Consider the following 140698-nt stretch of genomic DNA (forward strand, 5'->3'; position numbering starts at 1 on the left):
AGGTTCCTCTCCTCTCACCATTAGCACTGCTGGCATTACATCCACAGTTCCAACACAATCTATTACTCACACACAACACAGTACAACCCATCATCCGTCTTCAACAACCACCACTTCACAAACAACCACTCAGACAATGCCATATTCAGCTGTACCATCCGCCACACACACCGCTTCTACCACAAACACCGTACCCACTTTCACACCTACCACTGAATCCACACCAACAGGGACTCCTGCACTCTCTTCCCATACCACCACAATTTTACCACAAAGAGGCCCCTATCCCAGCACAACTCTGGCTTCATCTACAGGTCCTACCACATCCTCAGTCAGCACACACAAACACACAACAACTGCACCAAGTTCTAGCTTGGCCACCACAACTGCAACCTCCTCTAGTCCAACCATTTCACACGCTGGTACCCACCACACAGGGTCCACCCTCCATACCACAGACTCATCTCCTCTCCCCATAACCACAGTTCCAACACAATCCATTACTCACACACAACACAGTACAACCCATCATCCGTCTTCAACAATCACCACTTCACAAACAACCACTCAGACAATGCCATCTTCAGCTGTACCATCCGGTACACACACCGCTTCTAGCACAAACACCGTACCCACTCTCACACCTACCACTGAATCCACACCAACAGGGACTCCTGCACTCTCTTCCCATACCACCACAATTTTACCACAAACAGGCCCCTATCACAGCACAACTCTGGCTTCATCTACAGGTCCTACCACATCCTCAGTCAGCACACACAAACACACAACAACTGCACCAAGTTCTAGCTTTGCCACCACAACTGCAACCTCCTCTAGTCCAACCATTTCACACGCTGGTACCCACCACACACGGTCCACCCTCCATACCACAGGCTCATCTCCTCTCCCCATAACCACAGTTCCAACACAATCCATTACTCACACACAACACAGTACAACCCATCATCCGTCTTCAACAACCACCACTTCACAAACAACCACTCAGACAATGCCATCTTCAGCTGTCCCATACAACACACACACTGCTTCTACCACAAACACTGTACCCACTGTCACAGCAACCACTGACTCCACACCAACAGGGACTCGTGCCCTCTCGTCCCATACCACCACAATTTTACCACAAACAGGCCCCTATCACAGCACAACTCTGGCTTCATCTACAGGTCCTACCACAACCTCAGTCAGCACACACAAACACACAACAACTGCACCAAGTTCTAGCTTGGCCACCACAACTGCAACCTCCTCTAGTCCAACCATTTCACACGCTGGTACCCACCACACAGGGTCCACCCTCCATACCACAGGCTCATCTCCTCTCCCCATAACCACAGTTCCAACACAATCCATTACTCACACACAACACAGTACAACCCATCATCCGTCTTCAACAACCACCACTTCACAAACAACCACTCAGACAATGCCATATTCAGCTGTACCATCCGCCACACACACTGCTTCTACCACAAACACCGTACCCACTCTCACACCTACCACTGAATCCACACCAACAGGGACTCCTGCACTCTCTTTCCATACCACCACAATTTTACCACAAACAGGCCCCTATCACAGCACAACTCTGGCTTCATCTACAGGTCCTACCACAACCTCAGTCAGCACACACAAGTACACAACAACTACACCAAGTTCTAGTTTGGCCACCACAACTGCAACCTCCTCTAGTCCAACCATCTCGCACACGACTACCCTCCATACAGGGTCCTCCCGCAATACCACAGGCTCCTCTCCTCTCACCATTAGCACTGCTGGCATTACATCCACAGTTCCAACACAGTCCACTACTCACACACAACACAGTACAATCCATCATCCGTCTCCAACAACCACCACTTCACAAACAACCACTCAGACAATGCCATATTCAGCTGTCCCATCCAACACACACACCTCTTCTACCACAAACACTGTACCTACTGTGATTGGTACAACTGAATCTGTACCAACAGGGACACCCGCCCAGTCTTCCCATACAACCACTGCTATGACACACACAGACTCCTATCACAGCACAACTCAGGCTTCATCTACTGGTCCTACCACAACCTCAGTCAGCACACACAAACACACAACAACTGCACCAAGTTCTAGCTTGGCCACCACAACTTCAACCTCCTCTAGTCCAACCATTTCACACGCTGGTACCCACCACACAGGGTCCACCCTCCATACCACAGGCTCATCTCCTCTCCCCATAACCACAGTTCCAACACAATCCATTACTCACACACAACACAGTACCACCCATCATCCATCTTTACCAACAACCAGCACTATCCCTCACACAACAATGACGTCTCCAGCTTTCCCCGCTAACGTGCTCACCTCTTCCACCACTCTCCCAGTCCTCACTGCCTCTGGTCCCACTGCCTCCACCCCAGTGGGTTTCCCATCCACCATGCCTTCTTCCTACACCACCAAGCCCTTTTCCTCCCCTCTAAGCCCTGTCACTTCTTTCTTGTCATCGACTCATAGAACCACCTCCTCTCTCATCTCTTCCAGTGGGGCAGTCCCCTCCTCCACCACAGAAAGCTTTACCTCTGGCCTGTCCATTTCTCCCCTTATTTCTCAGTCGTCTACCTCGTCAGCATCTTCCCCTGTCTCCAGAGGCCCAGCCAGCTCACTGCCCAGCGTCTCTCCTACCACCTCCACATTTGAAACCCCAGCCAGGACTACTCTGAATTCTCCTGTGCCCTCACGCAGCCTTCATCCTCCTTCCAGCACTGTTCCTGAGACCACTTCCTCCACAGTCCCCAATGTCTCCATATCTACTGGGTTTCATACAATCTCTCCCTCTAGCATAAGCTCTCCAAGTCCCACCCTGTCCTCTTCCTCCTCCCTCAGGTCCACTTCTGCCTCAGGTTCCCCCCCTTACAGCGTACCCGGCAGCCTCACTCTACTTTCCACCATTCTCACCACACCTGTGTCCTCCTACCCACCTTCCACCCGCACTCCTTCCCCATCCCTGGGCACGGCTTCCTCACCTCCGTCTCATCCAGCCACCACCTCTCTCTTCACCACTACCATGCCCTACCCATCTCCTCCGTCCGTCTTCAGCACGGTTCTACCTGCTCCTGCTTCTGTGACACCTGTGGCTGTGTCTACCCTGAGAACTTCCTTCAGCACCCCAGCTCTCCCCACTCTTTCCAGCCAGTTTACCACTTCCCAGTCAACTGTGCACACCACTCAAGTCTCCACACCGAGCTTGGCATCCAGCACCTTTGGATTGAAACCCTTCTCTTCCCCCACCACAAGCCTGACCTCAGCCTCATCCATAATTCTGACCAGCATGCTCCTGACCAGCTCCACCCCAGGACCATCCAGCTCCGTCTTCTCTCCAGCCAGCACCTCACTCTCAAGTTCAACTGGTAAGTTCTTGCTTCCTCATGACAACCTACGGTTCTTCATCCCCAACAGGCCTCGGCTGCCTTGGGGCAGGGGATGGGGGTGGCGGCCGGGTGGAAGGGAAAGAGGAGCCCTGTCCTCGATGAATCCCCACGGTGTCTTGTGTTTTCCCCCTCTTCATGGTAACTTTGGACCTTCAGGCTGCCCTCCCTCCTGTCTATCTGTCACCCACTCCCAGGACAGCCTGGTTTCCCTCAGACTTGACTTATCCCCTTGTAACTTCGCTGGCTGACCACCCACATTGTGGTCATTTCACTCCATAATCCAAGCATGGAGGCAAGAAGGGGTGGTCTGGGACCACTCCCAGCTGTCACTAGAAACTTATGACCTACCTTTCCTGAACAGGATGCGTTCTGTCCAGATGCTCATCCCATCAGAGATATTTTTTTAAATTTATTTTTAGTTTACAACATTCAGTTCCACAAGCTCCCTCTCCCCTCCCCAAGACAGCATGTAATCTGATACAGGCTATATACATTCATATGAAACCTATTTTCACATAAAGAAGAAACAAAACAGAACAAATGAGAGAGAGAGCAAACAGCCTGCTTCGATCTGCATCCAGCCTCCATAGTTCTTTCTCCAGGTGTCCAGGGCATTTTCCATCCTGAGTCTTTTGGAATTGTCTTAGATCCTCGCGTTGCTGAGAAAAGCCAAGTCTATCAAAGTCAGTCATCACACAATGGGGCTGTTACTTTGTATAATATTCTCCTGGTTCTGCTCCCCTCACTCGGCATCAGTTCATATAAGTCTTCCCAGGTTTTCCTAAAGTCCACCTGCTCATCATTTCTTACAGCCCAGTAGTATTCCATCACACCCTGTTCAGCCATTCCCCAGTGGATGGGCATCCCCTCAATTTCCAGTTCTTTGCCACCACAAAAAGAGCTGCTATAAATACTTTTGTACATGTGGGTCCTTTTCCCATTTTTATGATCTCTTTGGGATACAGCCCTAGGAGTGGTATTGCTGGGTCAAAGGGTAGGCACATTTTCATAGCTGTTTGGGCACAGTTCCAAATTGCTCTCCAAAATAGGTGGGTCAGTTCACAACTCCACCAACAATGCATTAGTGTTCCAATTTTCCCACATCTTCTCCAGCATTTATAATCTTCCTGTTTTGTCATGTCAGCCAGTCTGACAAGTGTGCCCATCAGTGATCTTGGCAAGGCTGCAGAAAACAGGAGAGTTACCAGAGGGCTGGAGGACAAACGGACCAGGCCTCAAACAAAGAAGAGAAGGGGATTGGCAAATGCTAGACTGTGACTCCTGACAAAATTCTGTAACTATCCTTAGAGAGATGACTCTTGAATGGCCAGAAAAGGAAACAGTGACCTCCAAGGGCAGCCTGGCTTCGTCCAGAGCGGGTCACTAATGGCACTTGCTCATCTGGCAGGTTGCTCCACGAGGGGAGTGATGGAGACACAGAGGTGTAAGCCTAGACTCAGCCTGAGAGATGGTCTTGGGCCAAGATGGAGTCCAGAGGCCAAAGGACAGGTCATTGAAGGGACTTGGGAACTGGCTAAGTAGCTGGACCCAAAGAGTCTTCATGAATGGCTGGTGGGAGGTCTTCAAAGGCAGGTCCAAAGCATTTGGGCCCAGCTGTGCACACGCTAACAGCTGCGTCAGAGACCTGGGAATTTTCAGGTGAAAAAGAAATTTAGGAGAAGTAACAGCTAAGGCCCCAGATGTCAGGAGCCCAGTAGATCTGAACAAGCAAGTTGGACCGAATCTAATTCCATGATATTTAAGAGGAATAAAACTATACAGCTGTTACACATAGATTTAAAAAATTTCTCCCCAGTACAAGATGGGGATGATGTGGCACTACAGCCATTTGTCTGAAAACAATCTGAGGGTCTCAATGGACTTCAAGATTAAGCTGAGCCAGGAGGGCTTCTTTGATCTTGGGCCACATTAAGGGGAGCTGATCAAAGTGGAGCTGTGCCCCGCCCTGGCTAGGCTGCAGGTGGACTGGTCATCAGTCCTGGCCAGGGCCACAGGTTAATAGGGACACTGACCAACCAGAAAGTGTCCAGAAAAGGGCAACCAGATCGGTGAAGGGCCTTCAGTTCATGCCAAATGGTTATCGGTTGAAGAACTGGGATATTCAGCCCCGAGATGCACAGACCAGCCATCTGCTCGACTGTCGTGTGAACAGGACGCCGTCAGCATGTCCAACATCAAAGGGATCTCTCTCAGATCCAGCCTTCGTCCTCACCCATTCACGGTTGGGGGGGGGAGGTGTTCCGGGCTCCATCCTGGGGGGAGACTCGCTGCATCGGACACCGTGCCTAGTCTGTGCTGGGGATGTGTCTATATGTGTAAGGGGCTGGGAGATACTAGAGGAAGCCTGGGGCACAGAAAAGGGCCTTGGAGGGCTTGGGTTCAGATGTTGCTTCCAACACTTACTATGTATGATTTGGGACAAGTTCTGGGCCTGTTCCCCAATCTGCAAAATGGAGACAAATCGCCTTTAGACCACAGCTTCACGGGGTGGGGGGGGGGGTGGCGGGAGGGCCTTAAAGAGGCCTAGAGATGAGGCGACTGCTCCCCTGGTGACAGAACCAGGGAGAACCCACTTGCCCCCAGGCGCCCAGGGTACTGCTCTGAGGAGGGCACTGGGCGGGGCTCCCCAGGACCTTGGGACGGGAGGACAGGAGAAAGCAAGATGGGCTCCCGGGCAGGCCCCAGTGAGTCCTCCCAGCTCAGAGCTGGTGAGTCTGGGAAGTCCTGAAACCAGAGGGCTTGTGGGGAGGAGTTCCTGAGCCAGGAGCCTGGAGTCTCTGGGCTCCTGTTTGTCTGTCCTGCCCAAGGTGCACGTGTGTGAGTACAGGTGCACACACGCACACACACAGAGTACACATGCATGTGCACACACGTGGGCTATCAGGCAGGTCTCACGGGGCTTGCTGGCCCCATGGCTCTCCAACTACTATGCTCTCTTGAATCCTGACCTTCCCTCCAGCAGGTGCATGCAGTGTGAAGGAGTACGAGGCAGAAATCACCTTCCAAGGGTGCACAGCCAACGTCACTCTGACCCGCTGTGAAGGATACTGCCCCTCCTCCGCTGGGTGAGCCTCAGAGCATCCCCCACCCCTGCCAGGAACTCCCGACCCAACTTCCCACCTCTCTGGGGGTGCCGCAGGGAGTGTTGTGTCACTCTGGCTGAAGTCAAGAAGAACTCACAGCCACCATGCTAGTTCAAAGCTCCCTCCCAGTGTGGTCAAACAGGGCGGCCATCCCACAGCAGGCAGAGCCTCGCTACCCCACCCAGCAGAACGTAGGGAGCTTCCTTCACATGGCCATAGCCTGCTCCTGGTAAAACAGGAATTCTTTTGTTTTGAGGGTTTTTTGTTTTGTTTTGTTTTTTGCAGGGGGGAAGGCAGGGCAGTTGGGGTTAAGTGACTTGCCCAAGGTCACACAGCTAATAAGTGTGTCAAGTGTCTGAGGCCACATTTGAACTCAGGTCCTCCCGACTCCAGGCCTAGTGCTCCACTCACAAAACAGGAGTTCTTTCTTAACCTGCGTAGATTTGGGGGGTTGTTATTGGATACAGGAAAAATAAGTGATCCCCTTAACCTCTAACTGAAAGTTAGCCTTTCTTCAATGATTTAAGAACCTTATTCTGAAAATGGACCCACAGACTTCACCACTGTCAAAGGGGTTCATGGCACACCAAGGGTTAAGAATTCCTACTATGGAATGGAAAGTGGGGGGCATCAGCCCTGGGCCCCCTCCAGGACACCAAGGCCAAAAGAAGCCCACGACCCTTGTGGGAGGCTTCTGGGACAATCCCCATGCCAGGAATGCCAAGGGGCACAGTCCTTCCCTACTGTCCTGAGCCCAGGACAGGCCTTGTCAGCCCTCTGCTGGGGAGCAGCTCAGGCCTGACCTCTGCTAATTGCTCTGTCCAGAATCAACACAGACACTTTGGAGATAGAGACCCATTGTGGCTGCTGCCACCCACTCTCCACCTCCAACAAAGATCTCCCGCTGCCTTGTCCGGACCCAGACCAGCCAGGAAGGAGGCTCGTGCTCCAAGTCCCAGTGTTCACCAGCTGCGTGTGCAACCACCAGCCCTGTAAATCCTAAGGGCAACGTCTGCAAGCTGCCTTGGATGCGGATGCCCAGGGCTCCGGATCGGGAGCTTTGGTCCCTTGTATCCCTAGTGCTCCAGGTAACCAGGCCTGGTCTCACCCAGCCAGGGTGCAAGAGCAGGTGTGGCTGCCCAGCTTTGGAACTCTGACCCTCACCCCGGCTGGTTGCCCAGAGACGGGGTCATTTGGACAGTGGGTCAACCACACATGAGATTTTGAGATTTTACCACACACAGGCCAACCTCCCGTGAACTGGTTAAAGGGTGACATCATTTCTTGTAAATTGTTCCTAGAATCTCCTAACCCTCAGAATGCATCTGTGCCCCGGCACAGAGCCGGAACAAGGCAAGGAAAGGCCCTGGGGCGGAGACTGAGGGTGGGACATTGGCACCAAGACCCAGGGTGAAGAGCTGCAGGATGAGGGTGGGGGTGGCCCCTAGGCATGGACAGCACCTCCACTTTCTGTCTTCTAAGGGTTAGATGTAAACTTTTTAAATAAAAAAATCTTTGCTAGACTAATAAAGTGAGTGGAATCCATCAAGCCTGGCCAGAGGCTGTTGTCCCGGCCAGGCCACTTGCCCGTTTCACCCTGACAGGCCTCCCCGAAGCCCAGGGCCGCTGGTGCTGCAGCAACACCTCCGCAGGACCCAATTCTATAGGCGCCTAATAGTGATTATTAATCATGACAGGAGTGACAGTAGGAACAGCTAACATCCACATAGCTCTCACCACGGGCCGAGCAGGAACGGTGCTAATCACGAGTTCGAGGGAGGTGTGATTACCATCTCCATTGGTTCAGCCACTAGCCCGGGCACATGGCTAGTGAGTGTCTGAGGGAGGATCCGAACTCGGGTCTTCCTGACTCCTGGCCTGGTGCTCTAGCCATCGGGCCGCCCAGTTTCAAAGCGAGCACCTGGCCGCTCTTCTGGGACATTTGTGGTGAACCTACCTCAGAGCTGGCCACCAGGGGTCCGGATGGAGCAGCCCGAGTCAGGCAAGATCTTAGAACCCTCGGAGCCTGGTAAGGTGCAGTGGTTAGAGTGCCGGGCCTGGAACCAGAAGACCTTTCCTGGGCACCTCACTCCACCTCGGCCCGTTGCCTCATTTGTAAGATGGGGATCACAGCGGCACCTTCCTCCCAGAGCTGTGAGGATCCCCGAGATGGTCACTGTAAGGTGCGGAGCACCCCGCGGAGCCCGTTGTTGGTCAGCCGTGTCTGGCTCGTGACCCCACTGGGGGGCGTTCTGGGCAGAGATACCGGAGCGGCTGGTTACTTCTTTCTCAGACTCATTTTACAGGTGAGGAAACTGAGGCAAACAGGGTGAGGTGACTTGCCCCAGGTCACACAGCTGGGAAATGTCTGAGGCCAGATTTGAACTCAGGAAGATAGTCGTCCTGACTCCAAGTCCAAAGCTGTGTGTACTGTGGCGCCCCCTGGCTGCCACCTGGCACAAAGTGGGAGCTAAAATGCTCATTTGGTTTCCCCATGTAAGTGAATGCCTCGAACTCTACTGGGGAGGCGTAGAAAAGCTGACTAGCCCCGGGTAAGGCTCAGAACCAGGATTTGAACCCAGGTCCTGGCGCCTACACCTGAGCATTCTTTCCTTCAGTCTTTTTAGCTGCAGTAGCCAGTATGTATGACCTCTCTCCAGGGTCCAAGGCGGCTCACTCACCATGCCTCCCACAGCTTAGCCCCTTGCCGCCCCGCCCCCCGCCCCCCGCCCCCGCCTCTCAGCCTTGGCCGATGGACCCAAGAGGGTCTGGGACCTTGAGGTCTTCACAAGACCCCCATGTTCAAAGCGCCACTGGCCCCAGTGTCTCACCAACACTCTAACCTCCTGCTGGCTCCCACCCACCAACTCTCCCGTCCAGACCGCCAACCTCAGAAAAGAGCTGCCTCCACTTCCTGCCCAACCATTCCTCAGCCTTATGCTAACTCTAGACTGCGACGTCATGCTTCCATGGAAGCGGCTCCCTCCCAGTCACTGATCGAGGGCCACATGGGCACCCTCAGGCTCTCTGCAGCTCACTGCCATCATCGGTGTGCGGTGTACGCCAGGACTCTGTCCCGGGCCTGCTCCTCTCCTCTCTCAAACCCCCATCCTGTCAGCTAAGTGGGCTGACCGCCTCAGCATCCCCTTCCATCAGCGGCCACGCCCATCCGAGTACACATCCGCCACTCTACTCCCAACTTGTCTCTGTCCCCGTGCGGCCCCCAGGCTCCCTCGTGCCCCTAGAATACTGTCCCTGATCACAAGAGGGCCTCTCACCATCTATGCCCTCCCCAACACAGCTCAGGCTGGCCCTCGCCCAAACCACCTCTGCCTCCTCCCGTCCAGATGCTTGAGCATCCCTCCTGGGTTGTATCTAGCCAGATTTCTTTCCCCCTCTGTACACGCTGGGCTTCAAGCCCCCAGCTTTTTCAGTGCATTCCCTGGGGCCAGCCCAGGCTTTCTAGAGTCCCACCCGCCATCCCGAGCCCCAAGAGCCAGCCAGACTGTGGCAGCCAAGTGCCCCCAAAGCCCACCTCCACCTTTGCTGCCCCCATGGCCCTTCATGCCTTTTCCCAGGGAGGCAGAGGGTCTGCAGAGAAAACTCTACAAGGAATCCCCCTCGGCAAGGACAACAGACGCATCAGGTCCGTTCTAGTCATTTATTTCTCTTTGAAAAGATAACACACTTTTCTGACGAAATCACGGGTTTTCCAAATGTCATGATGAGTCCTGAGGGTAAAAGGAGGCACTGGGGGAGGGGTGGGGGCAGAGACACGGAAGCAGAGCTGGTCACCAGCCACGCCAGGTGGGTCCGTGCCACGTGGGTCCACGGGGCGGGAGCCCCCCGGGGCAGCCAGCACAAGGCAGGTGCTGTGGGGTGCTCACTGCCTTTCACACGGTGATGCTGAGATACTGCACTCTGAACAATAACACTGTTTCCACGAGCTCAAGGACGGTTTGAGGCATCGTGCCACAACACAAACAATGGTTCTGCAGGCCGGGGTGGGGGGGCGGGGGGCCAGGCTTTGGGACACTCGGCTCCAGCCCACACTCAGCCGTCTTCCCTTCGACATCCAGGCCCCAACCACACAAACCAAAGCAAATGAAGACACCCAGGGGCTGCTTGGGGTCTGAGCCAGGGTTCAGCCTATGCTTGAGCTGCAAAGTGGGCACATGAGCAGGGAAGGGCCTCCTGGTCCTGCCCAGCCCCAGGACCTGGGCCTCTGTCCTTGGCTTGCAGTAACCCCCAAGTCAGGGTGCTGCATCCCCATCCCACCACCCCAGACCCGTCGCCCTCCGAAAGGCAGCCGGGGGCCACGCTAGCTAAGTGCCTCCATTTCCCTTAACAGCTCCTGAGAGTGGCACGTTCTGAGGTTAAGAGGGGGCACCTGCTCATCCACTGGGTGCCCCACACATCTATGTGGCTGCTGAACATGGGACTCCTCTGGCCTCGAATCATGGCTCCTCTCCTCCAAGGAGTCAGAAGAACCACGAGCTAGTGACCAGACAAGAAAACCTACAGGATCCTGAAGGCTGACCCTTGCCCAGCTCATGCCCACACGCCGTGTAAGAACTAGTGGCCTGAGCGCCGCAGATGCCCCAAGACATCCCCCTGGGTTGCCTGGGGCCCTGGCAGCGGGCAGGCAGACGAGACAAGAGAAGCCCCGAGAGGAGTAGCCCCGTCGAGCGACTGGCATGACTAGGGTGGTGACCGCCCCCCTCCCCTGTGCTCACGCCCTGACCCCACTGCCCAGTCGCCCTTGTGGCTGATGGACGGCGCCATGGGGCCATCCACAGTAGAAGCACTGCCCTGAACATGCTGAATGTTCTCGATCACAGCCAAGCTTCTCCTCCTCCTCCTCTCCCGGCAGATGAAGTGAAGAATTGTCTTGATTCCTGCAAGAGCGTTCGGCATTTGTCCCGCTGGGCAGGCCATCCCGACAGCACAGGGGCCAAGTTCCTTCTGATGCCGCACATCTGTGCTCAATCTGCTAGACGGACCGCGGGTGGGGGGAGAGTCCTTGGGCACACGGCAATATTCAGACACTGGGGTACAAGGTGTATTTATTTGCAGGGGGATAAGGGAGACAATGAGAAGGAACACACGCACAAACTGCACTGATTTTCCATTCCTGTTGGTTAAAACTGCTCCGACAGCAGATCACATAACCTCTGGGACACAGTCTCTTTGCTTGTCCGAAGAGTGAGCCGATACATCTGCAAGCAGAGTGGAAGCTGTCGGTTCGGGGCAGGAGCGGAGCCCTCCCAGGCCCTCCCATGCCCCTGTGCGCCCTCATGCGCCCTCCCACGTCTTCCTGTGCCCTCCCACACCCTCGTGAACCCTCCCCGCCTCCTTACCTGGGCCTGCAGGTTGGGCTCCAGGCGCAGCAAGCACCCAATCTGTGCCGTCCTGGTGTGGATGATGCCGGCCCCAACAAAGTTGGCCGGGTTAGGGTCCACCTCCTCCAAGAGAGCAGAACCGAAACCAATAATCTGTCCAAGAGAAATGGGGCCGATGAAGCAGCATGTGGCAGAGTGTCAGGGCCTCCTGTGGACCACCCCCTCCCAGGGGCTCAGGCAGAGCAAAGCTGGGCCATGGAGAAGAGGGGACCAGACAGCGTTGTGCAGTGAGGCCGCCACAGGTCTCAAATGGACAGGCCTTGGCCCTGAGAGCCTGGAGGAAGAGGGCCGTGACCACCACACACACTCCTTCCGCATCCCAGAGCCCTCCCTCTGTGTCCTGGGCAGACCTCAGAGGCGCCGCCTGCTCCAGGAATTGCTTCTCCATTTCACAGAGGGGGAAAGTGAGACTCAGAGAAGGCACAAACTACCCTGGTGTGGCAGGGAAGGTTGGAGCCTGGGCCTCTCGTGGCCTGCCCCACCCCACCCCACCCCCAGGCTCTTACTGTCTCTAGTCTGGCACACTTGTCAGGGAATCACTGAACAAGAACCTTGGCTCTGGAGCCTGAGGTCCTGCGTTCAAATCTCAGGGCCCCAGGCCTCGGGGCCCACAGTACCTTGGCCTTGGTGATCTCCGGGTCCATTGGGTGCTTGGCCTTAAAGATGTTCTGGACCTCCTGCTGGGGACTGCGGGATTCTCAAGTCAGAAAGAGCCGCGAGGCTGCTGGTACTGCCCCCACCCCCCACCCCTGGCTCTGCACAAAGCCCTCACTTGCTCAGCTGCTTCCAGCGCTGGAAGAAATCCTGGGATGCCATTTCTGTGGGCTGGAAAAACTTGTTGAGGGTGATGGGCAGCTTGACCGACACGTTCTGAAAGGTTCCGCCGTACCTGCGTGGCAGACACACAGGAGAGAAGGCGGGTCAGGCCTGCCCCACGGCAGCTCCGGGGTCACCTCTCTCGGGGCGGGAGCCGCTAGCATGACTTGGAAGGGGCAGCGCCAAGGCCTCGTGGGTAGGCAGTCTGCCCTGTGGCACAACAGACACGACAGAGAACGCCGCAGCATTCCCACTTCTGAGGAGGCGGGAGGGAGGCGCTTTACCACTGCCACAAGGATCCAAGGAGCTTCTCAAGCCAAGACCCCACTCCAGTGCCATTCTTCTGAAGATGAAGAGGCCAGAGAAAGGGCCGGGCCTCCCCTATCTCACAGCTTTTCAGTCATTTCAGAAAGACTCCAAACCTATCTCTGGGAAGGCCCAAGAAACAGCCAGTGGAGCGTGGGGTCATTTATCACTGGGAACGCTGGCCATGGTTGTCCCAGACTGCCTCAGAGGGTTCTGTTATTGTAAAATCTGAAGACCAACCTCAGGGAGGGGAGCAAAGCAAGGCAAGAGAAAGCAAGGCATGGCATAGCATGGCATAGCATGGCATAGCATGGCAGGAAGCAGCAAGGCAGCAAGACAAGGCAAAGCACGGCATGGCAAGAAAAAGCGTGGCGTGGCATCACATGGCCTAGCAAGACAAAAAACAAGAGGAGAAAAAGTGTGGGCAGTATGGCACGGTGGGCGTGGTGTGGCATGGCAAGACAAAAGAAAAAACAAGACAAGGTAAGAGAAAGTGTGGCATGGCGTGGCGTCACGTGGCCTGGCAGGACGTGGCCATTGCAAGACAAAAGACAAGGCGAGGAAAAGTGTGGCGTGGCGTGGCATCACACAGCCTGGCAGGACGCGGCATGGCAAGACAAAAGACAAGGCGAGGAAAAGCAAGGTGTGGTGTAACATGGTATGACAAGACAACAGACAAAGCAAGCCAAGGAGAAAATGCCCTGGCTCTGCAGACGTGACTCTCCCACCCCTGCCCCACCCCCAGAGCTAGGTGCCAACAGCCAGTCCGACACTCACCTAAACTGAATGTTGAGGACGGGCGCCTCGGTGAAGTCAGAGATGCACTCAATGTTCACCACCTGTTGCACCTGCGCACCCCCGTCCACGGTAGGGTCCACCGGCTTGGTCTGCAGGTTCAGATGTGCGAGCGGGTTAAGGAGCTCAGCTCATGTGCAAAGGCAGGAGTCAAGCCACCACACGCCGCACTGCCTCACTAGAGGCGACTCGCCAACCGGCTATGTCGGTGTCCAGCTGCAGCCTGCGCCCTTGCCCTCTGCTAGGAGGGCAGAGCCTGGCACTCAGGGCGCCCCCCAATGGACAACCTGAGTGCGCACACCGGGCGAAAGAGCTTAAGAGGGGGTGCCTCTGGGTGCCCAGGGCCGGCTGGGTTTGTGCACCGGTCTCACTTTTTGGAGGCTGTGCTTGCTGTCAAGAAGGGCTTAGGAGGTGAAGTAACTGTGATCCCTAATTAGGCAGTGAGGTAGCGGGGGAAGGTGTGTCTAGGAGACAGCCCTTAAGAGACTCCCGAAAAGGGGGAAAAAGGGGACACTGGGTTTAGAGAGATGAAAGTGGGCAAAGAAGGAATTCACCAAGATTTCTGAATAAACAAGATGAGAAGGCAAAAGCAAGAACGACGAAGAGAAGATGTAAACTGAGGCCTGGCCCATCCCTCAAACCAAAGCTCCTTCTGGTTGTCCCTATAACCCTATCACAGCCACCCGCAAGCGTTTAATAAGTGTTTGTTGAATTAAACTGAGCCTAAGCAGAGGCTCAGCATGAAAGTGCATCCATCACTCTTAGACCACATGCAGTCTATCCCACACGCACCCTAGGAGGGCTGCAGCCCGTGGAGTGGGCGGGACAGCAACGGCAGAGGCTCCAATTTTATTTCTGTTGTCTCCCCCATGAGATTGTAAGCTCCTGGCGGGGCAGGGACTGCCTCCTTTTGTATCCCTGTCACTTAGCACAGTGCCTAGCACACAGCAGGCACATAATGAATGCTAACTGACTGGTCTGAGACTGCCAAGGACAGACCTTGGGAAGATGATGCTCTGAGATGCCTGGGGGGCCCCAGTACCAGGAGCAGATGCCCTTCCCTCCAGGTCAGGGGCTCTGCCCCATCTTTCAGAGAAGACGAGATTGGAGCCTGAGAGCTGTAAGCTCAAAACTGGACAGCACATGAATCATTCCAGGAAGTGGGCGGCCCTCTCTAGGGTCCATTCCAGACACCATAAACAACCCAACTACCTTGCAAAGCTCTCTTGTGCACCAGGAGCGAGCTGGGCCACAGCCGAGGCAGGCTCTGAAAACACCTCCCACGTGGGAGGGACCCTTGGAGAGATGAGGAGACCAGGGGAGGCAGGGCCATGGGCCAGCCTTCCACAAAAGGCTTCAAAGTCTCCTTCTTACTATCGCAGAGAGGAAGCTAGCACCATGTGGGGGCCAGAAACGCCAGAGAGCCCTGGGGCCCAGGCTGCAGCTCCACTCAGGCCCCGAGCTTCCCTGCTCCATTCTGGACACCCCACACCTTCCTCTGTCTTCTATCCCTTGGCTCTCCCCAAGGAAGCCAGCTCCTTAGCAAAGGCAGCTCGAGACACGCTCTTTACGGTGACACAGGCAGGTCTCTCCTAGGAGTGACGGTGCAGTAGTCGTCCTACCTTCCCGGGGGGTGTTGGCAGCACCCCTGCCCCAAGCAGCACCAAATCGTGCAGGGCAAACATAAGCTAACAAGATAATTAAGAATCAAAGGAAGAGACCCAAAGTCACTCAATGGAACAGGCTGAGGGCCGGGCCCCGTAGGCCATAGAGCAGGACAGGCGCAAGAGGAAGAGGACCGCCAGAAGGCAAGGTTGCGCTTCCTGGGGGCCTGTGTGCTGCCAGATGTGGCGGCACCATCACAGAAGAGCTAGGGCTGAAGCCAACCCAAAGGACCATGGAGCAACCCAGGGAATGAGAAATGACCTCGATGAGCCAAGACCAGAGCAGAAAGAGCCTCTGTGGAGCTGCAGCAGCTCCAGAGGAAAGATTCCAGCCTGATGCGAAGCAGAGCCCAGACCCGCCTCAGAGAAGAGCTGAGGGGGCTGTGCTCAGGAGGCAACTTGCGGTCAGGGTTTCCTTCCCAGGCCCTATGCAGACTCGAGGTCCCCTCATCCTCACCATACCTCCTCTCATCCCCACCTTACAGAGGGGTCATCAGAGGCCAGTAGAGGCATCAGCCTCAGGCCTTCCCTCATTCACAAACCTCCCGGGAGCCCAATACCAGGCGACGTGACCGGTGAGGCAGGAGGCAAGGATATTGGACTGAAGGTCATCAGAGCAGATTAGTGTCGGGGTAAAGGTTAAGAATTGCGTGGAAGTCTTGTTACCATAAAAGATAAACATGCGACCTAGGAGAGAAGAGAAGAAACACGTTTACTTCTCTGTTCGGCCCCTCTGAGTCCCCACCAGAGGGGAGACAGTGCCCTGAGCCTAGGAAGCAGGGAGTGTGGCCCCGTGGGAGGAGACCCATCAGAGGCACGGAGGAGAAACTCACCCAAGTTCTGGCGGAATTCCGACTTCAGGCCGATCTGCAGCAGCTGGTTCTCAAACAGCACCCCATTGTTCTTACAGACAAACCTGAGGAGAAAGGCACAGCCATAGGCTGGGGGCTGCTCGCGGTGGGGGCCAAAGGCCCTGCCAAGGAGCAGGAAGAGGTCTCCCCTTGTGTGGGAGCACAGCCCTGGGAAGCCCGGTGCCACCCAGAGCCAGTGGGGACTGGATCATCAGCCTCACGAGGAAGGCCCAGGGCACATTCCCTGGATGCCCTCCCCAACCTAAAAGCCACTGAGGCCAGGGATGCCTCCATGCTACAGAAGTTCAGTGAGAACCAAACTGGAGCTTCTCTGAGCGTTGTGACAGGAGGATATAGGGAACAAGGTTGGGGCCTCCTAAAGTCAAAGTCAAAATCTGGGGAGAAAAGCCCACAAGGGATGGCACTTGGAGCCACTGGATGTCTCTGATTTCTCCAGTGACAAGCTGGCCTCTCAGAGGCCAAGAAGCAGGGTCCTGGGGAGGAGGAGGAGAAGAGGAGGAAGAAGGGGAAGAGGGGGAAGAGGAGGAGGAGGAAGAGGAGAAGGAAGAAGAGGAAGAGGGGGAGGGGGAAGAAGGGAAAGAAGAAGAAAAGGAAGAGAAGGAAGGAGAGGAGCAGTAGCAACAGCTGGAGGATCCCATTGTGTCCCTCGGGGCTCTCCCCCACAGCACCAGGGCACTGCCAGGGGAACCAGGCCAGGCCAAGGGGCTGAGGCGGCAGATGGTGGTACACCCTGGGCAGAGACGTGCTGAGAGCCCAGCCCTGAGAGGGGAGGCTTGCTTACTTGTGTGTCAGCTCATCGGCACCACGCGCCGTCTCAGTGGGTTCCTCAGAAACTAGCTCAGATGAAGCCAGGTCAGGACTAAGTCAAGCAGCGTGAAAAGAAGACAGAGAAGAAAGCGGGGCACAGAGATGTGAGAGTCAAGGTTAGTACAGACAGAGCTGAGCAAGGAGGGGCCAGACCAGTGGGAGGAAGGGCCTGAGGCAGGTCAAGGCCATGGTGGGGAGGCTGAGCCAAGGAGAGAGAAGTGCCCCCGGCTGGAGACCGGCTGCCAGGGACACCAAGACCTGTGTGTGGGCACCAATTTACATTGAGTCTTAGGACCAAGAAAGCAGCCCCCTCCCCCTGCTCAGGAGAGCACCTCCAACAGCCAACACAGACCACAGGGATGAAGGCCTCCCCACTGTTTACAGCCCCACCTGCCAGGGTCAAACTAGGTCATATGTGGATGGGGTCAAAGGCCAGGATGATCTAGAGGTCCTGGCTGACCTGGCTGGGTGGAGAGCTCCTCCCAGAGGACCCTGAGACAGGGACAAATGAGGAAGATCTGGGCGAAATCTTCCCCAAGAGGTCTCCCAGCAGGTGGTCAGCTGGACCATTTAAAGGTTCAGGGTGACCCGTAGCTCAGCAGAAGAACAGGGCTTCTTAAGTCCCCTGAAAAGCAGTGGGAGCATGCTTTTGGTGGGGGCGGGAGGTGGGGCAGAATCATGCTGCCAGAGAAAAGCGGAAAAGAGAGAGGTCACAAAGAAAAGGAGGCAGATGTAGGGGGAGGTATGGAGGCCCAGCAGGGAAAGAAGGACCCAGATGAGACAGGAAGCAAAGGGGAAGGAGGTGGCTGCCAAACCAAGGGTGAAAATGGAGTTAGGCAGGGCTGTGCCTCCTGCCAGCACCGCAAGGGTGGGGAGGGCAGCGGCCGGGAGCTGCCCAAGACGCATCTCCCTGATGCCAGGCCCTGCCCTGTAGGACCAGAAGGGTTGGCCACCCATGAACCTCTGCCCAGGTGGGGGCCAGACCTGGGAACAGAGGATACTGAGGAGAGAGGAAGGCCACGGCCACAGACCCGCTCCAAGAGTAGCTGGCATCAGAAGCCTGGGCTGGCATTTACACAGGGGCACAACCCAGGGGAGACCCTGGGCAGCAGCTTGCCCAAGGAGGGGGAACGCATGCTCCATCAGGTCCCCAGGTGAGTGAGGCTGAGGTACGGCCCCTTACTGGGCACACAACTGGACAGCACATAAATCATTCTGGGAAGTGGGCAGCCCTCTCTGGGGTCCATTCCAGACGCCATAAATATCCCGACTACCTTGCAAAGTTCTCTTGTGAGCCAGGAGCAAGCTGGGCCACAGCCGAGGCGGGCTCTGAAAACACATCCACCAGCAAACTGCCGCTGGAGGCCGCAGAGGGCGCTGCGTTGGTCGGGGGGCCTGTGCCCAGACCCAGGAGGTCTGCGGATGGAGAAGGAGTGGACTGCAAAAGGAGACAATGAGGTCAGTGAAGGGAGCCCCGTCCACACAGGGCACGCCCACCCACTCCCAAGGTGGGCTCTCCCAAAGCAGCCAGGTGCTCCACCAATGGCAAACCTTCCCCCTGCTACAGGCACAGGTGTTAATGATCACTCTCCCGGACACATCCTTCTCAGCCAAGCATCTCACCTACGGCATGAAGGCCCTGAGGACGGAGGGCCCGGCACTCTGGTTTTTTATCTGCCAGTCAGAGAGAACCGGGGAGGGGTGGCAGGGCAAGGAAATGCCCCTGGGTAGAAAGCAGCCCCCTCCTCCCCAGTGTCTGGCACAGAACACCCTCCTCTAGGTATTTGCTCTTCAAAAAGGATGGCCTTTGGTAAGTAAACACAATGAAAAACCCCTAAAAAACCCACCAACTCCGTGCTGGCGGGTAACTCTCAGATTCATACAACCCTTGGCTTGGCTTTGTTCTGTTTTCATTTAGTTTTAGCTTATTTTTGGCGTTCGTTTCTGCGTAAATGTTGAGTTCCAGACTCTCTCTTCCCTCTCCCGCCCACTGTGTCGATAAGCAGTGATATCAATTATACATGTAAAATTGTGCAAAATATTTCCACATTGAAAAAACAAACCCGAAAATTCTACTTCAATCCGCACTCAGAGGTCTTCCATCCTCTCCCTGGAGGTGGGTGGTATTTTTCATCATGGGCCCTTCGGAATTGCCTTGGATCACTTCACGGATTAGGGCGGCCAAGTCTTTCCCAGTCGATCATCGTGACAACGTTGCTGTTAGCATGCCCAATGACCTCCCGCTGCTTCTCACTTCACTTTGCATCCATCCATACAGATCTCGCCATATTTCTTCTGAAACCTCCCCCCTCATCATTTCTCGTAGCACTTTCACATTCCATCACAATCATATCCCACAACTTGTTCAGCCATTTCCCCAACGGACGGGTATCCCTTCAATTTCCAATTCTTTGCCACCACAAAAAGAGCTATCAATATTTTTGTACACATGGATCCTTTTCCTTTTTCTTTGATCTCTTTGGGATACAGACCTAGTAGTGGGATTGCTGGGTCAGAGGGTCTGCAGTTTTATAATCCTTTGGGCCTAGTTCCAAACTACTCTGCGGAATGGCTGAATCAGTTCACAACTCCATCGACGATGCATTAATGTACCTATTTTTGTCTCGTCCCCTCGGCCATTTGTCATTTCTGATAGGTATGAGTGGTACCTCAGCTGTTCTGATTTGCATTTCTCTAATCAATAGTGATTTGGAGCATTTTTTATTATAGCTTTGATACACAGCTTTGATTTCTTAATCTGAAAACTGCCTGTTTATATCCTTTGGCCATTTATCAATTAGGGAAGGGCTTTTATTTTTATAAATCTGACTCATTTCTATACTTGGTCTATATTTGAGAAGTAAGGTCTTTATCAAAGAAACTTGCTATAAAAAAAATTGATATTACTTCAGTATCTGTGGCAGCTTTTAACATAGTGTAGTTTACCTGATTATCTGTTTTAAGTAGATCTGTTTCTGCTCTTGCTTTGTCTGAGATCATGATTGCTGCCCCCGCCTTTTTTACATCAGCTGATGCACATTAGATTCTGTTCCAGCCCTTTATTTTAACTCTGTTTCTATCTGGTTCAAATGTTTCTTCTAAACAACAACATATTGTTGGATTCTTGTTTTTAATCCATTCTACTCTCTGTTTCTCTTTTATGGGTGAGTTCATCCCATTCACATTCAGTTAGGATCCTTCCATCCTATTTTCCTTTTCTTTCTCTCTTGTATTTATCCTGTCCCTCCTCAAAAGTCAACTTTGCTTCTAACCACTGCCTCCCTTGATCTACCCCCCCCCCGCCCCACCTTTATCTTCCGTGCCTTCTTTCTCTTCTCCTCTTCCCCTCCTATTTCCCTCTTGGGTAAATGGACACTTGCATAAAAGACTATTTTTCAGAGAACATACAAGGCAGGCGCTCACACGGTGGTCAGACAAGGCAATACAAGGACACTCTAAAGGTCTCTCTTAAGAACTTTGACACTGACTACCTACGGAAGACACCAGCACAGGACCGCAGGCGTAGCATGCCTACATCAGAGAAGGTGCTATGTTCTAAGGCAGAACTGAAACAACTCAAAGGAAACGCAGGATGCGCAGACTTGGAGAATCCACACCAAATGTTCACATGGACCGTTTATGCCTGACCCATGGAAAAACATTCCGAGCTTATATTGGTCTGATCAGCCACAGTCGGACATACTGGATCTTGACTCTAACATAGTGATGTCATTCTGGTCCTCTCTGAGAATGAAAGACAGCCACCACCACCATCACTACTACCATACACAACTGTGTGTATACACACAGTCTTCCCTCTTTGAACCAGTTGTGATGAGTGAGGTCCAAGCATTGTCAGCCTCCACCACCTTTCATCTCCCCTCCACTGTAAAACTTCCTCCTTGCACACCTCTGTGAGAAAATTTTCCCCATTCTACCTCTCCCTTCCCTCTTCTCCCAGTACATGTCTTTTTTACATCCTTTCATTTTTATTTGGGGGAGGAGAGAGATCATGTAAACATAACTGACTCACATTCGTGCCTTCCGTCTATGTAAACACCCTCTAGCTTATGCCCTAATAATGAGAAAGTTCTTAGGAGTTACAAGTATCCTCCTTCCATATCGGAACGGAAACAGTTTGACTTTATTGAATCCCTTAGGATTTCTCTTTCGTGTTGATTAATGCTTGAGTCTTCTATTCAGCTCTCTTCTTCCCATCAACGATGCTTGAAAGTTCTCTTTCACTGAATTTCCATTTTTTCCCCCTGAAGGATTAGCTTCAGTTTTGCTGGGTAGGTGATTCTTGGTTGTAATCCTAGCTCCTTTGCTCTCTGCAATATCATATTCCAAGCCCTCCGCTCTTTTAATGTGGAAACTGCTAAATCCTGTGTGAATCTTAAATCCTGCTAAATCCTGTGTCTCTATGATATTTGAATTGTTTCTTTCTGGCTGCTTGCAACATTTTCTCCTTGACATGGGAGCTCTGGAATTTGGTAATAATATTCCTGGGAGTTTTCATTTTGGGACCTTTTTCAGGAGGTGTCAATATTGATTTTACCCTGGATCTACTACACCAGGGCAATTTTCCTGTATAATTTCTTGAAATGTGATGTCTAGGCTCTTTTTTTTATCATGGCTTTCAGCTAGTCCAAAAAGTCTTGAATTATCTCTCCTCAATCTATCTTCTAGGTCAGCTGTTTTTCCAGTAAGATATTTCACATTTTGTTCTTTTTTTTCCATTCTTCTGACATTGTTTTATTGCTTCTTAATGTCTTCACAGAGTCATTAGCTTCCAGTTTCCCAATTCTAAATTTTAAGGAATTATTTTCTTTGGTGAGATTTTGTACCTCCTTTTCCATTTGGCCAATTCTACTTTTTTGAAGAGTTCTTTTAGCAATTTTTTAAAACCTTTTTTTTTTTAACCATTTTGCCAATTCTGGTTTTTAAGGTGTTAGTTTCTTCAGTATTTTTTGGTGCCTCGTTTACAAAGCTGTTAATTTTCTTTTCATAATTTTCCTATATCACTCTCATTTTTTTCCCCAATTTTTCCCCTCCTAACTCTTATCTCTCGCTTTAACTGCCAGGAGTTCTTGTTGGGTTTGGTTCCAATTAGCATTTTTCTTTGAGGCTTTTTGGTAGCTGTTTTCACATTGTTATCTTCTTCTTAATCTATGTCTTGGTCTTCCCTGATATAATAGTAGAATTTTAGTGTCAAATTTTTTGTTATTGTTGCTTATTCCTTTTTCCAGCCTATTTCTCAACTTTGAACTTTATGCTACAATTGGACTACGTTCAACTGGGGGTGAGAAGGCCTGTCTTAAGCTTCAGGTTTTTTCATCATATCAACCAGCCTCTCGGGGCTCCGTGTCTCAGCTCCCACAATGCATCTTTCCCATTAAGAGGCAGCTAACAAGAGGAGGCCAGCCAAGAACAAGATTTACCCAAACAGCTTATGAAGGAACTATGGAAAAGAAGAGATTTAGAATGAAACAGCTCAGGGGATTGAAGACACCAAATCCTGGCTCTCTGGGAACCTCTTAGAGGGCGCAGCATCAAAGAAATACTGTCTCCTACTTAGCTAGCCACCCCTGTGCCCACCAAGGCCTCCATCCCCGTGGGCAATGAGTGTGGTTCTTCTCCAGACACACGTCACATCTCTGCTGGCCACTGACGGAGGTGACACAAGGGGGTCGGGGGCAGCAGAATCCTCTTCTAACTTAACTGAAACCCTCAAACCTGGTTAACCTACCAGGTTTGTGCCCAAAACAAAATAGGATATTGAACAACCCAATTCTAAAGTGCCAAAGTTAGTTTTCATTTCCTTCTTGGGCACATTTTCCTGTCTGCGCTAAAAGGCAAGGGAGTGAGGGGCTGGTCAGCCAGCAGCAGACTCCTCTGCTGCTCAATTCTGTGACTCAGCGATGGACCATTTATGGAGCCTTCCTGCACCAGGCTGAGGGATGGTGCACACCTTGACCAAGCTTGAGCCAAATACTTAGGCGGCTAAGCTCTTCTTGCCATCCCCACTACAAGGCTTCAGCTGTCTTTTAAAAGTGAGTGATTTAAGATATTTTTAAAAAGCTCACGGAACTTCCCTCAAGCTCTCTGGAGTACGCTTGCTTTCTACAAAGGCTACACTTTGCTGGAGTCACATCCTTCTACTGTAAAACCTCTTCTTACCAATTCTAAGAGATACATTTTAAAACCCAGTTTCTACACTCAAAATGTCAGTTCTCTCTGGCCAGCCACATAAGGTCCACTGCAACACCCATCACAAGGACACCGTCACCGGATGGAGACCAGGGTCCTCTCACCCAAGGCTGCAGGGTATCAGCCCTCATCTCTCAATCCAAGTTTGTGGCAGAAGTCAAGATCCTGTCTCCCCAGGCACCTCCCAATCAGCTCTTCCAGGCTTGGCCTCGGGGCTCACAAGCCTCTGCCTAGAATCCTATAGCCCTTGGCAGGGATGCAAGAGGCCTGCCCTTCCAGTCTCACTATGAAGCCAGCTGATGGCGAGAGGGCCAACCCCACCCCAAACAATGCCCACTGGGTAGAGAAGCTCCTTCTGGAAGCACCAGCCCCTACCTCTGGCTCCTGCTAGCCACCCCGGGCCCCAGGTCCCCTCCTATGCTTGCAGTTGTCCCAGCTGAAGAAACGTGCAATGAGGCCTGGCCACCTCCTTGGCAAATGAAGAGAGAGAGAGAAAGAAAAGCCGGGGCTCTACAGACAGGAACGACACTGACCTGCGACCACCCATCTGGTAAAGGCTGAGCAGAGCACTCCATCCAGTGTTGGGCAGCCTTCACCATGCACCACAACCAACACACAAACCTGTTAGTTATTGCCAGAAGCTGCCGCAGGCACGCCCCAGCCGCACCCCCACCCCCCAAGCCAAGACCCAAGGAAACCTCCAGAAGGGGTTGTCCGGGGGGCAGCAGAGATGCTCCTGGCTGTGGGCAGGGAATGCCCACGTGGGAAGAAGGAAGAAGAGAGACCAGATGAGCAGAGGGGCGAGGCCTGGACACCGGAGCCGGGTTGGGCCACATGTCCTGAGCGGCAGGAGACACCTTCAAGGGGTGCACAGACACACAACAGTCACAGTGGGCCATCATCGGCCCACAGAGGAAAATGACCTACATGACTCCAATCCGATCCTCCCAGACTGCTGCCTGGGCAGATGGGTGCCCACGCTGACAATGGACCAGGAGCTCCCCAACGAGGACACAATTCTGGCCACACTCGTCAGGAGAACAAACTCATGCCAACAGTCCAAGAGAAGGCATCAGTGATGCAGGCCCACAGCACAGCCAGGGCTCTGCCCCACCCCATCAGGGGTGGCTCTGGCCAGCTTGGGGCTCATTAGCTTCAGACAGAGAAGCAGCCCTACAGCATGCCCCCTCCAGAGACTCCAGCACAGGCCCTCTGACCCACCCAGTGCAGACAGGGATGGGCCCCCCCCCCTCCATCTTTCCCAGGGTCCAGTGTCTCTGATGCTTATTGAGGTCACCACTACAGACCCAACAGCCCAGGCTTGGACCCATTTTCTCCAGAAGCCAAAATTCTGGGGCCCTGCTGGTTGGGTGTTGAGACAGGGCCACCAGGGCCACCTGTAGAAGGAGCCCAGAGCTCAGGTCTAGGCCCCCGAGATCTCCAAAACAATAGTAACAGCCCTTACCTCAACCACCCTTCAAGATTCGCCTCAACTAACGAACATGGGACTGGACTTGGGTGCAAATGCAGCCTCGGATATTCACCAGCTATTTAATCAAGTAACCAAAGTCACCCCATCTGGGAAATGTGGATGATGCCACAGCACCTGCCTGCTGGGACAGGAAAGAGCTCTGCCAACTGCGCCCCCGGGCACAGGCTCCACAGGGGGAGCGGGGCTCATTTCTCCAGCAGGTACCCCCACCCCCTGCCCCAAGGAAAGCACAGGGAGGCACAGCCAAGCCAGGTCCGGGGGAAAGGTGGGAAAACACACTCCCCTCCCTTCTCGAAGAAGTGGGAGCTATGGGAGCAGAACCCCACATATGCTGTCAGGCTCCCCTGAAAATCAAACCAGTGGGTTTTATGGGAGTCTCAGTTTTCCTCTTTTTTTCTCTGTTACACAAGATGGTTCATTGAAATATATTTGAAATTTTTAAAAAACCAAGATAATGACAAAATTGATAAAATACCTGGGAGTTAATCTACCAAAAGACACAAAAAAATCCTCTTAAATGAAGAATGACTTCATTTTAAAATCATACTTGTAGAAAAATCACAGGCACAAACCAGAAGTCTGTGCCTACCCTAGAAAGGGCAGAGCTACTGTGCGGGGTCACACTGGGGGCGGGCAAATACCTCGCAACATCACACAACTCCCAAGGAAACCACCTGCGCACAATTTGTACCCAGGCCTTCCCACCTCCACGATGGGCACTTCAACCTGAGTGTCAATGAGATAGATGTCAGGCCCAGGCAAAAGGCAAGAGGCCCTGCCCTTGGATTCATGGAGGGACTCCCCGGAGAGAGGGAAGGAGGAGGGCACCCCTTCTTGCCCCAAATCTGCCCCAAAGCCAAGGAGACCAGCCCACATACCACAGTGCTGGCATTGACCGGTGCTGGCTCGGTGCTCCCGTTCATGTCCGCACTCCTCTCCTTCTTGGTTTCTTCCAGGTCCGTGACTGTGCTGGGACCTTTCTTCTTCTTCAGCTTGGCAAGGATGGATGACTCCCGCTCCGGGAATGGAGGCATCTCCTCTAGCACCGTGGCCTTGATGGGAAACAAGCCATGAGACCCCTCAGCCGCCTCATTCCAGCATGACTGAAGACCCCTGCCCCCATTCAGCCAGCTCCATGCCCCTGCCCGGCCCCTTGGCCGACTTGCCCCACCCCTGCCCATCGTGCACCCCCAGTCCCCTCCCGCTGCGCCTCCCCCCACCGTACCCCTGCAGCTGGCCCCCCGGCAGAGCCTCACCAGGATATCTGTGCTGGCGATGGTGCTCAGCCTCAGGTACTCCACAGCCCTCTGCTGCAGCTCCACATCGGCATTCTTGAGCTGGCTGTCACTGCGCAGGACGTCCTGAATTGTCGTCTTGATCTCAGGAAAGAGATTCACAAACTTGATGTAGGTGGACAGGAGCAGGGCGCGCGTGGGCACGCTGCACAGATGGAACTTGGAGTGCAGCAGGTTGAATTGGATGAGGGGGCTGGGCAGGAAGAAGGGAGAATCATGGGAGAGTGAGGGTCCGAACAAGGTGCCAGGACTGGTGGCAGCAGCCAGAGGCCTGACCCCTGCCCAGCCCCCCAAGAGACCAGGCCCAGGCAGGGCAGAGCATGGGGGGAGGGGCTCTTACCTGGACCTCGGGTCACCAGCGATCAAGTTTCCAAACTCCCCCAAGATGTAGCCACCAACTTTGACCAAATTCTCATGGCATGCTGGTGCCTGAAGGGCCTAGGGGAATATGTCCAAAGCCAAGTCAACAACTGGATGGAGAGGCAGCCCACGGCAAGTGCTGCATCTCAGTGACGCTGTCATCAGGGCTGTTCCTGCTCCCCATGGCCACCTCCCACCCTCCTTCACTCCTGAACAGCTTCATCTCCTTAGAGATATACGGACAGGGGTTTAGAAAAATGATGTGGTTCCCCACATGGAGAAGTATCACCAGCATCCCAGAGGGACTTTCTTCTCCCAATCCTTGACGTGGGCAGGGTCAAGAGCAAAGGGGACCATCTGAAACCTTCTATCCCTCAGAGGAAGAAGGGAAAACGCTGGTATGAAATTTGAAAACCCAAAAGGGCAGATCCCACCAATGCATTCCCCAATCCCCTGCCAGCCACAGAACTGTGGCAACATCCCACACCCCAAGCTCCCCAACCACTGGTGAATGCCACCACGGCTCACACGCTCACCTCAAACACGGTCTTGGCTGCATAGCCCTGCACATCGTCCCGGTTAATCACAATCTGAATGACGCGGTACCACACCTCCTCACTGACATAGTCCCCAGCTATTCGAATCAGGTTCAAGATGGTGTCCACATACCAGGTGTAGTCCACTGCGTACTTCTCAGCTAATATGGCCACCTTCAGAACCTTCACAAGGGAAGAGTCCGGTTCAATCAGAGCCAGGGGCCCTTGCACTAAGGGTCCACTTCCAGAACATGAAGACAGACCAGGGTCTGACTACTCATGAGAACGAAGGAAGCTTTGAAGTTTGAGAAATAAGACTGAAATCCCCCACGAAAGAAGAGAACAGAAGCAACATGCAAGTGCTCATGAAGCACCTACTCCACGCCTGCCAGGTTCTGTGCTGGGGGCTCAGGATACAAGCACAAAGAATGAAGCAATCCCTTCTAACAAGGGAGACAACACCAAAGTGGGTGAGCAGGCGTGTATCCACATACATGGAGAAAACAAAGCAAATCAATACAAATCTATACCAAGTCGTCTGTGAGGGAGGTCAGCAGGCCAGTAGGACTGGTCACAGAGTAAAGGACACAGAGTCATGGCCAGTGAGGCTGGAGCTGCACTGTGAAGGACTCCAGGAGCCCCTGGAGTTCACTGAGTGGGGAATGCCATGATCAGACCTGAACTTAAGGAAAATCATTCTGGTGGCAGCAATGTGTAGGATGGAGGAGATGTAGCCAGGGAGGGAGACCCATGAGGACCTAAGCAAGAGGTGATGAGAACTTGAACAAAGCTGGTAGTTGTGTGAAAGGAAAAAAGGTTGGGATGCCAGGATCAATCAAACAATGAAGCCATAAACATTAAGTGTCTACTGGGTACCAGGCCTTGTGTAAAAAGAGACAAGATAGTCCCTGGCCTTAAGCAGGAGGAAACAAGCAAACAAAAATATACAAAGCAAGTTATGTGCACGATGAATATGCAATGACTAATAGAGGGAAAGCAGTGGAAATAAGAGGGGTTGGGGAAAGCTTCCTGTAGAAGGTGGGATTTTAGTTAGGCCTTAAAAGGAAGCCGGGAATATTAGTTGGAGCAGAGGAGGTAAAGCATTCCAGGCCTGGGGGACAGAGAAAATGCCCACAACCAAGAGACAGAGGAGGATCTTGTTCATGAAAAAGCCAAAGGGTCAGTGTCATGATCATAACTTTTGGAAAATCATTTTAATGGCTGAATGGAGGCGAGATATGAGGCAGCAATGATCCAGGTATAAGGTGATGAGGGCCCTGCACCAAGGTGGGGGCAATGTCAGAGAAGAGAAGGTGGTATATTTGAGAGATGATGCAGAGAGGAACCTGACCAGAAAGGCTGCAGAGGTGAAGCTGACCAGAGAGGATGCAGAGGTGAAAGTGACCAGAGAGGATGCAGAGGTGAAGTTGACCAGAGAGGATGCAGAGGTGAAAGTGACCAGAGAGGATGCAGAGGTGAAGTTGACTAGAGAGGATGCAGAGGTGAAATTGACCAGAAAGGCTGCAGAGGTGAAGCTGACCAGAGAGGATGCAGAGGTGAAAGTGACCAGAGAGGATGCAGAGGTGAAGTTGACCAGAGAGGATGCAGAGGTGAAATTGACCAGAAAGGCTGCAGAGGTGAAATTGATGTATGCAATGATGGGGGAGGGCTAAGAGTGAGGAGTCCAGGATGACTCCCAGATTGGGAGACTAAGGGGACTGGGAAGGTTAGGTTCTGGACAGTAATGGGGGGTGGGGGGTGGGGGCGGGTTGCAGCAGTTTAGAAGGAAAGATGAGTTCCATTTTAGACATGTTGAGTTTAAGATGTCTACTGGCCATCCAATTTGAAGATGTCCAATAGGCAGCCGGAAATTCCAGCCTAGAACTCAACAAAGAGATTAGGGCAGAATAGGTAGATACAAGAATCATCACATGGTAATTAAATCTATGGGAGCTGATGAGCTCACCAAGTGTAATAGTAAAGAGAGAAGAGAGCACAGGACAGAACATGAGACACCCATGGTTACAGGGCATGATGTGGGAGAGGAGACAGAGAAAGAGTGGGCAGAGAGGGAGGAGAACCAAGGGGAGGGCAGTTGTCCCAGAAATCTAGAGAAGAGAGTGATCAACAGTGTCAAAGGCTGCAGAGGTCAAGGACAATGAGGACTGAGAAAAGGTCACTGTACTTGGCAAGTAAGAGGTCATTAGTCACTTTGGAGAAAGCAGCATGGTGGAACAATAGGGTTGGAAGTCTGATTATAAGGGATTGAGAAGAAAGTGAGAGAAAAGGAGGTGGAGGTGCCCACTACTGGTGGCCTCTTCTAGTTATTCAGCTACAAAGGGCAGGAGAGATACAGGATGGTAGTTAGCAGGGATGGAAAGAGCAAAGAAGGGTTTTTTCAGGGTGGGGGAGACATGGGCACATTTGCAGGCAGAAGGGAGGCAGCCAGTAGACAAGGAGAGATGACAAGATGGGCAATCTGTTGGAGGAGATGGGATGGAATGGGATTCACTCAAGTGAGACAGGTTTAGAATGAGATTGTGACCAAAGGCACCTGAGGAATGGGATTTGAAGAAGAGGGAAGAAGAGTGAGCTCAGGATGAATGGCCTCATTCTTCCAGTAAAATATGGGGCGAAGTTCTCAGCTAAGAGAGTAGGGAGCCACAGGAGGCTCGAGGAGGGATGAGGTTTGGAAGAGCCGCTGGGGAGAGTGGGAGAAGGAACTGAGGAGGAAGTCTAGCAGGATTGCTTGGCAGCCGTGAGGGGTCCAGGGGAGGTCATGTGCTATATATCTGAGTGGACTCACTCAGTGATTTTCTCCACCTCTGTTCAGTAGCAGGTGTGTAAGAGAGAAGGTGATAAATGGTTGGAAAGATCCCAGAATGGGAGGAGATGGCCTGGGCTCTGCTTGGCTCTGTGGGGAGGAAGGCATCAAGAGTTACGCTAAGGGCCCCAGGAAAGCATCAGCCCACCTGACCCAAGGTGACAGCCCTGAGTCCAAGCAGAAGGTGAAACCAGGCTGGCTCCTGCAAACCCAGCTGCATTTCCAAAGTCCAGCTTTGTAACCTGGACATTTTCCAAGTGGTTCTAGCTCTAGCACAAGTCAGAGATCACCAGCACCTCAGAAGAGTTGCCCGAAGGACAAGGAAGGACAGCTGGGGTGGCCCCAATGAAGCCTCGAATGGGACACCATCAAGGCACTGACCAAACTCTAGGCAAGGATCAGAGCCAGGCATGTCAGCGGGGCCTGCGCAATGGAGGAGACAAGGGGAGAGCCCCACCCCCAACACACGCCAGCTGAGACAGCCCATCTACACACAGAATGACAGGGAGACTCAGGAAATCATCACTGAGAGGGAGCAGAGTGCGTCTAAGACCTAAATTCAGGTTTTTTTCAAGGGTGTAGAAAGTGGCAGTGAGCATCATGGATGAGGGAGCTATATGTGGCCTTGACAGCACCTTCTGTCTCACCCCCAAACCAACGAAATTCATGATGGAAAAGTCTCAAGGGAATAGAATGAAGACTAACTCAGGTCAGGGGGATGTGAGGGGGAAGAGGCTGTGCTGTGCTCTGAGGAAGGACCCAGACAAGCCGGGGAAGGCCCATAAGAGCTGGTACCGAATGAGGGGAAAAGAGCCAGGGGGACAATCTGTTTGGTGACCACAAAAATCTGTGAAGAGCTCCAGACAGAGGAGCCTACACCCACGGGGCAGTGGGACCTGGGCCTTCTCGTGTAAGCCTATAGCTACTTGTAATGGGCTTCTGAAGGGCTGGGAAGATGGAGGGGGATGGGAGAGAAGCCACAACTGAAAGCAAAGTGGCATTTTGCCCAGCCCTGCCTGGCCTCTCATCCTTGGGGTGGCCTCCCTCACTCCTCCAGGCCGAAAGATCAGTCAGCCCAGAGAAGATGCGCTCTGACATGGACGCGGCCAGGGGTGCGAATGCCGCATCTGCTACTTCCTGCAGGAGAGCTGTCTGTCTGTCTTCTAGCATGGCCTGAACCCCATGTCAACAGATCCAAAGTGAACTGAGCAGAGCCAGTCACGGACAAGGAGCAAGGAGGGCCAGAATTACCACAGAACTCGGCCACATGAAGTGACCAGCCTGTGCTCTCTGCGCACAGAGGTTCTTTGGACACTCAAACACTCTTGCTTATTGATAACTAAAGTTCATGAGAGTGGCTTTTAAAGAGAAGCCTGAGTTTGGAGTCTGAGGTCCTGCATTCAGATCCCAGCTCTATCACTTGGCTGCTGTATAGTGATGGGCAAGTGGCAACTGCTAAGGCCTAAAATGAGCCTGGCAGGGCGACCAAGCCTGTGAGCCCGCCTCTCCCTCCCAGGCACGCAGGTCCAAACCCTCCACATGTGGCACAGAGAGCTGGACCTGGAGTCAGGACCCGCCCTCGGGGTCCTCCCTCCCAGGGCAGGCAGGGCACTAGCTTGGGAGCCTGGTGGGGCCTGGACTGGGGCTGTACAAAGGAGAGACCACTGCAGCTGCACCCCAGCAGAGGCTCCTGAGGCCGGGCATGGCACAATCTGCCATGAGAGGGGTGCCTGGAGGGCAGGGGTGCATCCACAGTGCCTGCCCACAGCAGGCATTCCCACACAGACCCGGCTGTCCGTGAAGAACTCACAATTTCTTCCCTGATGGAGTAGTCGGCCGTCTCCAGGTAATTCAGCATCTCAGCGACAATCTGCTGCGCATTGCTACGGTCGCACATGGCATAGAGGAGGTCCACCGCTCTCTGCCGCACGCTCACGTCCCTCTCCGTCTAGGGAAGAAAAGAGGGGCCACCGCGGTGAGGTCCAAGGGGCGCGAGCTCTCTCCCAGCAGGACCGGCCCACATGCACGCACATCCCCAAGGGAACAGGCACGGGCATCTCACCTTCAAGGCGTTGATGACCGTCTCTATGTGAGTTTTCACAGCCTCGTGGGAGAACTCGGAGCTGGCCAGGGTGCACATGCTCTCCAAGGCCAAATACCGGAGATTTGTCTCTCTGTGCTGTAAGAACTGACCCAGCTGGTTACAGGCACGGACCAGCAAATTGGGCTCGCTGTGGTGACCGGAGAAGAGGGAAGCCAAAATGGGGGCGGGGTGTCAAAGTGAGCTCAGGGCGCAGCAGTCTGGGCAGCCAAAGCAACCCCACCACCCCTACCCCCAGGGCTGAACCACTGGCCCTTCCCTCCCCAAAGCCCTGGGAGAACGGAGGCAACCATGTAGGCTCCGGGAAGCCAGGGCCTCCCAGCTCTGCAGACCAGCTCAGGTCAGCACCCATAGGCTCAGTGCGTCCCCCCGGATCTCAACTGATTTCACCCCATCTGTGGCCAGCTCTCTAAGCCCCCAAACCATGCCGTGTCAGGCCAAGATCAGGATCAGGCAGCAGCAGCCCCAGCAAGGGGAAGGGAGAAGGCTTTTACCAGGCACCTGCTCTGTGTCATAACAACCAAAACACTTTACAAAGATGATCTCATTTGACGAGCAAGAATCCCAGGGTCCAACTCTTTTGGGTGGGGCCCACTAGGACCTCAAAAGGTGTCAATTGTTTTGGGGGAAAGAACACCTCCCCGAAAGTTAAAGCTACAAAAGGCCTCCAAAGACACAAGGTAACCTACGGGGGGAACACTAGCGCCTGCGAGGCTGACGGGAGATGCCAGGGGCACAGAGCGCCGGGCTGGGAGTGTGGGAGGAACCCCTGCCTCATCTGTGAAATGGCAATGAGAGGAGCACCTGTCTCCCAGGGCTGCTGCGAGGATGCGACCTTTGGAGCAGAGGAGCTTTTATTACCATGATTGACAAATGGGGGGGAGGGATCAGAGGGGGCTTCCTGGAAGGGGGGGCCAGAAAAGAAGGACCCTGGCAAACGGAGGCCTCCGGGGCTGATGGGGCCGCCACCTGCCGCCACTCTGTCTGCATACGCACCTATCATGGTGTATAATGAGGCTGATGGCCTCAAAGAGCACAGCATTCTTGGCGTTGGAATGCTGCACCTTCTTGGATTTGGGGGGCTCCTGGGCTTTGTTCAGGATCGTCTCGAGGCATTCGGTGAGGCGGCCCCGCACTGCAGGATCTTCTAGGCAACACCAAACACCGTTAGGGGCAGTTCAGCCTGAGCTCCCCTCACCAGGCACTGCCCACACCTCCCCTGCCCATTCCAGCCCCCAGGGTGGCTCATCTGGGCCGACCCCATCGCCACAACCTCACTGAAGGCTCTCCCTGCCGCCCCAGGAGAGCAGCCGGCTCCACGGATGCTGCAAGAGACTAGTCGGTTTCCTTCGATCTCAGCACCTATGGGCCACGTGGGCCTGTCTGAACAACCAGCGTGCGCGATAAGCTCGGCCCATTTCTGTCGACCATCCCACAACCATCTCGACCTAAGTGAGCCCAGCTCCATCACCCCAGGGAAGCCCTGAGGCACAGGGGCCCAGTCTTCTCCATGAGTACAGCACCCTGAGCTCATCCCTGACCCTCATCCCCAGCTCCTACTTTCATGGCTGCTGGAATCATCTCAAGGGAGCCCTGGGCCGCCTTTGGCTTTCAACTCCACTTCACGAGTTCTATTAAATGCCTGCTGTATACTAGTCTTGTCCTGTCCCTCCCTAAGAACACACACCAACAAGCAAACTGAAAAGGGGAGAAGTCTGGGAAGCTTTCCCCAAAGCTGAGTCCTGAAGGAGGAGGATGACCCTGGCAGAGTGATTTGGAGAGGAAGCCAAGCACGGTCCCTGGGGGACTGTTAACATCAGGGCACCTGGGAACTGCCTCAGAGGTGACACACTATAGGAGGGCCTGAACGGTGGCGACCCATCTCCTCAGTACACTTGCTAATACCGCCACAGGAGGACAAGCCTCACTACCTGTGAGTGGCAGGCTGGTGTTCAAGCTACATTACCTGGGGGTGGATAACACTGTAACAGCCGCAGAAGCTTCACAGACAACCAGGGAGCTGGCACAAAATAGTAAGTATAGTCCTGGAGATCGGTTGATGCAGACGTCACAATCTGTAGAAGAAGCAAACAGGGCATCGCGGGGTGAGTGCCAGCCTGGCTAAGCCAGAGCCAAGCCTCTGCCTTCCTCAGCTCCCCCACAGGCCCCGAGGAGACCAAACTTGCCCTTCCCGAGCTTCCATTCCAAGACAAGCGAGAAAGAGAATGTGAACAAACAAAAAGCTTCCTGGGGGGGAATCCTGCGCTGAGCTCTGGAGGAAGCTAAGCCTCCTAGGAGGTGCAGTCAGGTGAGGTGAGAGGGCCTTCCACAACAGGGAATGGACAACCCAGGCCAAGGAACAGAGGCCAGCCAGCTGGGCCAGCATACAACACTTTGTGAAGGCGGATAAACCTTTAATGGTAAAGTGGGCTGGATTCACTTACAGAGGGTTTTAAGTGACCCCTGCCTACTCTGCAGTCTAGCCAAACTGGCCTTCCCTCTGCTCTTCTCACAGGACACCCCATCTCCCCTCCCTGGGCCTTTGCACTGACCATCCCCCACGCCCAGCATGCCATCCCTTCTGACCTTCCCCTTGGAGGTCCTTTCTTCCTTTGAAGATACCAACGAAACAGCGGGTCCTGCATAAAGCCTCTCCACAACACGCGTGCCCTTCTCTCACCTACCTGCCTTGAATTATCTGCTATATAGCGGCCTTGATCTACCTCGCATTTCTGCTGCATGTATCTGTAAACGTCCTTGGTGACTTCCCCATGAGAATGGACGCTCCAGGTGAAGGACCGTCTCACTCTCTGCCCTCATCATTCCAGTGCCTGAGGTGCTTCACCAATGGTATGTGTCTGTGCTCCTAGGGGACCCACTGAAGCCCCTAGGAAGGACAGGGTGATGTGTTCACTCCTGGGCTCAGGAACCTTCCATGTGACTAATGAATGAGACGCCATCCTGTCACTCAAAGACCTGGTCACTAAGAGGCCTCCTCAGGGTCTCTTCAGGATGGCATTCCAGCAGTAATTCCTTCTTTTTCTTAAAACAAAATTCCATTTTACTTCTGGTTCCTGACTCCTCTCCCCCTCCTTCCACATCCATTGAGAAGGCGAGGAAAACAACACACACCCCATTACAAATGTGTATAGTCATGCAAAACAAATTTGAGAGAGAAGAGAGACAGAAACTCTGTGTGTGTGCGTGAGTGCGTGTGTGTGTTCGTGAGTGCGTGTGTGAGTGTGTGAGTGCGTGTGAGTGTGTGCGCGTGTGTGTGTGCAAAACAAATTTGAGAGAGAAGAGAAACAAACTCTGTGTGTGTGCGTGTGTGCGCGAGTGCGTGTGAGTGTGTGTGCGCAAAACAAATTTGAGAGAGAAGAGAGACAGAAACTGTGTGTGTGGTGTGTGCGTGTGCGAGTGTGCGTGCAAAACAAATTTGAGAGAGGAGAGAGAAACTGTGTGTGTGTGCGTGTGTGCATGTGTGTGTGTGTGTGCGCGAGTGCGTGTGTGTGTGTGTGCGCGCGCGCGAGTGTGCGTGTGTGTGCAAAACAAATTTGAGAGAGAAGAGAGACAGAAACTGTGTGTGTGTGTGTGTGTGTGTGTGTGTGTGTGTGAGAGAGAGAGAGAGAGAGAGAGAGAGTGTGGGGGAGGGGGGGAGAAAGAGAAACACACGTTGGGGGTGGGGGGGCAAGGAAAAGTAAAGAAGAGAAAACAACACACTTCAGTCTGGGCTCCAAATCTACCACTTCCCTCTCTGGAGGTGAGCAGCATTTTTCATCACGGGTCCTTGGGAACCGTCTTGGATCACTGTATCACTGAGAAGAAGTAAGTCTTTGCAGTTGATCACTATTACAATGTTGCTATTACTATGCACAATGTCCTCCTGGCTCTGCATCAGCTCATATAAATCTCAGGTTTTCAGAAACCACCCCTCTCATTATCTCTTGTGGCACAATAGTGTTTTAGCACAATCACATACCACAACTTGTTCAGCCATTCCCCAATGGATGGGCATCTCCTCAATTTCCAATTCTTTGCCACCATAAAAAAGTTGCTATCAGTATTTTTGTACACGTGGGTCCTTCTTCATTGATCTCTCTGGGTTGCTGGGCCAAAGGGTCAACATGATTTTGGGGGCACACAGTTCCAATGTCTTCCACAATAGGTGAACTAGTTAACAGCCCTATCAACAGTGTATTAGTATCCATTTTCCCATATTCCCACCAGCATTTGTCATTTTCCTTATCAACTTTGCTAATCTGATGAGTGTGATGGGGTACCTTTAGAGTTGTTTTAATTTGCTTTTCTCTATTAGTGATTTAAGGCATTTTTTGACAGATGGCAATTGACACTTGGTTTTATTCCCCCCCAAAAAAATACTTATTGGTATCCTTTTTCTATGTATCAATCAGGGAATGGCTCCTCTTCTTGTAAATTTGACTCAGTTCCCTATAGCTTTGAAAAATGACTTTAATTGTTGCATGCAAAGACTTCTCCCCCCAACCAGGTTCCTGCTTTTCTTTTAATTTCGGTTTGTGCCAAAAACTTTTACATTTTATGTAATGCACATTATCCTTTTGGATACTTCCCATGAACAGAGCTCTCTACTTCATTTGGTCATCAACTCTTCCCCTATCCATAGATCTTCCCTGGCTCACTCACTGCTTACGGTATCTTTGCATCTAAATCATGTATCCATTTTAAGTTTATCTTGGTAGATGGTGTAAGATGCTGGTCTACACTTATTTTCTTCCAGACTACTTTCCAGTTTTCCCAACAGGCTTTTATCAAACAGTGAATTCTTGCCCCAATAGCTGGGATCTTTGGGTTTTATCAAACACTATGTTATTGTGTTCACTTGCTTCTGTTTACTGTGTACCGAATCTGTTTCACTGATGAACCCTGTTTCTTTTTCAGTACTAAAATGTCTGGATGATTAAAACTTTGCAGAATAGTTTGAGAGACACTGCTGCTACCCACCCTCCCCCTGCCACTTTCCTTCTCGCTGTATTCACTGATTATCTTGATATTTTTGTATTTTGTTCCTCCAAATGAATTTTTATCTAATTTTTTCTAGTGCTATACAGTAATTCTTTGGTAGTTTGAACTAAAAAAGTAAACTAATTAGGGAATATTCTCAGTTTTAGTGTACTGGGCTGCCTATTCATGAGCAAATAACGTTTCTCCAATTATTTAGATCTCTAGCTGCATGAAAGTGTTTTGCAATTGTGTTTATGTGGTTCCTGTGAATGGAGTTTACCTATTTTTTCAAACAGTTTATGTAGTATTGGAATTAATTACTCTTTAAATGTCTGGTAAAATTCACTTGTAAATCCATCTGATCCTGGGCTTTTTTTTCATTTATAGCCTTGTTTAATTTCTTTTTCTAAGATAGTTAATTCTATTTCTTGTTCTGTTAAATGAGCAACTTACGTTTTTGTAAATAGTCATCCATTTCATTCAGACTGTCAGTTTTATTGGCATACATTATATATCGCTTAATAAATGATCTTCTTTCATCTTCATTGGTGATACTAGTAATTTGGTTTTCTTTTCTCTTTTTACATCAAATCAGCCAATGGTTTATCCATTTTATGGTTTTTGTTTTCTTTTTAAAAATCAGCTCCTAGTTTTATTTCAATTTTTAAAAAGAACTTTCAATTTTGTTCATCTCTCCTTTAATTTTCAGTTTTTCTATTTTGATGTTTAATTAAGGATTTTAATTTGTTGGATTTCTAGGTTTTTGGTTTTTTTTTTTACATACACGCCAAATTTGTTGATTGCTCTTTCTCTTTTGGATGTAAGCATTTAGGGATAAAAATTTCCCCAAGTACTGCTTTGGCTGTATCCTACACATTTTTGGTTATGCTGTTTCATTGCTGTCATTATCTTTGATGAAATTACTAGCTGTTTCCCATGACCTGTTCCTTGTCCCATCCAATCTTTAGGATTACATTAGTGTCCAATTAATTTTTAATCTATGCTTCAAAGGCCCTTTATTGAATATAATTTTGTTGTATTGTGGTTAGAAAAAAGATGCACTTAATATTTCCGCAATTGCTTATAAGATTTTTATGCCCTATAATATATGGTCAATTTTTTGAATGTGCCATACACAGTTTAGCAATAGGGATACTCCTTTCTATTACCATTCAATATTCTCCAAAGGCTTATCATATTTAACTTTTCCAAAATTCTATTAACTTGCTTTACTTCATTCTTATTTTATGACTGTCTAAGTCTGAGAAGAATAAATAGAAGTTCCCCCATTACTATAGTTTTACTGTTTATTTCCTTCTGTAACTTTTAACTTTTCCTTTAAGAATGCTAGGCCATTTGGTGCATATATGTTCAGGGTATTAGTTCACTGTCTTTGATATCTTTCAGCAAAGAGTAGTTTCCTTGATTATCTCTCTAGGTCTACTTTTATTATTTTTATTTATTATTTTTCTATCTATCTATTTATTTATTTTTGTTGTTATTTTATTATTAGGTCTATTTTTGCTTCTGATTTTTCTGAGATCATGATCGCCACCACTGCTTCTAATACAGCTGAACTACAATGGATTTTGCTCCAGCTCCTTCTTTTAACAGTGTGTGTGTCTCTGCTTTGAATGTGTTTCTTGTAAATTACAATGTTGGATTCCAGTTTTTAATCCATTTCATTTGATGGTTGAGTTTACCCAATTCACAGTTAAGGCTGCTGGGTATTTCCCTCCATCCTATTCTCTCCTACTTATCTTCCTACTTTTTTTTAACCTTGTTACCTCCTTAAGAGTCTGTTTTGCCGGTGACCACTGCCTCCCTTAACCGACCCTCCGTCCTACTCTACACACAAACACTCACTCACCTTTCTGTTTACGGTTTCTCCCTTCCATTTCTTTATTGAGTAAGATGAATTTCTGTGCCCAAATGCGTATATCTATTCTTCCCTCTTTGAACCAGTTCAGATGACAGTGTGGTTCCAGTGTTGCCTGCTCCCCCTTCTCTCCATTCCATCATATAAACTCTTCCTTTTTTCTGTGCTTCCTTTTTTCTTTTTTTGAGGAAGGCAAGGCAGTTGGGGTTAAGCGACTTGCCCAAGGTCACAAAGTGTCCAAGGCTACATTTGAACTCAGGTCCTCCTGACTCCAGGGCCGATGCTCTACTCACTGCGCCACCTAGCTGCCCCTAAACTCTTCCTTTTACATGCCTCATTTATATGAGATAAATTTCTCCATTCTTCCTCTCCCAGAGCATTCTTCTTCCCCAACTTTCTGTTTTTCTTTTGGAATTACCCAAACATAACAGAATCACACTCAGGCTCCCTTGTCTAGTTAGATTCCCTCTGAGACCCGTGGTATAGATAAAGTTCTGAGGTATTACATGCATCAACTTCTCATATAAGACTGTAAACTCAATCTTATTGAGTCCTTTATGGTTTCTGAGTCATGTTTGTCTTTTTAATGTTTGAATCCTGTGTTTCAATGTCAAATTTCCATTCCGTCTGTTCGTCAGGAATGCCTGGAAGGCCTCTATTTAATTAAAGGTCTGTTTTTGCCCCTGTAGGATTATACTAACTTTTATTCAGCAGGTTATCCTTGACCATAAGCTTAGATCCTTTGCCTTCTGGAACATGTATTCTACATCCTCTATTCCTAGAAAACTCTGGCTGCTAAATCTTGTTTGATTCTGACCATGGCTCCACAGTACTTACATTCCTTCTTTCTCACTGTTCCTGGCTCAGTACACAGCTCAGGCCTCTCTCACTCATGACTTTGACTGCTCCTCTCTGCCCTAGCCCTAGATAATGGTGATAGAGCAGAGGTAGGTCAGGGGTCTCCTGGAATCTGTTCCTGCCTCAGTGTTCAGACTCAGTCCCCTTAGGGCTAGAATGTTCCCTGCTGCTGCCCCTGCCCCCATGGCCAGACCCCGCCCCAGCATCCACAGACTTCTCCTCCTAAGCTGCTCCAGGATGGAAAAAGGACTCGCCATGACTAATTTTTTTTTTTGCTTCCCCAATCACAACTTAGTCTGGTGCATTTTCTAGGGTGCCAGGCAAACTAGGCAAATATGCTTCCTCTCACTCCCCACCCCCAACCCCCCATTCCCCACCCTCATCAGCAATTCCTTTTTAATTAAACCTTGTCATCTTCAACTGCTTTGCTGGCATCACATGAGTACCCTCCTTCATCCTGCCATGCCCTAACACAAAACCCGTAAGAGAAGCAGCCTACAGTGCTATGGGGCCTGCCTCCAGGTTCCCTGCGCTGCAGGGGCCACTTCCCTGACAACTCTAGCTCCTGTCCCCAGGAGAAATTCCCCCCACTGCCCCACCCTCCAAGATCAGGATTTCCTCAGAAGGACAGGGCAGTCAACTGACAGGTCCGAAGGCACCTCCACATGAAGGATCCCCCCCACTCCTACGAGAAGTCCTAGAAGCGAAACAAGGTCTACCACAGGGGCAGGCCTGCACTCGATCCTTCTGGCATCAGAGGGTGGCTGGCAGAGAAGAGAGAAAGATAAAGGGACCAGGACCAACAGACACACTTCCTGCAAAAACAAAAGCTGATTCTCTTCCAAATGCACATGGCTAAGAAAGCAGTGGTTTGGGGCCCTGGGATGCCACCAATGTAGGGTACTCCTGGTGGGGAAATTCCTTTTAGTAATGCAGACTGAACGTCTTCCAGTCTTCAAGAGGCCTGGTAAACTGAGAGGGGAAGTGACCCCGACCTTCCCTGGGTCACCCAAGCAAACCCCAAGGCTGGGCCTCCGTCCACTACATCAGGAAGAGAAACAGCCACATTCCAGCTGGCAGTCATACAGGACTCTGACAGCCTCTTCAGTCAGAGTCAGTGCTCAAAGGGACACAGAGCCGGGACTCCCAGCTCTGAAGCAGATCCATCACGGACCCACATACACTGGGCTAAAGAACCCCAAGTATGATCACAACACCCATTATTCTTTGGTCATCCTTCCCTAGACCTCCTGCACCAGCTGGCAACCCCATCTCCTGCCCTGGGGACTCTCACCACACTCTTTCTTTGGTATCCAAAAAGGTCATAGGTCAATCAACTGCTCCCCGACTCCTCCCCACTGACAAAAGTAGCCATCCATCAGGCACCTTTCCTTACTCTGGTTATACATTCCTCATGCTCAGGGACAGCCCCACTCCAGCACATGTATTCTCAGGATTTAGCCCAGGATGCTTCCCCATTCAAGAGGGGGGAAAAGAGAAGAGAGGAAGAGGAGGAGAGCCTTACTCTGCTTAATCTGGAAACCGCTAAGGAAACAGAGGTCTTGAACTCTTCTGGGTTCTTCTGTGCCAGCGTGGTGATCAGGCTGGTGGCAGCAGTTACCACACCCTGAAAGAAGAGAGTGAGACAGGCACTGAGTTTTCAGTGATTACAACCAAGCATTTTAAACCACCAACTCCAGCTTTAAGTCCTGCTTTCCAAATGAAATTCCCACCTCGGTGCTGATTACAGAAAACAAAACTGACAATCCTCCTTTTGGTCTTTTGAGCACCAGGGCTGCCAACAGCAGGCGCTCAGTAAGTGCCTAGAGGATTCAGTGAAACAGCGCTTTCACGTTCTCATCTGAATTTTCTTTCACTGCAGCCCTCGTGCACAGAGGAAACCCCCGGTGAGCATGAAATGAGGGCGTGAACTGGAACAGTAACGAGCAGGACACTGCTCTCTCCCTGGCGGCAGAGCGGGCCCCTCCAGGTGCCCCCAGGAAGTCTCTGGGCTGGATCAGCCTAGAGCACCTGGTAACAGAGGACAGGGGCCCCTCTGGAGCTGAAAGGCCAAGTGGCCCTCTCCCAAAGCTACTCCAATTCGGTACGCTGTCCTGCCAGGGTACAAGGGAGAAGACCTGCCCCACAGCCGTCCCCCAAACGCAGGAATGAGTTACTTCTACTTTTCCAAAGGAGAACCGAGGCCTTCCCTGTCAGAAGGCAAGGTGGGGCCCCAAGGGATAGAGCACCCGGCCTGGAGTCAGGAAGACTCATCCTGAGCTCAAATCCAGCCTCAGATACTCACTAGCTGGGTCACCCTGAGCAAGCCACTTCCCCCCAGCTTGCCTCAGTTTCTGTAAAATGGACTGGAGAAGGAAATGACAAACCACCACCAGTAGCTGCCAGGAAAGCCCTCGATGGTGTCACAAAGAGCTGGATACGACTGTGAGACGAATGAACGGCAACTTCCCTCTAAGTTTTTTATCGGGGACCACAACAACAGCCAGTTTTGTAGAACCTGTTAACCCTCCTATCTCCCTGTTATTTGGAAGGAGGAATGAGAGTGCCAGGGTCCCATATCAAGACAACCCCTCAGACAGCAAGGACAGGCTTCCACTTAAGTCAACCGGTGCCAGACCAAAACCAGGAGGAAGGCGAAGGCAGGCACCCTGTCTATCAGACGACTCCGATAGACAACAGGTCAAGGGATTCACTCAAGGTTAGCAGGGTGGAAGTGATAGCGGTGGGGTCCAGCCCCTGGGACTGCGCCGAGGTCACCATCACAGAAGAGGTTTGTTCTCGGGGGCTGCCACAAGGCCAGACTCCTTCCTCTCACTGCACGCTCACCAGTCCGTCCTCTCACTGTCATTTTTTTTCCAGATGAGTTTTATCTACTGGGTCAAAAGTATCCTGAGTTGCACAGTCCCCCGGAAGGTCGTGGTCTTTTAGATGAGTGACGAGACTGAAACTGTTCCTTCTTTTCTCTTTTGCTTTGAAAAAATTCAATTTTCTTTTAGTTTTGGTTCTGAATTATCTCATTTTCCTCTCCTCCTCCCCCACCCATCGAGAAGGCAAGGAAAACAAAAACAACATGCAAAATGAAGTCCAAAATTAGTATGTCCCAAAAAAGGAAAAAGAAACAACACACTTCATCTGCCATCTCAGTCCGTCAGTTCTCTGTCTGGAGGCGGGCAGAGCATTTCCTCACAAGTCCTCTGGAATTGCGGTCAGCCATTGAATTGTTCAGCGTGATTAAGTCTCTCGAAGTTGACCTTCTTTGCAGCACTGCGCTCCTGGTTCTACTCGCTGCACTCTGTATCAGTCCATACAAGTCATCCCAGGTTTTTCCTACGCCATCCTCTCCATCATCTCTTACATCACAACCCTATTCCGGTCCATTCCCCAGATGTCGAGCAACCCCTCACTTTCCAATTCTTTGTCACTATAAAAAGAGCTGCTACAATATTTTGGTGCATATGAGTCCTTCCATTCTTTCTTTGATCTCTTTGGGGTACAGACCTAGGAGATCTTTGGACATAGCTCCAAACTGCTTTACGGACCAGGCAGACTAGTTCACAGCTCCACCAACACTTTAGTGTACCTACTTTCCCTCCAACTGTGTGTGACGTTTAAAAAGTTCAAGACGTGATTTCTGGGTAGTCATTTTATTAATGATGCCAGCATTTTAATAAAATGAGGTCAGTGGCACTCACAAATGCCAAAGATGATCATGGTGGCAGGCTCACAGTTCACAAGCCCTTGGAAGAGGGAGTTCCTGAGAGCATGAATATTCTGATGAGGGGCTGGACCTATTCTAATGAACTCTGACTTTGTCACTTACTTTCAAGTTACCCCCGGCCTGGGGCAATGTATTCTGAGAATTTATCCTCACCCAAACCTGAGCAGAGTACAATGCACAGAGCACACCTGGGTGCGAAGTTAATCCAATCTCGTTATCAGCAAAGTCCTCCAGGACTGAACTTTTGAAATGAAGACTTTAGAAAAAAGGGAAACTCTGCATCTCCTGAAATCATTGGTTATTAATAATCATCTTTCTTATTCCCCCATTTGAGACCATTGAGACACAGTCTCCTCAACAAATCCCTAACTGGTTTGACAAACACTTCATCAAGGGTTCCTAACTATGGGGCTTATGAGGGGAAAAACCTGGTTGGTTCCTTTCAATGTAACAAACACTGATCCAGCATTGCTCCATCGCTGCCCCCTCCTCACATGTGGGGCTCCTGGCAGACACTTTTCTGATTTTATCATTTTTTATGCCTGGGTCACTGCCCCACATCCTCTCCCAGGACCAAGCACAGAGCACAATCGGAACACAGGAGCAACATTGAAAAAGCCTGCTAAGTATTCATTTGCCCGGGCCCAAGATGCTCACCAAGTGCTGGTCATTGAGGAGATGCACCACTCGAGAGGTCCAATCACCCATTGGCACCAGGTCCGGAGACGTCCTATACAAGCGCAGCAAACACAAGGCCGCACTCTGCTTGACGCTGTCCATGGTATCTCTGAAAGACCAACAGACCTATCCATTAGGAAGAAGAACTCACCAAGTGCCAAGGGGCCCCAGGCTGGAGCACACCCAGACTTGGCCAGAGCACCCTCTCTGCTTCAAGCACCACTGCTTTGAAAGAGGAAGGGTAGGAGCCAGAAAAAGGAAGTCCTCTTCCTCAAAAGACACCCACCAACAGGAGAAAGACTAAGGTCGTTTGCTTTGGAGAGAGAAGCAGGGGTGCTACCCTGAGCCCCTCAAACAGCAACACCAACGACCTCAGTCTGACCTTCCAGTGCTGTCTGGTGTTCTCCATCACTGTGAATACGCAACCTGAGTAACAGAACACGCAGCTCTCTTCTGCATAAGCTCTGAAATATTTTTAAACCTACCAGTTAGGAAACTCATCAGCGTCCACTTCCAGAACCTGAGGATAAGAGTGTTGAGGTGAGGTGAGGTGGGGCTTACCTTCCTTCCTAGGCTCTGCAGTTCAGCCACACCATGTTTCCCTATTAAGCCCTTCCTTTCCCTGGAGGAGGACTACGGAGGCTGCCCCTAGACAGACCTTGGGACCAGCCGCTGTTCAGGACCAGTGCTCCCCTCCCCCCACTGTCTGCACTCCACCTAGATCCTGAAACTACAGTGCCAGGCACACAGCAGGACCTAGCATGAGCCTGTCAGACTGAAGTGAGACAAATGCCATAAATACGCTCATGAAAGTATTACTCTACAGGCCTGAAGCTGAGACCAAGATCTCGTGCTCTTCCGAAGAATCTACTCTGCTGGCCTTAGCCTAAAAGGGCCAGGTCTCCCATGGCATCCTGGGCCATCTCCAGTAGTCCTGATGAATATCTGGTCACTGGACCCAGATGGCTCTGGAGGAGAAAGTGAGGCTGGTGACCCTGCACAGCCCTCCCTCACTCAAACCAAAGACAACTATGAATCACGTCGTCAATTTCCTGATGTCATGGTCCTCCTGGAAAACGAAGGGCAAACACAACAACTCTGCTGGAATTATCCCTCCATTTACTGTTATGTCTAGGACATGGGCCTTCACAACTGTCAGGTGCTTAACCAACATTCAGTGAACATCTGTCAGAACCAGACCATGGAGAACAGCTGCGATCGCACCACAGCTTGACGCCAAATAAATGGCTGCTGCAACAGATAGATGACAGCGCTGAGAGTCAAGGACGTGCAGCACCAGAGAAATTCATCAAGACCCGGGAGCATGTGAAGGATCATGCCAGGGAGGCCACAGCAAGCCCCACAGTCTCCTCCCTTTAGTCCAAGACCATGGCCATTCCATGAATGGCGTGAGCTTCTTTCTGGGAGGCCAGACACACATATCTTTTTTGGTGTCTTCACCTTCCCTCCCTCCCGCCACACCCTAGGAATGAAAAAAACAAAACCCTTGCTACAAACATGTAGCCAAGTAAATCCAAAACCTGTCAGTGTGCACGCACACCCTCCATCACGCGCCCTGTGGAGTCACAGGTGGTCACTACACTTACCAGTTTGTCTTTACCCTATTTCTGTCAATGCAGAGATCATTTTCCTGGTTCAGTTTGCTTTACTCTGCATCAGTTCATACAAGGTCTTCCTGGGCTTCTCTAAAACCCTCCTCCTCAACATTTCCTATAGCAGGAGAACAGGATTCCATCACGCTCCTATGCCAAAACTGGTTCAGGCAGTCTCCATTTGACAGACACCCCTCAGATTCCCATCTTTCCACTTGCTCAAGAGGAGCCAGAAATATTTTTGTATGACCTTGGTTTTTTCCTCAGAACTAACTCTTCCCTCAAGCTAATTCTTCCTTCCTCCCTTTCCTTCCTATTTCTCCACTGAGTGAAGTTTAGCTCCACACTTAAACTGGTGTGCCAGTGTGAGCAGTCTTCTCTCCTTCCATCAATTCAGAGGAGAGGTTCAAGGGTGAATCCTCCTCACTGCCTCTTTCTCCTTCTCAGTGTATGCATTTTACTTGTGCAATATGAAAATGAGAGAGAATCTTCCCTGACCTTCCTTTCCCTTCCCCTTCAGGGTACTCCCTTTTTCATCTCTCTCCATTCTTCTCCTAAGATCATCAAGACGTAACAGAAAAGCTCCTCGGCCTTCAGGCTACTGAGACTCCCTTTATGACCACTGATGATGACAGAATTCAGAGGGGGCTCACACATCATCTCCCAAATTAGAAGGAAAGCAGTTCATCTTTATTTAGTCTTTTATCACTGTTCGTTCATGTTTATGTTTTCATGTTTCTTGTATCTCCTGTGTTTGAACCTCAAAGTTTCTCCACAGCTCTGGTCTTTTCATCAGGACTGCTTGAAAGTCCTCTACTTCATTAAAAACCCATTTTTCCCCCTGTAAGATTATACCATTTTGCTGGGTAAGTTATTCTTGGCTATAAGCTTGTGTTCTTTGGAATATGCATTCCAAGCCCTCCAACCCTTGGAAGAGGGAGCTGCGGAATCTAGTGTGATCCTGACTAAGGCTCCTTGGTGTTCATGTACTGTGTTTCTTCCTTAACATGGAAGCTCTGGGTTTTGGTTACGATGTGCTGGCAGTTTTCATTTCAGGGTCTCATTCAGGAGGTGACAAGTGGATTCTTCCCACTTCATCCCTCTGGTTCTAAGACATCCAGGCAGTTTTTTTAAGAGTTCTTGAAAAATGATGTCCAGGCTCTTTTTTTCTCCTCAATTGTTTTAAAAGTCAGTAGTTTTTCTTGGGAGATACCTTGCATTTTAATCTTTTTTTTAAGATTTATCCCTCTGGTGCCAAGCTATTCTCTTTCCAATTCTTTCTTCTTTGGCTCCCATTTCTTTTCTCTTTTTTCCCTCTCCTGCTTTCATTTCATTTATTAACAGTTCTAACTTTCTTTAAAAATCTTCCTTCTTCTTTTCCAGGAATTCCAGTTGAGTTTGTACCCAGGCTGTGTTTTCTTTGAGGCTTTGTTTGTGGACATTTTGGAGCCGTTCTCTTCTTCTGCATTTGTGTCTTGAGCGGCCCTGTCACCATGACAGCTTTTTTATGACCGGGTTCTTTGTTTGCTCTTTCTTCCAGCCTACTTTCTGATATAGGAGGACTTTATGTGAGGGTTGAGCCTGGCACACTTCTGAAGGGAAGGTCTGGGCTGCTTCTGCTGTTACTTTCTTGGAGCGGGCAGTGGTGTGCTATTCCAGTATCTCAGAGATGGCTCAGAGTGGGAGGCCTGAGAGTTTTCAGTGCTTCCAGAGTGGTCTGACCTGGGGCAGAAGTCACTCTCTGCCACCTGGTCTGAGTTTGGCAGGTTAATGACCTGGGGTTGGGTCTGAGCCCCTGTGAGCCAGCAGGGAGGCTCTGCTGTTTCCAAGTCAGAGAACTGCAGACTCCCCCCATTTGCTCTGGGGTTCCTACCCTGGTTCTTGCCCTGTTCCTGGGGTCTGAGCCCCCCACAAGCTGCTGCTTCTGAACCTGCTCCCCTCTCTGAATACCACCTAAAGATTGTGACTGCTCCCCTCCTCAGTCTGCTCTGAGTCTGTGGCCAGTGGGTGACAAGGTGCCAGCTAGCACCTGCTCCTATATCCTACCCTAGAGTTAAGGCCCCTCCTTACTCCGGCACCTCTCTTGAGGTACGGGGATGTTGTTTGCCCCCAAGCGTCCAGTCATACTCCTCCACCAATATCTAGAAGATCTGTCTGCCTAACGGAACCTGGGATGAAAAAGTGACTCATGGTTTTTTCTTGGATTTCCTGATCCTGATTCAGTTTGGAATATTTTCTGAAACTGTCCAAAGGAATTCTGAGAGGAAGCTCACTAGACTTGCTGATGCTACTCTGCCATCTTGAATCTGCACCCCATCCTGTGTCATAGCCCACATGGGTGAGGGAGAGGGTGGGTACATTCTAAGGAATTAGGCTACAAAGTAACCATGGGTCTTCCACAGAAAAAGGTGCCCCTTAAGACTCCGCTACCTCCGCCGGATGAGGAGGCAGGCAGGCAGCCAGCTCCCCGGCACAGCCTGGCCCTGCCATCTCCCACGGGACAGGGCAGAGGCCTCCTCCCTCACAGCAGGCCCCGGCAGAACCGGAAGAGTCTAGATTCCCAGCACACTCAGACCTCTGGGATGTGCGCTGGCTCTCACTGCCCAGCAGAGATGCGGATAATCTCTGTGGATCTTCTCAGGCCTTTCTCCTTCTCCCAACGACTACCCCTCAGCTGGTCCATACAATAACGTAATGCAGCGGGAGACCCCTAGCTTCCTACGCACGTTCCCTTGGCTGACCGCTCCGGGACGGGTACCTACCCAGCCACCAGGATCTTGGGGATTTCTCCGGCGAAGGCTTCGGCCATCTCCCGGCTGCCCACGTTGGCGATGCAGTGCAGGGCCAGCCCCATGAAGGTGGGGTTCCGGCTCGCCAGGTCGTTCTTGATACCGTTGTTGATCAGACGGATCAGCTCGCTGTTGGAGTTCACTAGGACGGAGATGAACAGGTAGCCCTGCATCCCAGGGCGAAGAGGGTGAGACAGCAGCGGCGGACAGCCGGGGACGGGTGCGAAGGGGGTGCGTGCGCGGACTCCCCCTCACAAAAGGACCTTCTCACAGGCCACCCCGGCTTCCCCGAGAAGACCGGGGCACAGGCACAGCCAACCCTCCCCCACCCCTGGGGCAGAGCGGTCAAGGACCACAAAGATGCCCAGAGCGTGAGGCACAGCCAACCCTCCCCCACCCCCGGGGCAGAGCGGTCAAGGACCACAAAGATGCCCAGAGCGTGAGGCACAGCCAACCCTCCCCCACCCCCGGGGCAGAGCGGTCAAGGACCACAAAGATGCCCAGAGCGTGAGGCACAGCCAACCCTCCCCCACCCCCGGGGCAGAGGCTCCCCACGCAGCCGCCAGACCTTGGGGGAGCCCAGCAGGGACCTTGAGTGGCCCTGCTTACCTTCTCCGTCTGTAACACAGGGATAATAAGAGCGCTTCCCTCGCAGAGTGGTTGTGATGATGGAATGAGACAATATTAGTAAAGCGCTTAGTGCAGCACCTCACGAACAGAAAGTGTCTAATAAATGATCCTCCATGGCTGGATCTGCCCCCTGGTCAGTCCTGGGCCCTCCCCTCCCCCTCTCCACTCCTGCTCTCAATGATGTCACCTCTGGGGGTCTAGCCCCCAGGTCCATACAGACGAGTCATAGACTTTAGGAGAGACGTGTGAATCTGTCACTAAGCGTCGAGGTCTGCCAAGCGCTTTACCAACAAGATCTCCTTAGATCCTCACAACGACCCTTTACGGACGAGGAAACCGAGGCAGAAAGTGCCCAGGGTCACACAGCCAGTCAGTGTCCGAGGCTGGATTTGAACTTAGGTCTCCCTGTGGCACCCCCAAGTGTCGCGTGCAGTACCTTCCCCCACCCCATCCCTCTTCCCCTCGCTTGTGGTCTGGAGCCTCACTTTCCCTGTGCCTCTCTGGTCTCCACGCCCTCCCCAGCGAACCCTTCTGTTTGTCTTCTAAAGTCCTCACCAATCTGGCCCTACCCCTCCTCTCTTGCCTCTAGGCCTCTGCCTTTGGCTTCCTCCCCTTCCAGACTCAGTCAGAGTCCTCCCTTGGGCCAGAAGCCTTCCCTGACTCCCAGACCACCTTCCAGACAGGGACCCTTTCTTGTATGATTAGCGCCTTGCATACAGATGATGCCCTAGACAGAAGGTCAGCCATCAGGCGTCTGAGCAGTGGGCACGCACGGTGCCGGGGCCGGGACCTCCACAATGCACCGATGAGACCCGCCTCCGCGCTCACCATCCAACCTCAACTGTGCTCGGTGACAAAGGATGCTTCAAGGACAGAAACACTCACGATCTGCTTCTCCGTGTAGCGGTTTGAGCTCAGCAGGTTCACTGCTTCCATGTGGCCAAAGTCGATGTCATGGCCCAGGAGGAAGATGAAGAGCAGCTTGCACACGTACTTCTTCTTGCTGTAGCCATCGAGAGCCTTGTCGCCTACGGGGGAGAGACCAATGAGGGTCTGCTCGGCCCAACTCCCCAACCCGCACACCACATGCCCTGGGCCAAAGTCCGGGAGGACCAACAGAGTGCTGCAGACTGCTCATGGCCTGCCATGATCCAGACGCATGCACACAGGGCAGCAGCGTGCTGGACTACATGTGTGTGAATGTATGTGGGTGTGGCGTGGATGCGAGTGTGCATGTGCACACATCATCTATGTGTAAGAGCTCCATGTCTCTGAACCATCTGCAGATCCCACGCTGGCTGACTGTATGCCACAGAGAGAGGGGAGAAAAGCAAAACAGAGTGTGCCAAAGAGAGAGAGCAAACACCTGCCCGCCACACCCACCAGCCCCCCCCCACCCCGCCCCAGGGAAGCTGAGGTCCAAACACTCACTCAGTACCTCCTACAAACACAGAAAAGGGCCCCTGCCGTGAAACATCTCACTTTACAGAGAAACAAACAAAAAGTGAGAGACTGATGGGGGCAAAAGGTTGGGGGGGGGGTGCACAACCTCAAGTCTCAATCCCCAGGGGCCCTGAGAAGTTAAAGGACTTGCCCAGATTCCTACCACCGATGTGTGCCTAAGAGGGGACTGGATGATGCCAGGTCTTCCTGACTCAGAAAATCACTCTCAGCGTGTCCTGCAATGGCATTTCTCAGGGAGGGTGGCCACAAACCAAATGTGGTGCTTTCTAGGTTTCATTCCAAGCCAGTCCCACAAGGGTTGGGTGATGACAAATGGACCCTCCAACAGATCTCGAGAATATTCCTCAGAGAGGAGGACAATGGCAGCCTTCCCTTCTGTCTGATGACATCCTATATGCTGCTTTTCTTCATGAGCTGGAGGACATGGCCTCTCGGCTGCTGTTTGGTGACTTACAGATTTAAATCTCAGGACCCTGAGGCCTCTAACTGGGAGGAGGAAGCTGTGCACCACCTGCCTCTGGGCTTCCCAGAGGACCCACAGTGGAGGAAACTCGGGACGACTGGGAGATCTTTACAATGTCCAGGCAGGCCCAGCCACCAGCACCTGTCCTCTGGGGAGATGCACCAGGCACAGGATTTCAGGGGCAATGCAGGGAAAGACCAGGGGGCCTGGTCTCTACCTCTTGAGCGAAACCGAGGCAGGACTTCCTCCAGCAGAAGGAGACTTCAAACAAAAGGAAATTCCGTTTGCGTTTCTACTATATACAGTATTTTATTCCCCAAGAGAAAATCAAAATGAAGGGGGGGGGGAGAGGTGTGCCATCTGCTTATAAAAATGAGCCAAATGATCTCCTGTTCTTCTAAGTGTAGTATCTGCCAGAGCGGGCATTCAGAGGCTTCCCCCAGACCTGCAGTGATGCTGCCTTAGGGACCTCACAGGTTCAGGAAAAACTAGACCAAGCTCAAAGCCACTGGGAAGCTCCTCAGGATGTGGCCAAGGCCTTGTCAAGGAGGCCAATTTCACCAGGTTTTACAAAGCTTCGAAAGTGCTTTGCAGAACAAATACTTTAACAACCATAAAACATCTGGTGGGGGGGGGCCACAACTGGGACACCTTCCAAAGAAGACGCCATTAAAAACCAACTGACCAGCTGCCCAGAGCTCACCTTCGCAGCAGGCACGCCTGAGAAACAGTGAAAGCTGCATCTCTCCAGAATTCCCTGAAAGGCTTCCCAGCCTTTTGAATTCTGACCCGCAAAGAGAGAGCAGAAGACACCTCAAAATCTCGCCATCACTGACTGGAAAAATCCTAATGCCAGTTTTCCCTCGTAAATAAAACATCTACCTATGGTGTGAAATCAGAACACTATGGCTAGTTCCCTCAAGAGGTGCAGATAACAATTCTCTTACCAAATAATCTCTCGAAATGCCCAGGAGCTAGGAGTACAGTACCTGGAGCACAGTAGGCACTTAATAAATGTGGATGGAGTGACTGAATACCGAGTCCCTGCTGAGTCTTCTGGCGCTCCGACCAATAATTACCCCAATCTCCCATGCTGGTTGTGAGCAAATGAGCTATGGCAGTAAGGCGCTCCTCAAGCTTTGAGCACTCTCTCACTCCATCCATCCACCAATCCATCCATCCATCCATGAGCTACAGCAGGAAGGTGCTCCTCAAGTACTGAGCACTCACTCCATCCATCCGTCCGTCCGTCCGTCCGTCCATCCATCCATTCATCCGTCCATGCATCCATTTATGAGCTATGGCGGTAAGGTGCTCCTCAAGCGCTGAGCACTCACTCCATCTGTCCATCCGTCCGTCCATCCATCCATTCATGAGCTACAGCAGGAAGGTGCTCCTCAAGTACTGAGCACTCACTCCATCCATCCGTCCGTCCGTCCGTCCATCCATCCATTCATCCGTCCATGCATCCATTTATGAGCTATGGCGGTAAGGTGCTCCTCAAGCGCTGAGCACTCACTCCATCTGTCCATCCGTCCGTCCATCCATCCATTCGTGAGTTATAGCAGGAAAGGCGCTCCTCAAGTACTGAGCACTCACTCCATCCATCCGTCCGTCCGTCCGTCCATCCATCCATTCATCCGTCCATGCATCCATTTATGAGCTATGGCGGTAAGGTGCTCCTCAAGCGCTGAGCACTCACTCCATCTGTCCATCCGTCCGTCCATCCATCCATTCGTGAGTTATAGCAGGAAAGGCGCTCCTCAAGTACTGAGCACTCACTCCATCCGTCCGTCCGTCCGTCCATCCATCCATTCATCCGTCCATGCATCCATTTATGAGCTATGGCGGTAAGGTGCTCCTCAAGCGCTGAGCACTCACTCCATCTGTCCATCCGTCCGTCCATCCATCCATTCGTGAGTTATAGCAGGAAAGGCGCTCCTCAAGCATTAATCACTTACTGCATCTGTCGGCCCTCATTAGCTATTACCCTCTGTTCCTATGACTTCAATTATTGCTTTTCTACAGCTGAGTCCTGAACCCCAAGCCTTCCCTTTAAATGAACCTCCCCACTCACAATGTCTGCCAGAGAGATCCACCTGGATGTTCCATGAGTGTCCAAACACATTGATTCAATGAACATGTAACCAGCCCCTGCAGCTTCACAGACAGAGAAAACAGCAGCCTCTGAGCTTGGGGAGCTTACTGTTTATCCGAGGGAACATAAGGTGACTAAAAATCAGGAGGAGAGAAGACCAACAGTGAGAGGAATCAGGAAAGAGGCCACCTGGAGGAGGAGGAGGAGGGGGCTGTGAAGGGTGGGAGCACTGCTCACCACCACAAATGGATAAGGAGGGCCAAGAATCAAATGGCCCAGAACAGCTCCATGGGAGGGACAGCTCCTTGTGGGCAAGGACTGGTCCTAGCGGCTGGCACATACACAGCAGGTGCTGGAATCTTGAGGACTGACTGATCTCACTTATGTCACAACCTCCAAGCTGTTCTCTGCCACTAATATGCTCGGCCTCCTTGCACCTGCCACCTCTCCGTCACCCTTTGAGGAATCCCCGATCTTTAGGGTGTCCAGAAAGCCCCCTAGGGTTTACTACCAAAACGTAACTGGGACACAATTTCTCACCTAACTGGAAAACATGTGATTGATGGGTTAGTTGGGTTTCTGTTACAGAGAAGCTTGGAGCTGGTAAGACAGCTGCTCCGGCTGGCCCCCTTCCTCCTAGCCAAAGCAGAACCCACCAGATGAAGTGGCACTCTGGGCTAACCCTCCACCTGCCACTCATGGTCTGGACAAGAAATGCTCCTCAACCCCTTGGTTTTTCTTGTGTGGATTCTGGGGCCGAACTCCTGAGAGATGCTCTTCTCAGTGATGAAGCTCTGCTGAGGCTTAACGCAGCCAGAACAACGTCAGACAAACAAGAGCCATCTTCCATGGCTCGAGGGAGTACACATCTCCCAACTTCTTGCTTGATGAAAATCAGTCAGAGCGAGCTCCCTCCAAGAAAAGCCCAGCCAACATTGCTCCCTTAACTCTTTACTCTTGAGCAATGGGTCAGTAAACATCGACTAAGCACCTACTATGTGCCGCACTGACCATCTAACAGGGGAGACAACAGGCAAACAAACAGGACAGACAGGAGATAATTAACACAGGGAGGGCACCGCAATTAGGAGGGGCTTCCTATAGAAGCTGCAGTTTGAGTCAGGACTTCAGGAAAGGCAAGGAGGCCAGTATTCAGACAGAGGAGGGAGGGACAGCCAGGGAGAATTCCTGGAGCCTAGAGCTGGAGGGTGTTGGTGAGACAGCCAGGAAGCCAGTGCCACTGAACTGAAGAACACATGTTGGGGAGTACGGTGTAGGAAGACTGGAAAGGGACAAGGGGATTGTTGTGAAGACCAGAGCAGCTGGTACTTGACCCTGGAGGCAATAGGGCATCACTGGAGTTTACTGAGTGGGGCTGACAGCTGGACCTACAGTTTAAATCCCTTTGCTGGCAGACTGGAGTGGAGGGAGTGAACCCTGAGGCAAGCAGAGCCCCAGCAGCTGCTACAATGATCCAGGTGAGGCGAGAAGGGCCTGTACCAGGGCGGGGGCGTGTTCCAGAGATGCTGCGAGGTAAAATCGATGGTCTTGGCTCCATATTGGATGGGGCGGGGGGGAATGAGAGAGTGAGGGGTCCTGGGTGACTCTCAGGGCAGCAGCCTGAGAGGCTAAGAGGTGAGGGTGCAGACTGAGTCACCTCACCAGCAGCCCCGCCCTACCACCCTGCCCCCAGCTCTAGAGTAACACCCTGCCACTACCCCTTGAACCCTCCCAACCCAGCTGACCCTCTCCCCCAGCCAGCACTTAGGTGTTGTTTCCCTTTCAGAACGTGAACTCCCCCTGGAGGGCAGGGGATTTGCATCCCTAGAGTTGAGCATGATGCCTGGAAGACAGCCTTTACCCGCTGAATCCTGCTGGATCGTACCACATGCCTGGGAAAGCCCACGTCCACAGAGTGCCTTTCAGGGCCCAGCCACCATGAAGGCCAGCAAGATCCAGTGCCATGCCACCTGTGACAGAGGTGAGCCCCATCTACTAAAGCCTCCTTCACCTCTTCTCACAAGCCCTTCTCAAAGATGGGTGGTCACCGGATGAATGGCTTGAGCCCAGGACATCTGGGAGAGCTGCCCTGCTCACTCACCTTTGAACTTGGAGCGGATATTGGCCAGTTCTTTGTTTATCCTTTTGATCTCCGCCTCCTTACTCTTGCCTGAAAAAGAATAGAACCGAGTGCTGCCTTTAGCCAACTTGCCAACAGCCACAGTAAGTGAATAAGCCTCTCGCCTCAGTCAAGAGGGAGGAGCCTTGCTCCTGCCCTTAGGACACCAGGGGTCAGAGGAAGGCCCAGAACCATCGCTGTGGAGCAAGCAGCTCTCCACGCTGATGCCAAGCCCAGCACTCTTGCCCCTGCCCCCCCTGCAGTTCCCCATACCCAAGAAGTCACAGGTCCGCTTTGCCAGGGTAGACGAGACGGTATGCAGCATCACAAAGGTGAGCCTGCTAGCCCACATGAGGAGGGCCAGCCCACGTTCCTTTAACAGGACTCAAATGCCAAGTCAGAAGCTGTGCTGAAACCCTGGCTTGGTTTTTGGCCCCTCACCCTTGTTGTGGCCTTGGACAAAGACCCCAAGCTCTCCTGAAGGAAGGTGTCAGACAGCAGGACCCCTAGGGCCACACCCCTCTCCTCCATGGTGGTCAGATGGCTCCTGGAGGCCAGGCTCCTGGCAAGAACCCTGCCCAGCTCTAACTCCTATCCAGGGGAGCACCCCAAAAGAAGGGCACAGAGCTGTGATGTGTGGGACAGCGAGGGATAGCAGGCTTCAAATATGCAAAGGGTCCTGGAGGCAGGGAGCAGGGGCATCCAGCTCCAGCAGGCAGAGCAGCAATCAACAGCCAATGAAGAGCTTTCTCCCAGAAAGCTGGACTGGCCTTCCCACTCCCTGGGCCTGGAAGAGCTGCAGAGACACCAGGGACCCCAATGAAAAGGGTTCTGTATTTCCACTGCAGCCCTCAAAAGAGAAAGGAGAGTGGGCAAATGAAACTGGCAAGAAGCTGGCTTCTGAGGGGGGTGGGGGCAGAAGACTTTAGGGGGACCAAAGACTTTAGGGGGGCAGAAGACTTCAGCGGGGCTGAAGACTGCAGGGGAGCAGAAGACTTTGGCGGGAGCAGAAGACTTGGGGGAGCTTCGCACTCCATAGGGGTCAAGAGCTCCTCAGAGCTGCTGAGACAACCACTTCCATTTTGGGCAGCACCTTTAACCTTTAACCCTAATACTCACCAAAGCCTGAGTTTCTACAGGGTATTATGGTATGTGGCACTTCCCAGGAACTATCCCAACTGATCCTCACAAAAAACTTCATCATCCCCACTTTACATGTGGGAGAAGGGGAAGTGGGGAAGTGGGCTACCCAGGGTCCTACAGCTGCTTAAGCATCTGAGGTAGAATTCCAACCCAGATCTCTCTGACCCCAGGTCCAGGGCTAACTGGATGATGACACTAAGCTGCCCAGCATCTCTGTTCCACAGCCAGGACAGAGGAATGAGATAGCAGAGGGCTGCTGGCCTGCTGCCTGCAATACCCTCCTCAGTTTCCACAAAGCATCTGCCCAAGACTCTCAAGCCCCCTAGAAGAGCAGAACAGGCTAAAAGCCTGGCCCAAGAGCACCTTCCCCAGTGTCTCGGAGGTCTTGGCCTCGGCAACACGCCTCAGTGACTTGAAGGTAAACAGTCAAAGATCCGAGCTGGAGAAGATCTCAAACCTTAGAGTCCACGTAAACATAGATTACTAAGCGTCCATGAGGTGCTAGGCATCGTCCTAGAACACAAAAAAGATACAAAAACCAAATAGTCCCTGCCCTCCAGGAGCTTCCATTCACTGACCTCAAAGTCAAGGAGGTTCAAATGACTTGCCCAAGAAAGAGTCAAAGGTGGGCTTGGAATACAGGCCTCAGACTCCTTCCTCTGCCTCCCACAGGCTGCCTCCAGAGACGGCCACCCTACCCAACATGCCCAGGGCAGAGCCAGCCTGACTGGCCAAACAAAAGAAGATGAATCTGGTAGGAACAAATGTCAAATTCCACAGTCCACTCAAAACAAAGCCCAAAGAGAAAGGAGCCAACAGATCCCATAGGGCCTCTCAGTGTGACGCAGCCTTAGGCTGCATCAGGACAGAAAGAAGCAGTTTCCTGGCCAGGACAGAACAGGCCATATCTTCACAAGGACCACGTCCAAAGAGGACAACCAGGAGGATGAGTGGCCTCAAGAACATACCACATGCGGACAAGCTGAAGAAAGAAGAAAGAGAGAGCCAGAAGAGAAGGCTGATGACAGACGAGACAGCCAACTTTCATGGGAAAGACATATTTTAATGGACTCCAGGGGAGATCCAGAGGATGTTCCAAGAGATAGACTAGGCTTACTTACTGTAACGAACACTGCCCATCCCCTCTTCTCTTTAGGCTCCCCACCTGTCTGAGCCCTTCTTTCTCATCTCCTCTGCTAGACTGTCCTGCATGTCCACCAACCTCCCTTCCCCAGGTCCTACAGTCCCTGGTGATCTCATCAGCTCTCACAGATTTAATTACCATCTCTATGCAGATGATTCTCAGGTCTATTTATACAGCCCTACCCTCTTTCCTGACTGATCTCTAGGCTCAAATCTCCTGCCTATTGGCCGTCTCACATTGGATCTCACCACATCCAAGACTGACTTCATGATCTTTCCTCCCCACCCCCTCCACCCCTCTAACTTCCCTGTCACTGTCCAGGGCACCACCACCTCCCAGGCTCACAAGCTCAGCATCATCCTCAGCTCCTCATTGAATCGGTCACCAAATCCAGACAATTCTGCCTTCCCCAAAGCTCTCATTTTCCAGTCCTTCTCCCCTGACACTGCTACCACCCTGATGCAGGCTGTCTCACACTTGGCCTACTGCACAGCTGCTGGTGGGACTGCCTGCCTGCAGTCTCTTCCAGGAAAGGTGAAGGGCTCCCTTCACCAAAGCCTTCCCAGCTAAGGCTAAAGAACCTCTCATCAGAGCCGACAAGGTGTGAATTTAGGCACAGGGTGCACAAGATGGTCCCTGAGGCCCCTTCCCAGCCACGCTGAAATTCTGGGCCCTGGTCAGAGTGCCCGTGCCAAGGAGACTACTGCCCGGTCACAGCACTGAGACACAAGCCTGGAACCATTCAGAAGGAAGGAGGGCTACTAAAAACAAATCACGGATCGGCTCATCATTTGGTGGCCGGTAGCAATCCTGAACGGACATTCGATATCGAGATTCAGGAAACTGAATGAACAGGAAAGCTCCCTATTGCTGCCCTGACCCACCAGGAGCCCCTCGGGGTCCCAGCCTCATCCATGTTCTGGTTCATGTGATCGGGGGGGTGATTTTGGCTCTGTCAGCACAGCAATGAATGAGTATTTCGACCCGACTAGGGATGGCAGGACGGGGAACACAGATGAACCCAACTCTGACTGACGCCTTAGTCAGCAAGGCCACTGAGGCATCTTTATATCCCAAGCACTCGGCATACGGCCCGGAAAAGAGGGAAGCGGGTTTGTCGAATGCATACAGGAGTGACCCAGGAGCATCTGGCATGAGAGCTGAAGAACTCTGAGAAGCAGAGAACAGGGATGGCCACCCAGAGAGGCTGCCCAAAGAAGTGAAGGAAGGACAGCCCGCCTGTCACAAGGCACTCAGGCTCTGGGAAGGAAGGCCCATGTGATGGCTGTGCTTAAAACATCGGTATGCAGCTTCTGAAGGGCAGCCCAGCAAAGTGCATCCTCACTAGAGCTGAAGAGCCAATGATCAAAGTCCAAGCCATCTTGTCTGCAGGCTGAAGCCCTATCATGCCACAAGCCAGAGTCCATCCACTCACCCTCCAGGCCCCACCCAAGTTCAGGGGCTTGCCCCCCAGGCACAGAGTGCATCTGTCTGCTGGGATGACTAGACCTGGGATGCCTCCTGCCTCCTTCCCCTTTCCCTGACCGGTCCATTTCAGAATGTTTACATCGACCAATCTTTCAAGGACCCAATTTTGATCAGTGTCAGTGCAGCCAAAAAGCTCTCTCTCCTGAGCATTTCCCCACCCACCTCCTCACCTCACCATCATTACCCTGCCCCAGGGCCTAGCAGGTCAAGATCACAATGACAATCAATAAATGGCCCTTGTCTAACCCAGGAAGGTTTGCCAGGCACAGGATATGCTGACTCAACTCAACTAGGGGCACTCCTCCTCAGAGAACAGGCCTGGATGCTCCCTTGAGTCAGCTCCATCGGGAGCACACAAACTCAAGGTCAGAAGCCCTGCAGGGACCCTCTCCACAGCCCATCACCAAAGGACAAAGAATGGGAGCAAGGCCCACATACTGGAAGGTTTGAACCCAGCTGGCAAAAACCCAGCCAGAACATCAGGGGCCTGCAGGGAAAGGCCCTGGCCCAACACAGGACCTACACAAGCTGCTTCTTACATCAGGTTCTTACATCGTGGCCTGGCATCAACTCTGCTCAGCCTTCTCGGGTAGAAAAGGAAGTGAGGAGTCACTTGGAAAAGACTGCCATCCACATGAAGCCTCAGCCACAAACCACTTTCTCCTCCACTATATGTTCATAAACAAGGACCTCCTGCCCAGAAAACCGAAGCAAAGGCTCCTTGCCCCAAGGAGAGTCCACATCCCTATGCATGCCGCTCCCTCCCCGCCCCACCAAGAGACAGCCACAACTCCCCGATCCCAAGTCCCACTGCAGTCTGCCTGTCCCCGTGTGTTCCGCCCCCCTCACCTCCTCCCCTACCACTGCCTGGATTCTTACTGAGCGCTCATCCAATCCACACCCAGGATATGACAACCAAAGAGTGGCCAGCCAGCTCCACAGATTAGCTCAGAACAAGGTCCCTGCCCTGCTGGGCTGCCCCAGATAACCAGATCACTGCTCACTCTCTCCCTAGGAAAAACCCTTAGACAGGGAAGAACTGTTTATCTTCAGGGGACAGGAAGACTGAGGGGCACACAGAGGGAGGGAGGGGTAGAAGGAGGGAGGGAGGGGTGGGCAGAAGGGCAGATGGGGGTGGGGCGGACGGAGGGATGGAGAGGTGGACAGAGTTCCTAGTTGGGAGAAATTTCAGGCTGAGGTCAATAAAACTAAAAAGGTCACTTTTTTTCCTCATCCAAGTTCACTAAGACCCTGAAATCCAGTCCATGAACCCTTAGAACCTCCATATAATAAAACCTTGCTACCTATCAGGAAAAATGCCATTTCAAACCAAGGTAAAGTGAACTCAGAAAATTCTTTATAAATAAAAGAAATCTGTGGGTAGAGAGCTGGGCCTGAAGCCAAGAAGCCCTACAGTCAAACCAAGCCCCAGACACCGACCAGCTGTGTGACCCTGGCCAAGGCACTTAGCCTTTGTCTGCCTCGGTTTCCTCAGCTGTAAAATGGCTAAAAGCAGCACCTATCTCCCAGGGTTGTCACGAGGATCAAATTAGATATTTGTGAAGAGCTTGGCACAGTGCCTGGCACACAGTAGGCACCTATGTGACACAGCCTTAAGACACTTCCCCATCCCATTCCCCTTCCCTCGAGCACTTTTTTCACCAGGCTGAAGGATGCATTTAACAAAACTAACAGTTCTCCCTTCAGCCACCCAATGGGTGAGAGGGAACAGTCCAGAGCAGTGCCGTCTGCCACCCAGCACCAGCGAACGATGCTGTCCTCACCCTGCAGGTTGGCAACAGCATCTTCGTGGGCCGTGCCAGCGTCCCACGCACCGGACTGGTCAGACTTCCACAATCAGTGCATGGAGGTGCAGCTGCTCCGCCCGCTCCCACGAGAGCCCTTCTCTGCAGGTGCCTTAGCTCTGAGCTTTCATATGCTTTTCCCACACAACATAGAAAAACTTTTCAGCTCAGCTCGGAAAAAAAGGGGCCCTTAAGACTCTATCACTGCAACCCAGCAGTCACTAGACAGAACCCGCTAAACCTGACATCCCCATAAAAACTCCAGGCCCCAGGCCAGAAGAGAAGCTGCCCGGGCAACGAAATGGCAGCCTCACAACCCCCCCGGAAACACTGTTCCAAGTCACTAATGGGACGATGCAAATAAAAGGACTGAAATCAGTCAACCCAATTTTTTAAACTATTCACATTTATTTTTAGAAACTGTTATGTCTCACTGACCCCGCTCCATCCCTCCACATTTGTCTTTTTTTTTAATTTTATTTCTTTTTAGTTTTCAGCATTCACTTTTACAAGATCTTGAGTTCCAAGCTGTCCCCCCTCCAAGGGCATCTGTTTTGTTAAAGAAAGGAAAAGAAGATCGTTCTGTGACCCCCAAGGCACCCAGAGGGGCAGCTGGGGCATGCTGCTGCACAGGGACACGAGACTGGACTCTGCACATTAGCTAGAACTAGGTCTTTTCTTTTTCAATGGAGGTGGGGGGAGGGGGACATGGAAGATATTGGTTTATGGAAAAAATAAAATTAAATTTAAGACAATAACAATTAGCAGAATCCAGCCAACAAATTCCCACAAGAGCCAGATGCAAAACTCCGCCTCAGGCTTTATTTTGTTAAGCCCGTGCCCCTTTAGACAGGTGGCAAAATGGGGCTGGCCACTGCAATGCTGCCACTCTGGCCCGGCTCAGAAATGCCCAGCGTGTGCATCTGTTGGTGCACCTGCCTGCCCCTGAAGGGTCCGCCTTTCCTGTCTGTGTGCACTGGACAGCACAAGGCTCTGGAGTCTGTGATCGAGGCCCAGCCCTGACCAGCAGCCATCCTGCCTGTCACTGCTCAAGTAGGAGGGCCAACTCTGCCCCCTCCTTCTGCCTCCATTCCCCTTCCACCTGCCCCCTCCTGCCACCCTCTCCTGCCCCCCATTCCCCTCCCACCTGCCTCCCCATGCCCCTTCCACCTGCCCCCTCCTGCTGCTCACTGATTCTCACTCCCCCCCCCCAAGTCATTTAGGTCACCCTAGGAAGAAGCTAAGCAGAAGAAATGGGTCTGCCAAGCTCTCAGACGTGCTCCTCACAGTCCAAAGTCCTCCCCCTACACACCCAGGGGCAAAGTGTAAGTCATGGAGGGAGGAGGAGCACCCCAATCCACCAACAAGGTCCCTGACACCCAGAGAAAACGGTCTCCAGTAAAGCTCCCGATCTAAGAAAGGCACGTCAGCCGCCAGGAGAAGCCTCCCTGACTCCAGATTAAGGGCCAGACAGGGCAGTGAAGCAAGCTCTCCCATCTTTAGCACTTGAAGGTTTCCAAAGCCTTCTCCATGGCTCACCTCAGCAGGTCTGAGGCAGCAAAGAGATAGACTGAGGGGACGTCCACCATTTGGGAATGGCTTTGTAGTTCTGGTTCATAAATGTGAAGGAATAAACAATAATGAAGGAGACGGTTCCAGAGAAGCCTGGAAAGAGGTGTGTGAACAGAACCAGAACAATATCTACCAGGATAGAGACAGGGCAAAAGGCCTGAGAGCTCTGAGCAGGGCAGTGATGGTCCACACCACCAGAGCCCTGAGAAAACACGCTGCCTGCTCCTGGGAGGAGGAAACGTCTGGGGGGCTGCGAGCAATGCAGAACCCTGCCTTTGTAACAGGGCTTTGTCCTTCTTTCCTACTCAGCAGGAAGGGGCAGAAGGCGGGGGACGGGGGGAGACAGATTTTTGCAGATTGGAAAAGAAAGATGTAATTTTTAAAGACAGAAAGAAGCACCCACGCCAGAGCATGAAGGTGCCAAGGGTTTTAACAGCCTCTGGCCTGCTCGGTCCCAACCATTCTTACTGCCATCGCCACTGGGTCACCTTAAGCAACGATGCCACATAGTAAGGGACACATTCACCACTTCATGTGAAGGATGCTGCCAAGCCCTTTGTGGATTCGCCTCCTTCTCCACCCTCTACAACACACATCATCTCAACTCCACCATCTTCGTATGATCTGCTTGCTCAGAGTTCTACAAAGAGGCCAAAGTGAGGGCTCAGCCTCCCACTGCCCTCTGGCCAGTCTTTCTTCTAGTTTCCCATCTATGAAGGACACCCACCTAAATGAGCCTCTGTTCCAACTTTGTGTCACACCCGGTCACTCAACAAAGACCAGGTCTTCGGGAAGAGGGCCCACAGTGGAGGCTCGCAGACTTCCCTCCAACATCAGATTCTCGGCCCCTCCCAACTCCCTCTTCTACCCCTCTGTCAGGGGAAGGGCCAGGACCAAGAGCCGTCTGAAGCCAACCATCAAGCAGCAGGCCTCTCTCTAACTAAGGGGGCTGGGTCTAAGAGCAATGCCTGGGGAACCCAGACACCCCTAAACCTCTCAGAGAAGCATCAGCATCAAGCCTGAGCCTTTGCATTTTAGACCTAACTGGGGGCTACAGGATTTCTTTTGGGTGTCTGCTTACGAAACACATTTCCTAACTCGAGAAGCTACAGCCCCCAACCAACAGTAGAGCCGAAGGCAGGTCTTTATGGGATCAGAAATACCTGAGCATGCCTGGGAGCAGGTGAGGAAAGAGCTGGGATCAAGGACCCAAGCAGGGGGATGAGCCTTGGCACAGAGGACAGAAGGATGAGGACGTAGAGAGGTGTGGGGCAGGAGAAGAGAGGAGCAAGGTCATGGCTAAGAAAGATGGGGTAGGGTGAGGTAGGCCGGGCCTGTGTGTGTGCGTGTGCATGCACATGTAGGTGCACGTTCATGTGTGTATTGCGTGCCTGCGCATGCACCTGTTTGCATGTACATGTGCACCTGTGTGCATGTGTGTACGTACCTGTGAGCGTGCACCTGTGTGTATGTGCGCATGTTACGTGCCTGTGCACCTGTGTGCGTATGCATGAGTGCGCGCATGTGCGTGTCTGCACTTATCTGTGTGCAGGTGCGCATGCATGTGTGCGCAGTGTGTATGTGCACATGTATATGTGTGTGCCTGCGTATGCACCTGTGTGCATGTGTGCGTGCGTGCATGTGCGTGTGTGCACATGTCCGTACGCATACACAGCTGTTGCTGAGTTGTATCAGACTCTTCCTGACCCAATGGACCACAACACACCAGACCCTCCCATCCTCCCCTATCCCCCACAACCTGCCCAGTCTCACGTTCCTTGCTTCCCTGACCCTCTCCATCCATCCCCTCCTCTGCCGTCCCCTTTTCCTCTTGCCTTCAACATCAGGGCTTTTCCAATGTGTCCTGTCTTCTCAAGATGTGGCCAAAGTATTTAAGCTTCAGCTTCATTATTTGACCTTCCAGTGAATAGCCTGAATTCATTTCTTTAAGTGCCAACTCACTGATCTATAAACATAGACACACACACAAACTCACATATGTGTGCATATATGTATCTGCAGAAATCCCCTAGCAAGCTGTAAAGTCCGGCAGGATGGGGATCAGCTTTTGTCTCTGGTCACAAGCCTCCAGGGCTCAGCCTGGACCTGGCACGCAGCTGACACTTAAGAAGGGCATGTGGAATTCCAAGGAATATGAGCACACTTCACCCACTACTGGTTAAAAAACCAGAGGACTGAGGTTTTTTAAATAAAACTCTACTAGCCTCTTTCTGCTGCAATTAATGGAGAGAAAGGGAAGGAGAGGGAAGAGAGATACAAAGAGACAGAGAGAGAGACAGAGAGAAATAGACAGCCAGAGACAGAGACAGACAGCAAGAGAGACAGAGAGACACGCAAAGAATATGCCGATTTACCCTAGACCTCTGACAATCAGACACCCAGATTTTCAACAGCCATCCCCCACAGCGCCATTACACCCAGTTAGCTGCCTTTTAAAAATCATTTCTCTTCAATTCCATAATTGCCTTTGGGCACAAAACCCCAGTAATGAAAGACAAAGAGCCATAATTAGTAGATTTTCAGATTAACTCTAACGATGTTCAGGCAAGGGGCTGATGACAGAGGCGCCTTAGGTAATGCTTTAAAGGCCAACCAACATAGCTTTTGTTTTAGAGAACCCAGGTTAGGAAATGAAGCTCTGAGGTTCCCTGCCAGACTTCTGGCCTTTCTGCAGGGGCAGCCCTGGGGCAGACTCCTGGGATGTGGCTGTGGGTCTCCTGTTTTCCCAACTTCAGATGCCCCATCTCTGGGCTTCAGGCGCTGACAGCCTCGCTGCAGGACCCCCTGCCCATGAGGTGCAGACGCAACCTCTCTGGCTTATTCTCTTGACATTAACTGTGAACACTTACAGAGGCTCTAAGGTTTGCTAAGAGCTTCAAAAATGCAATCTCGCTCTGTGCTCTGTGGCTACCCCCTTGCTGCCTCCTGGGAAGAGAAGTGAAGATGGGCTAATAAGAGAGTTTGCAAACAGGCCTTGCTAGGCCCAAGAGAACTCGAAGCCTCCCTCCATCAGTGTCACAGGAAGGCTCGGGAGGACGCAGCTGCCAGTGCCAGGCCCTGAGCTAAGGGCCGGGAGCACAAACAGCCCCTGCTTTCCAGGGGCTCCCCGTCTGACGGATGCTGGACAAGTGCCCCTCAGACCAAACGCTTCATCAGCGCAGCTGCCATCCACACCCACTGCCCTCTGGTCTCCTCCAGAGACAAAAAAGGACCCTTCGAGGTGAAGAGCATGAATAGTTTGTGTTCAGACTAAGCCAAGGCCTCCCCACAGGAGGCTGCCGTCCACACCCACCTTGTTTGCTGGCTCAGAAGTACACGGAAAAGGCACTTTGCTCTCTCTGTGACCCAACAGGCCTGTGGGCTTGGGCCAAAAAAGTCAAAAATTGGCTGGGTTTGGTCTGTAAACCAATCAGACTGCAAAGGGCAAGGGTTTAAATGCCTAAAAGCACATTTTTACCCACAAGAAAATTTATTATTTTGATGATTCAAATGGGACGCGGGGGTTAAACCTGGATTTTCAGCATGTTTATAAAAAACCGCGTAGCTTGATTTGGAGTGACAATTAAGCCATGACATTTTTACTTAAATCTACTAAAGATAAAACTGAAGCGCATGGATTTGGGATCTCCTCTAATGACCTCATTCAGGGAGCCTGAGAAGCAGCTGCTGTCCCCAAGGCCAGGAAACGACCACCTAAGGAGGGGGTGCGTTCCCGTGTAGAGTAAAGGCAGGGAGCCTGAGCAACAGAGAGAGTATCACTTCTAATGGAAAAGACATTTGGAATTCAACACACTGGATTTCTTTGAACATTTCCCACTGAAAACTGGGGTCTTGCCACTCCAGCTCATCTCTGTACAGCAGCCTACCCCAGGATTCTTATCACCAGGACCAGCGCTGTCCTCCATGAACCAGGTGCCCAGAGCCCCACCCACAGCAGAAGAAATGGCTTACCACCCCACGGTCCCTGAATATGATGGCCACTGTTGGGCCGTGGTAAATGGGCAAATGGAAGCCTTCAAAGAATCAGGGAAAGACTGGTGTGAACTGATACCAAGGAAAGGGAGCAGAACCTCATACAGAGGAACAATTCTGAAGATTTTTACAAACCAAGGCAGAATGACGAGAAGAAGCACAATTTATACAGTGACTACAATGCTGTGAAGACAGCCAACTTTGTGCACGATACAGCGGAAAGCCCTGGATGAGACATCTGGGGCAGGGGCAGAGGGCAGAGGTCTCCTCCCCCCACACACACATTGTGGGGTTAGCAAGGCCAAAGAGGGAATGTGCTGGCTCCACTGCTGATCCTTTACAAGGATGTGAATTTGTTTTTCACTTGGGGTGGGAGGATGTAGATTTCTGTTCATTAAAAAGAGAAAACTTAAAATTCAGGATCAAAAGAAATGCCGGTTAGTGAAAATGAGAAGATCATTTTGGCTAATCCGAGTGCATGTGCTGCCCAGGTTCAAAAGCCCTGTTCAAGAAACAAGAAAGTCAGCGTGGGTTAATCGGTCACTTCTGAAGGAAAAACCTCCCTTCCTTCAGATCCGTTTATGCTTCTCTGGGAGGCAACGGCCCTTTCCTTTGCCAATCTGTAACTAGAAGAATAAACAGAAAGAAGAAAGAGTAGCTCACCTGCTAAAAAGCCAACTGAAGCTTCTCGTGTTTACCTATGGGAAGTGCAAGATTTTTTTCATCTACATGTTAGGTGAAATTTGGCAAACCAATCAATCAACATGTTTTAAGTGCCTACTGTGTGCCTGGCCCTGAGCTAAAGCTATGGATACAAAAAGGGACCAAAGACAGTCCCAGTCTCTGAGGGGCCCCAAAGTGACCAGACGAGGTAGATGGCCAATAGAGGTGAAGTGCTCCCAGTGCTCCTGGTCCTATCCTCCAGGGGCAGGATCCCACCTCCTCCTGATGCCTCTTCCCACACCTGAGTGATCCAAAATTAATCTGGTGATCTAGAGCTGACATCACAACGCTCTCCCGAATCATCCATCCCTACAGCCACCTGCCCAGATTCACATGTCTCCCGATCAAACGTGGACTGAGTCCTTACTGTGTATGAAGCACTGTACCAGTACAAAGAACTGAAAAAAAGCCCAGCAACTCTGCCCTCAAGGGGACTTCAGTCTAAGGTGGGGAGTGGGGTGGGAGACAGAAAGGAACAGAGAATGTGATGATGGTGTGTACAAAAGCAGTTGGGGAGGATGTGAAGGAGACGTCCCTTTGGCCTGAGAAGGAAGAGGCGTCCACAAGGGCTTTGTGGGGCACGTGTCATCTGAAAGAGGTCAGGACTTCAGGAATGCTGGGAGTGGGAAGATGGTGGCCACAGTCACCAAAAGGCGGAAGAACCCAGGACCGACATGCTCAGTAAGACCCTGCCCTGAAGAAACCTCCACTCTACAGACCAAACACACACCACAGATACAAAGTAACCCTTCAGAGAGTGATCCCAGCTGCAACCCCTCCCCAGGGGGATGTGCCACAGTGAAAAGCCTACAGGCAGGAAACCAAGATACTTGGAGGAACTACAGAGGGAAGGCTTGGGGAGCGCTTGAAAAGAAAAACAGAAAAGGTCATCCTTGTCTGCAGAGGTGAGCCTCAGGACCACAGAGCGAGGCCATGCCTTCCCAGCACACTGGCAGGTACCCGGCTACAGGAGGATGGGTCAGGGTGCCAAGTCAGCTCTGAGGTACGCAGCTGAAGTGGGGGTGCAGTAAGAGCAGGAGGAGTTTTCGGTGGGCAGCGGTCTAAAGGGAGGCCATCTATGAAGTGGGGCGATGGCCCAGGGGAGCCTGAAGGGGAGAGACTAGATGGAAGAAATAGAGCGGAAAAGAGCCCCAATCTGGGATAACGCTGTTAGGGTGGGAGGCTCAAAGCTGACCCCTCAAGGCAAACTCAGGCACTGCCCCCCAAGCTCCTGAACAAACACTGTATCAGCCCCGCTCAGGAGGTTACATTTACAACGAGAAAGACTGTTCTGAGCTCACAGGCCTCAGCCTGCACGTGCCCCCTCCATTAATGACCAGCCATCCCAGCCCGAGAGGGACCCTCTCTCTGGGCCAAAGGTCAGGCCTTCATTTCTTTCTCCAGAGGAACTCCACATCTCCCAGCTCTGCTTTCCAAAAACAGCTTTTGAAAGCCCAGAGGCCTCAAGTACTTACTTATAAGAAGGATAAATGCACGGGGACTGACAGGACCTGACCAATAAATACTGGTTTCCATTTCATCAAACAGCTGCAGAATTAATTTGAGAAGAAATAAATAATTCTAGCTGATGTCACCAAGTTCAATCTCAAAACAAAAAACACACACCTCACATTTACCTCTCAGTTTTAAGACTTGTATTAAAGAACCATTTCTGGTCAACTAATCACTTGTGTCTTCCTGGCTAGACCTAATCTTGATTTAAACAGATTTAAATCCAATCTGCCCCAGCCAGTAGAGGCTACAGCAGAAAACGTTCCCAGGCCTGTGGATGGCCCAAGAAGCGCCCCAGGGGGCCCAAGGATCTGGCCAGTGCTAGGAGAGCAGGGGCAAGCACCCAGACCCAGCTCCAGTTCTGGGGACCCCAGAGATCCCCTCCCCTCCAGGAGGTCCTACTCCAGGGGATGACTGGGTGAGGGAGCCCTCTGGGGGGAGGGTATTTCCCAAGGCTCTGTTCCTCACCCCCTCCTCCCTCCACTCACCTCTTTGTCATCTCAGCACCTCTGACCAGCCATTCCACACAGCTACCTCCCCCCTCTTTCCTGAGCTCCAAACTCCAACTTCCAAATGGAGATACACACCCCCAACAATCAAGTCACTTAGTCCACAAGCACTTCGTAAACACCTGCTGTGTGCTGGTCATGGTGCAAAGCACAAAGAAAGGCAAAGACCATGCTTGCCCTCAAGGAGCTCTCAATCTAACTGGATCACCTCAGAAGGGAAGGCCCCAACAGCTCCGGAGCCTGGCAGAGGCGGCAGGGCAGCTAGAGGGCAGGAAAGGCTAGGAGGAAGAACACTGGGTACAGGTGGCAGCAGGGAGGCTGGAAAGGCACATAGGGCCAACCAAAGACTCTGTATCTGACCCTGGAGGAGAGAGCTGTGGAGTGAACCGACTTGGGGAAAGGGTGGCATAGTCAGAGCGATGCCTTGGCAGCCTTTTTGTGCATGAGGGGTGGAGAGACCAAGTGAAAGGCTGCTATAACAGCCCAAGCCAGAGGGGTGGCTATAGGAGCAGAGAAGAGAAACCTACAAAAGAAGGTGCAGAAGTAGGAAGAATGTGGCCAGGAAGGAACAGAAAAGGGCTAAGTGTTTACTCTGCGCTAGCTGGGTGGCCTGGGGACGCCACTGATTCATGCTGCCTCAGTTTCTTTGACTGTGAAATGAGGACAATAGCCCCTAACAGAGGTGCTGGGAGGATCAATGAGAAAACACAGCACAGTGCCTGGCCTATAGTAGGTGCTTATTAAATGCCCACCCCTGTCCCCTTCCCCTCCAGGGCTCATACAAATATTCAAAGCAAGCAGCAGGAGCCCTAACAGAAGTTCAGCCGCAGGGCCCATGGCAGGGCCCAAGGATCCTCCTCATGGAGGGTGCGAGTGAGGGAGATCCCAGGTGATTGGCAAGACAATAAGCTGTTTGGGACGTGCAGGCTGCGCACAGGGCATCCTGGAGAGGCCTAGCAGGCAGTTAGGGTAGAATTAGGAGAAGCAAAAGGCCTGGGAGTTTGGCCTTGAAGATCATGTGCACAGAGACTGCAAACTGAGTCCAAGGGAGAGGATGAGCTCATCAAGTAAGACAGTGCCTGGAGAAAAGAATCAGGGCCCCAGGCTGCGCAGGTGTAACCTAGAGGAAGGCATCTCAGGGGGGAAGGCAGATTCCAAGAGCTTCCAGGCCATGGAGCGAGCGAGTGAGTGTGTGAGCATGGGTGCGGTCAGTCTGGCCAGACAGTCCAGTGGGTGGCAGGGAAGAATGGATAAGACCAGGAAGATAGGGGCCCTGCCCTCCCTGAGGCCTGGGGTCAGAGGGGAACCATGTCCGCCCAGAGGCCCATCACTCTTGGAGCTCTCCCTAGAGGCCTCCCTATGGCCCTGTCTGGAGCCCAACCTAATGGCTGCCCTAGGCAGGCCTCACGTGAGGCTGAAAGGTAAGAAAACACTACCTCACCTTGAAAAGCTACACCCCTCCCTCCCTGCCTGCCTTCCAGTCTCTGCCAGAGGAACCCTCAAGTGCCTCCATTCACCCATTTCCCAAAGAGGCATTAAGCATCCCAGAGCAACCAGTGGCCAAGCTTCCATACACTCACAAAGTGATCCTCATTTTTAAAAAGCAAAAAGCAGGGTCTCTAGCTTTGCCCCAAGTACCCAGAGTCCCAAGACCACTGTGGAAAAATGAGGAGTCAGGGTATTGCTGCCACAGACACACAGAAGCAGCAGGACCAGACCAGCAGATGGTCTTCAGCATCAGAGCCTTCCCTCTCGCCAGTCCATGTGACCTATTTCTGTAAAGGTGTCAGCTCCCAGAATCTGGCAAAAGGGGTCCAACAAGGCACTCCTGACATTACTGGGCCATCTCAAGAAAGACTCACTGCCGGCATCAGGCCCAAAGTGTTTTCACCTGGACCTATTTGGGAAGCCTAGTAATCCCGGCTACTCAAAGTGGCCTTTAGGCTCACAAAAACTTTGATTTTGAAACCCAGGTCTACACACAGCTGACACAGAATCCTGACACAGCTCCTTCCACCCAAATCCCTGACCTTGTCATGTGGTTCAACAGCAGAGACTGCTCTGGTTTTCTCATTGGAAATGACCCGAAAGAAGAGTCCGTGCACCCTCAAGATTGTGGAGGCCTCCTCTCCACCTGCCAGTGCTGTGGCTTGTGGCCACAGCAGAATGTTCCTCCCACCAGAATGTAAGGTTCCCATGAATCAAGACTGACTTTTCTACCTGTATGCCCAGCACATAACACAGCACTCTGCACACACTTAGCATTAATTTGTTCAAAAAAACTGCTTTACTTTTGCGGGTGAGAGAAGCCAGGTCCCATATCTGGTCCTTTCCTAACTAAATGGCATAGCCTGGGCAGCAGAAATGCATGGGGTGGCAAAGAAGGAAGGGAAGGTCTCCCACGCACAGGGCACTCGGACCCTCTGGGCTGCACTTGAGGAAGAATGACAGGAATGCCTCAGGAGGGCAGTCTTGGAAAGGGGGGGTGGGGGGCACAAAGACCCGCAGAAGGGGAATCTCCAGACAGATGAGGCCACAGCATCCCCGAAGGAGGACCGGGTACAGTAGAGACATTTACAAGGAACCAATCACCAGGCAAACCCAGTGCATGTGGTCTGCCCTCCAGGCGCTGACGTAAGAAAGCCCGCTAGGTCTGCTGGGCTGCTCCCAGGTGAGGGGGACACGGGGGATGTACCCCAGCCACCTACAGAATCGAAGCTCTGAGGAGTTTACATCATGAAGAGGTCAACGGAAAATACGTACTCGCAGTGTTTCCGCAGGAGGACAAGAAGCTTGCCCGCGAGTCACCCCAAGAGCGGCCACAGGGGGACCCCACCTCCAGCACCACGTCTGGCATCTGGAGGGTGTGTCCCGCTTTGCAAGAAGGAAAATGAGGTCCGCCAGCGACCCTCACTCACCCCGCCCCCCAGCCCTGTCCCGGGGCAGCGGAGGCGGGCATAATCTGCAGGGCTCCCAGGCTGGCAGCGGCAGGGCAGGGCACGGCCCGGGCATCGCAGACAGAGTTCGGGGTTGTCTGCCACGGTCAGGGGGAGGAAGGGCTCCCCCACACCGACCAAAGTAAAACGTCGGTCGTCCTCTCGGAGGGCGGTCCCCAGAAACTCCTTTTTCCTCTGGGCGCATTTAAACACCAAGGCCAAGGGCCCTGGGCGAGCTGTCACCCGGCCGGCCCCGGGGCCGGGCTCTGAGGTGCAGCAGCTCCCGCCCCACGAGGCCGGCGGCAGTGCAAGTGAAGGGGGGCCCCAAAGATGGGGATCGGGGCCAGCTCGGCCCCCCCCCGCGCTGCTGCGGACGCGGCTGCAGCCCTCCCCCCATCACACACCGGGGGCCCGCCGCCCGCCGCCAGTTCTTGGCCACGGACGGACAGACATGGGAAGAAACCCCCAACACGGTCCAAGCCCGCAGGGAGAGGCCTATCCGGAGCGGTAAACTGAGGCGGGGAGGCAGCGATCGGGCCTGTCGCGGCCCGGGCTGCGGCCGAGGCGGGGCCCCTCCCGAGCCCCCAGGCCGCCCGGGGGCCCCGGCGGGAGGGGCGCGGGAGGCCTCGGCTCGGGCGGGGCCTGCCCTGGATGTGTCCTCCCCCCCCACCTCGGGACCGACAGAGCCTGGGGGCTGCGCAGGGTGGGGGAGGCGCGGGGCCGGGGGATCCTGGGAGAGGGGGAGGGGAGAGAGAGGCATAGCGGGGGGGGGGGGGGGGCCGCTCTCGGGCCTTCCCTGTGACCCCAGTTCGGGGGGGGAGGGGCGACACGCAGCCTCGGCCCCCTCCCCCCGCCCCGCACTCACAGTTGCGGATGTCCGAGATGAACACCGCCAGGCCCCGCATCCCGTCGCCCTTGGACACGGCCGGCATGATGGCGGCGGGGGCTCGGTCTCCCTCCGCGTCTCCCGCCGCCTCCTCTTCAGTCTCTCCCCCGCAGGAGCAAAAGCAGGAGCAAAAGCAGGAGCAGCGGCAGGAGCAGAAGCAGCGCGCGCGCCCCCGGTCACGTTCGCCCCGCCCAGACGCGCACGGGCACGCACGCGGGCGCGGGCACGAGCACGCCCTGCCGTGGGGGCCCGCGAGCGCCCCCGCCAGGTCGGAGGGAGCCGCTCGGGGCCGGGCCAGGGCGCCTGCGCCGGCCCGTGCTGGTCTCTGAAGTAGCCCGAGACCGAGAGCTGCCACTGGGGCAATCTGGGAGGGCTTCCCGAAGGAGGTGGCCCGAGAGGCCGAGCATTCAAGTAGGGGCCGGGTTCAGATCTCCCCCCTTCCCCTCTCTGGGCCTCAGTTTCCTCTCTGTGGATGGAGGTCACGGGCATCGTCAGTCCCAGGACAAGAGCTAAACTAGTCCAGTCCCCCAGAGAAGAGGTAAAGCTTGGTTTGGGCTTGTCTTTGTTGGGAAGTGCTTGGCACACAGTAAGGGCTTAATAAATGCTTGCTGACTGAAGGACGAGAGCCCAGGCCCATCCCAGGGATGAGCTCTAGGGCCAGGGAAGGTGGGTTCAGGCCAGGAGACAAGAAGGGCCTCTCCACTGCTCCTAGCCAGGCCTGATGGCCTCGCCTGCCCTCAGCCAGCTGTTTTCACACCCTTAAATGGGGCAGGTGTTGGGGGTCTCTGTGCCCTGGTCCCCTGACCCTCCTTGTGTCTTCACCTCCAGGACCCTGGACACCTGCAAGTCCAACTATCCCTGTGCCTGGCACATAGTAGGTGTCTAATAAGTGCTTGTTGTCAGGATCCTACCCAGATTTAGACTGGACTCAGGGAACTCCCCTAAGCTTCGGTGAATCTTCTTCTGTCCACAGGGGCAGCCACAAGCCATACAAACAATCCCAAACACTGTCCCAAAGGACTCGCCTCCTTGGATTCCAAGGGCCTCTGGCCCCATCCACCCTTGGGCCAGTGGGCAGGAGCTCAGGCCAAGATACCTAGGACACACACGTACACACAACATATACACACATATATGTACACACATGCACATATACATACATGCATACACACATATGCATACACATATACACACATACATACATATACACACATACACACACATCATGAAGTGCTTCCCGTGTGCCAAACACTGGGGCTGAGCTGCTGGGATCAAAAAAGTCAGGCCCAGGGGACTTAGCCAGGCTAGGCCCAGGCTCAGGCTCTGACTCAGAGTCAGGCCTGGAGAGCTCAGGTCCTACCACCTGCTAGGGACTGTAGCCCCTGGGTTGGGGGAGACCAGCCAGAAGAGAGAGGGAGGGAGGAAGGGGTCCAGCCAGAGGAGGGAGGGAAAGAGGGGCCAGTGAAGAGGAGCCAGAGAAGGGAGGGGGGCCTGCCCCACCTTCCCAACACCCCTGGGCTAATAGGGCAGGCCTGTCGCCTGGGCTGCTGACTTCTGAGGTATCTCAACCCACTTCCCACCTAATGAAGGAATCCCCCCTTCCACAATGGTGGCCCAGCCTCCGGCCCAGCCAGAGATGGGAAGCTCCCTGCCCCTCTGACCTCCAGCTAAAAATGACTGGGGAATTCTTCAGCATGAGCTTTCAGCATAAGCAATACGAATCCAAGCAGAAAGACACAGTGGCTCCTCTCAGGGAGCTTCTATTTTTTTTTTTGTGGCGAGGCAATCAGGGTTAAGTGACTTGCCCAGGGTCACACAGCTAATAAGTGTCAAGGGTCTAAAGCCAGATTTGAATTCAGGTCCTTCTGACTCCAGGGCCTGTACTCTAGCCACTGCACCACCTAGCTGCCCCAAGGAGCTTCCATTCTAAGGGGAGAAGACAGCACTCAAAAGGGACCTGGAAGAGGAATAGGGAGCCAGAGGAAGGTGCCCGAGCTCCAGAGAATATTGGAGGAAGGAGGCAGCTGGGCAGGACTTTCCTCAAAATGGAGATTCAAGAAAATCTGGCCCATGGGGGGAGGGAGCTGAGGCCGCCAAGGCTCTGTCCCCTCCACTCTTGACTCTCTCGGGGAGGATTCAATGGGCATCTGACCTCTCTCCTCGCAGCTCCCATCGCCAACTGACTGAGGGCATCAGACAGCCTTGGTGAAGCCTTAGGCCTTCCCCATAGCTTACCACATAGAAGAGAAATCCCTAGCCCTGGCATTCACCTCCCTCTACAACTTAGCTCTGCCTGCCCTACCCATTTTAATTGTGAAGACCCTAAGGTTGGCAGAGCACTTGCAAAGATCTCAGCGGGTCCTCCCAACACCCCTGTGAGAGAAGTGCTGTGACTATTCTCATGTTACAGATAAGGAAGCTGAGGTTGGCATAAGATAAGTGACCTCCCCAGGGTAACACACTTCAGGCCAGGGCCAGCCTTCTATGCCCTGTGATGCCCCCAGCTGCACCCTGTGCCTGGAGTGAGCTCACTTTGCCCTCTCTGTCTCAGTCCGTCTGTCGGCCAATAAACATTTCTTAAGCACCTACTATGTGCCTCCATGGCTGAACACCAGTGCTTCCCCTCCCCCTCAAAGATTTCACAAGGAGATCCTGCCAACTCAACACACATGTGTCCACTGCCCTCTTTGAGCCAAGCTCTGTGCCACGGGCTGGGGATCCAAGAGAGAATGGAAGTCCTGGCTTGCAGGGACCCGACATTCTCCTAGGGGGAGCATCTGGTGCACAGGCTGGTAAAGTGGCAGCAGCTGGTAGGACAAGTCCAGTCAAGTCAACTAGCATTTAAGTGCCTACTGTGTGCCAGGCGCTGTGTATGTAGGCCATGGGGGATAGGCAGAACGGCCCCTGCTCTCCAGGGGCTCTGAGCTAATCATGGAAGGACCACATGCAGAGTGAGGTACAAACCAGCTCCAAGCTGGAGGAATCCAGGACAGTCAACAGCAGAGCCAAGGCACCAGAAGGACGGAGAAAGTAAAGGCGGGTTTCAGCTGAAACTTCACAGGAGGAGCCAAGAGGCCAAGACTATGAATAACAGCATTCCAGGCAGGGGGGGCAGGCAGTGCAAATGCCTGTAGTTCAGAGATGGAGGATCTTGTCTGAGGAACATTGAGGAGACCAGTGCCACTGGCTGGCTTTGTGTGCTGAGCACAAAGCGTGACACACAGTAGGCACCTAATAAATGTTTATTGCCTTTCAGTAACTGGGAAGTACATGAAGGCTGTGTGAGGGTGTCGGAAGACTGGAAGGAGGAACGTTAGGGGAGGAAGGAATTTCAAAGCCAGGCAGAGGGCTTTATTTTTGCTCCCAAAGGTAAGCCACCAAAGTTTCCTCCACAGGAGGAGTGACACGGTCATAGCCAGGCTTTAGGAAGATAATCGGACCACCGAGGCTGGACCAGGAAGGGCCTCCTCTGGAGTGGAGCCATGAGCGAGGGGTGAAGACAAGGCACCAGGGACACCCTGCAAATGCACAATGTCCTGGTGTGCTTCATACTTCTTTTTGACTAGGACCAATGACCTCAGGGGGTGATGTCTTCACTTGTTCCTGAATTGGACTTAAGTGAGGAAGGTCAGCACGAAGTCCTGAGCCTCACTCTTTCTTCCTAAGTCATCGAAGTCCAGCAGCAAGACAAAAAGTCCGATGGCAGAAGACAAGTCAGGACGGCTGGCCATGGTCCAGATGCAGTGGACGACGTCGGTGTTGATGTCTGCTGCTGCTCCAAGCGCTCCACAGCACCCTCATCAGCCACCTTCATGACCATGGGAACCCAGTGTTCTCATTGGCCCGTTCCGCTGGGGGAAGTCTTCATCCCCTAACTCACCAACGGGTTTGAGACCCTTCAGTTACCCTCAACTTGGTTTAGCCCATCTGCCCAGATGGTTTTACCAGGTGTGGCCGCTGCGCATGCTACAGCTTCTGGGAGCCACGGGTTAGAGTCAGGTGGTGGGTGGATGCCAAAGGTGGATGAGCAGCCCTGAAAAGGGCCTGGCAGCCGTCACCCCAGAGGGGCTGGTCCTCCCCAAACCCCCCCCATACACCTCACAATGTCCTGTACGTGCAATGATGAGTCTGCCATTTTGGCTGAATGTCAGGTATGGAGAGGACTTGGGTGAGAAAAGCCTGAAAGGGCAGATTAGAATCAGATTGTAAAGGGCTTCCAAAGCCAAACAGGGGAGTCTGCATTTTTCCTGGGAGGCTATAGGGAGCCACAAAGGACTCCTGGGCCCAGGCTTTCAGGCTGTCATTTGTCTGGCATGGCACTGAGCAGGGACTGGAACTGGAAGAGGCCAGAGGCAGGGATGCCAGGGAGGGAGCCAGCTGGCAAAGATGCGAGTCCTCAAGCGCCCCTGCCGCTCTGCCCGGCCTTCTCCTTGGGAGGGCCTAGCTCAGTGCAGAGGCTTCATCCCATTCCCTTCCCTGGGCAGCTCCTCTGCAGGAGAAGGAAGCTCTCTGAGGTCAGGGACCTTGTTTCACTGGTCCCTGACCGGCCCAGTGCTTTACCCCAGGGTCACATCATTGGAAAGTGTCTCAGGTCAGATTTGAACTCAGGTCTCCCTACCCACTGTACCACCCAGCTGCCTGAGGAATCTGAGGAATTATCTTCAGGTCTCTCCGGCTGCCGACCATCTGTGTGGCCTTTAGAAGCTGCCTTTCCTCCTGGCCTCCTTCATGTCCTACTCTGTAAACGAGAGTGTGGACAGAAAGATGGGGGTGTGGACAGAAGGATGGACGTGGAACTCGGCTCAGCTTCTGGAGTGCACAAGGCCTGGTTCCTTCTCTGTAAGAGGAGGCTGTTGGACTCAGTCTGAGTTCCCCAGGGCCCCTTCCACTCACTGAGTCAGCGCCTGGCCAGCAGCTGGTGGGCTGCCTTGGGGAGGGGGAGCTGGGGCTGGGACAGGGCGGGAGCACACCCTGCTGAGCTGCCACACTTGCAGAAGGAAGAGATCTTGGAAGAACTGAGTCAGCACCTTCCTGAGGAGGGGCCCCTCTGGCTGGCCTTGGTGGGAGGGGGACAATCTGCTGAGTGACTGGAAAACAGGAGCCACAGGAAGCTTCGCTGGGGGTTTCTGGGGGGCAGGGAAGGGGACCTCAGTTCATCTGAAGGCACTTTGCCCAGAAAAGAGGGATGACACATGCTTTGTCCAGAAATGTTGAGAAAGTCTTTTGATCTTCCCCCTTCCTGTGCTACTCTTCCTGACAAAGGCCCCAGCCAGTCCTGGCCTGGGAGTCAAATGGAGCCTGGGGGAGGCAGGCTCAGGGGGCAAGAGGAGAGCCAGGGCCTCCCGACTGGCCAGCCAGGACCTCTGTGAGGGATGGCCCTCTGGACAGGATGTGAGGGCCAAAGCTCCTTCTGGGCAGGGCTGGGCCAGATGTTGGACAACTGTGGCCAAGCAGAGGTCTCCACCCAGTTCAGAAAAGAGAAGTCAGGTTCTCTCTGTGGCCATTGCAGGGCCTGGGGGTTTCCCGGAAAAAAGAGCAACAAAAAAAAACCGAAAAACAAAAAACCGAATTCACTGCTTGCCTAGGGTTTTGTGAAAATCCATGTGTTTGAAGGAAGGACGATGAAGTCACCTCCCCTTGCTGAGGCAAACACTCTGAAAGGAGCCCTTTTCTCTCCTCTTTGTGGGGGCCTCTGGGCTAGGGGGCTGGGGTATCTACCTGGGAGGGCTATAGGGGATAGAGACCTCAGTTCTTGGTGGGGGGTGGGGGGTGGGGAGGGAGTGTTTAGGGAAGCAGAGAGAGGCTGGCCTCTGGGAGCTCTCCTTCTGGGGCTGCCAAGGAACCTGCCCTTGGCCCTACCCCCTTCTCTTCTGGATGCCCCTTGGGCAGAGAGGTAAACTCTCAAGGTGCCCGAGGCTCTCTCTACACTGACCACTGGCCCCACCAGCCCTTTCCAGACAACTCTTTTTAATCCTTGTGACTCTGACATCCCAAACCCTTGGCCCCATCCTCGGGGAAAGGGAGCCTGAAGAGAATAAAAACTCTTCTTGCTGGAACTGGAGGTACATTGAAGAGGACCAGGGGGTTGCGTGGAGCTGAGGAGTGTGGGGGCCATGTCTTTAAAGGTATTCTGACATCTAGTACGTACTAGGCACTGTGCTTCTTCTTGGGGGTAAAAACAGAAAAATAAGACAGACAGACCTTGCCCTCTAGAAGCTTACATTCTACGTAGACACACAAACAAGTACATACAAACGTGGACAAAGTACTTAATTTCCAGTGGGGTGGGTGCAAGGGGGCAGTGGGTGTGTGGAAGCTACGGGGAATCAGGGAAGGCATCATGGAGGAGGTGACAGCTGGGCTGAGCTTTGAAGGAAGTTATAGGTTCCAAGAGGCAGAAATGAGAAGGGAGTATGCCAGGCCGAGACCAGTGGGCCTACTGATCTCTGCCAGTCCCTATCCTCTGCCTGTCCTCCAGGTTTGCCTGGGTTCCTGGCCCTGGGGGCAGGGGTGGGAGGGTGGCGGGGAGAAGGAGGACTGTCTGCTCAGGAGGAGAGTCTGCCTCCATGGCTTCAATCCTGTCATGTCAGACTCCTGAGGAATGATTAATTCTATATTGGCCACATCAAGGTGTCCAGAGCCCACTTGGGGAAACCTGGGATGGCTGCAATCGTGCCGGAGCCTAGTGCCTGACCCTCTGGGGACAGTGGCCACAGGCCTGGGGGGCAGAGCTTCCCTCTCCCGTCCCCTGGTACAGCCCAGTCAGCACTAAGTGGGCGATGCTTTCTTTTTGGTCTCTTTTCTCTCTCAGGATGACTCCTCCCCTCTTGGCCAGTCAGTCTCTGCTGTTACAGCTGCTAAAACTGCGCTGGCAGCCACCAGGTGCCCAGGCAGGGGAGAAATTGCCAGCTGCCTTAGAGATCTCACAAGACCCTCTTTAAAAGGAAAGGAGACAGAAATGGGAGGCAGCCCCGTCCCAGACACAGGCTCAACCTGTGCTCACAGCGGGGGCTGGTGGGGGAAAAGGTACCTCCCTCCCCTCCTCCAGAGTTCAGTCATCATTATGCCAGCTGGAAGGAGAGTCCTGCAGTGCAGCCCCCCACCCTCCCCATAGATCCTGAGATTTCTGACTCTGTAGACAATTCTTAAAGTCCTCATACCCAACAATTGTCAGGTCTCTGCCTGCTCTGAAGGTGAGGGTGGGAAAGGTCCTTCCATTCTGAAACATCCCACCAAGGTGCAACTGTGGCATGAAGAACAGCCAGCAAAAAGTCACTGAGACAGGAGATGACAGACAAATGAGGAAGAGTAGGAAGGTCCATCTGACTGGCCCAGGGAAGGAGCAAAAGGGACCCGAGTCCAAGGAGGCTGGAAAGGTGAGCTGGCCCTCCTCTGTGCCAATGGCAGACACCCTGAGCAAGCAGCTACGGTTTCTCCGTCGTAGCGCTTACTCAACAGTCATAAGGAGAGGGTCGTGGAAGAAGTTCATCTCTGTTACATGTTCCCAGGAATCATTTAAGAGCTTAACATGTGCCCACAAGACACCTGGACCCCCAGGAGGTTGCAACTTCAGGAGGCTGCAAGTCAGACTTTAGAAAGAATCAGCAAATGCTACAAGTAAGAAGAGGATGGGGGCTCTCCTAGCCCTTTCTATAAACTGCTTGATCGTAGAGAATGTGGTCACTGTGGACTAAGATTTGTGAAATCTTGCTCCTCCAGTAACCCTCCTCATCCTGTCACCACCAGCAATGCTGCCCTGACAACATGTGGGAAAACATCAATCCTTCCAGGGCTCTGGGGTCTCACCAACATGGATGGTCCTTCCAAGGATGCAGATCACAGCCCATCCCCAGCGACTCTTGTCCACGGCCTCCCATGAGTTACTCATGGCAGAGCCACCCAATGTCAGCAGATTATTCTCAGACACATTCTGTAGAGAACGCACAAGGCAGGATTCCCAGAACTTTGAAAAACCAGAAATGACAAGTCGGGGTGGTCTGATGAAATCTCTGGTAACATTGTAACTTCAGTAAGACTAAGTGAGGCTTCCAGCCCTCAGAATGGAACACTAGCACAAACACTTCAGGTTTCTTTGTAACTATTTCTACTGAAATTACTGCCAAGCCTCTTCCCTGCTTTGTGGTGCTTCCCTCCAGTCCCCAGAAGATGTGGGGTCTGTCTGTGCGCTCTAGGGTCCCTCTCCCACTGCCTCCGCTAACTGGTGTCGCCTCCTTCTTCATGAAGGTCTTTCTGGATTTCTGGGCTTACCAGAATACAAATGCAAAATAGAGAAAAGAAACAAAAACATATCATAAACTTAAATATTGAGATTAAATATAAAGTAAGAAAGAAAAAAAAGCATGTCATGCATAGCAGAACATAAGAGAGGATTCAAAATACATAACAATAAATTTTCATTTCAAGAAAGCCTGTATGATAAATAATACACCTTGTGTTGAGAATTGTCCATCTTTGCTTCTTTGTGTTTTCTTTTGTCTGCTGTGCCCTTTTTAACTCTGTTCTTTTTTCCCTCCCCCAAGCCCCCAGAAGGCTACAATATAATTTAGATATTTATTGATATATACATAGACATACAGATATATACATACTTAAACAAATATGCGTGCATATATAGACGTATACTTTCCCAAACATAATCTACTCCTGATCTTTGTTTTTTATGTTTGTACATATCTTTTGTTTCCTATCCTTCCTGCCCCCTCTACTTTACTTCTACCTGCTACGTTGCCTTCCTATTACTTGCCTACCCACCTCCTCCACCAACCACCCTGCCCTCCTATTACTTGTCTTCCCCCCCTAAGGATCCCTCCCTTATCCCCCATTCCCATTAATCCAAACTCCCTTTACCTATTCCCTCATTCTCCACTCTAAAAATCCTTCCCTTGTCCTTTCCCTCCTCCCTATACCCCTACCATTTATTTCTTCTAAATTTAGGAGACTTTTATACTCTTCTAAACATGCATGTATTGTTCCCTCTTAAACCCATTCCCGATGAAAGTAGGTTACCAGAACTACCAGCCCTCCTCCCAATCAAAATCCTCTGTATCCTTTCTCCTTCTTGCACCTCTTTTGTATAAAATAGTTACTGTTTTAGTTGTTTCTAAATCGTTTTACTTTTTAAAATTCATATCATAGTCAGGTTTATCCCCCTCTTTCTTATGAGCTCGACAATTATTAATAAGAATGTTAGAAATATATAAAAGGTAAGCAGTCTGTTCATGTAAATCCCTTATAGTCAGTCTTTGGTATGTACCTTGTGTGTCTCTTAGTTCCTGCATGTCGAATCTTCTATTAACTTGAGGGTTTTTTTTAACAAAGTCTTGAAAGTCTGGGGGGGTTGTCAAATGTCCATTTTTTTCATTCAAGATAATACTGAAATTTGAAGGTTATGATATTTTCGGCTGGAGCCCCAAGTCTTTTGCTCTTTGATATACTGTGTTCCAAGACCTGCGGTCCTTTAATGTCTCTGCTCCTAGATCCTGTGTAATTCTGATTGTGGCACCATCATACTTAAATTGTTTTAATCTTGATGCTTTTAACATTTTGTCTTTAATCTGGGGATTTTGGAATTTGACTATGATATTCCTATGAGTTTTTCTCCTAGAATCTCTTTTAAGTGGTGTGCAATGGATTTTTTCTATTTCTACTTCCTCCCCTTGTTCTAATGCTTCGGGACAATTTTCTTTGATTATTTCTTGTATTATTGTATCCAGATTCTTTTTCTAATCGTAACTCTCAGGTAGTCCAATTATTTTGATATTTTCTCTTCTTGACCTATTCTCCAAATCTGTTGTTTTTCTTATGTTTCACTTTCTCTTCTATTTTTTCATTATTCATGTTTTGTTTAATTATTTCTTGATTTCTTATAATTTCAGTAGCTTCACTTTGCCCAATTCTAATTTTCAAGGTGTCATTTTTCTCCTTGAGATTCTGGATCTCCTTTTCTAATTGGTTGACTTTCATAACCTTCTTGTTTTTCTTGGATTATTTTTAGTTTTAGTTTTTAGTTTTTCCTCCATCTCTGTCATTTGATTTTTAAAGTCTTTTTTAAGACCTTCTATAAATTCTTTTTGGGTACGTGACCATTTAACATAGCTCTTTGGGGATTTCTTTACTTCAATGTCCTCCTCTGAATATGAACCCCAGTCATCTCTATTCCCGTGATAGGTTTCTATGGTTGGATTCTTTCTCCTGTTAAACCTAAAAATTTGGTTGAAGGAAACAACAGAGCTAGGTGATAGAAAAATCCATGTTGTTTATTATTTTCCCTTAAAGCATAGCGGAGCTAGCTTACTTGTACGTACAAGGAGTCAGAGTATAAACTCTGGCTGCCTGAACAAAGCAATGAGAAAACTTATATACGTTATTTTAGCAGAGCTAGCAAGCCTGTATGACCTCATTTTTTGTGACCCCCATGTATGTTTAACCATGATACAAGAAGAGGATTTTCCTTAATGGAATAGAGTTGTAAAGGATGTTGACAAAATCAGTTGAAACTATAGCCCAGCGTCTGTGTGTCTCATTACATTCCATAACATAGTATATACCTGTAGAATATTAAGCAAGGTAATCTCTCTTGGGGTTAGGGTAATGTCCTTAATGGCTAACAGGTAAGAATGTCTTGTTGACAGAGGTAAGGGTATTGCCTGAGCAAACTTTTAGAGAGAACAAAGAAGCCCAGGTCCTGGATCTTCATCCAGTTACTCATTAATGGAGGCTCTGGGTCTGATTGAAATTAGAAATAATATAAAATAGTATAATATTTTCCACACTCCTTTGCCTGTACATTTATTTTGTGGTAATAACTTGATTTTTCTAATCACCTCTAACCCTGGGGTATGGGAAATGGTGCCTTTTGCCCCAGATCTTCAGTTCCCTCTCGCCTGGAACCAAAGCCAAACCTCCAGCCTCCTGTAAGTGCCCACAGCTTCTGCATTCACCCGGCATGTGTGGGTTCCTTCTCGCTCCCCACAGCTCTTCACAGCACAGCTGGGTCTGGCGTTCAGGAGAGGTTCCCACAATCTTCCTAGGCTCAAACGCAGGACTCTCCTCACTATGCCAGGGTGAAAAGTTCCAGTGGTTCTCAAACCAAGTAACCCCAAGGCTTACTGCTTGTTGTTAAAACGGAACCTAGCCTGGAGGTGTTTACTCCTTGCCTGGACGAAACCCAGTCCTGGGGTTCTTCAGATCTTCTCAGGCTGTCCGTGGAAGATCCTGGTTATGCCCCTATTCTTCTTTGTCTCCACCCCACTTTGTTCGCCCTCACGTGCTATTTTAACTCTTTTGTGGGGGAAAATCTTGAGAGCTTGGAATTTTCTGACCTACTCCGCCATCTTCCCAGAATCCTCTCCTCTGGGCTGCTCTTAATGCTATTTGTTCAAGCATTTCCTCACTGGCGAGAACCACTCTGGGGCTCTTCCATCCATGGTGGACATTGTGGTTGTGTCTGGCGTGTCTCTGCCATGAACCAGGAGCATCTCTGAACAGAGAACTCTGTTGGCACCCTTGCAAAGCCACAAGCCTCTACCAGAGTCCATCCTCTGGCCTGTGGACTTAGGTTTGCAAAACCAGGAGAAAGGGCTCTGCCCTCCCTCATGTCCAGATTCATTCTCCTCTTCTCCAGTGGCTTCATTCCTACAGGTATTCCCACCCCCTTCTGGGTCCCTTTTATTGTTGTCTTCCCCCGTTAGAATTAGAAATTAGAATTAGAACTTCACCCCAAATCAAATCAATGGAACCCTAACCCTAAATATGTTAAGAATCTATTACTACTGTTATGTGCTAGGCACGGTACTTAGTATTGGGAATACAAAAAGAGGCAAAAGACAGTTCCTGCCCTCAAGGAGCTCACAGTCTAATGAAGACCACAACCTGCAAACAAGGTATAGAAAAGGCTAGAAGGAAAAGTACTAGAATTAAGAGGGATCAGGAAAGGCTTCCTATAAAAGGTGGGATTTAAGCTGGGACCTAAAAGGAAGCCAGGATAGGGACAGGAGAAGAAAGACTTTTCCAGGCTTGGGGGGGTGGGGGTGGGGGAGAGCACAGCCAGAGAAAATGCCCAGAGAGAGGAAATGGAGTATCTTGTGCCAGGAACAGCAAAGAAGATCACAGAATTGGGGAGTAAGGTGTAAGAAGACTGGAAAGGTGGAGGGGGTTATAAAGGGCTTTGAATGCCAAACAGAGCATTTTATGTTTGATCCTGGAGAATCCATACCTGGGGAGCCACTGGGTGGGGGGGGGGCCTGCGATGACATGGTCAGACCTGTGCCTTAGGAAGATCATTTTAGTGGCTGAATGGAGGATGGACTGGAGTGGGGAGACACTTGAGGGTGGAAGACCCCCAGCAGCTACTGCAACAGTCCAGGGGTGAGGTGACTGGCACCAGTCTGCCCCCACAGAGGAGAGAAGGGGGCATATTCTAGAGATCCTGCAGAGGTGAAAGTGACCAGAGATGTTGCAGAGGTGAAATTGACAGATCTTGGCACCATATTGGATATGGGGGAGGGGGTGAGAGACAGTGAGGAGTCTGGATGACTCTTAGGTTGGGAGCTTAAGGGGCTGGGAGGTTGGGGGTACCCTCTACGGTAATAGGGAAAGTGGGGCAGGGGAAGGGTTTAAGGGGAAATATGATGAGTTCAGTTTTGTACATGTTGGCATTTCAGATGTAAGCTCCTTGAAGGAGGCTCCATCTTGCTTACTTATGGTTGTATTCCTGGCGTTAAGCACGGTGCTGAATCAATGTTCTGTTATTTAAATCTACCTGCCCACTTATCCGTATCTATCCATCCATAACCACACAGGCCCCGACAGTGTCTATCACACCGAAGGATGCTGGTCTCCATTCCCAGCTTCAAGAAAAGATGAAATGAATGAGCCCTGCTTGAGGCCCACAGAAGTAGAGGGTGCAGTCCCCTGAGGAAGGAGGCTGGCCTGATGTGGTCCACTCTCTCATTTCCAGTGGTGCTCACACTGGACCTTTCTCAGGGGGTGAAAGAAAAGGGAGCTGAAGTTATGGCCCGCAGGCCTCTTCCAGTATCTTCCCAGATAAGCCCAGGAAGGCCAGGAGAAACTTCCTTGTTGACTGCCAACTCTGCCCACAGTCGTCCCCCATTGACCCAGGGCTAATGGATGTCTTCTTCCTTTTCCTTGGTCTTGGCAAGATTCTGGTGAGAAAAGGTGTAAGTCATCTCTGGCATGACAAACAACCAGCAATCCAGAAAAGACTTTGAAAATGAGAGAAAGAATTGTCGACCTTTCAATTTGAAAAACAGTATAAAACCCATCGGGATTGAAGTCTAATCTTCCAGCTCACATCCCTGCCTCACATCCAGCTGCACTTCCTGTGCTGTAAATGGACAGGACTCGCAGACCCCTAAGGGTGGAACAGACCCACCCTCCGCCGGAGGTGCCAGTGACCCCTAGTGGCCAAACCTTTCCTATGGCCTTGCCTAGGAGGGGAGACCAGAAAGAGACATGACTGAGCCTCCCAACCTCTCTACTGTGTGCCCTGCTTGCACTGGGGAGACCCCTCCTGGAACACCCTGCATAGCCTCGCCCACAAGGAGCTGCCCATCTCCTGGGGCTTTGACAGACATATGCACAGAGAAGTATAGAAAGGGGTCGGTGGGCTGGAGGCAAAGATCCAGGCAGTAATCTAGGACAATCTGAAGGAGAGAGAATGCCACTGACTGAGGGGAAGGACTGGGGGGCTGCTCAGAGGAGGAAGGCGGGGCTACTAAGAGGCTGAAGTGACACGGGATGGTATTCCAGGCATGGGGCACAGCCTGGACAAAGGCAGAGGTGGCACGTTGGATTCAGGGAAAAGGAAGGTGTGCATTTGGCTAACATGTCCATAAAAGAGAGAAGCAAGGTGTGGGGTCTATATCCAGGAACGTGAATGGGTCTGAGCCGTGGCTACCCGGAGGTGGCTGAGGATAGGCCGTGTCAGATGGTGAAGGGTTTTCAATTCCAAAATAAGGATTGTATATCTTTTTAGGTCCTAGAGTCAACAGGAACAGTAGAGTGCCAAGATCTGAGTTCAAATCCAGCCTCAGACACATTAGCTGTGTGACCCTGGGCAAGCCCCTTAGCCTGAGTTTCTTCATCTGTAAAACGGGGTTAAAGGCAGGACCTCCCCCCCTCCACCTCCCGGGGTGGTGGTGGGGACCAACTGAGATAATTAAATGCTCAGCGCAGCGCCTGCTCACAGATGGGGCCACGTGCACACTTAAATTATTATTAACGGGACAGATTCTTGAACAAGAGAGGAAGGGGAGGGGAGACAGAGGAGGGGAACGGGGCGCAGGGTGGAGGCCTTGGGGCACCCCCAGAGATGAGGTCCAGCCGAGACCTGGGGGAAAATAATCCTGAAAAAGTGATGAAATCATCTTCCCCTTTAACGTGAGCGCCCTCTCGATGACCCCTCCCCTCTGACCTGGCCCCGCCCCATACCCTCGTGACGTCACAGCGCCTCCCTCCATGGTCCCGCCCCCGCGCTAGGGCGGTGGTTCTGCGGCTGCGCCGGCCTCCCTCCCGAAGCGGCCCTGATCGCGTGGATCCCACATGGGGCGGGACTTCCTGGCCGGTACCCGCAGCTTCCGGCTGTCTCCAGGCGACCCGTCCGGGAGCCACCCCCGGCCCCGCAGGTGAGCGTGGCCCTGCGGAGCGATTGGCGGGGAAACTGAGGCAGCGCTAAGGCCCGGCGGCCTGAGGGGCAGGACGGGCTGTGGCCCCGCCCACTGACGCCTGCCTCAGTTTCCCCATCTGTAAAAGGAAGGGCTGGAGGGCCCCAGGGTGGGGCAGAGGGAGCCGGGGACCCCCTTCCCCACCACCCCCAGTGCGATCTCCAAGCGTCCGGGCCGACAGGGGGCGCCACAGTGGAGAGGGGCCTGCCTGAGTTTCTCCACCTGTAAAGCAGGGGTAACAGCCCCATGGCCCTTCCCTGGTATTTGTAAAGCGCTTAGCACCGAGCCTGGCACACGGTAGTCGCCAAATAAATACTCATCACCTTCCCTCCCCTCCTCTTTCAGCCCTGGCAGGAGACAGCCCGCGGTGGTCGGGCCTGCAGGTGGTATCCTCTTGGTGGGGGAGGGAGGGCACGTGTAGCTGTGACCCCCTCTGGGACCTTTCTCCAGGCAACTGGATGTCAGAGACGCCTGAATTCAAATGCCGTCCCCATTCTGGCTGTGTGACCCTGGGCGAGTCACTTAACCACCGTGTGCCTGTTTCCCAAATGTAAATGGACCCGATAACAGCCCCTGTCTTCCAGGGTCATTGTGATAATGTAATGAGATAGTAATTGTAAAGTGCTCAGGCGGGTGCCCGGCGTGTGTTATAATGTATCCTTCTGTGCCTTGCTGGAGCAGCCCTGGAGGCTGCTGTCCCTTACACTGTCATCCCCCTCGCTCTCCTTGCTCTTCCTCGTTGTGGCTGCTGTGTCTAGTGTTGTCTCTGGTCCTGGGCCCTTGCCACCTCGGGAGGGGTGTGTGTGTGTACGTGCGTGAGTGTGTAAGTGTGTGTTTGTGTGGTGTGTGTGTCTGTGTGTGGTGTGTTCTCATGTGACTACCTGTCCAAGCTGGGAAGACCTTGAGCCCCCAAGGTTCCCAAGCCCTCAGTGGCCGTCCACAAGCTAGACTGGTTCAAGTGCCTCTAGGCTACAAAGAGGGAAAGGGAGCCTGCTGGGCCCAGGAGCTTGGAAGGCCTCAGCCTCCCTCTTCTGGCTTCCTCCAGCGCTGCTTGAAACCCCCAGGTAGCATGTGAGGCCTTTCCCTGTGGAGGGAGGGAAAGGCAGGGACTTGCCCCCTTTGGGGCTCTCTGAGGCCCCAGGCAGGGCCTTCTCATGCCCTTTAATGCCATGCTCTCTGATTCATCCTCTGGCCATGCTCCTTGAGCATTTAGGGGTCAGGGGCTTTAGGACCCCAGGCTCTGTTACCTGGTCGATTTTTTTAGGGGGACAAAGGCAGAGGCCCCTTCGGGGCCTGGGGCTTCTTGGCCTGTTGGGCATTGTGGGGGGTTGGGTGGGTGGAGCCCCTTTAGGCTGGGCCTCCAGGCTCTTGGTGTTTTGGGTGGGCAGAGGTCCCTTGGGGCCTGGGGCTTCTTGGCCTGTTGGGTTTTGGCGGAGCAAGGCTGGTAGAGGCCCCTTTAGGGTCCTGGACTTCTTGGCCCATTTTTTGGCAGGGTTGGGCAGATGTAGCCCCGCTGGGGCCCAGGACTCTGTAGTCTTGTGGGCTGTTCAGGGGATGGGGCTGGTGAGACCAGAGTCCACCTTAGGGGGCTCCTTGGCAGCTGGTCTTTGCCTTGGGTGTTTGGAGGCCCATTCAGTGCTGCCTTCCCTGGCCAGCTGCTTGTGGTCTTTCTCAGGTGTCTTGGGTTTGTCCTGTGAGTGTGGGGCCTGGCAGGTGGGCAGGGGGTGCTCCCTGGGAGGGCCTTCGTTCTTTGGACTCAGCATGTTGCTCTGCCCTGAGATGGGCAGCATGGTATACCAGAGGGGCTGGCCCCACTGCCCTGCAGGGCTCCCCTCTCTGCCTGCCTCCTCTGCTTTGAACTGCCCATCCCAAGGAGGGCTGAGCTGGGCCCATACCCTGGCTCCTACAAACCGGTTCCTGACAGATGGTTTTGGGTGAACTGTCCTCTGCCCTTGCTTGCCTGGGGGTGGATCCTGCAGTGACTGGAGGAGGTTTCCTACAGTTTAAAGGGATTGTTTAGATTTATCTGGGACTTCCTCTGGCTGCCATCCTTACCTCAGGACCTTGGCATGCTGCTGGGAGCCTTGGGCCTTGCTGGGGAAGTTGCTGGCGTCCCTGAAGCTTGGTGAGCTTGGCCTGAGCCTGATTCTTTGTGGAGCTTTTCCAGGAGTCAGAGGTGGTGGCTTGGCGGCCTGGGACCTCCATGCTTGGCTACCAGGGGGTCTGCTGAGCCCCAGCTCCTAGCTGGAGAACAAGCGTCCCCTTTCCTCTCTGAGGAGAGCTAGGGGGAGGGGGAGGGTTAGGGCCCAGCACAGAGAGGCCACCTTCTGCGCTCTCTATCTGCCCAGGTGAGAGGAGGGTGGGACTGTGTCCAGCTGGCAGGCTCTGGTGGGAGGGTCTCTCTGGCCCAGCTCCTTGTTCCCATCTGTCAGCAGCTCTCAGGTTCTACAGCCCACCCCAAGGACCGGCTACTGGGCAGAAGCTCAGGACCTCCCCCTCCTGAAGCGTGTTGGGCAGATGGACCAAAGCACCCTGTAAAATTGTGCCCAGCAGGTTGCTCCGAAGCTTGAACTACTCTCTTTTCCTCCTCGTCTAGCAGAGCTCCGTGGCCTGGTCCTGCCCGGCCACATCCTTTGGTGCAGCCCCCACCATGAGAAGCCTCCTGCCTCTGATCTGCTTTGTCCTGGCCTGCAAGTTGGGTGGTGCGACTCTGGCCAAGTCAGACCCCAAAAGAGTGACCTCCAAAACTCTCCAGGAGAAGGTAGGAATGGCCCAGGCCTCCGGGGGCAGGAGGCTGCGCCCCTTGGCTGGGGTCCCTACCCCTACATCTGGTGTGCGCATCCGTCCCCCACCTCATTCCACTCCTGGGCCGTCAGCTGCAGCCATCGCTCAGACAGATGCCTTGGCCGGTATCTGGATTTCCTGGTGGGGCATTCTGGGAAGGGATCAGGAGGAGCATCCTCAGCAGCAGCTGCCCAGAACCACCCAGACCTCTTTTCTGCTGTGTCCCTTTCTTGGTCTGCTGTGGCTTGCTTTCATCTTTCTGCTTTTGTCTCCGACCTTTTTAGAAGGGGTTTCGCCACCATCTTGCTCTTTCTGCTCTTAAAAAAGCTCGGGAACCTGGGAAGTCTATGCTTGTCTTAGCTGCCTTGGGTGGGGCCGCCAGGGCTCCTGGGACAGGAAGGCAAGGCTGCTGTCTGGCCAGACCCCTTCCTGGCAGAGTCTGCGGTGGGAGCCGTCGTAGAGCTGCAAGGCTGCTTGTCCCTTCCGGAGGCTCCTGGCGCCCAGGGATACATTGGGGTGGTGTTTCCCCACGTAATTGATCAGATAAGCCCTGATCATCGTCTTCGTCCATTTCTTGTCACTTTCCCCTTTCCGTTTCCATCTTCCACGTTTATTATTTGTTTCTTTTTAGATTTTGAGTTCCAAATTTGCTCCCTCCCTCCAGCCCCCTCCCCCACGCATCAGAAGGCAAGCCGAATGACTTGAGTTGTATCGATGAAATCGTGCCAGACGTCTTTCCATATCTGCCGCGTGGCCAAAAAAAGAATAATAAAGAAACTGAGACAATTGTGCTTTAATCTGCACTCAGAGCTGCTCAGTCCTCTCCCTGGAGGGGGGCAGCATCTCCTCGTCATGAAGGATCAGGGTAGCCAAGGCTTTCCCAATTGATCAGCATGACAACGTTGCTGTTGGCATGCCCAATGACCTCCTTCTCCTTCTCACTTCACTTTTGCATCCAGCCATATTTCTTCCAAAACTTCCTCGTCATCATTTCTTACAGCACAGTCACATTCCATCACAATCATAGACCACAACTTGTTCAGTCATTCCCCAATGGATGGGCATCCCCTTTATCTCCAATTTTTTGCCACCACAAAAAGAGCTTCTATAAATATTGTTGTACATGTGGGTCCTTTTCCCTTTTTTTGATCTCTTTGGGATACAGACCTAGAAGTGGTATGGCTGGGTCAAAGGGTATGCACAGTTTGATTGCCCTCTGGGGATTGTTCAGAATTGTTCTCCAGAATGGTTGGATCAGTTTACAACTCCACCAACAATGCATTAGTGTCCCAGTTTTTCCCACATCCCCTCCAACATCCAATATCTTCCTGTGTTGTCATATTAGTCAGTCTGATATGTCTGAAGTGGTACCCCAGAGTTGTTTTAATTTGCATTTCTCTAATTAGTGGTGATTTAGAGCATTTTTTCATGACTATAAATAGCTTTGATTTCTTCATCTGAAAACTGCCTGTTCATATCCTTTGACCACTTATTAATTGGGTAAGGTTTGGGTATTTTACAATTCAGTACAATTTGCTGAGCATTCATTTGTCGTGGGCACACTAGTGCTGGGTCTACAGAGCTGCGTAGGAGAGTCTCTGCCATCATGGGGCTTATGTTCTCCTTGGGGAGATCAGTAAATACAAACTGTAGAGAATAGGATTTGGGGGAGAGAGTGCCCTAACAATGGTGGGGGGCAGTGTGGTTTGGGGTCAGGAAATGCCTTGTATAGGAAGTAGGCTAGGCCTGAACTGTCTTTGAAAGCAGTGAAGCATTCCAAGAAGCACAGGTGAGGAGGGCAGGCAGTGCAAAGGTGTGGAGGTGAGATATGGGGACATGTCTGAGGAACCATGGGGAAGGCAAAGAATTTGGAGCCAGACGGCAAAGGACAAGCTGAGGCATTTGTCTTTGAGTCTGGAAGTAAGAGGGAGCCCTTCAGGCCCTTGAGGAGAGTAGTGACCCAGCAGTTGGTGGTGAGGCCAACAAGAAGAAGGCCGAAGCAGCAGGCCTGGGGGTGAGATGAGAGGGGTGAGCTACCTCTCCCTGAGCCAGGTCAGGGAGCTGCCACCGGCCATGCTCCTCTGCTCCTGCTGGTGCACAAGCAGCTGAGACGGGGGCAGGGTGAGTAGAGCAAGCAGAAGCCCTCCTTCCTGCGCCCCCACAGCCCTTGTCTGGTCTGAAAGGGGTTCCCAAGTCAGGTGCACCCTCCTGTTTAAGGGTTGCTATCCCAGACTCCCCCACTGGGCCTGCTGGGGGAGGGGAAGCAGAGGGCAGTTCTGTCCCAAGTGACCAAGAGAGGAACCGAGCACTGACTGTGCCTCTTCTCTGTCTCATTTTCTGCCTTCTACTGGGCCAGACCCAGCCGTCCACATTGACTGTCCAGGAACGGGGCTTGGTGGTTTCAGACCTCAAGGCACAGGATGTGGTGTTAGAGCACAACAGCTATTGTGCCCAGAAAACCAAGCACAGACACTTCCCTGGACACGTCCTGGGCTACGTCACACCGGTAAGGAGAGGGGCCTCTGGCCAAGGTGCCTTGCAGGGTCCCCAGGGAGGGATGGTGGGGAACTCACAGCTGCCCTCAGCAGCTGAGGGGGCTGTGTCCTCAGGAGATGTGTGTGTGTGGGTATGAGTGTGTGTGTGTGAGTGTAGGGGTATGTGTATGTCTCTGGGCACGTGTGTGTATGTACATGTGTGTGCATGTGGGGGGGGCAGTACACGTATTGGTTGGGATAGCAAGGACATGGGAGAGAGAGCTAAGTAGTGAGCCTGGCAAGGTCAACTGGAGCCCGATGGGGCAGTCCCTGAAGGACAAGAGAGAGAAGGAAGTAGGGAGCCACAGAAAGTGACTGATCAGAGAAATGCCACATTTGCAGACTTATGGCTTAGGCCAGTGTTAAGAGTGGCTGAGAGAAGAGAGACTGGAGGCCCGGGAACCTCCTGTTAATAGACCAGGCAGCAGCCAGGGGAGTAAAGGGAAAGGACCAGCTTGACATGTGGCTCTGGACTCAGGGTCAGGAAGACCCGAGTTCAAATCCAGCCTCAGATGGGACTGTCCTAGCTTCATGACCGCAGGCACGTCCTTTTCCCTTTCTGGGCCTCAGTCTCAAATTGTCAAATGAGAGGGTGCCCTTGATGACCTCCAGGGTCCCTTCAGGTTCAAAGTCTGTGATTCTCCGAACCTCTGAGGTGCAGGAGGTGTTGGGGAGCTGTGTGGCTCGAGTCCCAAGCCTCCCAGAGTGTGTCTACACCTCAGCCGCTGTGTCTTTATAGCAGGGATTGCTCCTTCATTCATTTCCCAGGTATTTATTAAGCACTTTCTCCACATTGGACCCTGTGCTGGGTACCAGGAGTATCATCCCTGCCCTCAGGGCTCTGTGTGTGTGTGTGTGTGTGTGTGTATATATAAAAGACAGAGAAATGGGGGGGCAGGGAAGAACCAGGTCAGCCCACAGAAGCTATAGCACAAAGTTACATTGACCAGAAGGGCCCAAGACCCCAGGATATGGTGGTCCCTTTCACCTTAGGAGATGTGGTTCCTCAGCCAGGCTTCACAGCCTGGGAAGGATTTCTGGCGGCAGAGAGGAAACCACCCTGGGCCTGGTAGAGGAGCTGGCCTGGGTCAGGGAGCAAAGAGGCTGAAGAGGCAGGTGGGCACGATCCAGATGCCCATACTTGGGAGGACTCCTGAGGGGGAGGCGAGTGTGCTCTGAGTGTACCCAGCATGTCCAAAGAGTGGACGGTGGATCAGGGCCGCTCCTCTGTGGGTTCCTGGGCCTTCTGCTGGGGTCTTGCTGAGTCGGGAGCTGGGGCCCTGGGAGATGTATCGGTGCTACCCTGGCAGTCCTAGGGTTGAACCTGTGAGGCTGGACGTGGGTGAGGGGGCGTGGATTCTTGCCCTCCCTGGCTCAGAGTCCAGGGACCTGAGTTCAGACACCTCCCCCCACACGTTCCTCCCTCATGACCTTGGCCGAGTCCCTTTTCCTCCTTTCCCCCTCGAGGAGGTCAGCTTCATTCTCCTCTGGCATTCCAGCTGGCACCCAGAGCAGCCCCTGCCTAGAGCTCCAGCCCCTGGTCTCTCCCTGGAGCCCTCAGCACCAGCCCTGGCTCTGAGTGCCATGGGGACCCTCATTAATGTGCTTTCTTCTGTGTCTGTCCCTTCCCCTCTCCTCTTACAAGTGGAACAGCCATGGCTATGATATTGCCAAGATTTTTGGGAACAAGTTCACGATGATCTCCCCAGTCTGGCTGCAGGTGAAGAGGAGAGGTCTAGAACTGTACCAGATCTTGGGCCTTCATGACGCTGACCAAGGTAACCCCACCTGTTGACCATTTGTCTGCTAGGTGCAGGTGGCCTGAAGGGGAGAATCGAGGAGGGGGGCAGGGGCCCTCTGGTCAGGTCTGGGTGTGGGCAGTGCTTGGGCAACTCCAGGCATAGGACTGAGGGCTGGGGGGAGGGAGGAGGAGGACACTAGTGTGTTGGGGAGGAGGCTATCTGACCCCTTTCTTTCAGAGGGGCCTCTGAGTATGTGTGAGTGTGCATGTGTGCATGCATGTGTGTGTGCACGTGTGCCTGCGTGAGTCTGTGTGCATAGGTGCCTGTGTGTGCATGCGTGCCTGCGTGTGTGTGCGCACATGCCTGTGTGCATGTGTGCGTGTGCATGCGTGTGTGGGGGAGATGTCTTCACAGTCCTTAGTGGGAGGGTCATGTTCCCTTGGTACCATAGTATCTGGTCCTGCCAGGTGCTGTTTGAAACCTATTTGGGGCCCAGGTTTGGGGCCAAATCGCCAGGACTGATGTTGCAGTAAAAGAGGGGAACTGGATGAGAATTCTGGACTCTAAGAGGGTTTAAGGAACAAAGTCTTCATCCCTGCTTCCTCCATGGCAGGGCCACTCTGCCAGGCTGTCCGGGGGAGGGAAGCCTGAGGGACTTCCTGGGTTTGGGCTGAAGTGCTAGGGTCCCTCAGTGGAGGCCAAGAGTTGGGGAGTGGGACAGCCTTGTTGGCAAGTTGGTAGGTGCTGATGCCCTGGACGCTGTGCCGGGATTGGTTGGCTCAGTAGTGGGCCAGGGTTGTCTGTGAAATGTCTGTGGTTTGTTGGCCAGCATTGCCCCAGGGGAAGGGGTAGCACCTGAGCCAGCTTCCTTCTCTGGAGCCGCCTCCAAGCTGCCACATAACTGATATCATTGTCCTGGGCATAGGGCTAGCATGGCCTGGAGGGTTTGTGGGTTCATATTTCTGTTTCTTCTCTTACTCTAGACTGGATAAAAAGCGTGAAGAAGCAAGCAAAAAATGTGCGCATTGGTGAGTGGGGCATGTGGAAGGGGAGCAGGCCGAGGGGGAAACGTGCAGGGCATCTGCTCAGCCGGTCTGGAGAGCAGCAAATCAGCACCACAGAGAGTACCAGCCCTTTTGTAGGCTGAGGGCAGAGAGGACTGACTAGCCCCATCCCCTAGCCTCCCCAGGCCAGCTCCTTTTCTGAAATCTCAGGAAGGAAAGTGAAGCCAGGGTGGAGGAGGGGGCAAGGGGAGAGAAAAGACGGAGAGAGAAAGAGAGAGGGAGGAGGGAAGGGGAGAGGAGAGAGGGAGATGGAGAGGGAGGGAGGGAAAGAAGGAGGGAGAGGGAGGGGAGAGAAAGAGAGGAAGGGAAAGAGATAAGACAGACAATGTGAGTGAGCACACATGTGCATCCATGTGCATCCATGTATTTCTGTTGCCAGCTTTCTTTTGGGGAAGATTGGCTGGGCTGCCCTGGGCATCTTGTGGGCATACTACTGCAGGCAGGGCCTCCCCTACCTCTTCCCTTCTCTGCTTCCCTCTTCTTCCCCTCGCCACCTTCCCTTTCTCTTCTTCCCTCCTCCCTTTCTACTCCCTCTTCTCTTTCCCTCCTCCTTTTCTGTCCTCCAGAGAGCCCCTTGCAGGGTAGGGGCACTGAGCCCATGCATGGGCCCCCCCACTAGCTCTTCACCCTTCTCACCGGCCTATCCTTTTCAGTGCCTCGCATCTTGTTTGACAAGTGGACCCGGGATGACTACAAAAGCTTGTTCAGTAGTGAGGATGAGATAGAAGAGCTCGCTAAGACCTTGGTCCAGGTGGCACAGGTAGGTCTTGGCACTGCCATGGGGCTGGCCCTGCTTCTGTCCTGCTAGGAGCTGGATGGCGGCTGCTTAACCTCTGGCTGCTTCTGCCTTTTGAATTGATTCTCTCTCTGGGCTGTGTCCTTCTGTTCTTAGGGTAGCATCAGCTCTCAAGCTGAGAAGAGAATAACTTCCATTGGATTCTTACTGTGAATCCCAAGAAACCCCTTTTCCTGTAAGGCAATGTTTCCTTGGTGACTTTCCCAGGATATGGGGACACTTGACCACAAGGTCTAGGCCATGGTGCACTGGAATGGGGCTCCCTAGCAACTGCTGGTCAGGAATCCCCTTCTGGGGACTTAGGATGGGCAATCTTCTGGCACCCAGATCAGAGACCAGCCAGTACAGGGAGAGGAATTCACTTAGGTGCCCCAAAGGCCTTGGAGTCCATCCTTCCCCTAATCTGACTCATTTGGCAGGCTTCAGAGTCAGATATGAAACTCTGAGAAAACTCCATTCAGCTCTGATACCAACCAAAATGTTCTGACCCTTCCAGCCTCAGGGGGTCTCCAGGTGGCCGGCTCTTTGCCAGCTGCATATTGAGTGGAGTCACTTCTTGGGTAAGAACTCCGCAGGTGCCCCAAACCTCTAAGGCCCTCCTTCTGCCACAACCTTGCTGCTGACCTCTCAAGTGCCTGATTTCTGGGGGAGTGGAGCTAAGATGGTCCCCTCCAGACAATTTAAAAATAATGCCTCAAATTGAATTCTGGAGGGGCAGAACCAACAAAAGGTCAGGTTTTTCTAGTCCAGGACAACTTAGGAGGCTGGCAGGAAAGGTGTGTCAGTGGGCTGGTGATCCAACCTGGAGCCTAGCACAGACTGCACAGCGCAGGCCACCGTGCGCACCAGCAGCAGGCCTCAGCGGCAGTTCATCAGTGGCAGTAGCAGCTTCAGGAGCTCTCACCCTACAGATAGTACAGCTGTCAGACAACTGGTCAGAAGGAAATTACAGGGGCCCCTTTGCTGGCACTGGGTGCAGGAGCCCACATACAGTTCTGGGTCACTGTCCCAGAGCTAAGAAGAGCAGTAGCTCACTAGCTCTTATGGGCACAGGAGTGTAGGAGCCCTGGTCACAGTTCCAGGGTAGAGAAGAGTATTTGTGGTGGCTCATAGATCAGACAAGCCAGGGGAGCAGTGGTCACACTTCTCTTTATATCACACCACCTTGGAAGAACTAAAAACCTATGGCCCCGCCAGAGTTAGCTCTGAAAATAGCAGCAAGAAAGGCCTGAAGCTTGGGAGAGTACCCCCTCCACCTGGGAAGCAAAGGCACCTGCTTTTTTTTTTTTTTTTTTTTGTGTTGTTGTTTTTTTTTTTTTGCAGGGGGAGGGCAAGGCAATTGGGGTTAAGTGACTTGCCCAAGGTCACACAGCTAGTAAGTGTGTCATGTGTCAAGTGTCTGAGGCTGGATTTGAACTTGGGTGCTCTTGACTCCAGGGCCGGTGCTCTACTCACTGCGCCACCTAGCTGCCCCCAAAGCCCACCTTCTTAACAAAGTTTTAAGTCAAGAAATAAGCTGAAAAATGAGTAAACAATAAAAAAGCTAAAATAATTGGTAATAGGGAAGATCAAGTCAGAAACTCAGAAGACAATGAAATCAAAACTACATGCAAAGCTTCAGAGAAAAAATGTGAATTGGTCACAGGCCCAAAAATAATTCCTAGAAGAGTTCGAAAAAGGATTTTAAACATCAAATAAGAGAGAAAGGGGGAGAATTGGGAGAAGAAATGAGAATGTTGCAAGAAAATTATGAAAAGAAAGTCAATAGAAGGCACAAAAAAACATACTGAAGAAAATAACACCTTAAAAAACAGAAGTGACCAAATAGTAAAAGAGACACAAAAATCCACTGAAGAGAAAAACTCCTTAAAAAATAGAATTGGCCAAATGGAAAAAGATGTACAAAAGCTTATTGAAGAGAATAATTCCTTTAAAACTGTAATTAGGAAAGTTGAAGCTAATGACTACATTAGACATTAGGAAGCAATAAAACAGTCAAAAGAATGAAATAATAGAAATAGAAGAAAATGTGAAATCTCTCATTGGAAAAACCTGGAAAATAGATCGAGGAGAAATCATTTAAGAATTATTGGATAACCTGAAAGCTATATTCAAAAAAAAAAAAAAGAGCCTGGACATCATATTTTAAGAAATGATCAAGGAACACTGTGCCGATATCCTAGAACCAGAAATGGAAATGGAAGGAACCCAATGATCATACTGAAAGAGACCCCCCAAATGAAACCCCCCAGGAATATTATAGTCAAATTCCAGAGCTCCCAGGTCAGGGAGAAAATACTGCAAGCAGCCAGACAGAAACAATTCAAACATCATGGAGCCCCAATCAGGATAAAACAAGATTTAGCAGCTTCTACATTATAGGATTGAAGGCCTTGGAATGTGATATTCCAGAGGGCAAAGGAGCTAGAATTACAACCAAGAGTAACATACCCCGCAAAACTAAATGTAATCCTTCAGAGGAAAAAGTGGATATTTGATGAAATAGAGAACTTTCAAGTCATTCCTGATAAAAAGACCAGAATAGAAAATTTGACTTTCAAATATAAAACTTGAAGAGAAGCATAAAAAGGCAAACAGGAAAGAGAAATCATAAGGGATACAGTAAACTGTTTCCATTCCTACATGGGAAGATACTTATGACTCCTAAGAACTTTATCATTATTAGGACAGTTTGAAGAAATATAAATAGACAGAGGCCACAGGTTGAGTTGACTATGATATGATTTCAAGGAAGTAAAATTAAGGGGTGAGAAAGAGGGATGCACTGGGAGAAGAGGGAAGGGAGAGGTAGAAAGGTATAAATTATCTCACATAAAAGAAGGGTGAAGGGAAGATTTTTTATAGTGGAGGAGAAGATGGGGTGGTAGTGGTAGGTAACCCTTGAATCTCGCTCTCATTGGAACTAACTCAAAGAGGTAATACCATACACATTCAGTTGAGCATAGAACTCTGTCTTCCTCTTCAGGGAAGTAGGAGGAGAGGGAGATAAGGCAAGAAGGGAATGATAGAAGGGAGGGCAGATTGGAGGAGATAGTGGTCAGAAGCAAAACAGACTTTTGAGGAGGGACAGGTTAAAAGGAGAGAGAGAGAAGGATAAATAGGGGAGAATAGGATGGAGGGAAATACGTGGTAATCATAACTGTGAATGTAAATGGGATGAACTCACCCATAAAACAGAAGCAGATAGAGCGGATTAAAAACCAAAATCTGACAATATGCTGTCTACAAGAAACACACTTGAAGCAGAGAGACAAAGTAAAAGTTAGGGGCTGGAGCAGAGTCTGTTATTCACTAGCTGAAGTAAAAAAGCAGGCATAACAATCATGATCTGAGACAAAGCAAAGACCTACTTAAAAGAGATAAGCAGGGAAATGACATTTTGCTAAAATTATTATAGACAATAAAATAATATCAATACTAAATGAAACTAATATTTGGAAAAGTAGGCAAAGAAGTCCTATCAAATTCCTTTTACATCACAGAAATGTTGCTGATATCTAAACCAGGAAGAGCAAAAACAGAAAAAGAAAACTATAGACTGATTACCCTAACAAATGTTGATGCAAATGTTTTAAATAAATGCTAGCAAGCAGGTTATAACAATATATCACAAAGATCAAGCACTATGACTGGGGTGGTGTAGAGCTGGTTCAGTGTTAGGAAAACTACCAGCATATTTGACCATATCAATAACATAAGTAACAAAAATCATACGATTATCTCAATAGAGGCAGAAAAAGCTTTTGACAAAATCCAACACTCATTCCTATTAAAAACACTGGAGAGCATAGGAATAAATGGAGCTTTCTTTAAAATGATAAAAACTCTCTCTCTTTTTCTGAAAATGGATGATGCTCTTGTGCTTTCCCAGTCACCCATGGAGTCAAGCAGGGCTGTGTGCTTGCCCCCATGTTCTTTTAGCATGATGTTTTAGCCATGTTGTCAGATGCCTACAACAAGGATGAAAACACTATCAAGGTCCGTGTGAATTATTTAACTTGAAAAGGCTACAAGCTAAAACTAAAGTGGAGGGAGAGTTGGTACATGACTTTTTGTTTGCAGATGATTGTGCACTAAGCGCAGCCTCTAAGGCTGAGATGCAACAAAGTCTGCATTGTTCTTCTGCTGCTTGTGCTAATTTTGGCCTAATAATTAACACCAAGGAAACACAGGTGCTCCTCCAGCAAGCACCACACCATCCACATGTGGCACCATCGGTTACAACAAATGGAGAAGTTCTGAACGCTATGGATAAGGTCACTCACCTTGGTAGTGTACTTTCCAGGGACGTCCACATTGATAATGAGGTTGACGAATGCATTGCCAGAGCTAGCTCAGTGTTTGGGAGGCTCTGAAGGAAAGTGTGGTGGAGACGAGGAATTAGGCTGCCTACCAGACTGAAGATCTACGGAGCCGTGGTGCTCACCTCATTGTTGTATGCCTATGAAACTCGGACAGTCTACCAGTGCCATGCTAGGAGACCGCATCACTTCCATTTGAATTGTTTTAGGAAGAGTCTGAAGATCACCTGGCCAGATAAGGTACCAAACACTGAGGTCCTTTCTGCCACGCATTCAAACTCAGCTGCAGGGTGAAGTGCCAGTGGGCTGACTACATTGGTCAAATGCCAATGTACATTTGCCTGAAAGACCATTTTGTGGTTTTTTAGGACACAGGAAAAGCACTCACATGGAGGTCAGAAGAGGTTATACAAAGACTCTCTCAAGGTCTCTCTGAAGAGCTTTGGAATCAATTGTGTGACATGGGAGACACTGGCACAGGACTGCCCAGCATGGTGTGTCCACATCAGAGGAGGCTCTGTGTCGCATGAGGGAAGCAGAACTGAAGTAGCTCAAAAGAAACATGAGATGCACAAATTTAAAGCCATCTCCACCCCAAATGTTCACACGGACTATTTGTGCCTGACCTGTGGTAGAGCCATATGAGCTGGTATTGTCCTGATCAGCCATAGTCAGACACACTGGACATTGACCCCAACATAGTGATGTTGGAGATATCTCCAAGGATGTCTCTTTAAAACCATCAGCAAACATTATCTGTAATAGGAATACACCAGAAGCCTTCCCAGTAAGATCAGGGGTGAAGAAAGGATTCCTATAATCACCGCTACCGTTCACTAGTATTGTACTAGAAATGCTGACGAGAGCAATAAGAGAAGAAAAAGAAAGTGAAGGAATCAGGACAGGCCATGAAGAAACAAAACTGTTACTCCTTGCAGATGATCTGATGACATACTTAGAGAATCGACTAAAAAGAGTTTAAATAGCAATTTCAGCAAAGCTGAGGGGCTTGAAATAAATCCATATAAACTGTCAGCACTTCTGTATATGACCATCAGCAAGAGACAGAAGGAGAAATTGCATTGACAATAACTGTAGGCACCTAGGTGACACAGCGGATAGTGTGCTGGGCCTGGAGTCAGAAAGATTCCTCTTCTTGAGTTCAGGTCCAGCCTCAGACACTTAGCTGGGTGACCCTGGGCAAGTCACTTCACCCTGTTTGCCTCAGTTTTCTCATCTGTAAAATGACCCGGAGAAAGAAATGGCAAACCACTCCAGCATCTCTGCCAAGAAAACCCCAGACGGGGTCATGGAGAGTCAGACATGACTGAAAAACAACTAAACAACCACAAAAGACAGTAACAACAAATACTTGGGAATCTACCTGCCAAGACAAACCCAGGAACTGTTAACACGAATGGCCATATTGGACAGTTGGGGAAATGTGAATTGCTGATGAGTAGACTGAGCCAATTTAATGAAGTGACAGTTCTGCCTGACTTAATTTACTTACTGAGCATCATCCCAATCAAACTACCAGAAAGTTACCCTATAGAGCTAGAAAAGCAACGTTTCATCTGGAAGAACAAAAAGTCAAGATTGTCAAGAGACTCAGTGAAAAGAATGTGAAGGAAGGCCAGCCAGCGTGCTATAAAGCAGTGATCATCCAAACCGTCTGGTACTGGCTAAGACGCGGAGTGGGGCATCGGGAACGGATCAGGGACACGATGCCCATGGTGAATGACCATAGCAGTCTAGTGTTGGTTAAGTGCCAAGATCCAAATGTTCGGGACAGTAACTCACTATTTGTCAAAAATGGATGGGAAAACCAGAAAGCAGTTTGACAGAAACTAGGGAGAAACTGGGGGTTACTGCCCAGGAGTTACTGCCTGGGGGTTACTGCCTAGGGGGTTACTGCCTAGGGGTTACTGCCTGGGGGTTACTGCCCAGGAGTTACTGCCTGGGGGTTACTGCCTGGGGGTTACTGCCTAGGGGGTTACTGCCTGGGGGTTAATGTCAGGGGGTTAATGTCATGGGGTTACTGCCTGGGGGTTACTACCTAGGGGTTACTGCCTGGGGGTTACTGCCCAGGAGTTACTGCCCGGGGGTTAATGTCAGGGGGTTAATGTCATGGGGTTACTGCCTGGGGGTTACTGCCCAGGAGTTACTGCCCGGGGGTTAATGTCAGGGGGTTAATGTCATGGGGTTACTGCCTAGGGGGTTACTGCCTGGGGGTTACTGCCCAGGAGTTACTGCCTGGCGGTTACTGCCTGGGGGTTAATGTCAGGGGGTTAATGTCATGGGGTTACTGCCTGGGGGTTACTACCTAGGGGTTACTGCCTGGGGGTTAATGTCAGGGGGTTACTGCCCAGGAGTTACTGCCCAGGAGTTACTGCCTGGGGGTTACTGCCTAGGGGGTTACTGCCTAGGGGTTACTGCCTGGGGGTTAATGTCATGGGGTTACTGCCTAGGGGGTTACTGCCTGGGGGTTAATGTCATGGGGTTACTGCCTGGGAGTTACTGCCTAGGGGGTTACTGCCTAGGGGTTACTGCCTGGGGGTTAATGTCAGGGGGTTAATGTCATGGGGTTACTGCCTAGGGGGTTACTGCCTGGGGGTTACTGCCCAGGAGTTACTGCCTGGGGGTTACTGCCTGGGGGTTAATGTCAGGGGGTTAATGTCATGGGGTTACTGCCTGGGGGTTACTACCTAGGGGTTGCTGCCTGGGGGTTACTGCCCAGGAGTTACTGCCCAGGAGTTACTGCCTGGGGGTTACTGCCCGGGGGTTACTGCCTGGGGGTTAATGTCAGGGGGTTAATGTCATGGGGTTACTGCCTGGGGGTTACTACCTAGGGGTTACTGCCTGGGGGTTAATGTCAGGGGTTTAATGTCATGGGGTTACTGCCTGGGGGTTACTGCCTAGGGGCATTTCCCATCGTATGCCAAGATAAGTTCAAAGTGGGTACGTGATTTAGACATAAAAAGTGATGTCACAAACAAATTAGGGGAGTGTGGAATATCTTACCTGTCAGATCAGTGGATAAGGGAAGAATTCATGACAAGTGATAGACAGTGTTATAGGAAATAAAATAGATAATTTTGATTAAATTAAGGTTGTGCACAGACTAAACCATTGCAGCTGTGATTAGAAGGAAAACAGAAAACTGGGGGGAACTTTTTACAGCAAGTTTTTCCAACTAAGGCCTCATTTCTCAAATATAGAGAGAACCAAGTCAAATCTCTAAGAATACAAGTCATAGGAGCACCCCGGTGGTGCAGCGGTTAGAGCACTGGCCCTGGAGTCAGGAGGACTTGAGTTCAAATCCAACCTCAGACACTTACTAGCTATGGGATCCTGGGCAAGTCACTTAAACCTGACTGCCTACAGAAAAAGAAGAACACTATGAGTCATTCCCCAATTGATAAATGGTCAAAGGATTTTCAGAAGAAAAAAAAATCAAATCTATCTATAGCCATATGAAAAATAAATCACTATTGATTAGACAAATGCAAATCAAAACAACTTTGAGGTACCAACTCACACTTATCAGATTGGCTAATGTGACAGAAAGGGAAAATGACAAATGTAGGGACAGTAATGCATTGTTGGTGGAGTCGTGAACTGATCCAACCCTTCTGGAGAGCAATTTGGAAGTATGCCCAAAGGGCTATAAAACAGTGAAAACCCTTTGACCCAGCAATATCACTACTAGCTCAGTATCCCAAAGAGATTAGAAAGAAGAAAAAAAGAGGAAAAGACATATATGTACAAAAATATTGATAGCAGCTCTTTTGTGGTGCCAAAGGATTGGAGATTAAGGGGATGCCCATCCAGTGGGGAATGGCTTAACAAATTGTATGTGATCGTGATGGCGTACCATAAGGAATGACAAGCGGGATGCAAAGGATGTGTCCATCCGAGGTAGCTGCCTGTGGCCAGGCCACACTTCTGAGCATCTGTTGGCCAATGTCTGTCCTCACAGCTGCTGGAGACCTCTGACTGGCCTCCTCCCTCTTTGAGCCTGGTCAGTGCCCCCACATTCTGCTGTGGAGGTGTCCACCCCTGCCTTCACACAGTATGCTCTTGGTCCCACTGCTTGATGCCACTTCCAGACCCTTGGCCTCCCCCACCATCTAGGCCAGTGGCAAACCTCTGCCAAGCTTGGGGTTCCAAGCTCTGGGCTCAGGAGTAAGGATTCCAGGCCCAAGGCTCCAAGGTCACAGAGAAGAGGTGAGAGAAAAAAGGCACCTGGATTCAAGTCCTAGAGTATGGCCATTGGGAGGGAAAGTGGCAGGGGCCTCAGCTCCAGGCTGTGAAGGCTTTGCCTGCCCCTCCCCCAGCTGCTAACCCGGTGGCAGGAGGAAGACACTGGTAGAGAGGGGTCTGTCTACAGAGTCTCTTTTGTCGTGCCCAGCTCGTGAGCGACTTGTTGGGGATGACTGAAGAGGGACAGGATGAGAGAGCTGCTAGACTACTTTGGGGTTTGCTGAAGATGGCTGGCCTACTTGCCTTCATGTTCCCAGATGCCATCCCAGTGACAGAGATGCTAATCTCCTTTGTCTTTCAGAATGAGCACTTTGATGGTTACGTGTTGGAGGTCTGGAGCCCCTCCTTGCAAGAGCAGCAAAAGTGAGTGGGGGCTGGGAACGAGAGGTTACTACCAGGTGGCTATTGTTAAGGGGCTGGGGGGGGAAGGTGTTAATGTCAGGGGGTTAATGTCATGTGGTTACTGCTTGGGGGTTACTACCTGGGGGTTACTGCCTGGGGGTTAATGTCAGGGGCTTTCTGCCTGGGATTTCTACCTGGAGCTCAATGTCAGGGATGTCCCAGCTCAGAGGCTGAATCAAATCGGAGGTACTGGAGGAAGAGGTGGTGAAAGGCTAGAAGGCTGAGGAATTTCATACCCTCCAGATCTGAAGTCTCTGTGGTGCTGGGGAGGTCTTCAAGTCCGTGGGTGACCAGTCACTCAATCCCCAGGCACTGATTAAGCACCTTGAATATGCCGGATGCAGGGCGGGGAGCTGGGGTTGCCAAGACAAAGAATAAAAGACCCCTGCCCAGGAGGAATTCTTGGGATGGCCCCCCCCAAGCCCATACCCATGCCCATGTGCATCTGTAGGAATATACAGACTCAGAACAAGGTAGTTGGGCAGGGAGGGCCCAAGCACTGAGGGGGAGCATGAAACCGGAAAAGCTTTGGGCATAAGAGACATGTCTGCTGAGTCTTGAAAGGAGAGAGGGACTTTGGAAAGCCCAGAGAAGAAGGAAGGCATTCCAGGTTTGGACAGGGCAGGGCAAAGACTTGGAGGCCAGAGATGGAGTGCTGTGTGTAAGGAATCCACAGGAGCCTAGTCTGGCTGGATGGCAGTGGGGGAGGACAAGTGAAGGCCAGTGAATCGGGGGAGGGAGATCGCTGCCCGGTGGTGGAGGGCTTTCCACACCAAATGAGGAGTTTCTTTTGGTTCCCAGAAGTAGTTGGGAGCCCCTGGAGTTGATGTCTCTCATTACTTTTTTAGAAAGGGGGCAGTGGCTTGCCAGCTGCTCACCTCTGAGAACAGGACAAGATGTGGAGGAAGAGCAGAAGGGCCTGAGGGCACTGCGGAGGGCAAGCTCTCTGCCAGGGACTTGTACTGGGAGCCAGTTACTGTGGCAGCTAAGGGGGAGAGGAGGGAGGAAATGGGCAAGTAAAAGGACACCCTCTGTGATGTCTAGGGGAGTGTCACCCCCATCCTACCCCAGTCATATTATGGAGCCCAGCCCAGCTCCGTGTTAAATGGGAAGAAATGCCTCCTGGAACAGCAGGACTGAGCCAGGGCAAAGAGGAGCTGCCAAACCCTAGAGGGTGGGTGGGAGGCCTTCAGGTCCATTCACTGAGCCATTCTAGTGGGGATTCTCGGAGGCAGCCCAGCATAGTGTCAAGTCAGGAAGACTTGGCCGTGGGCCTCAGATACTTCCAGGCCATAAGACCCTGGCCATCCCTCCTCTCCGCCTACTTGTGGTGAGGCTCCAACGAGACAATTTTGGTCGAGTACTTTGCCCATCCTTGAAGAGTGGGCTGTGGGCCAAGGACTGGGAGAGCCCGAGGCCTCTTCCAGCTGGGAGGCTCCTTGTTCAAAGGAACCTTCCTAAGACAGAAAGGCCAGACCCTGTCACTGCCCTGCTGGCTCCCTGCTACCTCTGGGGTCAAATAGGAGATCCTGGCATGTGACAGATGGCCTCTCCAGTTAGCCTCCCACCTCGCTTTCCAGGCTTATTTCACATTACTCTCAATCACACAGTCTACCCCCCAAACCTATCAGGCTGACAGACAGACATGCGGGCAGATGGAAAGACAGGGAGATAGACAGACAGACATGGGGGCAGATGGAAAGCTAGGGAGACAGACAGACATGGAGGCAGATGGAAAGATGGAGACAGACAGACATGGGGGCAGATGGAAAGACAGGGAGACAGACAGACAGACATGGGGGCAGATGGAAAGGCAGGGAGGCAGATGGAAAGATGGAGACAGACAGACATGGGGGCAGATGGAAAGACAGGGAGACAGACAGACAGACATGGGGGCAGATGGAAAGGCAGGGAGACAGACAGATATGGGGGCAGATGGAAAACTAGGGAGACAGACAGACATGTGGGCAGATGGAAAGACAGATAGACAGACAGACATGGGGGCAGATGGAAAGCTAAGGAGACAGACAGACAGACATGGGGGCAGGTGGAAAGCTAGGGAGACAGACAGACATGTGGGCAGGTGGAAAGACAGGGAGACAGACAGACTGACAGACAGCTAGAACGAGTGGGTATTAAGTGCTTACCAGAGACTGCTAAGTGTCGTGGACACAAATAGAGTATTAAGAAGAGGTTTCCTACTTTCAGGGGAGACACAACATAAGGAGGAACTGGAATGTTTGTGTGTGTGTGTCAGGGGTGGAGGTGGGGGGGTCTTGCACTGCTGGTCAGGAGGTAGACCCATTCCCTGAACTCTGTATTCACCTTTGCCCAGGCTATTCCCTATGCCCAGAATGCTTTGCCTTCTCACCTCCTTCTCTTAGAATCCCTGGTTTCCTTCAGGGCTTGGCTCAGATACCACCCCCTGCCCTGGTCTCCTCTCACTTGTTAGTGTGTTCTCCCCTTCTCAGATTACCCAGCGGTTCTCTGAATGTCAGCCCCTGGTGGGCAGAGATGGCCCGGCATGCAGCTGGTGCTTAATAAAGGCGAGTTAGGTTGAATTGATGGGGTAGCATATTTAGGAGTATGTACAGCTTGGCTTGGAGGGAGTGAAGGGGCATCAACAAATGAATGAATTTATTTAGCACTAACTACGTGCCAAAGTGCATCAAATCAAGCTGTGGAGGGCTTTCATCCCCAGTTGGGCCTGGTCCTTAGCAGGGTGCTTGTGGCAGCTGAGAGAAGGGACTGCCCATGAGAGGTGAGGAGGGTTTAAGCTTGGATGGCCAGTGGGCTGTAGGAGGAGAGAGAAGGAGACTGTGGGGGAAATGTGGTGGAGGCACCACTGACCAGGCATGGCTATTCTGCTTTGGAGAGGTGACTGGCAAGAGGGCCCAGCAGGGCCCCTGGCTTCCTGGGGGAGAGCGGGGAGGGAATCCAGAGGCCAAGAGGCCCACAACCAGGGGGGCTTTCTCTATGAACAAGCATTGTTTAAATGCACCGGACTTGGAGTCAGGAAGGCAGACATCAAACCTAAGGAGACCCACCATTAGCACCCCTTAAAGCGCTCTAGAAACACTCAGGCCACAGTGGGCCCAGGTCCACCTCAGTCTTAGCACCTTCCCTTGGAGGCAGCTCCCCAATCATCCTGTACTTCCTGTGCCAGCACATGGCTGTTTGTGTTTTGTCTCTTCTGTGGGACTAGGCATAGATTTGGCCAGCACTTAGCACAGTGCCTGGCACATAGTGAGTGCTCAGTCAGCCCTCACTGACTGACACAACACAACACAGACAAAAAAAGAAGGGGGAGGGAGGGCGAGTCTCCAGTAACAGAAAATCAGGAAGCAAAGCTGGAGGGGGATGGAAGCCAGAGGCAGTGAGGCAGGGAAGAAGAGCCCGAGCCGGGTAGATGTTTGGAGAGTATTGTTAAACTGACTGACCACGAGGTCAAGCCTGGAGCAGGAACAGTGGCCAGAAGAGGGACGATGAGCCAGGAGGAGGGAAGGGGAAGGGGGCAAGGGGCTGACAGAGACTTCAGCTCCCTCCATGAATGATGGAACAATACATACTGATGCTTCCCCAACTCATGCCAACCTGGATGTTACATCTTTCTGCAAATCTTGGTGTGTTGAGTCAGGACGTGCTTGTGCATGCAGAGGTGGGGATGTGGTCCTGGAGGTCAGGAAAGGGGTGAGGGCTGATGTACAGATGCAGAGATTCTCCTTGGGGAGATGGTGACAATTCATGGGAGCTGAGTGAGAGGGGCATGGTCGGAGAGGCAGGGCAGAACCGATGTTTCCTGCACAGCAAAGTCTGAGTAGCTTAGTCTTTGTGACGTTACTGGAGGCCACCATCACCAGAGCCTTCCAGATCTCTCTGTGAAGTGAAGACTGAGCATGGTCGGAGAGGCAGGGCAGAACCGATGTTTCCTGCCCAGCAAAGTCTGAGTAGCTTAGTCTTTGTGACGTTACTGGAGGCCACCATCACCAGAGCCTTCCAGATCTCTCTGTGAAGTGAAGACTGAGCCTTTTGGCCCATCTTCAAGTCACCGGCTTCTCTCCATCGGTCACTGGGCTCCGGCCTTACCATCAGTGAGGATGGCTTGGAGGCGTCTTCTCAGCATCTTTGCAGGTTTCTGCCTTTTGGCGGGTGATCTCCAAGAACCTTGCTAAGTTAGCCTCCACCACCCGTCTTTGTGCCTGGACAGCCCTCGCTGCTTGGCCTGCTAGAAGCTAAGGCTCAGCTCTCCCCAATGCCCGAGCCTGAGCCCTCTCCACCACCATCATGTTTGTTGGTTGTGTATTTTTTGGTTGGTTTTCCCCAGTAGGATAACAGAGGCCCAGATCTGGAAGGGCCTTCTCGTCCAGCCTTTTCATTCGACAGATCTTTGTGATGGCCAACGTTTGTATAGCACTTACACTGTGCCAGACCCAGAGTACTGAGGGTTTGCAGATCCTCACAGTGGGCCTTGGGAGGTCAGTTCTGAGGCTTACTCAGCCTGGTGCTCTATCCGCTATGAAGAAACAGGCCTAGAGGATGGACTGACTTAGCCAAGGTCACACAGGTACAGATGCTTACATCAGAGACAGGATTTACACTTAGGGTCTGGACCGTACTGTCTAGAATCAATTTACAGGAGGGCAGAGACAGTTTTGTTATCTTTGGGTTCCAGTACCTAGCATGGTCCCTGGCCCATGGTTGGTGCTTAATGCATGCTTATCGAATGAGTAAAGAAACATACTGAGACCCTGCTTTCTTAGATTGCTGCTGGGCCCCTGGAGGCGCACCTGCAGGGCTCACCTGAGGTCTCTGCAGCCTTTCTGGGCCTTTTCCCTCTGGAGTGAATGGAGAAGTGGCCACCAGAGGGCGTCCAAGTCTGGCTTTCACTGCTCTGGTCCTCCCAGCTAGTTCTCATTCATTCACCCAAAATGGATCAGCCTTTGGTGGCTGATGGTGGAGCAGATGTTGTTTTCTTGGGGATCCTTCTGAAAGCCTGGTGTACCCCCATTTCCAGGGCGCCCCTGCCTGGAATTGTCTTTGGTCTCCTGGTTTGGTTCTTAATTTGGCCCTGCTGACTTAGCATTAGGGTTAGTGGGATGGAGGCTCCCACTGTGCCCCTTTGTCTTGACCCCAGAACCCTGGGCCCATCTTGCTTTGTCTTGGCTTCTCTGTTCTTTCACATTATTGAAACATAAACCCTCCACGGAGATGTGAGCAGGGTGCGGTGGCAGGGCCCCTAGCTCCCATTTACACTTGCCTTAAGGTTGACAGGACTTTCCATCACAACAGCCCCATGAAAGGGGGAGCACAAGAATTCTCACTGGCCACTGACCAGCTGGGGGACCTCAGGGAAGCCTCTTCCTCTCTCCAAACCTGTTTCCCCCTCTATAACCAGAGGCTTGGGCCACACGACCTCTGAGGCCCCTGCCAGCTCCTTTGACCTCCATTTATAAAAAAGAAAACTCTGAAGCAGGTCTTGGCAGCTCATAGGGTCAGAGCCAATCCTTAGAAAAGGTGGGAACAGACTGCAAAGAGCAGTAGCCTTTTCCATGTGTCCTGGGGAATGGTCAGGCTGTGCCAGCTGGGGCTGTTTTCACCATGTGAGTGATGTACCTGGGGACTCTCTGCTCAGATCCAGCCTGGAAGTCCTCATTCTTCTGCTGGTACCTTATGTTGGTTGCCTGGGCTGACTTACAGGCTGGTGGGCTCTTCTAGGTGGGTTTGAGGGTCTAGAATGTGGATATGAGAAGGCATTTACCAGGATGTGGAAAGGGCCGATGAGAGCCCCTCTCCCCTCTGGCAGCTGGTCAACTGACCCTGGAACTAACCCCATCAGATGTCCCTCAATCCTGATGGTCAGAGCTGCCTGAGGCACAGAATGGCCTATCTCCCAGGTACACATTCCAAACCCAAACAGCAATGCCTAGTGGGGAGTTGATCGCCAAGAAAAGTCAGAGAGAGCCTCTCGTAGCCTGAAAGAATCCAAGTCCCCTGGCCCGGAGGAGTACTGCTGGCCTGTTCAGCAGGCTGAGATACCGTTGGTGACATTTGTGGAGGGCAGCCGGACTCAGAAAGGGCAAATGTCTCTGTTTTCAAAAAGAGACCGAGGACCTTGTATGTTAGCTCTCCGCCAAGATGTGAGGCCACCAGAGGCAGCCCAGCTTCACCCATGTTTGACAGAGCCACTGAACTGGGCCATGAGGCAGTGCTGTTGACGCATCTTTCTACATTTCCCCAGAGTATCTGGGCAGCCGCAGGGCGTTCTTGTGGAAAATGGTGAGATGGAAGCGACCTTCAAAGTCTGTCCCTAACAGCTCCATGTCTGCTTCATAGGAGGTCTCTGGGGCAGGGCCTCGGGGCTCTGTGCTTGGCCTTCAGGCAGCAGAGGGACATTTTTACCAAAGATGGTACACTCACCTACTTTGCGAGATGATGCCAAGCCAGGAGGAAGAGCTAACCCGCTGTAGCAGGGCCAGGATCCAAAAGCCAGGGAAGCCATCTTGACAAGCTCGGGCACTGGATCAACTCTGAGAAGGTGCAATTTAATAGGGACCAATGGAAAGGCTGACACTTGGGTTCAGAAAATCAGCTTGACAAGGGCAGAATTGGGGAGGTTTGGCAGCAAGGCCTGCAAGTTCTGGCCGGGTCATTAACGCAGCTGCCACAAAAGCGTGCATGATCTCGGGCTCCTGCCATCCCCTGCCCTGGTCCGACCCCATTTGGAAGACTGTGTGCGATTCTGATACTGTAGTTTTGGGAGGCCATTGAGAGGCAGGGGAGCATCCAGACTGGGGCGGGGTGGGCCCAGAAGAGGGAGCTGGGGCAGGAATAGACTGGCCTTGGGAGGGGCAGGGGAGATACGGGGCTGTCTCCAGGCACTAGAGGCCTGTGTGCTATGGAGGGAGAGCCAGGAGCAGTGGAGGCCACTTGATGCTTGATATGAACTGAGACACAGATGCCCCAGACATGGATAGGTGGCCTAGAGAGGCAGGGGGGTTTCTAAACAATCCCTTGTCCTGGCTCCTGCTCCAAAGCACCAGGCTCCTACAGCCCTGCTATCCTGACCTTCAGGCAGCTTCTTAGCTGGGGGAGCAAGAGCAGAGAGAAACCTCTGCTGGCCCTTCATCCTTCATGTTGATCCTTGAAAAATTAATCTATTAAGTAAAGATTTGCCATAATTCATTTCCGTTTCAGGGCATAAGGCAGTCAGTGAAATGGCGCCAAAGGACGATTCCTGATTGAAATGGGACACCTTTGCTTTGTGCGAGGCGCCCCAAAGTCATTCAGTCAGTAGACTGGCTAGTAGCGGGGGGGGGGGGGGTCAGAGGGAGAGAGAGCTCAGGAGTCTAGAGCATGAAATCCTGGGGCTTCTGAGCCTTCTGCCCACTGACTGGTCACAGGCCCCCAACAGCTTCATGGGGGGCCTGGGAGAGGGAGAGCCTAGGACACAGGTTGGTGAGGAATTGGGGCCCAGCATGCCTGGGACAGACTCTGAACCCCAACTAGCTCGAGACCCATCCTCCCAGGTGCCACTGCCTTGGCAGCAGCGTCAGTCATAAAATGGAATTTCACTATTTCATGGCACTTCCTCTCTCCCTCCAGTGCCCACCTCTGTGCTCCTCTTTAGGCTTTGGGAGGGCAGAGACAGCCTGGAGGGCCTCATTTTTCAGCTGGTACCTTATGTTGGTTGGCTGGGCTGACTTAGGGGCTGGTGGGCTTTTCTAGATGGGTTTGAGGGTCTAGAATATGGATTTGAGAAGGTATTCACCGGGATGTAGAAAGGGCCTATGAGAGCCCCTCTCCCCTCTGGCAGCTGGCCAACCGACCCTGGAACTAACCCCATCAATTCTCCAAATTGTTTCTAAACATTTGCTCAAGAGTCCTTTGAGGCCGACATGAGCGCTGGCCCCGGTGGGGCCCTGATGGCTGTGAGCTGTCCTGGGGGAAGGAGATAAGCATTTACAGGATGCCTACTATGTCCCAGGCACTGTGCTGAGTGCTTTCCAGGTACCGTCCCAGGCCCTGGGGAGAAGTCAGCTCCAGAGGGACTGGGAGGGGTCTCAAGAGAGGGCCAAACCAGCCCTGGGCAGGGAGAAAGGCAAGAGAGCAGGTGCCCATGAGCCATTGTGACAGATGGCGGCGGGGCAGGGGAGGAAGGGAGATTACCCCGGGCCTGGTACCCAGTGCAGGAGGCAAGGGGGCTGCCCTCATGACAGTCCCTTGGCTGTGTTGCTTACATAGGCCATCCTCTGGCTGCAGGCTGTGTCTATCAGGCACACCTGGGCTCCTGAAATGGCCTGTCTTCTGGTGGGAAAGGCACGGCAAGACAGCAGTTTGGCCAAAGAGGACACAGAGGGCCCTGTGTGAGTGCTCAGCATGGGCCTGGCACACAGTAGATGCTCAAGGCTTCTCCCCATGGCCCTCCCCTTCTGTCACAGGAGGATTGGCAGAAGGGATTTGGGGGTGTTTCCCCTGGAGAAGAGAAAGTTGAGGGGGACGTGAGAGTGATGCTCAGCTTTTTCTGCGGGCTGCAGAGCCAGGAGCAGCGGGGGCTGCTGCGCTGCCACTTTGCTTCTTTGGTCATCCTGGGTCCCAGGAGGTGGGTGGTAGGCAGCGGCCATCTGGGCCCCTGTCCCTGATATCCTCCCAGGGTCACCATCTGTCCTTGGCCTCGTCTTGGGGCCAGGCTCTGCTTCTCAGCCAATTTTCTCCTCTTTCCTAGCCCCAACACAATTCCTGCTGGGAGTTAGGGGGCCCCTGACTGCCTGTTCTTTTGGGGCCCTAGACTCTGGCCTTTCTCTTCCCTGGCCCCAGAGTCCACCAGACTGCCCTGCAGCCCATCCTCTCTTCCCCCAGGTGGTGCTGAGGGCAGAGTGGTGGGCCCTGAGCCCATGCCTGGCGGCTGAGGGAATGAAGGGAGCAAAAGCAGGGCCCCAGAGGACGGCAGAAGGTAGCACATGGGAGGAGCTGGAGTGTGGGCCAGGCCCAGTAGTTTGGGGGCCCTGAGGTCTTCCTGCTGTGCTCCCTTCTGCTAGTGCTTCCATGAGTAGCATGCTGCCCCCTAGGGCCATGATGGTGGCCAGCTTGGGGTTGGCATTCTGCGCTCAGGGAAGAGAGTGAGGAACAGGCTTCCCATTGCACCCCCAGAGTCTTCTTGGTGAGTGGGCACCTTCAGAAGGTGGCAGCAGGCTCAGCCTCAAGGTGGCTTCCAGGGAGTGCTTAGAAAGACTTAAGGGAGCAGCCTGGGCTGCCACAGAAGCTCCAGGCAGGGAGAGCCTGTGCCCTCTCCCTCTAAAGAGTCCCAGAGTCTGGCCTGGTGTCCAGACAAGCATCACTGTCTCTGCTGGAGCCCCCAGCACACTCCCATCTGGCGACAGCTCTCCTCTTTGGGGAGGGTTGTCTGAAGCAGGCTGATTGACCCATCAGATACTGGGAGACAGCTGCCCTGTCCTCTCATCCCTGTGGGCAGTGAGGGGAGATCGTTGGCCTCCTTCCTGGGGCCAGGCCATCTGCAGTCCAGACCTTCCAGGCCTGAGGCATGGGACATGGGGGGAGGAACAGTTCCCCACACAAACCTCATTCAGTTAGACTGATGGAGTGAGACATTGAATTCATGTAGAACCTGGACTATGTTTTTGTTTCCTTTCTTCTGAATCATGGGCTTCTAGCAGGTCAGACCAGAGGCCACAGGGGCCCAGGCCCCTCCTTTCCCAGAGCAGGGAGCTGAAGGAGAGGTGCCATCCCACTGGAGGCTGGGGCAGGATTTGAATCCAGGCCCCCTGATGAGAGAGCCAGCTGCCACTGCTGCCCTTCCCAGCTGCCAGGAGCAGTTTGGCTTGTTAACACAGAACCCTGGCTTGCTGCTGCCAAGGAGGGCATGCCCACACGCACACAGATGACATGCAGCCTTTCTTTTGCCAATTGGGCTCAAGTCTGTCCTCTTGGGTAGGTCACCTGTTCCCCTCATTGCCCTCTGAACTTTCCAGTACCAGCTCCTTTTCACAGAGCAGGCTTGGGTGACTTTGGCTCCAAATTCTGCCTCTGGAAGGGAGGGTTCACGTGAGCCAGCTCCTGGCAGGGTCACAGGCCTGTGCCACCTGGCTCCTGGCGTCAGGTCATGTCCAGAAGATGCAGTCCCCACTCTGTCTTTATCTCCTCCAAGCTCCCTGAGGCTGGGACCAGCCTTCCCGCCTGGGACGGCTCCTGGGAGCTGCCAGCCTTCCTGCGGCCTGAGCTTGACAGATGTCGGCAAACATAGGCATTTCCTTGTAAAATGAACAGAAGGGGAGGATTGTCAGTAGCATCGCACTATCTTTTGTAAAGCAGAATGTGAATTAAAGTGACCAGCGTAGTAACAACATTGCTCCACTCCCTTCTGCTGTCCCCCTGAACTTCCTCCTGCCCTCTTCTGGGTGCACTATTTTCCTAACATTTCCCGGTATTCTCTCTAGCAGAGGCACCTCAGGAATTCTCTTTAAGGCATCCCTGTCACCCCCACAGGCATGCACACAAGGACACCCCTAGTAGAAGCCCCTTCTTGTAATGGGCTGAGCAGCCTGGCTCCCCAGATTTTGCCTTTCCCTGCAGGCTCCACTTCTGCCTCTGTCATGGGGGCATGGCTGGGTTGGGGCTCTTGGCTGTGGCCATCACCAGCAGGGTTGGCTAGGCCAGGTGACTCCCCAAGCTTCTTTAAGGGAAGATCACTGAAATTTCTGGTAAGATGTCTCAATGTCTCAGGCTGGAAGAGGGAGCTAGTCTTCAAGCTGCCTGACCCTCCACTCTCCTTGCTCTCTCTCCTTTCCCTTAGTGCCAGAGGGAGGGGGTGCTGGCCCTTCCAGTTGGCCAAGGTTAACCAAGGCTTTAGCAGCTTTCTTGAGATTGTACTTCTCTTGGAGAGTGTCTGTCCCAGCCTCTGTGTCCTGAGGCCTGAAGGAACATTGCAACAAGCCTGGTTCTTCTGGGTGGTTTCTCTTCTCCACCCTTTGGCGCTGGTGGGCTTCTGTCCAGCTCAGTGGACAGAAGTGGGAGTAACAGCTGCCCTCCGCTCCTGCCCTGGCAGACCAAGAGAGCCCCAAGTCCAGCCAAGCTGGATAGTCCTGACCAGCCCCAGCCCCCATGACACCAAGGTGGGCAAGGGGAGAGACCCAGGGCAAAGGCCACAGGAAGCCTCCTCCGCCAACTCACTCCCAACACATTACATGGTTTTCCCCAGCCAGCAGCACCTCCTGCCCACATGCCAGGACCCTGCCTCAAGGCTGCCCAGCAGCCTGACTGTCGTCATCACGAGAAGAACTTTGTCTGAGTTGGCCTTCCTGGAACTCCTCACTCTTCCTGTGGAGCTGCACTCAGTTAACATCCTTCCAGATGTTTCCATGGTGGGAAAGGCTGTGACTGGCTCTCCCTCCTCCCCTGGAGCTTCCCCCCCCCCCCAGTTCCTTCTTTGCCTCTGGGATGGATGGTGAGAGGGAGACTTCCTACAGTGCCTTGGACGTGGATGTCTGGCTGAGAATGAAGCATAAACGTCTGCAAGGTCAGAGAAGGCAAACGTTGTCTCCATTTCAATGAAAGAGGAGGGAAAAAATCCCAGAAGTGGCATACTGGAGGCCAGTGAGCTTGATTCCTGGGGAAACTGTGAATGGGCCATTGGAGAGGGGCTTGATTACAAAGAGCCGGCATAGCTTCCAGGCCAGGCCTGAGTTGGCCCCAAAGAAGAGACAGGAGAAAGCAGAGGCGGGGCGCCATGGGCATGGAATACTGCGTTGACCGGACTTGACGGTAGGTAGAGTACTGAGCCTGGGGTCAGGAAGACCTGAGTTCAGATCATGCCTCAGACTCTAGTTTTGTGGCCCTGGACCAGTCGCTGCCTCAGTTTCCTCATCTTCGAAGTGGGGCTTGTAATGACACCTGCATCTCAGGGTGGTTGTGAGGATGCAGGTGCCTGGCACACAGTGAATGCCGCGTAAATGTTAGTCGTTACTGTTACCACCCCCGCTTTTATCCTTCATTATAAGAGAGAACTAGGAGGGAGAGAGTAGAGCAGCGTGCTGGGCAGCGTAGGTGCTGAGGCAGGAGACAGCAATAGAAGTTTGAAGGGAAAACCATTAAAATCCAGCGCGTCGTAGACTCGCCTTTACGAGAGTTCTGTCCTTGATGCCTTCTGTCTTCAGGTTCCCATGCTGGAGGGAGTCTACTTAGACATTAGCAAAGGGCATCCCGTGCTTTTCTTGTGGAGAGATGTGGAGGAGAAGGTTATCCGGTCCGATGCATTCAGAATGGTACTCCTCGTTGAGTAGCACTTCCTGGTTCATTGTCAGCGTGGCGGGAGGCGTCCGGTGGAAGATCCCAGGGATCCGTATTTGTCCCTGTAATGAGTTCAAGGAACTGGCAATGTTTGTCACTAAGGAAAAGGCCGAAGGGGACACGGGTCACGTGGAAGAGAGTGGACAGAACTTGGAAGCGATGGTGTGGCAGGAAGAACCGCTGCCCCCAAATGGGAGGGGCCCCTTTCCCTTTTCAAAAGGCTTCAGGCAGAGGTGCGAGGGCCACTTGTAGGTTGGAGGGGCTCCTTTTGGGTACGTGTGACCTCCGATGTCCCCTCCGGCCTTCAGATCCTGTGGTTCTTTGGTTCCATGAAGACCAAGTACAATGATGCGTGTTTCAGTGGAGACTCCTTTCGGCGTGGTTGGCTTCTTTGGTTCCCTGTCGACAGGGCTCCTTAACCTGGGGTTGGGAAACTTGCTTTCCATAGACCTGGCTTCCTCGGTAATACTCCACGCCGTGTTTCACACACTTAGAAACATTCTGAAAAGGGGGTAATAGGCTTTCCCCATCCGATCAGGGCGGAGCTGGTGAGCAGACTGGTTTTATCCTTGGCACATAATAGTTGCTTAATCATTGACTTGTCCAGGTTGACAGAGGGGTCCATGGTGTAAGAACAGTGAGTCCTTGAACTCCAGGGACTAAGTTCATCCTCACTTCTTCTTTTGCAGGCAGAGGCTGATCTTGCACCTCCTCACACAGTCTGTTCCACTAGGGGTTTTTCTTTCTATTGTAGGAGGGCAGGGATCATGCCTGGGCCCAAGTGCCCCCAGGAGTCTAGGCAGAAGGGGATGAAAGGGAGCCCCTCCTCGAGCTGGGCCTGGTAAGGGACAGTACTGCTGCCCCATGTACTTTGGAATGAAATGTGTCCTGTCTCTTTCAGAGACCTCCTGCACACACTGACTCACGTGGTGGAGGCTTTGCATGAGGTCCAGCTGCTGATCATCCTGGTCGTCCCATCCACCATCGTCCCGGGGTGAGTAGAGAGAGAGTTCAGGCCAGGCCGGGCTGAGCTGCTGGGCTTGCGTTCAGGGGGAGGCACTGACCTGTGGCCTTGGCCTCCTCAGTGTTGGAAAGTTTGTCCTGAGCCTTGTCCTTGGACTCACATGTGAGTGAGGAGAACCTTGTGTGGGGAGGCACCAACCCCGGGGGCCCTCTGAAAGGCTGCACTTCAGCCTTGGGGAGCTCCGCATCCCCAAGAGTCTCTGAAAGATGGTCCAGGGCCCTTGGAGTGCCCTTCAAGGATCCTTAAGAAACACTGTCCCACAGGCCGGTCAAGGAAAGTGATTGTTGTAAGCAGTTCCCTACAAATGTAAACGCTGTGTCTCCTGATGAATAAATGCTCATCCCTCCTCACCTGCCCCAGCTGTGGGGCTCTTAGGAGGACCCTCAGTGCTTACCCATGAGCCCCCAAATGGAGACAGAACTCAGCACAGATGCCTGAGCCAGCCACCCTCTGTGTGACCTCCCAGAGCACACCTTCCCCCGCCTCCAGGGGGCAACCAGAGCAGAGCCCCCCGGGGGAAGTGTTGCCCCTCAACCCCCTGCCCCCCCCCACTTTTCCAGATGTAGTAAGACCCCTCCCACAGCCAGTGTTTGTCAGTGAGAGTTCGTGGGAGAGCCCAGTGAATGGCCAGCTTGCCAAGGAGGTGGGCCTCTGTGTTGGAATGGCCTTGGACTCGCCTGGGGCAGCTGCCTGGGCCTAGGCTCCCTTAGGGTCCTGCATCCCTGGGCTGGTCAGCACCAACAGAGTCCCAGCACCAGGGCATTTGGAGATGGGGGAGGGACCCGACCCTGGGGAGCCCAGCTGAGCTTTAGCCTCAACAAAGCTGGGCCTCTTGGCAGAGTTCTCTAAAGGTTGGTTCTGTTGCCCTCTGTACCCAAATCGAGGACTTGGGGGTTTGCCCTGCTTGGCCTGGCCAGCAGTTACTCTGGGGGTGAGGGTGAAGAGAGGGGTGTGGCTGCAGTGCCTTCTTCCTTTGCCCAGTCAGCCTCTGGGAGTATTAGGTAGGATGCTTCAGGCCCTTGGAGTCCAGCTTGGAAGACCACCCAGTCAGAGGCAGCATCTGATGAGGAGAAAACTGAGATCAGCCTGGGAGGAGGGGGCCCAAGGAAGACCTCGTGAGGAAGACAGGGGCTTGGGGGGGGACCATGTGGAGTAAGCTAGGGAACCCGGGGGCCCTGGAACAAAGGGGAAGCAGAGGGAGCTTGTGGGATGAGCACTTGGGGAAGGAAGAGGAGGCCACAAAGGAGGTGGTTCTTGTGCCTTCAATGCCAGGCCTTGTCCTTGAGGTAGATGGGAATCTCCTCAAGGGCAGGAATGGTTTTTCATCTTTGTCTTTTTCTCCTGGCTTAGAATCTAGTCCCATTCCTGGTACAAAGTACATCTTTAATAAAAGCTAAAAGCTCAAGCCTTGGCAAACAGACTTCAGTCTTGCCCTGCTCCCCCATCCTCTCCATGGACAATTGACTTTTTGGATCACCCCAGCAGGACTTCACATTTACCCCTCCTACATTCCATCCGGTTCTTTTTTGCCTGCGTTCTAGTGTAGTGTAGGGGCACTCACTGTTGGCTGCCCACAGACCATCCCCCAGAATTTTTGCTGGCTCAGTTTGGGGGACCTTGGCCATGGTCCAGGCTGGTGATTAATATCAGTTTTTCCATGGTCTTAGCTGAACTAGACCTGCAGAGAAGCTTCATTTTCCTTTGCCATTGTGGGCCAGTGGCCATCCTTGATCTTGGAACCCCACCATCCATCCTCCCTTCTCCTGTTAACAAACGTGGACATGTGCAGGGCTGTGGCTCTCCCATACTGCAAACATCCGCTCCACCACACCTTTGTCCTGAGGCAGGGGAGTTCTCTACCTCCAGGCAGCAGGCCACAGGGCCACTGTGGGTGGGGGTGGAAGTATGCCCTCCTGTGCTGCCCAGCCCTTGGTCTGCCTTCTAGGCACTGCACGAGGGACAGAAGACACATTAGCCCAAAGTCTTTGAATCCCTCCATCAATATGGTGTGAGCCATAGCAGGGAAAGGAGAGAGAAACTGGAGGTATCTGAGGAAAGGGGCTGGTGGTGTGTCCTCCATCTCACTGGAGGAGGGGGTCCCCCCGGCCTCCTCGCATGAGGACGTTGGCCTGGCTGCCGCAGCTCATTCATTTCCTATTTGCCATTGGCTCCTCTGTGAGCTGCCGACCTGGCGCATCCAAAGGGCTGGTTTATTCACCAACCCAAGCTGGACCTTCAGGCTCTCTTCCTCCTGCCTAAAGCCCCCCAGGAACTCCCAGTCAGCCCCAATTGCTGGCTCTGTGGTGGGCTTACAGCTGGGCCAGCCAGCCTTCGGGTGGCCATGGGCTCTCTGGCCCCGGGCCTGGCACAGAAGCCTGCTGGCTGGTCTCTTGGCCAGGGGTCTTTCTCCTCTCCAGACCACCCTCCATTTAGGTGTTAAGTTTGTCTTTCTACAGTACAGGCCTGACCACATTAGTCAGTCGGTCAGCAAACATTAAGCACCTGCTGTGTGCCAGGCGTCATGCTAAGTGCTTTTTACAAATATTAACTCAATTGAGACTCACAGCAACCTTGCAAAGGAGGCATTATCATCCCCATTTTACAGTTGAGGGAACTAGGCCAACAGTGGCCAAGTGACTGTTCCAGGGTCAAACACCTAGGAAGGGTTTGAGGGTGATTTGAACCCAGGTCTTCTGGATTGCAAGCCCAGTGCTCTGTCCAGTGCACCACCTAGCTCTGTTTAGTCCTAAGCTTTCTAATGTTTTTGAAACAGGAATGGGGATGGTGTCTAGTCAAAAGGTTTCCCTTATGGCTTCATAGAATCTGTGGTTTTGTGATATCCGTGTGGGCCAGTGATGTTTATAGTTTTCTTAATAATTGAACTCACCCAACATTCCTTGTGTCAGTGCTGCCTGGACATAGGGAGTGGTCTTTGTTTTATGCTGTTGTACTTGCCTTGCTAATATTTTATTCAGAATTTTTGCATCAGTATTCATTAGGGATACTGGTTTGTACTTTTCTTTCTCCTTTTTGACTCTTTCTGACTTGGATTTCAAGACTAAATTTATGTGAGAAGGAATTTGGAAAGAATTTTCCTATTTTATTCCAACTGTTTGTATAGTTTTGGAATTAATTGTTCTTTAAATATTTGGTAGAATTAGCTTGCAAATCCATCAGGTCCTGGGATTTTTTTACTTTGACTTGTTCAATTTATTTTTCTAATAAAGAGTAATTTCAATACTTTTTCCTATTCTGGTAATCTGGGCAATTTATATTTTTGTAAATATTCATCCATTTTATTTAGATAGTCAGTTTTATTGGCATATAGTTGTGTGAACTAGCTCTTAAGTATTTTTATTTCTTTGTCGTTGATTGTAGATTCACCTTTTGCATTTTTGATTATAGTCATTTGATTTTCTTTTAAAAAATCAAATAAACTAATAATTTATCTATTTTATTGTTTTTTTTTTTAAAAAAAAAACTAGGTCCTAGATTTACTTATTAACTCAGTGATTTTTTTTTACTTTTATTTGTGTTTGTCTCTCCTTTGATTTTCATAGTTTCTATTTTGGTGTTTAATTGGGGGTTTTTAATTTGTTGGTTTTCTAGCTATTTTAGTTGAATGTCCAATTTATGGATCTGCTTTTTCTCTTTTATTGATGAAGGTGTTTAGAAATATACATTTTCACAGATACTTCTTTGGCCGTGTCCCACAAATCTGATATGTTGTCTCGCTGTTATCTTCAGTGAAATTGTTGATTACTTCTGTGACTTGTTCCTGAACCCACTCATTCTTTAGGATTAAAGTATTTAGTTTACAGCTTTTAATCTTTGTTCCAAAGGCCCTTTATTGAATGATTTTTTATTATGCATGGTAAAAGATACATTTAATATTTCTTGTTTTCTATATTTGTCTGCAAGGTTTTTACGCCCTGATATATATATACACATATACATATATATACACACATAAATATACACGCATATATATATATAGTGAATTCTTGAGGTGCCATGCATAGCTGAGAGATAGGTATACACCTTGCTATTCCCATTTAACATTCTCCAGAATTCTACCATATCTAACATTTCCAAAATTCTATTCAGGACCTTCATTTATTTTGTTTATTTTTTTCATTAGATTTATCTACATCTGACAGAGCCGCTACTATTACAATTTTACTGTCTATTTCTTCCTGTAACTCATTTAACTTTTTCTTGAAGAATTCAGATTTGGTGTATGTATATTTAGAATAAGTGTTAATTCATTGTCTATGGTATCTTTTAGCATAATGTAGTTTCCCTGTTTTTCACTTTTAATTAGATCTTTTTTTCCTTTTGCTTTATCTGAGATCATGATTGCTACCCCTGCCTTTTCTACTTAAGTTGAAGTATAATAGAGTCTAATCTAGCTCCTTATTTTAACCTGTGTGTATCTTTCTGTTTCAAGTGTTTCTTCTTCAATATATTGTTGGATTCTGGTTTCTAATCCAGTATGTTGTCCTCTTCTGTTTTATGGGTGAATCCATCCCATTAACATTCACAGTTATGATTATTAATTGTGTATTACCTTCCATTCTGTTTTCTTATACTTTTCCTTTTCTTTTTTCCCTGCCTCCTCTTTAAGAGTTTGGTTTGTTTCTGACTAATCTCTCCTTTAATCTACCCTCCCTTTTATTACTCCTGCTTTCCCTTAATCTTGTTTCCTCCTGTTTCCCTGTTGAATAAGATGTACTTCTGTACCCATCTGTGTTGTATGTGTTTGTGTGTGTGTGTTTTTCCCTCCTTGGACTAGTTCATATGACAGTGGGATTCAAGTGTGTCCTGCTCCCCTCTAGTTCCTCCTCCTTTGTAGTAGAATAGCCTTTCACCTATGTACCGCATTTATATGAGACAGTTTTCCCAATTCTTCCTCTCTCTTCTCCCCACTCCCAATATATTCCTCTTCACACTGCTTTCATTCTTCTTTTAAGATCATCAGAGCATAACAGAATAACTCAGGCCTTCTGTCTAATCAGACTCCTTATGTCATTCCTGATTAAGAGAGAGTTCTGAGGGAATACATGTGTCCTCTCCCCATAAAAGAATGTAAACAATTTAACCCTATTTAGTCCCTTGTTCACTCATATTTATCTTTTTATGCTTCCCTTGAGACCTGTATTTGAATGTCATGTTTTTTATTTAGCTCTGGTCTTTTCATCAGGAATGCTTGGAAGTCCTCTGTCTAATTAAATGTCCATTTCCCCCTCAATAGGATAATACTCAGTTTTGTTCGATAGGTTATTCTTAGTTGTAATCCTAGATCCTTTGCCTTCCACAATGTCATATTCTAAGCTCTCTACTTCTGTATAATGGTGGTTGCTAAATCTTGACTGTGGCTCCAAGGTATTTGAATTATTTCTTTCTGGCTGCTTGGTGTATTTTTTCTTTGACGTGGGAGCCCTGGAATTTGGCTATAGTATTCCTGAGAGTTTTCATTTTGGATTTCTTTGACCAGTGGATTCTTGCTATTTCTACTTTGTGCTCTGGTTTGAAGAGATCTGGGCAATTTTCTTTTATGATTCCTTCAATTATGATTGGCTTTTTTTTTTAAATCAGGGCTTTCAGGTAGTCCAGTGATTCCTAAATTCTCTCTCCTTGATCTGTTTTCCAGGTCATTTTTTTTTTACTATGAGATATTTCACATTTTATTCTATTTTTCTGTCTTGTGACATTGTTTTAAAGTTTCTTGATGTTTCATGGAGTCATTGGCTTCTATTTAGTGTATTCTAATTTTCAAGGAATTATTTTCTTGGGCAAGGTTTTGTGCCTCTTGTGCCAAGCTGTTAATTCCCTTTTCATATTTTTCTTCCATAGGTCTCATTTCTTTTTCCGTTTTTCCCCTACTGCTTTTATTTGGTTTGGTTTTGTTTATTATTATTATTTTTTATTTGGTTTTTAAAGTGATTTTTAACCTTTTTTTTTTTTAACTCTTGGCTTACTTCTTCCAGGAATTCTGGCTGACTTGTATCCAGGATGCAGTTTTCTTTGAGGCTTTGCTTGTAGATGCTTTGGAGTTATTATCTTCTTCTGGGTTTGTGTTGAGCTTCCCTGTCACCATAATAGCTCTTTATGATGGTTTTCTTTCTCCTGTTCTCTCCTTTCTTTTTGTTTGGTCATTCTTCCAGCCCATTGCTTGACTTTGGACTTGACATTAGTAGGTGCTTTGCTCACCTCTTGAGGGATGTCTGTCCTCTTATATCCTCCTGCTGTTTTCATGACTCAGGTTTTCAGTGATCCCACAGTAAAATGTTGTTGCGGTTTCCTGGTTTGTTGTGGGGGTCACTTCAAAAGAACTCACAGAACTCCTCTAATCCAAGCAAAAGCATTTATTGAGATTTGCTGCCCCTCAGAAGTGGTCTACGTTCCAGGAGGAACCAGCAGCTTAGTGAGACAACACAGACAGCACTGGGACTCCTGCCCTGGTTGTCCTGGGCTGGACATGGAAGCTGAGTCTCTGCTCTGCTGCTGGGTTCAGAGGCATCATTCGTTTCTAAGCGTGTACCCTGCTCAGTGCATAACCAGAGCCCCTGTTTGCAGATTCCCCGCCTCTTTCTAACTGAGAACTCAGAAGTGGTTGGCTGAACTTCCAAATGGCACCAGATGGCAGCAGGGATCCCAGACAGCCTTTGACAGTTAGGAGTGCCCTGAGATCCCTTCCTGCCCTGGGGGCCAGTTTTTGCTCTTTCAGTACCACTGGCACAGATGGGCTCCTGGCCAGATCCCATCTCCAGGGTCCACAGACCTCTCTGTCCATCTCCCTAAGCCACCCTAGGCTAGAACAGTGAACTCACTGTGCCTTTTTCCTGGTTTTCTCAGAATTCAGTCTGGTGTGTCTGTACAGATTTTTTTGGAGTAGGCTTGATGGGGGTACCAGGGTTCCTACTACTCCCCCACACTGACTCTGCCTCCAAGCAGAAGATTTCATATTTGCTCCTGGAGGTGACAGGAAGCAACTGGAAGTCACTGAGTAGGGGGTGACATGGTCAGACCTGTACTTTAGGAAAACCATTTTGATAGCTGGGTGGAGAACAGACTGGAGCGGAGAAAGGCTTGAGGCAAGCAGACCCTTCTGCAACTACTGCAGTAGTCCCAGCATGAGGTGATGAGGGCCTGCACCAGGATGGGGGCAGTGTCAGAGGAGAGAAGGGGGCATATTGGGGGGATTTGATGAAGGTAGAAAGGCCAGGCCTTGGTAACAGATTGTGTATGGAGGAGTGAGAGGTAGGGAGGAGCTGAGGAGGACACCTAGGTAACAGGGGTTGGGGGGAGGATGGTAAGTCTCAAAGGAGGTAGATTTTTGGGGAAACCTGAGTTCAGTCTTGGACGTGTGGAGTTGGAGGTGTCTGCAAGACCTCCATTTGGAGATGTCCACTAGGCAATTGGAGATTTGAGATTCAGAGTCAAGCAGAGAGGTCAGGGCTGGACATGTAAATTTGAGAGTCATCAGCATGGAAATGCTCATTGAATCCCTGGGAGCTGATGAGATCCCCCAGGGGAGTAGGATGAAGGAGAAAGAAGAGCAGAGGGATACCTACAGTCAGGGAGTTATTGGTGGATAGAGATCCAGCAAAGGAAATTGAGGAGTGGTCAGACAGATAGGTGGAAAACAAGAGGGAGAAGTGTCCCAAAAGCCACCTCAGAGATGCTCAGACCCTTGGTCTTGCTGCCATCCACAAATGCATCATGAAATCCCCTTACCTGATACCCCTACCATCCTTCCCCCTCTCCCTCTTCCTGGCAGCCCCAAAACCTGTTCTTCATCCTCTCTGTGACCTGCAATCCCTTGACCCCTCTGTTCTCTCCTGGAGCATCAACCTGCTCACCAACCTGCATCCAACTCAGGACTAGACCCTTGCAGATTCCAGGAAAACCAGAGTCATCTGTGGGGCCACCTCCCTCAGCTTCTGTATTGAAATTGGTTCTCTTCCTGGAGAGCTCGGTCTCATATCTGTTCTTCAGTCTGGTGCCATGTTGTGGCACAAGTTGGGGGAGGGATGGTTCATTTCCTACTCAGCAGTGCTGAGCCCTAAGAGAGTGCAGACATCCGCAGACCAGGAACGTTTGCTGTTGCTGGCATGGTCTTTGTTCTCTCCATGAATGTTCTCCTAAAGTCCTCTCCCTGACTTTTTCCAGGGCAGCCCAAGGCACAGAGATGGGATCAGCATTGCTGGGGCTTTGGTGGCCCCTGGAATGCCTGGGGATCCATGATGGGGTGAGGCTGGAGAGGCAGTGTGCAACACTCTTAGAGCCTGGAGAGAGGGGGGCTCTGGAGCCACAGCCCAAGAAGCCATGCTTAACTTTGCAGCGTTTCTCTCCTTCCTTGTCCAGGGCACCGAGTGTGATAAGAGACAAGATCACCAGCTTGCCTGACTCCCTCCCTCCCCTAGCTCCTTGCCCTCCCACTCGTTCACTCACCTGGGGCCCCAGGTCACCTCAGCATTTCTCCTCTTCCCTTTGAGTACAGATCGATTTCATGACTGGTATTCGGGGGCCTAGGCTGACTCTGGTTGGAATGGAGATGGGGGCTAGCTTAGCTGTCTCTTTATGTCTACCCTGGTGCTCTAAGCCCTCTCAGGACCCACAATTTATCTCTGACTAATAAGGCAAATGCTGCAGTCATTGGCTTAGGGGATGTCTGAGTTAGGAGGGAGGTCAGAGACCATGGAGCCCAAGCCCTGGGAGCATAGAGGCTCTCCTGAGGCCTCCCAGGCTGTCATTGGTAGGGTCTGAATCCAAACCCCCGGATGGGTGGGAAGACTCTGGAGCCAGGGGCCCTCTTCAAGGTCCCTTGTTTTCTGCCCCCATGAATCCCAAGTCTTTCTCATTTCTTTGTTTTTACCGTATTGTTGCTGTTGTATACCTGTCCCATGGTTCTGTACCCTTCACTTCGCATCAGCTCATATAAGTCTTCCTAGGTTTCTCCAAAACCATTCCTTGCACCATTTCTTATAGCACAGAGTGTTCCATGACATCCATAGACCACAATTTGTTCAGCATTCCCCAAATGGATGGGCACGCCTTGGATTCTCGTTCTTTGCCACCCTAAAAAGACCTTGAGATATTTTTGTACATCCTTAGTTAGAGGACTGATCCTTCCCTTAGTTTACCCTCCCTCTAATTCCCCCTTCTTCCCTTTCCCTGTTTCCTTGTTGAGTGAAATGTATTTCCATACCCAACTCTGTGTGTGTGTGTGTGTGTGTGTGTGTGTGTGTGTGTGTATTCTTCCCTCCTTTGACCAATTCATATGAGAGGGAAGTTCAAATATCAGCCCCTCTCACATCTCCTCCTCCTTGTTTGTGGAGATGTCTGCTTGTGCACCCTTGTTATGGGAGATAATTTCCCTTAACCTTCCTTTTGCCTCCTCTCCCAGGGCATTTCCCTTCCCCTTTTTTCCCATCCTTCACTTAAAATCATCCAGACGTGAGAGTGATTACTCTCAGGCCTAAATGGACTTCCTCTCTGGCCCCTGAGGATGACAGGCTTCAGAAGGGATACATGTGTACTGGTATCATTTCCCCATGTTAAGAGTGGAAGCAGTTTGTACTTGTCTAGTCCTTACTAGTGCACTGTTCATTCATTTTGACCTTTTGATGTTTCTCTTCACTCCTGTGTTTGAACTTCAAAGTTTTTCCACAGCTCTGGTCTTTTCAGCAGGAATACTTGGAAGTCCTCTATTTCCTTAAAGGTCCATTTTCTTCCCTATACTCAGTTTTTCTGGGTAAGTGATTCTTAGTGGTAAGCCTGTGTTCTTTGTCACCTGGATTATTGCATCCCAGGTTCTCTGCTCCTTTATAGTGGTAGCTGCTAAATCATGTGTGATCCTGACTAAGGCTCCTTGGTGTTCATGCACTGTGTTTTTTCTTTAACGAGAAGCTCTGGGTTTTGGCTACGATGTGCTGGCAGTTTTCATTTTGGGGTTTCATTCAGGAGGTGACCAGTGGATTCTCCCCACTTCATCCCTCTGATTCTAAGAGATCTGGGCAGTTTCTTTTAAGAGTTCTTGAAATCTGATATCCACGCTCTTTTTTTGTCATGGCTTTCAAGTGGTGTAACAGTTCTTAAATATTTTTCTCCTCAACTGTTTTCAGGGTCAGTAGATTTTCTTATAAGACACCTTGGATTTTCTTCTTTTTTTCGGTCTTTTGACTTTAATACTTTTTGTCTCATGGAGTCACTGGTTTCTCTTTGTTCCTTTTTATTAATTTTCAGGGAGTTTGTTGCTTGGGCAAAGATTTGTTCCTCTGGTGCCAAGCTGTCAATTCCCTTTCCAATTCTTTCTTCTTTGGCTCCCATTTCTTTTCCCCCTTTTCCCTCTTCTGTTCTCATTCCATTTATAAACAGTTTTAACTTTTTTTAAGTCTTGTTTCTTCTTTTCCAGGAATTCTAGTTGAGTTTGTACCCAGTCTGTGTTTTCTTTGAGGCTTTGCTTGTGGACATTTTGGAGCCGTTCTCTTCTTCTGCATTTGTGTCTTGAGTGTCCCTCTCACCATGATAGCTTTTTTATGATGGGGTTCTTTGCTCTTTCTTCCAGCCTACTTTCTGATATAGAAGGACTTCATGTGAGGGTGGCACACTTCTGAAGGAAAGGTCTGGGCTGCTTCTGCTGTGTTATTCTAGTATCTCAGAGACGGCTCAGAGTGGGGGGCCCGAGAGTTATCAGTGCTCTGAGTGGTCTGATCCGGGGCACAAGTTGCTCTCTGCCCATTGTCCAACATTGGCAGGTTAATGATCTGGGGTTGGTTCTGAGCAACTGCAGATACTGCTGGTCCGAGCCCCTGTCAGCCAGCAGGGAGGCTCTGCTGGTTCCATGTCAGAGAACTGCAGACTTTCCTTTGATCTGGGGTTCCTGCCCTGCAGGAACTAGACTGGGCCGGCAGCTAGAGCTGAGCCCCTGCCCTGTTCCTGGGGCCTGTGACCGTGCCCTACCCCAACGACCGCACCTCTGGGGGCAGATTCCCCCTTAGGCAGGTCTGTGGGTCTGGGGTCTCCTCTTGCCCTAGTGCACAGCCTCTCCTTGGCTGCTGGGATGCTCCAGGAGCTAGGCTTTTGTCTGGACCCTATGTCCCGTGGTCACAGCCCTCTATCTCTCCTCTGCTGGCTGAGCTGGACAAATGGGACTTCTTGGTTTTCTGCATCAGGCTTTGGTCTGGCACATTTTCTGGAGCTGTTTGAAGGCATCTGGGGGAGGGGGTAAGTGGGACTCCAGATTCCCTTCTTAACCTGCAGTTACATGCATTTCTGCAGCTGAGGGGACTGAGCACGGCCCATGAGATGGAGGGAGTGAGGCTTTGTCTTGGAGGATGGCTTAGGATTGATGAGACTGGGGAGGGAGGAGAGCTCTGGGTCTGGGGAATTCACTGGGAAGAAGGAGGAGGAGGGGGAGGCCCAACTAGCATTGATCCAGCACTGCGAGATTCCTCACTCTGTGATCCTCACAGTAACCCTGGCATTACCACCCATTTTACAGTTGAGGAAACTGAGGCAGATAACAGTGAAGTGACATGCCCAGATTCATGCAACTAGGAAGTGTCTGAGGTCAAATTTGAACTCATCTACCTGACTTCAGGGCCAGTGCTCTGTGCTTTTTGGCGCCCCCTTGGTGCCTTCTAACAATGAGGAGTTAAAGATGCCTCCCCTCTCAGAGACCTCTCCTCCTCCATGGAGTCTCTGGCTGGGGCCAGCTATCCTGGCATACAGGAGGCACTTAATAAGTGCTTGTTGAAAGAAGGTATGGACAATTGAACCCTTGGGTTTAGGAGCAGGACAGAGAAGGAAGGATGGTGTGTGCTTGAGGAAAGGAGAAGGAAGGGAATGGTTTGCAGGGACCAGGAGGCTCCTGAGAAAGTATAGGCCTCACTGGCCCTACTCGGGTCCTGCCTCCTCTGCTAGGATACAGGGGCTGAGGAGAGAGGGAGGGAAGGAGGGAGGGAGAGGAGGAGGAGGAGAAGGGGGAAGGAGGGGAGGAGGAGAAAGAGGTGAGCAAAGAGGAGGGAGAAAGAAGGGGAGAAGGAGGAGAAAGAGGAAGGGGAAGAGAAAGGGGAGGGGGGAGAAAAGGAGGGAGGGAGAGGGGGAGGAGGGGAAGAGGGAGGAGGAGGGGGAAAGAGGGGAGGAAGAGGAGAAAAATGGAGGGAGGGGGAGGGGAAGAAGGAGGGGAAGGAAGGGGAAGAGTGGAGGAGGAGAAAGAGGAGGGGGAGGAGGGAGGGAAGAAGGGGAGAAAAGGAGGAAGGGGAGGAGGAGAAAAATGAGGGGAGGAGGGAGAGGGGAAGAGAAGGGGAGGAGGGGGGAGAAGGGGAGAAAAGGAGGGGGGAGGAGAGGCGAAAAAGGAGGGAGGAAGAGGGGAAGGAGGGGAGGAGGAAAAGAAAGAGGAGGGGTAGGAAGAGGAGGAGCAGGAGTAAAAGGAGGAGGGGAAAGAGAAGAGGGAAAAGGAGGGGGAATGAGGAGAGGAGGAGGACCAGGAGAAAGGAGAAGAAGAGGAGGAGGAGAAGGAGGAGGAGGAGGAGGAGGAGGAGGAGGAAAAGGAGCGGAGCAGGATGAGCTCCCGGGGCTCCTGCGGCAGTGGCCCGGCTTCCCATGGGGGCTTCATTTCTCTGCTTTCTTCCCTCCCCCACTCCTGCTGACCAGGGGCTTGCTGCAGACTGCAGTCAGAGCCCTCTTGCGGGGCGCTGCTTTCTCACCGGGCATCCCCGGATCGTCCTTCACGCAGTAGCTTTGCTTCTCTGGCTGCCCGGGGTGGGAGCCGGGATGGTGCCTTTTGGGGAGTGTTGGGTGGTCGCAGTGAACAATCCTCGCCCTGTAAAGCCTGCTCCTTCCTGGTGCTCCTTCTTTGTTTCCCGTGGGGAAGCAGGGCTTGGGGACTGAAAGCCTGCAGCTTCTCCAGATGTCTGTGATTTATTTATTGTTAGTAAGTGCCCCGGCTGCCGAGGTCTGCACCAAGTGTGCTGGCCATGAGACTTCCCCTGGGGCTCCCATCCAGCTTGGTCTTTGGCCCGAGCCACCTTCAAGGTGACAACCCGTTCTCCTGGCTGGACCAATGAGGTCCAGGAGGAGGGCAGCTGTTACCTGAGCATCTGGCTGCCATCGCTGGGCTCTCTGAGCTGTCTCGGTGTTTTGGTGGCATAAATCAAGAGACCCCAGTTTGATTTACTGATTTAATCAGAGTCACTCCAAGTGTCCAGCTGCTTCTGTGTGGGCAGGGATCCTTTCCTTTGAGTTTTCTGAGGGCATTTTCTTCCCTCTCTGGGCCTCTTCCCCGCCCCCCCCCACCCCCTGCCAAAGCTTCACTGTCTCTTCCAAACCGGCAGATGCCTCTGAACCCATCGTGTGGGCCGCCTTCATTTTTTGGTGCTAATGGGGCTCTTCTCCCAAGTGCACGGGACGGAGCACAGAAGTCTGTAAAGGATCTCTTGGGGTCTTGGGATTTGCAGATGTCTCCCATTGTTTGCACGCTGAAAGCAAGCTTGCTCCTGCTTCTGCAACAGAAGCAACCCTGGCTAAGCACCTACTGAATGCAGAGCCGTCCTTGGTGCTGAAGAACGGAGAGAGAGAGCCCTGAGAGAAGGCAGTCTGCCCTCACAGCCTGCTCCAGGGAGAGGGGCACACGTACATGTGCACTCAGACACTTGATGGGGCAGGCAGAGGGGGAGGTTCAATGACCCTGGCACCTTCCCCCCACCCCCACCCCGCCCTGATACCTCTCAAAGCTTCTTTTCGCTGTCCTGCCTACAGGGATCCCAGGCTGCATCCAACCCTCTGACAGCCTCCCTCTCTCTTTGCTTCCAGCCAGGCCCCTCCCCCTCTCTCGCCACTGACCTTCCTGGGAATTGACTTGTTTGGCCCGTTTTGTCTTCCTGACCCCTCCCCATCAGGAGCTCTAGGGATTGTTATTCCCATTTCTCGGGAGGAAACTGAGTCCCAGAGAGGGCAAGATCAGAGGTGGGGTTCACTGTGTGGTGCATTCAGGTCCCAGGCCACTCCGCAGACTGGCAGAGGTGCCGGGCTCCCCCAGATTAATCTAGAAAGGAGAGCATGCACACACCGCAATCTAACACTGCCCATAATTGCTTCTGCGCTGGTTCCCTCTTGAGCAATCAAAATCAATTTGCAGCAAATGGGGTTTTCCAGAGCTGGGTGAGGTGCGGCAGTGGGACCCTGCTCTGCCAGGCGTGGCTCAGAGCTGGGCAGCCAGCAACTGCACCTGGCTTCCAGGCACGGCTGGGTGCCAGGCCCTCCTCCACTGCTGCCCCTCTGCCTTGGCCCAGAGAGGGCACCGAGCCCTTCCCTCCTGCATGGGTGCAGCCGAGGCTTCTGGAAGGCTGTGATTGAGATCTCCTTTGGAGAATGCACGTGGGGGTCATCTCCATCGGCTGAGCTATTTGTGGTCGCTCGTGTCTGGGGGAAAAGCAGCCTGTTTTCATGTGGGCCCCAGTGGAGGGCTAAACAGTGTGCCCTGGGCCCCTGCTGGCGCCCTCCAGACCCCCAGGAGGGCTCCCCTCTCCCAGTGTGCCTCTCTTTGGGGCCTGGGGAGGCTATTGGAAAGCTAACCCAACAGCTGTCTTTCTTTGGCTCTCAAACTCTGGTCTCAGGACCCCTTTACATTCCTCAGGATGATTATTAAGGACCCCCCAAAAGAGCTCTTGTTTACATGGGTCATAAATATCGGTATGTACCATGTGAGAAATTATAGTGTTTGACAACGAAATTAACCCTAAGCTCCTGGGAGGTGAAGGGGCAGTGTGGAGGGCACAGGGTATCGCCTGGGCAGGACATCTAATGGGGTCACTGCAGAGGCTAGCTGGCCCCTGGGAGGGGAGAGGGCAGCGTGGAGGGCACAGGGCACTCCCTGGGCAAAACATCTAATGGGGTCATTGCGGAGGCCAGCCGGCCCCTGGGAGGGGGGAGGGCAGCGTGGAGGGCACAGGGCACCCCCTGGGCAGGATGTCTGGTGGGATCACTGTGGAAGCCGGCCCTCCCCTGGGAGGGAGGGGCCTCTGATGGCAGCAGCAAGAACTTGGGGTGTCCATGCCCCCCAGGACTCAAAGGGAAAGCGAAAGGTCCTGGCAGAGGAGAGGCAGTGTCCCTCACTTGGCCATTTTGCCAGGGGTCTCCCTGCTAAGATCTGAGGAAGCCACAGGGGCCTTAGAAGTAGACAGTGGGCTGGCCTCAGAGTTAGAAAGGCCTTGTCCCTGTTGGCCCTCGTGGTGTCCGGCAGCTCCCTTAGCCTAGGGCTCACAGGGCTGCCCAGCTAGAGGTGCCTGGCAGGCTGCTGGCTCTGAGGGGTGGGCCGGCCTGGCCTGGGAGGATTCTGGGTCATGGAGCAGCCCTCCTGTGACATCTCAGCCATGGCTGTCTTTGCAGGAAGGATCATCTGGGGATGTTTACAAAAAAGGCCTTTGACCACCTGGGCCCCATGATCGACGGCTTCAGCCTGATCACCTATGACTATTCTGCTGCTGAAGCGTGAGTAGAGGCGGGCAGCCTGGGAAGTGTCCCGGGAGGAGGCCAGGTAGGGCCAGGAGCCCCTCCGAGTCCTTCTGGGGGTCACTTTGGGTGAGGCTGAGGCTCAGGGACACCTGGCCCCCGAGGCTGGGCTGCAGCTTGTCTGCTCAGAGCCCTGCTTCCTCACCCCCACCTTTGGCACCAGGTGGGTGCCGCCATATCCATGTGCTGAACAGCACCCCACCAGCCCACCCAGGAGCCCAGAAGCCCCACATCTGCCTGGGTTGTGGCTGCTGCTTGTTTTTGGGCACCTGAGGGCATCAGGAAGCCAGCGCTCTGTGGAGAGGAACCCGCAGTTGTTGCCCTGTGCTGGTGATGGGATTCTGGCTGCTTGCCCGGCTTAGGGTGGGTTTAGTAGCTGGGACAGCCCCAGGGCTGTGCTGCTGAGAGACCATTGTGATCCTTGCTCTGAACCTGGGTCTGGAGCTAGAAATGTGAATCTTTTCTTCATGTTCCCAGCAGAGCGGGGACTCTGGGGCCCCTTAGCCCTTTTCCCCACTCCTTGGAAAGTATCTGGCTCTTGTTAGAGCAGAGCTCATCAGCCCCACGCAGGTGGAGAGTGGGGTGGGGGAGCCACCTGCCATCTACTACCTTGGTCCTTGAGAACAGAGGAGGGAGGCCTTGCCTGCGCTGACTAGGAGAGGGACGGGGGAGAAAGGGGGGCCACCACCTGGCCTTCCTGGTAGCAGGTCCTAGGTCCTGCAGACTGTGATGGCCAGTTTTGGCAGGGAGGGTGACAGCAGAAGACAGATGTTGTGGCTAGCTCTTGAAATGTCCATGCACTGAAACCTCACTGAAAGTGTGCGCTTCCTGTTTGTGAAGGCTTGTTTCTTCCTCCACTCTCACTTTAGGCCTGGCCCAAATGCCCCCTTGTCCTGGGTTCGAGATTGCATCGATATCCTTGATCCGGACTCCAAGTGGCGGGATAAGATTCTGCTGGGTCTCAATTTCTACGGCATGGATTTCTCAGCCACCTCAGACTCGAGGGAACCAATCCTTGGAGACAGGTAAGACCATTCTGGACCCCTCCTGTGTAAGAAGTGCTCTTGTCCCTTCCTGCCTGCTCAGATGTAGCCAGACAGCTGCCACCCAGCTCTCATGTAGCTTCCACTGTTTGTCCAGAAGGGGAAACCAAGCCCTGCCGAGAGGCCACTTCCAGGGGGCCACAGGGGACCTGGCATGGCCTGAGGATGGGGTTCCCCAAGAGCCAACGTGGGCTGAGCCTGGGGCGAAGCAAGGGAACTCACGGCAATGATATCTCTGGCCCGAGCGGTGAGGGCAGGCAGAGGAGCCTGGGGGGTAATGCCATGGACCGAGCCCAACAGAGGCTCCCAGAAGGACGGGGGCTGGGCAGGGCAGCATAGACGAGGTGCCCAGTCTGCCTGGTGCGAAGGGAGTCGTCCAGTTGGGCTTTGGTTCAGGATCTGGGAGAGGGGAGGCCGAGCTTCTTGTGCTTTCCGTGCTCCTTCCATGAGTCACGTGCCCACAGGGAGCTGAGGGTGGCCCAGGCCTCATTCTGTCAGGATGCTCTCTGGTTCTCCCTACACTGGGTTCTTGCCCCAGCGGCTGCAGCCTAGGGATTCATCACCCAGCAAGCTCCTGTGCCCATTCACTTCTGCCTGTCTGGCACCTAGGACCAGGATATGGCAGTACTGGGCAGGGGCTCAGAGCCCCCTGTTAAGTCTTCCGCTGGAGCATTTATACCTTGTGTTGTGGATTATCTGCACCGTTTTTTGGAGAGAGGATTGTTAAATAATACCACTGGTACCACACCCCGTTTTGTTCTTCATTTTGGTCCCAGGATTTCCCTCAAGGTGCTTGACTTTTTGTTCCCACCATATGAATTTTGTTGTTTTTTTCTAACTCTGCAAAGTAATAACTCTGGCACTTTGATTGGTTTGACACTTAATGGATAAATTAATCGAGTCAGTATTGTGTTTATCCTACTGGCTCAGCCTACCCATGAGCAACTACTATTTCTCCGGTTAATTAGGTCTCTATGTAAAGAGAGTTTGGTGTTTGTGTTCGTTAGCGTTCCTGTGTGTATCTTGGGAGCTAAACGCCTAAGTATTTCACACATAGAGTTGTTCTGAATGGAATTGCTCTTTCTGCTTCCTCTGGCTGGACTTGGTTGATAACATGCAGAGATGTTGATGGGTATGTGGGCTGATATAAGTTACCGATCGTTTGAATGAATTTCTTAGTGGACTCTAGGGTGACCATTTGGTTTCCTCCTCGTGTCCATTTGTTTCCTCAGTTTCTTTTTCTTGTCTTACAGCTTTAGCACGCATTTATAGCACTATTTAAATCATAATGGTGATGAGCCACACTTACTCTGGACTGTTTTTAACAAAACTAAATACTCTTGGATCAGCTTGAAAGGGGGGCTGCAGCCCCTCTGTCGTCTTTGTGGATGCACCTGGTCGCAGTGGGGTGTGTGCTGTGCGTATCTCACACCAGGGGCCACTGTTGCCATGAGGGCTTCTCATCCCACATTTTGTCCCAATAGCACTGAGGGCTGTCACTTCATAGTCTAGTATGATTCTCCCACACTACATAATGCTCATTTGAAAAATCTGCCAATTAGGACAAAGCTGTCTCTTAATGCGGCATTGCCATAAATAGGTTTGCAAAGTAAAACTTCCTAAACACCAGTTTCAACACTGTATTGCACACAGTTAACGCAGCAAACCCCTTTAACTGCATCTGCTGTTCCATCCACGTGTAGTGCCAGCAAGGAAGGTTTGGCCTTCCGAGGTAGCTGACCACAAGGTCTTCAGGTATCTGGCCAGTGCTCTTCTGGGCTTCCCATCGGGCGGGGGAACTGTTTGAAGTTGCTTTGCCTGTGACTCCCGGAGGAGGATTCTTAGCATGCTGAGAGCTGCTCCTCTAGCGCAAGGAGCTTTACGTAGGCAGCTGAGGGCTGGAGGCGGTCCTCGGGATGGCACAGACGTTGTTTCTGGAGAAGCTTCTTTCTGCTTTTTAAGAACATCTCATTTTCTCTGGAAATACATCATCTTGCTACTATATTCTCTGGATCCACTTTCAGGATGCTGTCCTCTCCCTGAGGTGTTTTATCTATGGGTGATGCAACAGTGATCTTAGATCCTGGGGAATCCCAAGGCCCTAAGTCTGGTGCCTGACGCTGCCCGACTGGGGCTTCGGACTTTACCGCTGGTACTTCCGCTGCCTTAGTTTTCTTTGCTCACCCTGGTTGCACTTGTCCCAGTGGATTTCTCTTCAAACCCATTGCACATTTATCACTAAAGGGGGCTATTTCACTTTTTAAAAACTAGAGACAGCATACTCTTAAGTCAGGTTAAAGTTAGTTATTGAAAATTTCGAATTAAAAAAAATTTCAAATGATCATAACTACGTTTGAGTTATTTCACTTTCTCAAAAGTGGCAGGTTTTTTTGAAAACATATACATGCATATATATTTATATATGTGCACCGTACTTATCAAGGCAGGTAACAGAGAAATAAAACAGAGAGAGTCCCTTTAGCTTCCACACCCATATCGTCAGGCTCAAATGTTAGTCAAGCCATGGTGACCCGGGCCTCTGCCACGAGCCTGGGACAGGGCAGGGTTCCTGGGCCTGGCAGACTGTGGCCACCCTTACCTCTGACCTTGCTTGCCCACTCCATATTAAATCATTTCCGAGATGCTCCTATTGTTAGCCCGGGCTCTTCTTAGACTTATTTTATTGATGGTTCAAATTTTGTTGCCTTTAAAAAAAGCCGCTGGCTTCACACTGGAGTCACGTCAGGCCCCTGCTTTGCTTGGGGACCTTGGCCCCTCAGGTCACGCCCCAGAGACTTTGGAGGTGATGGAGTCTGTACATCCTGCAATCTCGGCCCTGGAGCCGATGTTTCAGACATTTCAGGCCTGAGCGAGGGGAGAGCTTTGCCCATGGTGACAGTCGTTTCATCACAGGCTCTGCCTCTGTCCCTGGGGCCCCTTCCTCCATTCATTGCTCTTTTGGCCACCTGCTTCTTCCAGAGCTTAGTGACTACCCGCCACTGGGGCTGTTGGCCTGCTCTGCCTGCTCCTGTCCACTGCCTGGGCCCCGGTTTACAGAGACCAAGAGGAAGCAGTTTGCAAAGGAGGTGGGTCAGGGAGCCTGAGGTCTGTGCCCTGGAAGTATTGGCTCGTCCCAGGAGCCAAGGTGCAGCCAGAGCCTGGAGGCTCCTTGAGGGAGGGGTGTCACTGTCTCCTCCTGGCTGCAGAGGAGGCCCCTGCCATCCTTCACACACACCTCGTCTCTCTGTCCATCTGTCCTGGCAGCCACTGAGCTGAGGCTTGGGGCATGGCATCTTCCTGGCCCTCGAGGACTTTGCCGTGTAGCGGGGGCTCTGACCTACGCAATAGTAACCGCTTCGAGTGCTTTGCAAACACTGGCTCATTGCATCCTCACAGTGACCTGGCAAGTAGAGGCAGCTGCTGGCCCATTTTACAGATCAGGAAACAAAGGCAAGCAGAGGTAGAGTGACTTGCCCGGGCCTGAGGCCTGATTTGAACTGGGGTCTTCCTACCTCTCGGCCCCACACTTTCACCTGGGCCATCTCCAGGAATAGCTCACCCCCAGGTGGCCTGGGTCTGCTCATGGTGTTCAGCAGGCCTGAAGGGCCAAGGTCCTTCAAGGCTCCACCTGAATGCCCCCTCCTCCGTGCAGCCTTTGGCACACGCACTCCCAGGAAAGCAGCCTCCTTCTGTTACCTTCTCCTGCCCTTCAAGCCGTTTCTTCATTTGTGCCCAAACTCGGTGTGAGTGAAGGCACCTCATCCTTACTTTTCGGTCTCTCCAGTTCATGATAAATGACTGACCTTTGGGCAGGGGGGAATCCATACCCTGAAGCTCAGTCCCATGTGGCTCTAGGCTCTGGTCCAGGGCATGGTGATGGCCACCTGACTATCCACTTGTCCTCTCATGCCCCTCGCCTGCTGGGCTTGCCATCCAGCTCTGTGACCCACACTGTGTTTTCCAGGCCCCTTTCCCTCATCAGACTTGGAAGGGGGAGCCAGGGCTCCTCCTTCTTTTGGGTGGGGCCCAGACTCCAAAGTCCTGGGCTCCTCTTTCCTCTGCATGCTCCCTTCCCCCACCAGCTGTGGGTGACCGTGGCATTGACCAGAAGCACCGTGGGGTCACCAGTGACCTGTGCATGAATGAGAAGGCCCTGGGTTCCAGCAGGGAGGAAGTATGGGAGGGGGCGCCTTCCTCCATCAGAGAGGTCACCTTGAGGGCCAGCAGTGGCTTCCTAAAGACTCTAAGCTCACTCTGCCCCTTCCTCAGCTGGCCCCAGGGAGCCCTTCCTCTTTGCTAAGTGATCCATCTATGTAGATGTCATTAACTTTAAATGAAGCGACTGTCACCAGCCAGGGGCTGCCCTTGTTGCAGTCAGAGGGTTTCCCCGGTGCAGGGGGGAGGGGATGCTGCTTTGCATTTTTATTTTTCCCTGGGCTGACATCATGAATCTTGGGTTTGCTTCAGTGTGGGGCTGGTGCGGGCATTTGCATCACCCTGGGGGCGGTGGGCATGTGGGCACCCTGCCAAGGTAACACACATCGCTGCCTCTGGCTCAGCCTCTCACAGCAGCCTTGGGCCAGGGAGGAGCTTCCAGACCCTGGTGATTCCCTGACAAAGGCAGGTGTCCAGGGTGGGCCCCCCCCCCACAAAAGTCTTTCTGAGCTTCCCTCTGTGCAGATCACATGTGAGTGTTAGTAGGGGATTCAGTGATTCTCCCTTCTTCCCTTATAAGGTCTCCCTCTCCCTGGGGTATGTCATTGACCACAGATCAGAGAGAAAGAGCATGGGAATGACTCAAGGAAACCTTCCCTCCCCCCCCCCACCCCAGGATGCATGCCTGTCTAGGAATGGGTTATTATTCCCATCCACCACCTCCAGGAAGAACAGTAGCAGGCTGTGCCCTGAACCAAGAGGCTAAGGAGCCCAGCAGTCAGGGGAGGGGACCAGAGGGGCAGGCTGATGACTCTGCATCCTCCTCATCCCTTGTGCCCCCTCTTGGTTGCTCTTCAAGCCCCACCCCTTCCCTCCAGAGCCAGGGCAGTAACAGATCCCCCTGTAAACACTCTCCTGACATGATTCTTAGAGCACCTCATCTTATCATCTAGGGAGCTGAAGCCACAGTCACGCAGCGAGGGGGCTTCAGGAGGGA

The 140698-nt window shown here is 51.9% G+C and overlaps 3 protein-coding genes across 9 annotated transcripts in view; 1 reads left to right on the plus strand and 2 right to left on the minus strand.

Moving 5' to 3' along the window:
* Positions 1-10191: 10191 nt before the first annotated feature.
* Positions 10192-73220, minus strand: AP2A2 (adaptor related protein complex 2 subunit alpha 2). 4 transcript variants are annotated; one of them, XM_036763166.1, is made up of 23 exons: positions 73025-73220; positions 55317-55385; positions 50076-50218; positions 48534-48727; positions 44138-44267; positions 41267-41368; positions 33991-34099; positions 33021-33168; positions 31986-32154; positions 31734-31871; positions 27100-27282; positions 26544-26641; positions 26165-26396; positions 25787-25960; positions 18481-18644; positions 17181-17258; positions 16361-16443; positions 16125-16214; positions 13846-13969; positions 12719-12835; positions 12564-12633; positions 11905-12039; positions 10192-11763 (listed from the first exon to the last, which is right to left on the minus strand). In XM_036763166.1, the coding sequence occupies exons 1-23, from the start codon at positions 73089-73091 to the stop codon at positions 11686-11688; spliced, it is 2895 nt and encodes a 964-aa protein (XP_036619061.1). In that variant the 5' UTR covers positions 73092-73220; the 3' UTR covers positions 10192-11685. The 4 variants fall into 4 exon arrangements, with proteins under 4 accessions (XP_036619061.1, XP_036619059.1, XP_036619063.1 ...); XM_036763164.1 differs by having other exon boundaries at positions 33021-33171; XM_036763168.1 differs by lacking the exon at positions 17181-17258.
* Positions 73221-87567: 14347 nt separating this feature from the next.
* The window catches only part of CHID1 (chitinase domain containing 1), a 76502-nt gene continuing 23371 nt past the window's right edge, over positions 87568-140698 (plus strand). For 2 of the 4 annotated variants that reach the window (XM_036764763.1, XM_036764762.1), the window contains exons 1-10: positions 87643-87711; positions 90350-90511; positions 92891-93040; positions 94714-94846; positions 95794-95838; positions 96528-96634; positions 105560-105621; positions 118862-118954; positions 134381-134482; positions 135373-135528. In XM_036764763.1, the coding sequence (XP_036620658.1) occupies positions 90401-90511; positions 92891-93040; positions 94714-94846; positions 95794-95838; positions 96528-96634; positions 105560-105621; positions 118862-118954; positions 134381-134482; positions 135373-135528 (959 nt within the window). In that variant the 5' untranslated portion in view covers positions 87643-87711; positions 90350-90400. Of the gene's footprint in view, positions 87712-90346; positions 90512-92890; positions 93041-94713; positions 94847-95793; positions 95839-96527; positions 96635-105559; positions 105622-118861; positions 118955-134380; positions 134483-135372; positions 135529-140698 lie in introns of all 4 variants that reach the window. The other 2 variants (XM_036764760.1, XM_036764761.1) reach the window with 2 other exon arrangements.
* LOC118855252 (basic salivary proline-rich protein 1-like) lies at positions 87758-89955 on the minus strand. Its single transcript, XM_036765332.1, has 5 exons — positions 89806-89955; positions 89321-89609; positions 88998-89167; positions 88074-88143; positions 87758-87972 (listed from the first exon to the last, which is right to left on the minus strand). Exons 1-5 carry the CDS (start codon positions 89953-89955, stop codon positions 87758-87760), a joined length of 894 nt encoding a protein of 297 aa, XP_036621227.1.

The sequence above is a fragment of the Trichosurus vulpecula genome, chromosome 6, assembly GCF_011100635.1.
Source record: "Trichosurus vulpecula isolate mTriVul1 chromosome 6, mTriVul1.pri, whole genome shotgun sequence".
NCBI classification, from domain to species: domain Eukaryota; kingdom Metazoa; phylum Chordata; class Mammalia; order Diprotodontia; family Phalangeridae; genus Trichosurus; species Trichosurus vulpecula.

What these genes read in the sequence shown, in the direction of transcription:
- AP2A2 (XM_036763164.1), bottom strand. Translation starts at nt 73,091, where the DNA reads ATGCCGGCCGTGTCCAAGGGCGACGGGATGCGGGGCCTGGCGGTGTTC. An exon ending in GCTACACGGAGAAGCAGATC is followed by an intron (nt 48,728 to 50,075) that starts GTGAGTGTTTCT and finishes CCTGGGATGCAG; the next exon opens with GGCTACCTGTTCATCTCCGT. An exon ending in CGGAGATCACCAAGGCCAAG is followed by an intron (nt 12,040 to 12,563) that starts GTACTGTGGGCC and finishes TCTCTTGGACAG; the next exon opens with ATTATTGGTTTCGGTTCTGC.
- LOC118855252 (XM_036765332.1), bottom strand. Translation starts at nt 89,955, where the DNA reads ATGGAGGTCCCAGGCCGCCAAGCCACCACCTCTGACTCCTGGAAAAGC. An exon ending in CAGCATGCCAAGGTCCTGAG is followed by an intron (nt 89,610 to 89,805) that starts GTAAGGATGGCA and finishes TGGGATGGGCAG; the next exon opens with TTCAAAGCAGAGGAGGCAGG. An exon ending in CCCCTAAAAAAATCGACCAG is followed by an intron (nt 88,144 to 88,997) that starts GTAACAGAGCCT and finishes TCCCCCACCAAG; the next exon opens with AGGATACCACCTGCAGGCCC.